Consider the following 131,697-nt stretch of genomic DNA (forward strand, 5'->3'; position numbering starts at 1 on the left):
CCCGGGTGGGAAAGTGCTTGGAGTAGCCGAGAGCTGAGCCGTTCTTGAGAATTCCAAGCGTTGTGTCCTTACACTCCTTAATACAGCGTTTAAATAATTGATCCTGAATGGAGCCAGTATCAGAGGGATTTGTTAGAGGGGCAGGGATGTTTTTTCACGTGGCAGTGTGTCGGGATAGTCAAGACTCCTTATGTCAGAATTAATTGGTCTTCCTTCTTTTCCCTTTTGTTCTTTCTAGCTTGTGGTTGAGTGGGGAGAATATTTGGGATAAAGAAACGAAATGCCCGAGGGAAGCTTCGTGTTCCCGTGGGGATGCTTTAGGCACGTGCAGCTTCTGAGCTGCACCGAAAGTTGAGGCTCCCCCGGAAGCCTTCCGAAGCTGGAAGGGCCGGGGAAGAGAATTCCAGGAGAGGTGTGGGAAGCGCTTTCTGCCAGGTCTGGACAGCACCGAGGTGGGAATGACTTCAAAGCATTCCTTGTCCCTGTCCTGTTCCCAGCCCAGGACAAAGTTGGTGTTCCCTGAGCGGCTGCGGTTCCCTGGATGTGGCAGGAGGAGGTCTCTGCCGGGGAGTGGGAGAAGTGTCCCTGCCCGGTGCCGTGTCCTTGGCGGGCAGAGAGCGCCGATCGTGGCAAGGGGGGTTTGTGAGTATGGAATCAATCCTGGCTCCTTTTTAAGGGGGTGTTTTAATGAGTCATCAGCAGGGACCACTTTTAGCCAGCTTTAGTTAAGTTCCTTTTGCACAGGTTTCATGTGGCTTTGATGGTGAAATCAGCAAACCCTGAAGTTTGCCAAATTACCCCTGAAAAGCTTTAATGAACCAATCCTGAGGGAACTGGGGATTGGATATCTGGGATCTTATGGCCCTTTGAGGCCATGTTGGGTTTAGCCCCTGATTTTGGTGCCGAGGGAAACTCCAAGTTAAGAATAATCCAAATATGAAGCACTTCTCACAAAACTCAGCTTTGCAAAGCTTTATTTGGGCTAAAAAAGAAAAGATGGGAATGCCCTTGGCAGAAAAGCAGCTGTGAGGCACAGCAGGCTTCAAATGCCTGTCAGCAGGCGCTCCAGGAGAAACGGCTGCTGGCTCCGGGCATCCTGGGCTTTCCAGGCAGGTTTTGTACTGGATTGCAAGGCAGTTCTCCTGCCTCTGGGGGGTGGCACCTGCATCCCACTGGAAAGGGAAAATGTGGAGAGAGCGGCAAGCGGGAAGACGGTTGCTGATGTGTGTCCTTGGATTGCAGTTCCTCCCGGTGGGTCTGTGCTGCTGGAAGTTTGAAGGAGATCAGCCTTGGAGTACGTGTGGGTTCACCGGTGGGGCTTGGGAGAGACGCTGGACATGAAATTCCAGGGATGTTCCCCTTGCTGGAGTGAGAAGCAGTGGAAGCACTTTGCTGTGTGCTTCTTCATCGCCTTCCCCTCGGTCCCCTGGGGCTCCAGGTAATCCCCTCTCACCTTTGCTTTTCCAGGGGTCTCTAAATGAGGGCTTGAGCTTTGGTGCAGCTCCCTTTACAGGGAAGATCTGTTCCAGGAAAGGTCTCCTGGTCTGGACCGATGGCGTTGCAGGAAGAGCAGGAAACCCCACAGTTCCTGTGGCTCCCTCATCTGATTTGCCTGCAGGCAGCAAGGATCATTCCCAAGTGTCATCCCCTGGCTCCGTGACTCGGGGAGGTTGTGTTCCCCCAAAGGCCAGGGGCCGCTTTGTGTTGCAGCTCACGGAAGTCCAGCTCGGTGGTGCTGGGTTTGGTTTTTGCGTGCAATGAAGGCACTAAAAAATTCCCCTCCTTCACTGGCACAGCCCTGGAGTGGGAGCAGATTCCCCTTATCCCGGAGTTATCCCGCTCCTGCCCTGGATCCCTGCGGTGCCGTGGCAGGTGAGGAGACTGAAAGCTTTCATTAGGAATTGGGCATTATGAGCACTGACATTTACTGTGCTAGAAAGTCCAAGGGACAAATTTGTGCCAAATAATGTCACGCCTTTAACTACGAGGATCAATTCGTGTTATGCTTGTACCAGAGTCTGGTGACAGAGGAGGTTTCCAAAGGAGGTCTTGGTCCATGGAGGCCTGTGCCCAAAGAAAATGCAAAGAGAACTGAGGTATGAAAAACAAAGGTCCTTTATTTATATAAGAGCAGCAACAAAAACGAGCTACAGAACATATTTACATTGTAAGAACCTTTGTAACAACAACGATCTATAGAACGTATTTACAAGAACATATCTATCAATACTATATTAAACGTATTTACAGAAGACAAAAAGAAACACTAAAACGTATATACAGAAGGGTGCCATCTCTGCCCTGGATCTCCATCAGTCCTGGAAGAAAAGCAAGTGACACAGTCATTGCAGTCAGGCACAGAGGGCTGTTCCATGTGCCCCAGCCTGGGACACACTGGCAGAGCGGGACTCTGCTGCCAGCGCTGAGCCTGGCTGGGGCTGGGGGTCAGGCCCCAGGCACTGGCACGGGGCTTGTGTGAGCCAAAGCAAGTGCAGGACAGGCTGGGGATGGTGCTTGTGCTGCCAGAATCCAGCCCACGGGGCACCGTGTCCCTCAGCGGGGCACCCAGCCCAGCCCCAGCCTGGCAGCAGGGCACCCACTCTGCTTGTGGGGAGCACATACCTGTCCTACCGCTGGAGTCCCTCTTCATCCCAGGACCATGTCCTCCTCCTCATCTTTTCCATCCACATCCATGTCCTCACTGTACACTTCCATTTCCACCTCCATCTCTTCCTCCATCTCTTCCTTCGCATCCACCTCCATCTCTTCCTCCATCTCTTCCTTCGCATCCACCTCCATCTCTTCCTCCATCTCCTCCTTCACATCCACCTCCATCTCTTCCTCTCCAGTCTCTCCTCCATCCACTTCCATCTCCTCCTCTGTATCAGTCTTTATATCCACCTGCATCTCTTTCTCTTCGTCTCTGGAAACCTGCAGATGTAGCAAAACCTCGGAGTGGGATCCCTGTCCCACAGCATCCCCACAGAGGCACTTAGGTGGTGTCCATTTCCATGGAATGGCACCTTACCTTCCTCGGGACGAATGTGAGCATCTGGCAGGGATGAACGGCAAAATCCAGGCACAAGAGACCTTTGGGAACTCTTGGGAGTATCGGAGCAGGGGCCAAGCAGGGTGACGGGTGTGTAGGCACAAGGGCGAATGGTTGTGTTGTCCTCTTTGCTGGGTGCTGGGAGCTCCGGTGTGAATGCAGACCGTGACATCACAATTCACAGGAGTCCAGGGTCACCGTGGAGTGGACAACGGGGATCATAGAATGATGGAATCCCTGAGTGGTCTGGCTTGGAAAGGACGCTAAAGATCATCTTGTTCCAACTTGAGCAATCTTCTACCAGAGCACGTTGCTCAGAGTCCTGTTCCCACCTGGCCTTGGGTGTTGGCAGGGATGGGGCATCCACATCCTCTGTGCACAGCCTGGGCCAGTGCCTCAGCACTCTCAGTGTGAAAAAGCAGCTTCCTTAGAGCCAACCTAAATCAACCTCCTGCAGTTAAAAGCCATCCCCGCTTCTCCTCTTGCCACTGGCCCTATTGAACACTGTCCCCATCTTTCCTATGGCACCCTTCGAGTCCTGCATGGCCACAGCAAAGCCTCTCCAGGGCCTTCTGTTCTCCAGGCTGAACATTCTCAAGCCCACATGGACAGCAGTGACTTAGATCAGCAGAAATCAAAGCTGCAAGGTAGCAAATAGCACCAGGAACTGAGAGAGGGAAGCTTTAGACCCAGGCTTGTCTCGAAATAGACAAAATTAGTAAGAGTGCAGGGGCAGATGGTGGGACACTGGCTCTGTTCTAACTGATGAATATTTTCTTTTTTTCTTCTTCTTTTCTGTCATGCTGACCCAGGTTTGGCTGTTTGAAAGGAAGCTTGGCACAGCATCCATTGTCTTCTGCATTTGTGAAACACCGAGCAGAATCTGAGCAGGCTGATGGCGCAGAGCAAAACCTGCAAATACCTTGATAATCCTGAGCCTGGGGGATGCAGCTAAACCCAGTCCAAAGTAATTTCTGGAAAGTCGAACCTGGTTTACATTTTCTTGAGTTTGGCTGTGCCAGCTTCACCAGACATTTATAAAAAAGCAAACAAAAAACTCCAACCAAAAAAGACAAAAACCCAAACAAACAAACCCACACAAACCAATCAAACAAACAGATAAAAAGCCCCAAATCAAACCAAAAGGAATGAGGAGTTCATAGTAGTTGTGAGGATATCACAGCAGGTGAACGGCTGCTTCCCACAGGATCACCATAAAAAGCCACATGGAACAGCTGCTCCAAAAGATCCACACCAGGGGCAATAGAAAAAGGGATACATGGCGGCTTTGGGGGTAGCTCCACATGAAGGTGAAGGATGAGCACTCCGTGGTACAGATCCAGCATTCCCCACACTCCAGGCCGCTCTTTGCTCCTGATGAAAGACCCTTGCAGGACCGTGGCCCTTCTCAATGCAATGTAAATCATCGCCACAGCTCTCAGCTGAGCCACTGGCATTTCCAGAGCGAGATTCAGGCACAATCCTAGTGCCTCGGAGCATCTATGGAAGATCCTGAACTTCTTCACCCCCAGAAACACAAAGCAGCTCAGGCTTTCCCTGAATTGGGTCTTCAGAGGAGGTTTCCAGTATCTCTGAGATTTGTTCACCCCTCAGCACGTGTGACTTTATGTACAGTGATGCATTTGGGTTCCTTCCTCACCCCTGTGTGCCAGAGAGAAACCACCCACGTGGATGAAGGATAATGTGTACAGGGAAATTTATTCCTGGATTGTCATTTTGCTTCACTGTCACTTAGTTTAACATGGTCCTTATCTAAGAAGGACTTAGAAGAAATGTGTAGGAATTTTGGCTCTGAGAGGAGCAGAAAGCACATTTTCTAAAGCAAATTCCCAGCTGATGCAGCTTCCCTGGCAAAAGAGCGATTCCCATTCATCTTCCTGGGAAGAATGTGAAGACCCATTCAGAGATCACAGGTTCAGCTGGCCTTTGGCTTTGTGTACCTCATTTCACAGGTCCAGTTTCATTAAAGGAGGCTCAAGTTTGCCTTGCAACACAGAAGTGCTGTAGCTGTTCCCAGGAGAAAACCAAGAAATGACTGTCCCACGGTGTGGTCACTAGGTTGGTACCCGGGGTAGAAATCCCACCACAGCTGTGGCTCTGTGAGCAAAGAGAGCCAGTGCTTTTTGGGGCTGTAACAGCTGAGAGTGTGGCAGAGCAGTTTTTATATTATTTTTAGAGTCCTGAAAACATTGTTCCCAAAACAATCTTTCTCTCCCATCTTGTGTCATAAATTGTGGAACAGAGAAAATGGAAAGGAGCAGAGGTTTGTTTAAATTGGCTTTTTTGTTGTTGTTTTTTAGTCTTAAAATAGCATCAGCGTGATGCATGATACTTTAGAAATTGGATTAGTGACACCTATTTTGTCCCACCAGAGAGGTGGGATTTAAGACTTCCAACAATAGAAACACCAGATATGCAAGAGCTCAGTTTTCCACCCCTCACAGCCCGGTATCTTGCTGTGCTATTTTAAGCAGCCTCAGCCAGGTATATTAAAATACTGCTCCAAACAACAACAGAATGAAAATGTTCCACCAAATGGGGAAAAATAAGAAAAGTGGGCGGCAGCTGATGTTCATTTTGCAAAGTCAGATGCAAACAATGTTTGCTGGATTCCTTTCCTAGAAAAATGTAGACATTTAATAGAAATCTACCTCTGAGGCTGGTAAGTTTGGTATGATTTTAGATCTGGGAGGAGCAAAACAGGTTCTAGAGAAGCTGTGATTGTCGCAGCCTTGGCAGTGTTCAAGGCCAGGTTGGATGGGGCTTGGAGCAAAGTGGTCTAGTGGAATATGTCCTGAGTGTGGTGAGAGTTGGAACAAGATGAGCTTTAAGGTCCCTTCCAACCCAACACATCCTGTGAGTCCATGAAAAGAAACTTTTGGTTTTCCTGAGGTGTTGCCTTGGCAAGGGGAGGTCACAAATACCTCAGGTAGTTTGAAATGCCCTGAGCAGAACCCAGCTGTGCTTTATCACAGGTGCTGAGGGCTTTTCACTTGTATTTTATGGGGGATTTTCACAGGGCAGTGCAAGAGCAGCTGAATGTGTTTGACAGGCAAAGAGGGCCAGTGTGGCAGCAGCTTCATTCAACAGAGCTTTTCCTTCTGTGATCCTGTATAACCTGAGGCACTCTGGGGCTCTTGAACCCGGCAGCTGGGCAAGTTAATCATGATAATAAGTGATAAATTAACCTGCTCCACTCTCCTTAGCATGGGGGGTGATGAGCATTAGGTACTTTGGGGAGCATTGCCAAGATGGGAGCTTGTTTTTTGCCAAGGAGAAGGGAGAAAATATTGCTTAGAGTAAATAAAGCAGCTCTGCTTCCCCAGCAGGAGGAAAAGAAGCGATTAAAGATGTGAGTGCTGCGTGGAATCATTTGCATGAGGATACATCTTGTCTGCTATGCAGGATAGTTCCCAATAAACCATGCTTCTCCTGACCTTTATTTTTGGATTTCTACCACATAGTACAAGAGACAAGATTAAAAATCCCAAAGTGCTTTGTGGGCAGGGAATGAAAAGTGGGGAGGCACTTTTTTGTTTTCTTCAGCCTGCCTCTTTCTTTTGTTCCCTTCAGGGATCTCACTTCATTTCTGCTGGTTTTTGGAGCACATGTGCTTAGCTCTTCCCAGATCCCCTGGGCTTGTTTTAGCTCTGGGTGTCATGGACACTCTAAATTGTGAGGTTTTTTTCCCTCCATCTACCTCTGCTTCTTCAAGTGGTTTACCTTCCTTTACCTGTTGGAGTGATGGATTTTTCTCACCTTTTATTACTTAGTGCTTTTTCTGTATTTCCTTCATTCTCTAAAACCAACTTTTCACTTGCCCTGTGGCTGTTAGATGCCAGTTATGGGAGCATTAATTCTTTCTCTACTGCTTGTCTGAGCTTTCACAAGGAGCTGAGAGCTCTCTCGGGTTAAACTTGACTCGCTTCATCACCTTCCTTGCTGCTGCCTATGTCCTTGGACACTTAAGGGAATAAAGTCTCAGTGTGGAGGTGTGGAGATTGTAGTTGTGAAATTGTGGGTCTTTTTGAGAGACAAGAATGCTATTCTCAGTCTTTTCAAGGATAAACTGACCACCTTGTTTTGGGGCCAAGCGGGCTCAGATCAGCACAGAGGTGCCTGTTGCAGGTACTGAGCTTTGGAGGGCTGGCAGCAGCTTCTTGGGCTGTGTTTGTGTGGTGCTGTAAGGTTTGTGTTGGGTCCCTGGAGCAGTGGGAACAGAGCCCCTGTGAGATGCACATCAGGAAATGCGGGTACAAAGGGCCTGAAATGTGACCAGCTCTGGCATAGTTTCCATAGGACAAAATATTTTTACTGGGATTTTGGACAATTTGAGGCTCTTCCTCTTATCCTTTGCCTGGTGAACATTCCCCCTTTGCAAGAGTGGGGAATCCTGAGCTCACACCATGGAAGTGCCTGATAAATATTTTTTTCTATTTTTCAATGTTTTCATCCCAGCAGGAGTCAGAGAGTATGTGATTTTTCCCTCAATTTAAACCCTCAGAAAGGAGGGCCAATAGGGCTTTACCCTTCCTTTAAACCTTAGGATGATGAAAATGGGGGAGTTCTGCTCAATTCGAACCCATAACATAGCATTGTCAAAGTTATCTGCTTCCATTTAAACTAGAAAATAATGGAAACTAGGGATTCCCTGTCAAGCAATACCCCTAAGAGCATGGAAAAGGCAGGGTTTTCTTCAATTAGTACCCTTAAAATTGCAGAGGAAGGGGATTCCCCCTCAATTTAAACACAGTAATGAAGAAGGACGATTGTCCTTTTGTTTAAAGCCCTGTTCTCCTGGTAAACCTCCTTTTTTCTGGGGGCACTGGGTTAGGACTGACGAGGTGAAAGGGGAAAGTTGAACGTTTCCCCCTGAGAGCCCATGTGCTGCCCTGCCTCCTTAGGTGCTGCCCCTAAGGAGAAAATACCCATTTTGGTAGCACAGATCCCATGGTGACAGTATTGTATCTCTGCCCACATAAGACGTCTGAAAACTGGGATTTTGCAATTTGGTATTCTGAAACGGGGCTGTTTTGATTTTTTTGCAACTTGATTTTCTAGTATTTTGAAACTGAATTTTTTTGGTATTTTGGAACTTGGTCCTCTGGTACTTTGAAACTAGATACTCTGGTATTGTAAAACTGGATTGCTGTTGTATTTTGTAACTTGGTATTCCAGTATTAGATGTAATTTCCTCAGGAAAAACACTCGGATCACTGCATCACTTTCCTGTTTTAGGCTCACCAGTCACCCGGGCTATCCAAGTCCATCCTCCCCAGCGGGGAGAGCGGGAGCACGTCCGGCCATGGAGAATTTCTGGGAGAGCCCGGGAGAAGAAAGAAAGCTCCAGCTTCACAGATCTGTGTCATAACCCATCCTGTCGGCCGCTCCTGTTTGATCCCGGTGCATTTGTCCTCTTGGATTCAGCCTGAGCAGCGCTAATTGCTGGCAATGAAGCAGCCTTTGGTACTTCTTTTCCACAAAACCTCTCCATCCTGCCCTTCAATCCTGTTGCAAACACGGGGAAAACCCAAAACTCCGTTTTTTCCCCTCTCCCCTTCACTTTGCCTCCTCTTTTCTTGCAGGCTTTGGGCTATCCAGGCTTGCATGTGGATTAGGCAGAGCAGCCTGTAAGCTCAGCTCCAGGTGGGATTGCAGCGGTGTTGGAAGCACCAGGGATTCTCCCAAGGTTTGGTGTGAGGAGCTGCATCTTGGGAGGGGCTGGGATTTTGTGCACTTCTGGGGGTTTTTTTTCCTGTTTGCCTTTTGGGCTGCCTCAGAGAAAAGGCTGAAAACCGAAGAAGCTGAGGGGGGGGTCCCAAATTCCTTTCCAGCCCTTCAGAGGAGGCACAAAGCCACGTGCAGCTGAGGAGAGGGATGTGAGGAGAACGGCAATAATGGAGCCTTGGGACTCTGCACTTCATTCTTTTCACGTGTTTGGAGGTGCAGGAAATGCCAAACCCCACAGGAATTCTGCGTCTGTAACATCGGGTGCAACCTCTTGAAAGCCAAGTGCTCAGAGTGGGGTTTTCCCAAGGGTAAATCCCGATGTGACATGGCAAGGCTTCAGTGAGGATTTCCAGGCTTGACTGCACAGCTTTTGGGAAAGCTCAGTAGCCAAACAAGATCAGATTTCTGTCGGATTTGGATCAAACGTGGCGTTTAAATCTGGGACAGCTCAGCTCCCTGGGTGGGAAAGTGCTTGGAGTAGCCGAGAGCTGAGCCGTTCTTGAGAATTCCAAGCGTTGTGTCCTTACGCTCCTTAATACAGCGTTTAAATAATTGATCCTGAATGGAGCCAGTATCAGAGGGATTTGTTAGAGGGGCAGGGATGTTTTTTCACGTGGCAGTGTGTCGGGATAGTCAAGACTCCTTACGTCAGAATTAATTGGTCTTCCTTCTTTTCCCTTTTGTTCTTTCTAGATTGTGGCTGAGTGGGGAGAATATTTGGGATAAAGAAACGAAATGCCCGAGGGAAGCTTCGTGTTCCCGTGGGGATGCTTTAGGCACGTGCAGCTTCTGAGCTGCACCGAAAGTTGAGGCTCCCCCAGAAGCCTTCCGAAGCTGGAAGGGCCGGGGAAGAGAATTCCAGGAGAGGTGTGGGAAGCGCTTTCTGCCGGGTCTGGACAGCACCGAGGTGGGAATGACTTCAAAGTGTTCCTTGTCCCTGTCCTGTTCCCAGCCCAGGACAAAGTTGGTGTTCCCTGAGCGGCTGTGGTTCCCTGGATGTGGCAGGAGGAGGTCTCTGCCGGGGAGTGGGAGAAACGTCCCTGCCCGGTGCCGTATCCTTGGCGGGCAGAGAGCGCCGATCGTGGCAAGGGGGGTTTGTGAGTGTGGAATCAATCCTAGCTCCTTTTTAAGGGGGTGTTTTAATGAGTCATCAGCAGGGACCACTTTTAGCCAGCTTTAGTTAAGTTCCTTTTGCACAGGTTTCATGTGGCTTTGATGGTGAAATCAGCAAACCCTGAAGTTTGCCAAATTACCCCTGAAAAGCTTTAATGAACCAATCCTGAGGGAACTGGGGATTGGATATCTGGGATCTTATGGCCCTTTGAGGCCATGTTGGGTTTAGCCCCTGATTTTGGTGCCGAGGGAAACTCCAAGTTAAGAATAATCCAAATATGAAGCACTTCTCACAAAACTCAGCTTTGCAAAGCTTTATTTGGGCTAAAAAAGAAAAGATGGGAATGCCCTTGGCAGAAAAGCAGCTGTGAGGCACAGCAGGCTTCAAATGCCTGTCAGCAGGCGCTCCAGGAGAAACGGCTGCTGGCTCCGGGCATCCTGGGCTTTCCAGGCAGGTTTTGTAGCGGATTGCAAGGCAGTTCTCCTGCCTCTGGGGGGTGGCACCTGCATCCCACTGGAAAGGGAAAATGTGGAGAGAGCGGCAGGCGGGAAGACGGTTGCTGATGTGTGTCCTTGGATTGCAGTTCCTCCCGGTGGGTCTGTGCTGCTGGAAGTTTGAAGGAGATCAGTCCTGGAGTACGTGTGGGTTCACCGGTGGGGCTTGGGAGCGACGCTGGACATGAAATTCCAGGGATGTTCCCCTTGCTGGAGTGAGAAGCAGTGGAAGCACTTTGCTGTGTGCTTCTTCATCGCCCTCACCTCGGTCCCCTGGGGCTCCAGGTAATCCCCTCTCACCTTTGCTTTTCCAGGGGTCTCTAAATGAGGGCTTGAGCTTTGGTGCAGCTCCCTTTACAGGGAAGATCTGTTCCAGGAAAGGTCTCCTGGTCTGGACCGATGGTGTTGCAGGAAGAGCAGGAAACCCCAGAGCTCCTGTGGCTCCCTCATCTGATTTGCCTGCAGGCAGCAAGGATCATTCCCAAGTGTCATCCCCTGGCTCCGTGACTCGGGGAGGTTGTGTTCCCCCAAAGGCCAGGGGCCGCTTTGTGTTGCAGCTCACGGAAGTCCAGCTCGGTGGTGCTGGGTTTGGTTTTTGCGTGCAATGAAGGCACTAAAAAATTCCCCTCCTTCACTGGCACAGCCCTGGAGTGGGAGCAGATTCCCCTTATCCCGGAGTTATCCCGCTCCTGCCCTGGATCCCTGCGGTGCCGTGTGTTCTCCAAGCTCACAGCACTGCTGGCTCTAAACAAGAAAAACAATCCCTGTTCCTTCTCTTCTCCGTCCTTGATGTTCCCAGGCCCTGCATCTCCCTGGCTATTCCCTGTGTGAGTCTTCATCTCCATCCCACCTTATCCCGATCAAGTAAGGGTCTGAGACGTGTTTAGCAGCAAATGCATTCTTGTGAAGAAAGCCAAGAGCAAAGAGCGTCCAGATGCAGAGAAGTCTTTACAAAAGCACTCCGGACGTGCAAATGAGGGATGTGTCTTCCTGCATCTCCTGTTGTTTTTCTCTGTCAGGTTTTGGAAGGGTTTTCTCTCAGTGATTTCCTGCAGTCCAGGTGCGTCCCTTCTTTTGTCCAAATCCAGTGCCAGAGGATCGAACAACTGACGAGTGGGGTCTGGGATGAAAACGGTTCTCCTAAAATGAGGGAAACAATGCTAGAAGAGAAATGAGCATCCTTTTAATGCCTGGAATAAAAATGCTGGAAAAGGGCACTTTTTATTTGATATGGTGTCATTCTCCTTTTTTTTCCCATGGCTAAAACTGCACGGTGAGCAATCAGAGCAGAAATATGAAATGCAGGAGTCTTGGATTCCACAGTGGGATTAACTTCCCTTTTCTGCTCTCTTTCAGGACAGGAAAAACCACTGAACTCGCCCCATCTTCGGGACCAAGAGCTTTGGTGTTGGAGTAGGCAAAGCCAGCTAGGGCCCCCCTTGTCCTGCCCATGGTGTGGGTCAGGGACAGGCTCCTCTTCTCCTCTGGGCTGGGATGAACTGCCTAGGGAATGCTCTTTCTGACAGGCCGGTCCTAGCCCCGGCTACTGGAAATGGGCAGAGGTGAAGAGGCAAGTGCCAGAGTTCCTTGGGGATGATGGAATTGTGGTGTTTGGCTGTGCCCAGAGGGGCAGGTTGGGCATTTCTGCGTGTGTGAGGACCGGTTTGGGTGCTGGGGAGCCCGGGGAGCCGAGCTCTCAGTGCATTCCCAGCTCTCCTGGGGGTGGGAGCTGGTGCAGGGCTGGGTGACAGCCTCTGGTCGGGCTCGGGGCAGGCCCTGGCCCCGGCACAGACACGCTGGGGTGGTTTGGGGCCGCCTGGGGAGCCGTGGGAGGCAAATGAGGGATGGTGCTGGGCGGAGCGATCGGCCTGCGCTCGTGTCAGCGCAGCCGTGCAGGGCACTGGGATCTGGGTAAAACACCGGCTCTCCTGGTGTTCAGGGAGGCAAGGTCTGTGTTTATCCATACATATTTATCCCTATATTTATCCATATGTTTATCCGTGGATTATCCATCTATGTTTATCCATATACATTTATCCATATATTTATCCACGTATTTCCCCCTGTATTTATCCCTATATTTCCCCATGTATTTTATGAACACTCAAGTGCCATATCCATGTATTTTATGAGCACTTCCAGGGTTGGTGACTCCACCACTGCCCTGGGCAGCTGTTCCAGCACTGGACAACCCTTCCCATGCTGGGCCAGGAGATGGATTCTGGAAATCCAGACTCCGAGGAGCAGGGGATTAAGGCAGCATTGGATTCCTTTATTCTCCCAGAAGGATAAAGGAGATTTATCCCCAGACGAACCAGAGGTGATCACCCTGAGGTCATCAGTGGGATTTCTTCCTTACTCCCACAAATACCCACTGGGGTGACAGAGTTCCCTACAAGGGCGGTGTTGGAAGGAGCTGCTGGAATGTTTTGCTGTTCATTGGGATCCACAGGATGTTTGGTGTCTCTCAGAGCTGTTCCAGGCTCTCCACAGACCCAAACACACTTCTCCTCAGAGTAGAGAGGTTTCCCAGAGTGCTGGTTTTTAATTTCAGATGCTGGGATAACGACACGGCTTCAGGAGGCAGGAGACTCGTTGTGCTGTGCCTCAGTCCAGGCAGGGACAACCCCCAGCTAATAAAAACCTCTTTAAAGCACAAAAAGTCCCATTAAACTGATATTATAAAGGCTGCAAATTGAAGCAGGCCTCAATCAGAAAGCAACAGAATTTAATTCCCCCCCCTTGCCCATGTGCATGATGATCTCCTTCCTAATTGCCCATCCACGCTTTTCCCACAGAAGGGCTGTCCCGAGGTTGGAGATGGTTCCAGCTTTATGGAGCTTTGATCTTGATCTGGTTTTACTTTTTACAGAGCACAGAACCCGAGAGTGGCAACTGCTTTCCTCTTGTTCCTCCTGTGGCAGTGAACTGCTCTTCCCAAGGACGGCTGCAGGAATTCTCAGGCAGCAGAACGTATGGAATGCCAGGCACGCTACAGAATTCCAGTGGGAGCAGCAGGAACTTCTGTTCTTTACTGGCAGGGCTGTGCCATGAAGGGGAGCTCAGAGATATTGGTCAGCTCAGGGAATGAGCCTGGCTCATGGTAAGGAAATTCGCTGTGCAGTTACTTTGGGCCCTTTCTCCTCCTTCTCCTTCTCCTCCTTCTCCTTCTCCTTCTCCTTCTCCCTCTCTTCCCAACACCAGTTCCAGACCTCAGTATAATCCATGTTCCCACAGCCTGACCTTGCAGTTTTCCCAGCTTAGCAGCCCCAGCAACACTTGCAGCCTCTCTGTCTGGACTTTGTCTTGCTGAAATCTCCCTTTGTTGATCCTTTGCTGCCTCACCTTTTATCCAGCAATAACGTGCAGTGGGTGGAAGCTTCTCAGAATTCCCTCGCTGTTCCACTGGAAACATTCCCGAGTGGAAGCAGCTGCACTGCCCATCAGCACTTCCCTGCTTTTAGGGGTGGTTGAGGCATGAAGGATGCAACAAATGGAGTTGGCTCCAAGGGGATGAAATGCTCCCCATGAGGCTGCTCAGAGAGCTGGAGCTGAGGAATCCGGGTGGGAATCACTGCAGGAAAAAGGAAGGAAAAGAGAGCAGAGGAACAGGGATGCAATTCCAACCTCTCCAAGGACTGGCATGGGCACATTCACCATCACCATTTAATCTAGACACGATTTCTTCTTTGCCTCTGGCTGCCAGGAGCAGGATGAGCAGTTTAATGAGTTTAAATAGTGAATAGTTTAATTAGCTGGAAAAGACTGGATCAATAGCTGCTTAAACAAACAACTGGCTCCCTGTTTCCAAGCTTGGATGTAGTTTTGGAAGGTTCCTGGCAATTTGGCAGGGATTAGTGATGCTGAGAATGTGCTTTTTTGTGGGTTTGGGGCTTTTACTCCTGTTCACGTGGCTGCTTTTTCTTGTTGCGTGGAAAACAGGAGGGAAAGAGCAACCACGGGAGGAATTCCACTCTTGCTGCTTCAAGGGATGGATCAGGAAGGGAACAGGCTGCAGGGAATTTGGAGTGCAAACTGAGATCTCTCTGATATTTTCGGCTCAGTCAGTCCATCGGTGCTTGGTGGCTGTTTAGGCCACGTGCAAGGTGAAGGATGGTGCACATCGCAGAGCTGCTGGTGGCTCCTTCCCCTGCCCGGCTGTCAGTCACCCTGCAGGGTGCTGGAGCAGCGTGCCAGAGGCCACGGATCCTATGGATGCCATGGATCCCAGGGGCGTGATCAGGAGCCTGAGCCTGCTGGCCACTCCTTGCTCTCTCTTATCCTGACTTTTCAGCTCTGCAGCGAATCCAGCTCGAGCTTTTCAACCCTTAGAAACCCAGGGAACTTTCATGTCTGCTCTCAGATCTGGGATTTAAATCCAGCCCTTATCAAAGCACCCCGTGACCAGGCAGGCCCTGAATCCCAGCAGGGATCTGATAAAGAGGGACCTGACATCCTAAAGAAACCCTTTGAAATCCTGCTGGGATTGATTTGTATCCATAATGGAGCCCAGAGCTCTCTGCCAGGGAGAGATGAAGCTGCTCCTTTGCTTTATCATCCTCAGGCCCTTCCCAGCTTCGAGGGAAATTCACTCCCTCTTCAAGCCCCAAAATCATGGAAAAGTTCCTTTGTATCCTTCTCTCCACAGCCCCTACATGGATTAATCAACTTTTTATTTGATATGGTGTCATTCTCCTTTTTTTTCCCATGGCTAAAACTGCACGGTGAGCAATCAGAGCAGAAATATGAAATGCAGGAGTCTTGGATTCCACAGTGGGATTAACTTCCCTTTTCTGCTCTTTTTCAGGACAGGAAAAACCACTGAACTCGCCCCATCTTCGGGACCAAGAGCTTTGGTGTTGGAGTAGGCAAAGCCAGCTAGGGCCCCCCTTGTCCTGCCCATGGTGTGGGTCAGGGACAGGCTCCTCTTCTCCTCTGTGCTGGGATGAACTGGCTAGGGAATGCTCTTTCTGACAGGCCGGTCCTAGCCCCGGCTACTGGAAATGGGCAGAGGTGAAGAGGCAAGTGCCAGAGTTCCTTGGGGATGATGGAATTGTGGTGTTTGGCTGTGCCCAGAGGGGCAGGTTGGGCATTTCTGTGTGTGTGAGGACCGGTTTGGGTGCTGGGGAGCCCGGGGAGCCGAGCTCTCAGTGCATTCCCAGCTCTCCTGGGGGTGGGAGCTGGTGCAGGGCTGGGTGACAGCCTCTGGTCGGGCTCGGGGCAGGCCCTGGCCCCGGCACAGACACGCTGGGGCGGTTTGGGGCCGCTTGGGGAGCCGTGGGAGGCAAATGAGGGATGGTGCTGGGCGGAGCGATCGGCCTGCGCTCGTGTCAGCGCAGCCGTGCAGGGCACTGGGATCTGGGTAAAACACCGGCTCTCCTGGTGTTCAGGGAGGCAAGGTCTGAGGGACTGGATTTACTTGGGACTTTCCAGGACAGCAGGAAGAAGAGGAAATGTGGTGCCAGAGGTGCGTCCCATCCGGTTGCATTTCCCTCTTTCCCGTTTCCATTTCCTCCTCAGTGCAGGCGTCCCCTGCAGCCCATGAGCACGGGGCCGGTGACAACTCCCTGTCTGTAGAGGGATTCCTTATGGAACAAGGGCAGATGACACTTGTGTGAGGCTTACGACTGTTAGAATTAGACCAGGATGGGTTAAGAAAAAGAAAACTAGAATGGTGTGTTAATCTTACTGGTCAATTAACAAATAGAATCCACACTTCTGTAAGAAAAAATACAGTGTATGGAGCATATAGAAGAAGCTGGTTTTGCCTGCTGCTGCTGCTTGGCTTTATCATGTGACCCCATTCGAACTCTGCCTTCAAGACAGCTGTGAGACCGTGAAATAAAGAACTCAGCAGAGCAGCAGCCTCCTCTGCTCTTTCACCCTGGTCTGAGAAGGAAGGGTACCCTGTCAAAGGCTCAACACTTGCCTTTCTGAGTTTGTTTCTAAATTTCTACCTTTCTAATTTTGTTTGTTTCTAATTTTTTTTTTGTTTCTAACTTGGTTTGTTTTTAACTTTCTACCTTTAGAAATTTGTTTGTTTCTTGTATTTTACCTCTTTGTTTGTTTCTAAATTTCTGCTGTTGTAACTTTGTTTCTAACTTTCTACTTTTTAAGTTTCATTTGTTTTTAACTTTTTCCATTCCTCCCAGCGAGGCATGTGTGCAGAATACTAAAACCTGTTAAGTTCTTCATTTTTACATCTCTAGGCAAATGCTACTGATTTAGATGTAAATTGATTTTGAAATGCGCCAGCCCTCTCTCTCTACTCTGTCGCATACAGGAATATAAGAAGCTGGGAATAGAGATCAGCAAGTTTTGCGAATAACGAGCCGGCGTTTTTCTGTAGGAAGGAAAGAAGCAAGTGCCTGGCCCCAGGAGCCGAGACGCTCGGGCTGCAGGAGCTGCAGAGCGCCCAGAGGCGGCTTTTCCCTCTGCTCTGTCCCTGCCCCCGGGCTGAGCTGGGCGGCGCTGCTGCCGCCTGGTGGCGAGAGCGCGGCACTGCCGCCCCCGACACGGCGCCCCGGCGCTGCTGCCGCCCGGTGCCGGCTGAGCCGAGAGGGCGGCGGCCTCGGTGGCTGCCGAGCGTGGCAAGGGCAAGGAGCGGGAGCGAGCGGGGCTGGGTCTGTCAGCGGAGGGGAGGGGCGAAGGGCGGCTCGGAGCGCCGAGGGACACGGCCGTGCGTGAGCGGGGCCACAGCTATGGAGAGGAGTGGGCGCCGTGCGGGGCGGCGACCGCGAGGAATGACAGCGCGGGGGGCGGGGCCGGTTTTGCCGGGCAGCAGAGGCGCGGTCGCAGCGCGACCCGGGCGGGGGGCACCGGGCGGGCACGGTCGGAATCGAGCCGCCCGCGTGTCGCTCTCAAGGAGGCGGCTCGGAAAGGAAGGCGCAGTTGGGCGCTCTCGGGACGGCGTTAAGTGACGTTTTTATTAGAACCTGCCAGGACCTTGCAGAGGGTGGTTTACACTTCCGCCACACTCAAGATGGCGGATGCACTAGGCCCCTTTGAGAGGTGTCCCTGCCGATGCCTGCCGCCGGTCGCGGAGCAGTCGCCCGCCTCCGGCGCCGCTGACCCCACCAGCCGTGTCCTCGCGCCGGGAAGCACCGCGGAAAATCGCGCAGAAAGCGCGGGGCCGGCGTCGGAGTCCGGGCCGGATTCAGGCAGCCGAATAGACGCCCCTGTAAGGGGCGGGGGGGCCCCTTAAGGGTACCACACTAAAGATGGCGGCTCGACCGGAAGTGGCTTCTGCCAGCACCAAAGATGGCGGCGAAGGGCGGAAGTTTCGTCACCGCCACACTAAAGATGGCGGCCGTGTACGCTGTTTTCTGACCTTCTCAATATGGCGGCAGGGAAGGCCCCCCCCCCTTCCCCCCCCCCAAGGTGCGTCTATTCGGCTGCCTGAACGCGACGCCGACGCCGACGCCAGCCCAGCGCTTGCACGCAGATTTCTGAGGCGTTTCCCGCTATGCGGACACCGACTGTGGGGTCAGCGGCGCCTGCGGCAGGCGGGAGCATTCAGGCAGTCGAATAGACGGAGCGGGGTCCTTCCGGCCGCCATCTTGAGAAGGTCGAATAGCCACATTGGTGCGGTCCCGGTGACTTCCGCCCTTCTTCGCCGGGAGCGGCAATGGCGGGGAGCCCGGGGAGCAGCGCTGCCGGGCCGGGGGCACCGGGGCGGGTGCTCTGGGCTCGGAGGTGAGCGGGGAACGGGGACAGCCCCGAGCGGACGGTGGGGGCCGCGGGGGATCGGTATTCCGGCCCAGGGATGGCTGCCCCGGCCCAGGGATGGCTGCCCCGGCCCAGGGATGGGTTCCTGGACTATCTAATAATATTATATAACGATCGTACAAGGAGATCTATATAAAAAAATCCTCCATGGTCATCCTTCTCCCAGCCCCTCTGTGTTTTCAGGATCTTGGGGGAAGAGTTTGGGTCTGGACAAGGCTCTCGGGCACAGGGTGGGATTCTTGGGGTGCAGGGCCAGGATTTGGACTCGATGCTCCCTGCGGGTCCCTTGCAGCCCAGGAAATGCTGCGATCCTGTGCCTCTGAGGGTGAAATAAAGGGCACCGGTGGGGTTTGTGCCCGCTGTGTTCACGGCCCCGCCGGCTCAGGGCGGGTTCAAGGCGCAGCTGCCCCGAGCCAGCGGGACCGGCCGGGGCTGCTCGCTCCCGGTGCTGCCGCCTTGTGGGGAGAGCCCGGCACTGCAGCCCGCACAGGCGCTGGACCACGGGATCGGCGTGGAACAGCAGCGCAGGGAGTGCTGAGGCAGCGCAGGGAATGCTGCGGTCCCAGGGAATGCTGCGGTCCCAGGGAAGGCTGAGGCGTCCCCTGCCCGGGGCACTCGGCAGCAAATCCCTGATGTTGAGCAGAAAAAGGAAAGTTCTGGGTTAATGGGAGGAGGTTTCTGGAGTGGAGCTGGGACAGGTGCTGATCCACGCATGGAATCACGGGGTGGTTTGGCTTGGAAGGGACCACCAAGATCATTTCCACTCTGTTTGTTGTCTGGTTCCACAGCAAAGACCATCCAGAACTGCCACCTCACCCTCACGGACAGCAGGAATGTCTTCCACAGCTCTTGTTTTGGAATGGGAATGGCTGTTGGGAGCTCTGGCAGGACCAGGTAAGAAGAGAAATGGGATCATTCTGGCTGCTGCTGGAGGTGGTTTTCTGCTTTCAGGCTGTTCTTCTCATTGATCCTTTCACAGCAGTGTTCCTGGGCACATTTGAGGGTAATTCTAGGAATTTCAAAACAGTTGAAAACTGGTGGGGAAAAAATGTGAACCTGATCCATTTCTAGTAATTCCAAGCTTCTCCCACAGCACTGTTCCAGGGGAAAGCTGATGAAAGGATAAAGATGCAGAGGAACAAGTGCTGTAAACCCCCCAGGCTCTCTGACAGAGCAAACCTTCCAGTAATGCCAGTACATTGCTCTGAGAGACTCTGGGATCACAAGGTTTTCCAGGAAAGCAAAACAAAGACAGAGATGAGGGAATAAGCATCCAGTTAAGAATGGTTTGGTGGGTGTAGGAATGATTCTTATATGTTTGATGCTTCCCTTTTTATTCCTGAATAATTTTAAAATGATTCCTTGAATAAATCATCTAAATTTGGGAATTTAAATTTGAGAGGGAACAGTGCAACATTAATACAGGCAGAGATCATGGAATGGTGGAATGGTTTGTGTTGAAAGCCCCATCTCTGAGCCTGTTCTGGGCAGGCTCCTGCCCATCGGCCACTCCTTGCAGGTGGACATGGAAGTGATGGAGGCGTTCAGGGAACGCTGATTGTTTTTCCCTGCCTCTGGCAGTCAGGTCATTACAAAGATTAATTGACCTCTTCCAGTGGGGAGACATTTAAACAAGAGGTGCCAAAAGAATTGGAGCTTCTGCACGATGAAATCTGCATGTATCCAACTTAAGATCCCCCCTGGATCGTCACCGGTCCGACTCCCACGGACTGGTCACCTTGGCCAGGAGTGTCCAATCCTGCTGTCAATGCATTGGGCCGGGGTCTCATTTTCATTTCATGGAAAGACCCTCTGGGTGCCCCCCAGTCACTGGAAAGACCGGACTGGGCTCCCAGGACAGTAATTCCAGGTGTTCTCTTCATGGGAATAGCACAGGAGCCTTCCCCTTGGCCAGAGGAGCGGCCAGTGCCTCCCTCAGTCCACAAATCCCCAGGACAGAACACAGAGAAAGCAACAGGAATATGGAAATCCCCCACAGTGGGAGATTCTGGTGCTCTGGATTAGATTTTGGATTTATAACGTTAAAGGGAGGGGTTTCAAAGACTGAAATACTATGTTTTATGACTTAAACATTTTCTTAAAAGACTTTTGAAACTGTACTACAAAAGCTGCAGAAGACTCCCACACCCTGAATGGGGCCCTGAGGCCTGACACTGCTCGCTGATGAAGATAAGATAAAGTAACAACTCAGGGCTGGGGATATTCATGGAGCTCAGGCTTAACACCTCCAAGATGAGGAGCACGGCCCCAGGGCTATCAGCTGCCCGGGCTCGCACCAAGGGGTGGAGGGAGGAGAGGCTTTGGGTACCTTGGAAAAGCCGGTGGTCACAGACGCAGTGACCGCCCATCCTCCACTGTGCAGAGCCCAGCTGCGGGGTCCTCACCGGGGGGAGGAAGCTCATCCACAGCAGAAGGGGTGACATGGCCCAGCACAGGGGCCCCCAGACCCTGCAGCAGAGCACCAGAGATGATGCAACAGACCCTCAGTGTTGCAAGGGACAGTGTCAAGCCGGCCCCTGCAAGAGAGGCACGTGGGCGTTCCCGCCTGGCCCAAAGTGTGCATTAACCCACGGAATTCTGCACCCTTCGGCTGTGGCAGCATGTGGTGGCGTGGCCACAGCGCCCACGGGGGACCCTCACCACCGGCAGACCGGATGGAGGGGAGCAACGAGACGTCGTTGGCACCCTCAGATGGGTGATGGGCTTCCATCCAACCCCTCTCCCTGTTCCCCCACGCACCCTTCTGTTTTCTATTTCTTTCTTCCCCTCTCTTTGCCTCTCTACTATTAAATAAAATACATCCATTTTTTTGGCAACAACATCTAGCCTCGTTTGGTTTTAATCTCGTTTCTGGGGATATTTTGAACCTTCTAAGTTCTTTCTGGTTTATGCACAGAGACTTAGCTTGCTTTGCTTTTCTGGGTTTAAACCGGATCGTAACAGGGCGGGTGTGGAGGAGTTTTTCTCCCTCTCCTGTTCATTAGTGTTACCTACCACTGCTCTTGTTGCTCTCACTATGTGTTGTCATTAATCTCAAATGATTGTATTTGGTTTCCATTCTTAAACTGTTCTGAGCTGGAATTTTGTCTCTGGTCTCTTCCCCATCCCACGGGGGGTGAGGGAGCGGCTGCTGGTGCCCAGCTGGGGTCCAGCCATGGCCCCGGGCACTTCTGGGGGCTCCGAACCCGAGGGACAGGAGCGGTTTTGGGCTCACAAAAAGAGACCCAGTGCTGCGTTTCGGGGGCTCAAAAGCAGGTGCAGAGCTTAAAAGCAGAGACTGAATCCTGCATTGTGGAGTCCTATTACCGCAGGCCGAGGCCCTAGGGTATATCACTGTGTCCCGCAGCCGTAGGGAGGAGGAGGAGGAGGAGAGAAGATCCAGCAGGCAGGAATTGTGCAGCAAGATTGATTAATTATTTTACAAACTCTTTTATAGACTTCTTTCTTCACAGTCTAATTGGACAAAGGATCAGCCTCCCCTTGGGGGTGATTGGCTAAAATCCTAAAACATCCATTGTCAAAATATTTTTCTACTGTACCATAAAGAAGACTTTTCAAGGTTGCAGGTGGCTTGGTTGTTTACATAATTCTGCTACCTCTTCTGTGAGAGAGAAAAGTCTCAGAAAATAGCAAGAAAATCCTTGCTAGCAGCATTTCTCTATCTACAGAGTCCTGAGCGCAGGCTCCTATGGCCAGAGTTGGGACTCAGAAACAGTGACTAAATCCTGTTTTCAGGGCTTGAGAAAGAGAGCGAGTCCTGTGTGTTTGGGCTCACAAAGAGAAACGGAAGTGCTGCGTTTTGCTGGCCCTGAATTAAAGCCCAAGTGCCGTGTTTTGATGCTCAAAGCGGGCTCTTGGGGCCAGGGCGAGTCTGTGTCTCTGGGCTCCGAGTCCTGCCTCAGGCACAGCCCGAAGCCGGGCTCGCCGGCCCCACGCAGCGCTCGGGAGCAGCGACTCAGCGCCGCGTCCGGGGCTGGCGGCAGAGCCCGGGGCCGCGTCGTGGGGCCCAAGGCGGGCTCCGGGAGGGGCTCAGGGCTGGGAGCGGAGCCCGGCCCGGCGCGTCGGGCCCGGCTCGGGATCCCGGGGCTGCCCGGGCGCCGGCACAGCCCCGGCTCCCCGCGGAGAGCCGGCCGGAGCAGGAGCGGCAGCGCCGGGCTCGGCCCCAGCGCCCGTCCCGGAGCGGCTCCTCCCGGTGCCGATCCCAGCCCCGATCCCGCCGGGGGAGAGGCGGCACCGCCCGGGACCCGCAGCGGCCGCCGGCAGGACCGGGACCCGCGGCGGCCCCGGTGCGGCCCCGGTGCGTGCGCGGGGCGGGTCCGGCCCGGGAGAGAGGGGCGGGTCCGGCCCGGGAGAGAGGGGCGGGGCCCCGAGCGATGGAGCCGCCCCCGTGCCGGGCAGGGCGGGCCCCGGGGCCGGGCGGGGCCGGGGCTCTGGGGCGGTCCCGGGCGGGGCCGAGCGGGGCCGAGGGCGCGGCTTCAGGGGCGGCCCCGGGCCCGGCTCAGGTGCGCGGGGCGGGGTCCGCACAGGTGCGCGGGGTCCCAGGGCGGCTGCGCAGGGCGGGGCCGAGGTGATTTAAGCCCCCGAAATCGCCCCCGCCGCCATTTGCTCCCTCAGAGCTCGGGGAGGCTGCGGCCGGGTCGGGCTCCCCCGGCGTGGCCCGGGAGAGGCCCCCGCTCCCCCTCTTTCTTCCCCCTCTTTCTTCCCCCTGTTTCTCCTGCCCTTATCCTCCTCCTTCTTCCCCCGCTTATCACCTCTTTCCTACCCCCCCAGTTTCTTTCTCTCTCCCCCACACCCTCCCTGTCTCTCCCAGCCCCCCGCCTGCCCTCTCCCCAGCGCCACCCACCCTCTCTCCCTGCTCCCCTGTGCATCCCCGACCCCCCCACGCCTCCTTTCTCCCCTTTCCGTACCCCGCTCCCCAACCCGACTCCCCTCTCTTCCCCCTCCTCTATCATCCCTCCCCCTCACCCGGCCTTTCCCTTCCCCCCTCGTTCTCCCCAAGCCACCCCGACTCCTCTCCCTACCCCATCTCATCCCTCTTTCCCCCGTAGCCGCGGGGCTCGGGGCGCCGGAGAATAAAGCCCAGAGGGCCGGAGCCCGGCGCCCCTGCCCTCGCTGGAGCCTCGCACGGGGGACCCGCTCGGCGGGTCCCCCGTGCAGTACAAAAACAGCGCCGGGGCTCCGGCTTTCCACACATCACACTGGGGATCCCCTCCTCAGGAGGGGTTCCCGAGGGGGGTGGTGGGTTTCGGGGAGGGGGGTGTGTTGGGGTAGGGTGGGCCCCCTCCTCAGGAGGGGGTCCCGGGGGGAGTGGGTGGGGTGGGTTTCGGGGAGGGTGGTGGGTTGGGGCGGGCCCCCTCCTGAGGAGGGGGTCCCAGGGGGGTGGGGTGGGGTGGGGTGGGCCCCCTCCGGAGGAGGGGGTCCCGGGAGGGGGTCAGGGTGGGCCCCCTCCGGAGGAGGGGGTCCGGGGGAGGGGGTGGGGCGGAGGGGGGACTTTCCCCCCCTCCAGTCCCCGCCCCCTCTCCCGGACCCCCTCCTCCGGAGGGGGGTCGCCCCGGCCCCCTCCCCGGGACCCCCTCCTCCGGACCGGGGCCCCGGGGGGAGGGAGGGGGGGGCGGGTGGGGTGGGGGGGGAAGCAGAGTGGGTCACGTCACTCTGCAGCATGAACAGACATAGAGACCACAGGCCAAACCAACAGCCCCCCCCCGCCAGGCCCCCCCCCACCCCACCCCCCCTCCCCCCGGGGCCCCGGTCCGGAGGAGCGGGTCCCGGGGAGGGGGCCGGGGGGAGCCCCGTCCGGAGGAGGGGGTCCGGGAGAGGGGGCGGGGACTGGAGGGGGGGAAAGTCCCCCCTCCGCCCCACCCCCTCCCCCGGACCCCCTCCTCCGGAGGGGGCCCACCCTGACCCCCTCCCGGGACCCCCTCCTCCGGAGGGGGCCCACCCCACCCCACCCCCCCGGGACCCCCTCCTCCGGAGGGGGCCCGCCCCAACCCACCACCCTCCCCGAAACCCACCCCACCCACTCCCCCCGGGACCCCCTCCTGAGGAGGGGGCCCACCCTACCCCAACACACCCCCCTCCCCGAAACCCACCCACCCCCCTCGGGAACCCCTCCTGAGGAGGGGATCCCCAGTGTGATGTGTGGAAAGCCGGAGCCCCGGCGCTGTTTTTGTACTGCACGGGGGACCCGCCGAGAGGGCCCGGCCCGTGTGGGGCTCCAGCGAGGGCAGGGGCGCCGGGCTCCGGCCCTCTGGGCTTTATTCTCCGGCGCCCCGAGCCCCGCGGCTGCGGGGGAAAGACGGGACAGAGGACGGGAATAAGGGAGCAGAGGGGGTCAAAGAAGGAGCGCAGGTGGGGGGTTCCGGGTGTGCAGGGAGAGGTGGGGTGGGGGGACAGGAAAGGAGGCGGGGGGAGGACGAGGATGGAGCACAGGTGGGGGGGGGTCGAGATGCAGAGGGGGAAAGAGGGAAGAGGAACAGGGGGAGGTGGAGGGGCGAGGAAAGGTGGGAGACCGAGGGGGAGGATTGAGGGCAGGTGGGGGGAATTGGGAGGGGAAGGGGAGCAGGGTGAGGGGGCAGGGGGGACCCGGGATGGGGGGGGGAAGGAACGGTGGAGAAGGGGAGAGAGGGTGGAGGGGTAGGGCAGGGTTGGGGTGTGTAGGGGGACAGGGAGGGGGGATGGGGGGAACCGGGCTGGGGGGGAGGGAGGGGAGGGCTAGGGGGGAGAGGGAGGGGGGGGGTAGGGGGGGGGAGGGTGTAGGGGGTGGGGGAGGGGAGGCAGAGGGGGGAGAACGGAGAGGGTTAGAAGAAGAGAAACAAACACAAATATAAAGGAAAAGAAATACAGAGACATAGAGATATGGAAATATAGAAATACAGAGCTCGGTCCGGCCACAACCGCTCCCACCGAGCGCCGAGGGAGCAAATGGCGGCGGGGCCGATTCCCGAGGCTTAAATCCCCTCGGCCCCGCCCCGCGCAGCCGCACTGGGGCCCCGCGCACCTGTGCGGACCCCGCCCTTCACACCTGTGCCGGCCCCGCCCCGCTCCGCCCGCGCCCGTAAATGCCGGCGGATCCGCGCCCGCTCCGCTTTGTGCGGTGAACGCTCATCCTGCTCATCCCGGGCTGCGGCGGGACCGTCGTTCGGGGCGCTGTGCGGAGCCCGGCACCGGGGGCTGCTCCCGGCGCTGCGCCGAGCCCGAGGCGCTGAGGTGGGAACGGAACCCGGGCCCGGGGATTCGGGGCTGGGTCCTGTCGGTGTCTGCTGGGGGTCCCGGGCCGAGCCGCTTGTCTCTCGACGGGCGGGGTGCGGCTGCCGGGGTCGAAGAACTGAGGTGGGACGGGGGATGGCATTAGCGATCGGGATCGCCGCGGCTGGCAAGAGCCGCTCCGGGATTGGCGCTGGGGCCGAGCCCGGCGCTGCCGCTCCGGCTGCGGCCAGCGCGGGGCTGGGCTCCCGCCGGAGCTCCGGCTACGCTCCCGCTGCGGCCGCGGGGAGCCGGGGCCGTGCCGGTGCCGGGCCCGCCGGGAGGGCGGCGCTTCCCCGCAGCAGGCGCTGGATCGCGCCTGGAAGCGGGCGGGCCGCGGGGACCGCCCGTGCTGCCCCCCGGCACCCCCCGAGGCCGCCGCTCCCTCAGCGCCTCCCGCCCTGTGGGGCGCCCCCTGGCGCAACCGGAGCGCCGGCGCTCCCGGCCCGGCCCCGCCCGCAGCCCCCGCGGGGACGCGGAGCTCCCCCAGCCCCGGCACTGCCGGGGCCGCCGCACCCCCTGCGCACAGCAGCGCCCGCCTCCCCCTGCCCCGGGGCCGCTCCCCCGGGGACCTCCCGCCCGCCGCGGCCCCGCCCAACGAGCGCGGCTGCAGCGGGACGAGCCGCTCCGGGCCGGGCGCTGGCGCCGAGGCCGCTGCTGCCGCTCCTGCTCTCACTGTGCCCGCTGCGGGACCGGGGCCTCGCCGGGGCTCGCTGCTGCTTGAGCCGCTCATCCCGCAACTGCCGCGTGAGACCTGATGCTCTCCTTCCTTCCCCCCCCCCCCCCCCCCCGCTGCTTTCTCTGGGGCTGGTATGCTCCAATGCAAAAACTGGCTTTAAAAGTCCAGTGAAAAATGTTTCTTCTTTATTTCCAGAGCACAGGACATCCTGAGTGGGAATGGATACACAAAGACCACCAAGTCGCACCCTTATGTGAATGGCTCCTCTGGCGATTGAACCCACACCTGGGCACTCTCAGCACCCTGCTCCAGCCAAGCCAATCTCAGCTCCTGGCAATATCCTGCCTGGGATAGGAATGCCAAGTGCCAGCAAGGTCATTCCTATGCAAATACAGCTCCTTCTTTTATGCTAATGCTGCTTTCCACACCAGCCCCTGCAATGGCCCCAGGGCAGAGCTCCATGGCCAGCATCTGATCATGCAACAACACAGGTGAGCAGTTGTGTGACAGCACTGAACTCTTCCCATAACCTGATTTCCTGCCCTTTCCAGGATTTACCCAATAGCTGTAAAGGTGCTCGTTCCATGGCCCTTTCCAGGGAGAAATGAGCAAGGCAAGTCCTGAGGGTTTACTTGGTCCACAGCCAAAGCTCTTCTGGAGAGGGTCAGGGCTGCTCCTGCCTGCAGAGGGGCCTTTCCCACAGGTGAGTGTTCACAGCCCAAAATCCCAGGGGCTGCTGAGGCCGGGCCAGCTTTTCCAGCCCAGAGCTGCACAGAGCTCTCAGCGACTCCTGCTCACTGCCAGGAGTGTTCCTTGGTGCTCCTTCTGTGTGTCCCAGCTGGCAGGGAACAGGGGGAAGGAGAAGGCTGGGAGGCCCAGGAAGGGAAGCAGCAGCTCTTGTGCTTTGGATTTACAGAGAGGAGCTGTGCCTGCAGTGTCCTGCCTGTGGCACACAGCGTGCCAAACACACATGCCGGGAACGGGCACTGGGCTGCCCGGGCAGTGCTGGGATGGACATGGATAAAGGGCTGCCCGCGGCCCCTCGGCCAGGGGCTGCTCTGAACAGGCACCCGCAGATGCTTCAGCCCCGACAGACCTCACTGACACCCCAAAAATACCCCAAGGAACAGCTGGCACTGGGGAATGTCAGCACGGGCTGTTTGCAGAGGGGCTCAGACAGCAATTCCTGGTGCTGACCTCCCACACTCCTGCCAGGTATGTCCCAGCCACCCAAAATGCCTTCCCTTCCAGCCTGAGGCCATCATCCCTCAGCAGCATTAAAGCCAAGGCAAGCTTCCCCCACAGCAATGAAATGCCAAGCAATGCCCTCAGAGATGCCTTCAAATGAAAGGCCAGAGTCAGAGAAATCTGTTTGGATTGAGTTGGGAGTTTTTGGGGAGCCAGCTGGAACTGCACAACTGATGGAAAGCTTTCCCAGGTGGCTCCCACTGCTGGTGCCCTGAAGGCGGGGATGTGCATCCCTTTCCTGAGGGAAAAGAACTTGCAGAGGCCACTCCTGAGGCTCTGGAATGAAATCAGCTCCTGCAGGGAGACAAGTCCTCCCGTGGGCACAGGGGCTGCCTCAGCAGGGGCTGGGAGCGCGTCCGGCCAGCGCCTTCTCCTGCTTTAAAATATCACCTGGAGCCCGGGCTCGGGGGGGTGCAGGCAGCTGAATTCCAGGGAACTCTGTCAGGTGCCCCCAGGGACATTGGGGGGGGGCTGGGGGATGAGGGTTACAAACAGCAAATTCTATGGAACATGAAGCTGTCCTTGTCCTGACCCTGCTGAGCTTCCCTGGAAGCTCTGCTGGTTCCTGACACACCTGGTGTTAAATAGGCAGCTCTGCATGGGAATATCCATGCTCCAGGAGGCGCTGGCAGGCTATTCCAGTGGCAATGCAGCAGGGAATTCAGGGCTTGGGGTAGAATTCATCTGCGCACCACCCAGGGAACAATCTTTGTGCTGCCCTGGCAGCCAAAGCCCCTGGGCTGGGCAATGTCAGCAGGCAAACGGATGGAATGATCTAAATGCCAGCATCCCCCAAAGGGACAATGCAATCACCTCCCTTTGCTCCCAAAGTGTCCACTGTGTTCCCCACAGGTGCCCTGGGGATGCCAGGGAGGTGCCTTTGCCCACAGTGCCTTTCTCCTGCCCCTCTCCAGCCCGAGGCCTCTTCTCCCTTCCCTGCCAGCTGCTGCCAAAGAAGGAGGACACAGTGAGTGCTGAGTTGACCTCCAAATAGTCCTTCCCTCACCTTGAGATGACCTGAGATTTTACCCCCAAAATGTCCCCATCTGTCTCCTTCTGAGTTCCTCATTTTTTACAAGGAAGCATTCTTTCTCTGCTCTGGAGACTACCACAACATTTGCCCCCAAAACTTTCCCCACCTGTCCACTACCTCTTTCCTCATTTCCACCTCAATCTTTTCATTCTTTGCCCTACAGATGCTTTCAATTTTTACCCCTCCGAACTTCCCTACCTGTCCATAAGTGATTACCTCAGTTTACCCCATCAAGTGCATTCTCTCTGCTACAGATCACCTCAGATTTTACCCCCAAAATTTTCCGTACGTCTCCACCACTGAGTACTTTATTTTTACCTCCAAATACTCATTTTCTACCATGGAGATTCCCTCAAGTTTTACCCGTCAGATTTACCCACCTGTCCACAGCAATTCCTTCAGTTTACCTCAGGATGCTCCTCTCTCTCCTAGAGATGACCTCACATTTTACCCCCTCAGTTTTCCCTACCTGCCCAGTTCTGATCACCTCCTTTTTACCTCAAAACATGAGTTCTTTCTTCTACAGATGAACTCGGATTTTATTGCCAAAATGTCTATTTTGTCCCCTGTACACTGACAAGATTTTAAAACCAAAACCAGGCAGGTTATGTCTGTCTTACCCCCAAAATGTTCATTCTGTCCCCTACAAATTAGCTCAGATTTTTTCTCAAAACCACTTATGGTTCCTACATAATTACCTCAGGGTTTGCCCCCCACATTCTACCTCATCTTGACTACTGATCACCTCATTGCTTCCTCAGTATGTTCATTCTTTGCCCTACAGATCTTCCCAAGTTTTACACCCCAAATTTCCTTGTCTAGCCCCAGTGATTGCCTCAGTTTATGTCAGTGGTCACACTCTCCCTAGAGATTACCTCAAGTTTAACCCCCAAAATTTTCCTTAACTGTCCCCAATTTATTACCTCATTTTTACCAAAAAAGATTCATTCTCAACCTTTAGATTATTTCAAGTTTGACCCCCCAAAATTCCCCTACCTGTCCACTACTGATTCCCTCATTCTTCCTTCAATATTTATTTCCTTTCTACCATGTAGCTTCTATCAAGATTTACCCCCAAAGTTTTCCATCTGTCTACTACTGCTTACCTCATTTTTACCTCAAAATGTTCTTTCTACAGCTTATTTAATATTATTTTTACACAAGTTTCCCTATCTGCCCACAACTGATTCCCTCATATTACCTCAGTGTGTTCATGCTCTCCCCTAGAGATTAGTTCAGATTTAGCCCCCAAATTTTCCCCACATGCTCAGTACTCATCACCTCATTTTTCCCTCCAAGTGTTCATTCTCTGCTCTTGAGACTTTGTCAAGTTTGGCCTCCCAAACTTTTCCTTCTTTGTCTACTACTGAGTACCTCATTTTTACTCCAAAATATTCATTCTGTCCCCTACAGATTACATCAAGTTTTACCCCCCAGTTTTTCCTTCCTGTACAATATTAACTCTTTTCTGCCCCAAAAATGTGCATTCTCTCCCCTAAACATCACCTCAGCTTTTCCCTCAAAAATGCCACCTTGCTCCGCTCGACATCCCCTCCCATTTTCCTACACAAACAATTCTTGTGTCCCCTCTCAGTCACCCCAGGTTTTCAGCTAAAAATGTCTCCTCTGTCCCCTTGAAGTTATCCCAGGTTTTCCCAGTGAGGAGCTGCAAGGAATTCAGGCAGGGCCAATGACACCAGGGAACAGCTGTAAATTCAGAGGCAGAGAGAGAAGATCTACCAGGAAAGGGGAAAGGTTCAGAAAACATTACTGCAATCAATTAATTAATTAATTATTATCTCCAGTTCCCCACTGAGAAGAACACAACCTCACAGCTGTTAAGGCCTGACAGTTCCCTGCAGGGAGAGCTCAGCACATGTGCCCAGAGGCAATCCCAGCACCTGAAAGAAAGAAAGAAGCAGCAAAAGGTGATTGCTTCTCTTTCAAAGTTATTTCAAGTGCTCACACCCAAACCCACCTTTGCTCTTGATTCTGGCCGGGTGCATGGTGAGCAGTAGGCACAGGTCATGTCATCCATGCTGGTGTGAGTGATGCTTTCTGGGGGAAAGCAGCTGATCTCCAAAGTTCCCTTCCTGCCCTGTGCCTGATCTGCACAGGAGAAAACCTCTTCCAGGAAGGGATTGTGCTCCCTCTAATCCCATTTGCCCAGTCTGTGCCATGGGGATATTGCCAGCCTGGGGCAGCAGAGGCACACGCAGCTCTCAGCACTCTCTGCTCCAAGCACAGCTCTGGGCTCCTTTGCAGACTGCCTCTGCTGTGGGGTTTTCTCCAGGAGAAGCCAAGGAATTGCTCATGGAAGGGTGGAGATTAAGTTATCCCAAAGGGAAGCAAAGAGTTAAGTACTCCAGGAAGAGCCCTTGGCATCTGCTGGGCTGAGGTGGGAAGGGGACATTCATTCCCTGCAGAGCCAATACACAACAACCTCCAACCCAAAGCACAGACTGGCAGGTGGGGTCTGACAGCACCACTCTGACAAACCTCCTTGTCATTCTTCCCTGCAGTGACTTTTGCAAGCAAACTCTGAAGCTGACAAGCCCAGAAGCTCCATCCATCCACTCTGGAAGGAAAGGATACTCCCAGGGATGAGGCACATTCCCAGCAAACTCTCCCAACCCAGCCTGGAGGCAGCGCTGGAGCTCGGCTGTGGGGCTGGGAAGGGCTGCCAGGAGCACGCAGCCCCCAGGTGGGGTGGCAGCGGCAGCAGCAAATTCCCACAGGCTGATGGCACAACAGAGAGACAAAGGCCAGCAGTGCCCATGGGAGGTGCAGGGTTAATTCTGCTCCCTGCCCTGCCCCATCCCCGCAGGAAATCTCCAAGGGGGAGAGAAACTCTCAGGGTGCCCAAAATGCAGCATCTGTCACCCTGATCCCGCTTCAACTCAGCGTGGGGGGCCAAACTCCCCCCACAGGTAAACACTGAGCTGACCTGGTCAGTCTCAAACACAGCCCCAGTTCTCACCTCCAGCCTGCTCCTGGGGCTGCTGCCACATTCCTGACAAGGAGCCCCTGTGGACAGGGCTCTCTCTGTGTCTCAGGTGCTGGGCACTGCAGGGACCAGGGCAGCCCCCTCTGGGGACAATTGGGGATTCATCCCACACCACAGGCAGGACCAGGGGCCCTCCAGTACAGGCTGGTGGGGCCAGAGCCCATTGGGTTTGGCTGCTCAAATACCAAAGCTTTTGGCAAAGATGGGACAAGTTAAGTGGGTTTTCCTGTCCTGAGAGAGAGAAGAAATTGTTGAAATTAAGCATGGAAATTAAGTCCACTGTGGAAGTCAAAGGCTCCTGGCTTTCCCACTCCTGTTCTGATTGCTCACTAGAGGGTTTTATCCATAAAAAAATAAGAGGTGGCACCAAATAAAAGAGCTCTTTTTCAACATTTCTCCCCTACTTACTTTCATACCTAAAAAGGATGTCCATTTTTTCTTAGTGCATTCTTTGCCTAATTTTAACAGAACCGTTTTTCCTTCCAGGCCCCACTTGTGGGTTATTTGCTCCTTTGCCATTGGACTTTGGACAAAGGAAGAAAAGGATCTGCTCCACATGGGTGTCATCCTATGGGGAACACCCCCTGTACCAGCCCCAGCCTGGGCCAAGCACGCTGCCTCACTTTCCCCATTCTGGATGCTGGCTCCAATCCAGTCTGAGTTTTCTCCTGGTTTCCATGTCTAAGGACAGGAACTTGTCCTGGTCAGGATGTAAGGCCTTAAACTGCACCTTGATCTGGGGGGCTGTGACTGGGATTCCAGCAGGGAATTCATTGTTTTACAAATAAAAATTATTCCAGGGAGCTGCTGCTTCACCACACAGTGTCAGCAAAAGAGAGAAAACACCAAAAGTGTATCCAAAAACAAGGATGAAATAATTCCTCCTGCTTTGAGTGGGATCAGGGCTTATGCTGCCCTGGAATGACAAAGAACTTCTCCCTCAGCCCCCCAGAGAGCCCTTGAAAAGCCAAAGTGCAGCAGGGAAGGAAGGAAAGGCACCTGCTGGGGACAGCACAGGTCCAGCTGCTCATGGGGACTGGGAATGAACCCGGAGCCAAAAGCCCCTTCCCAGGCTGGAGGGGCTTTCCTAAAGCACCACCTCTGGGAAGCAAAGGGCTATGGAAGAAATGGAGTGGCAATTTACAATAATAATCATAATGGATCGGGAAAGAGCAACAACAGAAGCAACAATCATTCCAAGGGAGCAGGAGGCATGCTGAGCTTTAAACAAGGTTTGAGTGAGGCAGCAGCTCCTGGGAGTTCTAACCCACGGCTCCAGGTCTGCGCTTCCAGGAGCACTGCAAGCTCCTACTGCCCAGTCCCTGGCTTTGCCTCCTGCCAGTACTCGGCACCTCGGGCACGGTTGGGTGCGAGTGCTCCAGTGCTGCTGCCCAAGGGAGCAGGAAAATGGCCACTAAACCCCTTCCCACTGGGCTGGCTCCGAGCTCTGGCTGGGGAAAACATTTGGCACCCCTGGCCTTTCAGTGAAATCAATTTCCATCACTTTGAAGATGCACTGAATAAACCCAGGGCACATAAGTAAACCTCTCCCCATAAGGACAGCCCCAGGGAATACACAATTATTCCTATGCCTGGCCAAACAAACCAGCAGCCAGGTTTTGGGGAGAGACTCCAGACTCTTATCTCCTTCCCTGGCTGTGAAACCCTTGCAGAGGCTTTGGAGTTCATACAAGCTTGTCAGGATTTGGCTACTTCATTTAAATTCCATTCAGATACTGGAATGGAAGTGTCCTAAAGGCACCTCCACTCAGACTTTAATTTTAAGCCCTCTACCACCAAAGAATTCGGATGTTCTTTTCTTAGGAACACCCCACCTCTGCTTCTTTAGGTGTCTCCATGTGGGGCATAAATTAAATGTGGACAAATTTTAGAATGCAGCTTCCAAGTCAAGTTACCTGCTAGGAAATTACTCCAGCTCTCTGGTACCTTGGGCTGTTTTAAACACAGCCTGGCCCTTCATGGCTGAGGCTCTGAGCTACACAACTTGTGAGCTGGCAAGTAACAGCAGCTGAGGTCTCATCCCAGCTGTACACAAAAACAGGGAGTGGGGGCTGCACTTGGATACATGCAGGCAGGGTTGGGCCCCTTCTGAAAGCTTCAATCCCTGTTTTTCAGAGACTCAATCAGGGATAATGACATTTTCGCAAAGCTCTCTTAAGGCACGTGAAAATCTGAGCAAGAAAATGGAATCAAACCCTTTGTTCCACTGGCCTCACGCCCCAAATTCCAACGGGACAGACAAGTCCCTCTCCTCGCAAGGCAACGTCTCCTACCTGGATCTGTGCCTTCCCCAGCCTTTGGTGGCCGCTGTCTCCATCCTCACACACTTCCTCATCTTCCTCCTCAGCAGGCCTGGCTTCCTCATCCTGCAGAGCAAGCACAGGGACAGTCACCAGCCTGCTCATCCCAAACCTGGGCAGCAGGGATGGACTGCTGGGACCCCCTGGACAGTCACCCCTCTGCTGGGCACCATCCCTGCTCTGCAGTCCATTCCCGTTCCTGGCCTGGCATCTCCTTTGAATGGGATGTTAAACCACAACCACTTGCTCTGCTGGGTTTTGGGACATCAGAGACTCCCCCAAGGCAGTGGACAAAGCTCCTGTTCCCACAGCCTCTGCCTCCCAAAGCCCTGCTAGGGCCAGGCAGAGCAAGGGAAACCCCTCAGTTCCTGCTGGAAATTCCCTCTTGTGCCCGTAAACCCAGGGAAATCGTGGCTGCCCCATCCCTGGAAGTGTTCAAGGCCAGGCTGGCCGCAGCTTGGAGCACCCTGTGGATGGAATGAGGTGATCCTTAAGATCCCTTCCCACCCAAACTATTCTGCCATTCCAGGATGATTCTGTGATCTCTCCCTGCATTTATTTTGCATCGTTTCCTCTCTAATCTGAATTCCCAAATTGAAATGATTTTTTAAAGAAATCATTTAAAATTATCCCAGGAATAAAAAGGGGTGCATCAAACATAGAAGAATCATTCCTACCTCCATCAAATCATTGTTAATTGGAAGCCTCTTTCCTCATCTCTGTCCTTAGTTTTCCTTTCCTAGGAAACCTTATGATCCCACAGCTTCTCCAAGAGATTTACTGGGATTGCAGAAAGGTTTGCTTTGTCAGGGAGGCAGGGGGGTTTACAACACTTGTTCCTCTGCATCTTTATCCTTTCACCAGCTTTCCCCTGGAACGGTGCTGCAAGAGAAGTTCAGAATTACTAGGAATGGATCAGGTTCACCTTTTTTCCTCATTCTTTTCCAACGACTTCCAAATTCTTGGAATTATCCTCAAATGAGGCCTAGCAAGCTACTGTGAAAACATCAATCAGAGGAACATCTTGAAAAGAGAAAGCCACATCCAGCAGCAGCCAAAACAATGCCATTGCTATTCTTACCTGGTCTCCAGGTGCTCCTGCCAGAGCTCCCAACACCCACTGCCATTCCATGAGAGTGAGGAGGCAGTTTTGGATGTGTTCTTTGCCACGGGATGGGATAACAGAGCCCAGAGGGTCTTTGTGTCCCTTCCAAGCCACCCCATGATTCCATGATACCATCAGCACCTATACCAATTCCATTCTGGAAAGCCCAATTCCATTCCTCCCATCAACTCAGAATTTCTCCCTTCCTCTCTCTGCTCCACATCAGGCATGTGTTGCCACGTGCCACAGCCATGGGATGCCTCAGCATTGCCTGGGAATGCCACTCAAGGCTGCCCTGGTGGCCTCAGCGCTCCAAAATGCCCAGCTGGCTCCCGTTCCAGTCGGGAATGTCCCAAACAGCAGCGTCGGGTGTGCCCTCTGCCATCCCACCACTGGGGCAGCTCCCATAGAATGTGACCGACTTACTGGGTTTGGAATTCCTGGCTTAAAAGTCACGTGGTGAAATATCCTCTCCTGGGAATATCCAGAAGACCAGAAGGCTCCCTGGAAGCCACAGGTCAGGGACAGAGTCAGATGACCGATCCTGAACTGGTTTTCAGGGGATGCATCCCCAGCCTGTGGCTGCAAAAACTCCAGAGCTGTTCCTTCCCCTTGGGACAGCCAGGGAAAACATCCCCAGCATGGATTTCTGACAGGAAAAACCTCACTGCTCCAGGCTACTTGGCTCCTCCCAAATCCAGGCCAGCACTCCAACAGGCTCTAAGGACAAAACAACAGCAAAGACCATCTCAGGGCACACGCCACGAGCTGGGCGTCACATTCCTCACTGGAACTGGGCTGTTCCCACATCCCTGGGACAGTCGGGAGCATCCCCCGTTCCTCGCTCTTCCATTCAGGAGAAAGAGACAACAGAGCTGTCAAACAGCCAGTGTGTAACCCCAACAATCCAGGGAAAACCACCTTGCTCTGGGGAGAAACATCATGCCCAGTTATGGAAAAAGCCAAAGAGCAGTACTGGAAACACTCCCAGGCATGGAGGCTCCCAGCTCCGGAAATGCAGCTCACAGGCTTCTTCCCATGGGAACCCCAATCTTGCCCGGGACTGGGCTCAGGGAGTAAGTCCTGCCCGTTCCACCACTCTGGCACAGACACCCCAGGAAGGTGTCCCTGACCATGGCAAGGGGCTGAACAGGATGGTCTGTAAGGTTCTTGCCAGCACAGACCATTCCAGGAGTTTAAGGTGGATTTGAGCAGCTCCTGGGGACATGAACACCCCCCACACCTCCCACCTGGCTCAGCCCAGAGTCCATCCAGCACTCACAGAGAGCTGCTGGGAGCTGAAATTCTCCCTGCTCCCCCTGCCTGGGAAACCCTGCCTCCAGCTCCTGGGAAAGAGGAGCTGCATCCTGCTGGGTGCCCCTGGCTCTGGGCAGCTGCCGCCTTCAGGCGGGGGGATGGCTCGGGCAGCTCCGGTGACTGTTCCACCTCGATGATTTTGTGTTTTCCTGCATTTCCCTGGGCTGGAGGGGAGCAGGGGTTGCGGTGGGAGTGCGGGAAGGCAGCGGCGGGGAGGGCAAGGAGTGCGGCCGGGCACCGCACGGCGCAGGGGGGCTTCTGCTGGCAGTGGAGGGGCGCGACCCGTACGGAGGCGTCCCCGCCGCTGCCGGCCACTGCCCACGGGGCTCCTGCCCGCCCCCGGCGCCACTGACCCCACACCCCGTGTCCCCACACTGGGAACCACCGTGGAAAATCATGCTGGAACCTCTAATCCTGAGCCCGAGCCTTGACCTTTTACTCCCTGACCTTTAACCCCTTGACCCATTCCTTGACAACCCGACCTTTGATCCCTTACCTTTGACCATCCAGCAAGTGGCCAAGATGCCCGCAGGCGGCTACGCCAGCGAGTAGGTAAAATGGAGACCGTGGCGATCGTGCCAGATCTGAAGGCGAGCTCCTCGGGCAAAAAGATCCACGATGATGTCGAGACTCAAAGGCCGATGACAGAGATGGGTGGGAACTGCCCTGCCCAGCAAAGGCTCAGGTGATGCTGAGGAGAAACCCTCTCCCTTTACTTCCAAGGGACCCTCCCACAACAGCCCTCTCCTCTAAGCTAACTTCCAATTGCCTCCTGGAACTCCAAAGGCCTTTCCCTTCTCCCAACCACTGCTCCCAACACTTAGCTTTCTGAAGACAAATGGACAAAATCCATCCTTGACAGAAAAAATGCATCAGCACCTCAGATGTCAACACGTTCCCCACGGTCCGCTTTGGCAGCTGCGAAAGATGGAGAACAACGAGAAAATTCAGCCTCTGACAACACACGCCAAAAGAGACCCCTTCCGCAAGGCCCCCTCCCTCGAAACTGCCGAGGCTCATCGCTTACCTGCTCTCTCCAAGCTTCAGCTCCACACCTGCTCACGGTACCTAAGACAACAAAACAGAAAACGTCACTGTTGCCCTCAAGAAGAGCATCCCCGGGCTACTCCACACCACTGCCCCGGCTCACCTCAAATCTTGATCTGACTCTGGAGGTGGCCAGGACAAACCTGCACAATGAAAAGGGACACGCTCAGCACGCTGCCATAGACCGCTGGCCTATCAGCCACCCCACCTAAATGCCAACTCACCTGCTCGCCTCTGTCCCTTGGCACGCCCAGGGCGGCAGCAGCACCTGCAGAGAAGCAAAGCAAAACCACACGAAACATGCTGAGAGACCGTGAAACCACAGCCTCCCTGCTCCGACTGAAGTACACCACACCTATACCTTAGGCTTGCACCCTCCAGCATCCAGGGCCAGGACATCCTGCAAGTGGACCACCTAAAACACACAAACAACAACGGATGCTTAGAGCTGCACCAAAAATTGAGACCGAGGCCGTAACAACTCATTCTGTCCACCGGTCACAGCTCACCTCGCTCCATCGCCCTTGACTGCCAATATCCGACATTACTTCCTTAAAAACAAACAAAAAAAAAGACATGGAACAATGCTGTAACACAGTAGCATGACATAGCCCAGCAGGACTGCAGAGAGGGGCAGAGAAGGAAAGCTGGCCAGGATCTCGTTCCCAGCCCTAAGCAGGGGCTTTACCGGCCTGACTGTCCTGTACTACCGAGCTCTGGGGACAATGAACCAGGCTCAGTCCCTGCCTCACCACTGCCACCGTGAAATTCTGGCACTGCAAGAGTCAGGGGAGATTTCAGCAGTGATTTCAGCAAGGTCAGAGCTGCTCCCAGCAAAAGCTGTTCTTAGACTACTCCTGGCAGAAGAACCCAGAGTACCTGCCACTGCAGGATGCTTGTGACTTCCAGGTGCAGGAGAAGGGTGGAAACAATCCAAGATGAAGACAGAATGATGAACACAGCAAAGAGGATTTCTGTATGCTCTGCACTGTTTTTTCACGTTCAGCCCTTCCTGGGCTGTTCTCTGCTGGTTGTTCTCAAGATCAACATCTCCAACTAAGGGGGGGGGGGGTGATGTGAATTCCAAGGAAGTACAATTCAATTCTCCCCTAGATCTTTCCCTAAAGTACAAGATACTGATTCACCTCCCTTCCCACCAGAGTCAATCAAAGACTATCCAAAAACGTAAATTATGATAATGCGGAATCTGGTCTCCATTAGAAAAATTAATGTAGTATTTTTTATCAGAGCTTTGGTTAAATGTAACAACGCAGGAAGTGCCTGTGCTCAGGTTATTGGAGAGTGCGAGGTTTTCTCACCGCATCAGCCCTGTCAGCTGACAAATGTGGGTGTGCACTAAGGCACAAAGCACCGACGTTTGCACACTACAGCTGGAATCTGCTATCTCCATGTGCAGACACAACCACTGCTCATTACAGATAAACCCACAAGGGCTGCTCCAGCACTGACTTACCTGGGGAAAAACCAGCACTAAGAGGAGGAAAATAAAAAGCATGGGAGTAGTAGTTTCACCCTGAGCAGCTCCATGAGATGGGCAGGAATCAGAGGATCCCCTGAATAACTCTGAACTTGCTTTTCCTGATCACCTTTCACAGAATCCATAGCAGCAACCCATGGACATCCCGTGTGTAGGTTTATTCCAAAACCCACTCCCAGAAACATCAGGATATTGCACCTAAAGCTGCCTCTGCCAGAGGGAAGCAAGAGCTGGGGCTGGGAGAGGAAACAGGCAGGAACTTGCTCTCAGGAGAGGCAGCACTTGGGCTGCTGGCACTGCCAGCAGAAGGACGCAGGTGGGAGCAGGTAAAATTCCAATACAAAATGCAACTGGGGAACGTGACGGTGCAGAGGCTGTAGGTTGGCAGTCTAAGACTTTGGGGTTTATCACAGCTCTGTGAAAGCACCGAATTTCGTCAGCAGGTACCATTCATCCTCCTCAGGACAAGCTTCCAAGAGTTCATCTCTCAATCTGTGCCCCAGTGTGGGCCAAGTGCTGGTGGAGCCTGGGCTGGCACCCCGAGCTCTCACCCCCAGCTGGCACCCCCAGGGCTTTCCAACGTGCCACTGCCACCCAAGCCACAATGGTGGGGCCTGAGGAAAGGAAGGAATGAGCAGGGACTTAGGACACAATCCTGCCCTTCAGACAGGCAGATTTACCTGTGCTCCAGTCTCAAGGGGGCTCTCAGTGGATAACTCAAGCATCCCGCGTGGGACACTGGGGCCAAGGAGCAGCTGGAAGCAGCTCTGTCACCTGGGCTACCTGTGTGTAGCCATATTTAGCAATAACTGAATTGATTGAAATAAAGGGTAAAAGCTTGACTCAGCCTGTAACTTTCACTTTTCTTTCAAGTGCAAAAAGAAGCAGAAAAATCCATTCATATTGATGCTTTCCAGCTATGTGTCTTTCAGATTCCCAGGTGTTCATCCCCTCACAGAGTTTTAGTGCTGACACAGAAGAAAGTTCTTTGTGTGCTGCCAGAAAAACGAGATTTCTCCCATTTTTTATTTTCACACCTAAAGTATGAAAACATTATCATCACACAGAAGAGTTCTGCACACTCTCCTGTGGGCAAGGGGAAGATCCCCTGATAGGCAGATTCCAACCCCTCCTGTCCATATTTACATCCCTAAGGCCTCAGACCCTCTATAGGTAACCACGGGGTTCCCAGGTGAGAGGAGTCACTGTGAGAACAGAATTAAACCCCAAAGCACCTCTGAGGAGACAGCGCCTGACTCTGGGAGTGCCTCCCTCTCACGTGGAAGGTGTGGGTTACTCAGGAGTTACTCCAGGAGTTCCTACTCTGCCCAGGCCAGGCCTGCTCCGGACACTCCCCGTGCCCTCAGAGCCACAAACCCAGCTCAGGGCTGGGCTCCGAGCTCCAACACCACCAGCAATGAGCACTCCCTGAGCCCCCTGCCCTCCCAGCCCTGCTCTAGGCTGGGCAGGCACTGAGGGGCTCACTGACACCTCCAGTGTGGCTCTTTAAAGGTGGTGGCACAGGTGCTCCGCAGCAGACCTGTGCGAGACCCAACTTCTCCACGGGCAAGGAAGAACCTCCCAAAGCAGGTGACACAAAAAGCTCTGGTGTGGCCCAGGGACTGCTCAAGGTCACAACCAAAATTAGTTCTGAGCTCAGGGTGGTGTCACTTCAGTTCCCTGCCACTGCTGCCACTTCCTGCCACCTTCAGCTTTTGTTCCAGGCACCAAAATATTAATTTTTCAAGGCCAGACCATCTAAACTATCTGAAATTGCAGCCTGGCTGATCTCGGGAGCTCCCAGACTCACTCATGAGGATGAAGTGACAGACCAGCAGTGAGCACTTCTCCCTCTTCCAGCTAAGCTGTGAATTGCTCCTCCCTCAGCTTCAGCAACCACTTTTCGTGCCAGTTCCTGAAGAGAATCTTGTGCTGAACATCCATCACTTTTTCAATGCAGAGCATTTGGCTTCATCCTCAAGCCCTAGAAATACTCAGCTAAACCAGCACTAAAACCTGATTAAACTCGCATCCTGCACAGCACAATGAACTTGGACTTGGGCAGGAATCAGAATAGCTGGGAATGAAGAGAACCCAAGAGCTCGGAGAGGTTTGCTTCGCCTTTGTCCTGCCTTGGGCTCCTGGCTCTGCCCCAGCAGTTACAATAAGCAGAGCAGTGACCTCCCCTCCCCTCCTCATCAACACAAACCCCCAAAAGCAGAGTTTGTCTCTCTCAGACCCACCTGGAGCTGTGTCCGCAGGAACAACGAGGCTGTTGAAAGCAGCAACCCCACAGCTCGGTGTCTGCAGGGCTGCACCCTCTCCATCCTACAGCCTCTCCATCTCCCCACAGCTTGGAGTGATCTGTTCTCCCAGTTTAGAGAAGGTGACACCAACCTCACTTTGGTTTTGGTACAAACTCTGAGGCAGACACTGAAGGCAAAGGAAGACGAGGCCTTGGTGGGAAGGGACCTTAAAGCCCATCCAGTGCCACCCCTGCCAAGGGCAGGGACACCTTCCACTGTTCCAGGCTGCTCCAAGCCCCAGTGTCCAGCCTGGCCTTGGGCACTGCCAGGGATCCAGGGGCAGCCACAGCTGCTCTGGGCACCCTGTGCCAGGGCCTGCCCACCCTCACAGGGAAGGATTTCTTCCGTGTATCTACTCTGAACTGAAGTTTAAGTATCTAAGCTCAAGTTTAGTTATTGCTGAGCCTCTGCTGAAGATAACTGAGACACCATAGCAGGAGAGAAAGGAAACAGGCCTGTAAAACAAACCACAGGAGAGTAACAAACCAAAATGATGTGGCCAAGAACAATTATTGCCACAGAAAAGAAACCTCAGTCACCAAAACCTCCAGTCTATTCCTACATCCTCACCCAGGGGGACTCCAAACACGACACTGCAACTCATGCTCCCCCCAGCTCCACACACACATTGCTGGGACCTCTTGCAAGCAGCTCGAGCTCTCTCCACGTGCCAAATTTGCCCATGGCAGAGGTGCTGCTTTCCTGGCTCAGCTCCCAAGACTCAACTCTCAGTATTTCCACCCTCAACAGTGTAAATTTCTGGTGATCTGGAGCAAAGATTTCTGGCTTGCTGTGTGGCTTCTCACACAGAACCTGAGCCCAGGGGCTCAGTCTCACTCTCTCCGTGTTTGACACAAGTCATAAAGCAAGAACTGCAAAGACATTTCGAGGCACTATCAGGGGCCTGAGACAGCTTTTGGATCAAAGTTGAAATCCACTGTTTTCTTTCATTGCTGTTAAACTGTACTGGAGTCCTGGGGGCACTTTTGGGCGCCACAATATACAAAAGATACAAAGCTGACAGCATCCAAAGAAGGGACACGGGGATGGGGAAGGGTGTGGAAGGACCATGAAAGAGCTGCTGAGGGCACTGGGTTTGTTCTGGTAGAGAAGTGTGAGGTCAGAACACATCGGGGCCTCCAGCTCTGATCTCCGCTCCCTGGGACACGGACAGGACCCAGGGAGCAGCTGGAGCTGGGCCAGGGCAGGCTCAGGCTGAGATCAGGGAAAGGCTCTTCCCCCAGAGGCTGCTGGGCACTGCCCAGGCTCCCCAGGGAATGGGCACGGCCCCGAGGCTGCCAGAGCTCCAGGAGCGTTTGGACAGCGCTGCCAGGGGTGCCCAGGCTGGGGTTGTTGGGGGGTCTGGGCAGGGACGGCGGTGGGACTGGGTGATCCCTGTGGGTCCCTTCCAGCTCAGGATATTCCAGGATTGTCTCACTCCCCAACAGGGGAGAGTCTGCTCTCACACAGAGCTGCAAACACACTGTGCAGGAGGCAGCAAATGACAAAAATTGACATTGATACATTAATAAAGCCAAGATATTAAGCAAGCCAAAAGATAAATTTTCCCTTTTGTTCCTGACCAACAAGACCTGTCCCAGTCCCAGTCCAGCCACTAAACAACTCCAGTGTGATACCGAGACTGTCTCACACCTCGAGGCCGACACACAACAGCAGCACAGCACCGGGAGTTTAATCACGTTTCCCTCATTAGAGGGGACAATTCAATGACCGCTCAGGTGCACAAGCACTCCTGCAGAGCGCTTCACTAGACCCCGTTTTGCAAGAACTCCCCCAGGCTGCAAAGCCCCATTTGCCAGGGACCTGAGAGAAGAATTCGGTAGTTTTAAAGGAATGTCAGGAACTAGGAATACACCTGAGTGTAGGAGCCGAGAGTGCCGAGAATATTTCTCGGTCTCCATCTCGCCCGATCCATCTGTTACGGCGCAAGGCAGAGGCAGGTCCCTACCTCCCGAGCCTGGGGTCCTCCCATCAGATGAGCCATGCGCGCGGCCAGGGGCGGTCCCGGAGCTTCCATCTGGCCCTCCCGCTATCCCCATGCGGCCCGGATTCGCGGCCGCTTCCGCGTTTGAACGGCGGCGCCTGCTGCTGACGTCATCACTCCCGCCGCTTCCATCCCGGCCTTACTTCCGCGTTCGGGAGCCCTCGCTTCCACGCCTGCGCGGCGCGGCATCGGCCACCCCTCCTCAGACCCCGCGGTTACCCCGGCAACGCCGCTCGCGGCTCGAGCCGCTCCTGGCCCGGCCCCGGCCCTGCCCCGGACGTCAGCCCCACCCCCGCTGCCAGCCCAGCCCCGGCCCCGCTTCCAGCCCAGCCCCGCCCCCGCTTCCAGCCCAGCCCCGGCCCCGCTTCCAGCCCAGCCCCGCCCCCGCTTCCAGCCCAGCCCCGGCCCCGCTGCCCGGCACCAGCGCTTCCCAGGCCAGCCCGGTCCCGCCCACGGTCCCGGCCGCCCGCCCGGCACCTCCAGCCACACACGGATGCTTCAGCTGCCACGCCGATACGACCGATAAGCACAGCACCTCCAGCCAGCAGTGCAATTCTTTCGGCTACTGCAGCTCCATCGTACGAGCTTTCGGCAGCTACACCTCCTACCAGCTCTGTGTCCACACAGCCCCCGTCTGCACCGCAGCCACAGCCGTGGACACACAGCAGGGACATTTCAACAGGTACCGTGTCACGACGGCATGCACCCCCTATCAATCACTCTGATAACACCACTCAGAGGATTATCACAACAATCACACGATGCTGAACCATGTTTCCCGTGCCATTTCAGCGAAACAAATACGATTTCATCTCCAGAACAGAAAGAGGACTTTCTCAACTATATGTGGACACCTCTCTCGCTCCCTTTTCCCGCTCTCCCCTCTGCTCCCAGCGCTTCTCCTGCAAAGGGCACAGCTTTTCCTGGGCTCTTTTCCTGCCGGGCTGCAGCGAGCGCTCCCCTCAAGGAGCAGGGGCAGCTTTGCTCGCGGCAGCAGCGATTAAACAGAGCAGGCCCGGAACGATTCCTGCTTAGCTGGGCTTTGAGCACATTCCTGAGCCAGCACGGCAGCAGCGAGTGAGGCAGCGGCACATGAAGGAGGCTGCAGCTCCGGCCAGGCTGGGGAGGGGTTCCTCTGTAAAATAAGAATATGGAGAGACAAACCAGAAAGGGCAGGAAAAAAAGAAAAAGCCAAGACAAACTAAACTTTTTTTTAAAAATAATCCGGATCCAGAGGGACTTCTGGCTGGAGAACTTCCTGGGGAGCAATCCTGCCCCTCTGGGAGGCAATGCCAGGGCAACTCCAGCTGAAACCTGCACACAAACACCACAAAGATTTCAGATATTTGCAGGAAGCATCCACTTAGCAACTGCTGCTTAATAATTTATTCACTTTCCCATTAAATGGTACATTCAGTCCACAAGACTTCAACACCTTTCTGGTAGTTTTATTTACAGTCTGCAGTGTGTTCTGTAAAACACAGGAGTGCTCACAGACACACACACACAAACATTTAAATAAGTACAGTTTATTCCAAAGGAAGTCTACGCACTACTTTTCCCATAAAAATTATAAAAAATACTTTAGTTACTGTATTTTACCTAAACCAAGATACTTGAGAATTCTTCCACAAGTGATGCCCCCTGCCCACAAAGGGCACTCCGACAAGAAGAAATTCAGGAGACTGCATCACCAAATAAAATCCTAATGGCAACTGCTTCAATGCACCAGAAGAACAAAGAACTCCCACTCTGCATCCAGCAATCCCTGCTCTGCAGCCTGTCTGCATCTGCTTTTGTAGGGCTTGTGGGGCTTTTGCACTCACTTCCTTCTCCAGGGCAGTTCCCACAAACAATGATGACTGAATTTCTGCGGACTGTCACTCGGCAATCCTGCATTTCACACATCCAAAGGGAAACACTTTCCTTTGAGCCCTTTATTTCAAGGAGTCTCTTTTTTACTGAGCATCCAGTGAGAACAGTGCCCAGTTGTGGCTGTTATTATTTCTCTGCTTTTGCTGCGTGGCAATATTGTGCTGGAGCTCTGCAGAACACGCACTGCAGCCCTTGTCTCACTGGGGCACACCGAATTGACAAAAAAAAGGCACAAAGATGAAACTCCTAAAGCAGCAGCAGCCCCAAGTCACTGAGCTGCTGCTTCCCACCACCAACACTCTGTGTCTCAGCAAACACTTCCAACACATGAGCCAAGGCCACAGGGGAGTGAAAAGCCCAGAGCCTGCGGGCAGGACAAGCACTCCATTGATCAGTAACAAACCAACACAGCTCAGCTGGATGGTGCACTTAAGACTGGACCTGGAAGCATCAGGAAAAGCCATTGGAACACAAGCTCAGCAGCACAGAATCCATTTGTCACCAGCTGATGAGATGGGAGGCTCTGTGTGGGACACGTTGTGCATTCAGCTTCAACAATGCCACAGCTCCACAGCAGCGCTGAAGAACTTCTGCTTTTAACTGTTGGAGAGGATTTTCTCAATAGAAGTGAAGCTGTCATTAACAGAGGAACAGCACATGATGCACAGCATAACCTGCAATAAAAAGCTTTTGCTTTCCGGCATGTAAACATCCAGGTTACTGGACTTTAGCTCATATCAACGAATCTGATGATAGATTTTTAAAAAATTTTTCTTGGAACTAAAAAAGTAAAATCTTTCATAAAAGGATAAAGCACAAAAATACTCTCTCAGTAAGTCTCAGGAAGCCATTTAATACCTTCCATGTCCTAGGAACAACTAGGCAAAACACTTGGAAAGTGTGAGCAGTAGAAATGTTGACCATTGAATGTTTGGCAGCCGTGTGCTCCAGCCCCTGGGAGGGGCTTGTCCCCCACTCCACACCAGTCCTGCAGCTCCCCAGCTATTTCTTCTTCTTCTTTGGGGGCTCATCCTTCCTCAGAGCTGCTGCTGCTGCTGCTGGAGGAGCTCGGATCCGAGTCGAAGTCGGAGGAGGAGGAAGAGCTGCTGGAGGAGGGGGAGGGGGAGGAGGAGGAGGAGGAGGAGGAGGAGGAGGAGGAGGAGGAGGAGGAGCTGTCCTCACTGTCACTGTCCTCAGAGGAGGTAGAGGAGTCCTGGCTGTCAGAGGAGGAGTCGCTGGCTGAGCTGTCACTGCTGCTGCTGCTGCTGGAAGTGGTCACACTTTTGGACCTGGGAGAGAACAAAGAGCTGAGCACAGCCCTGCCAGAGCCCACGGCACCGTGTTCTCTGCTCTGCTGGAATTATCCAAAGATCAATTCGTTGCCTTGAAAATTTCCAGGCCTCACCACCTAAGATGAATTCCTGTGCCCTCCCTCCCTTTCCCACTCCTGGATGAGTGGATTTTGGCCATTTGAGCAACGGCAGAGTGGCCCCAGGGCATGACATAGCCCAGCAGGACTGCAGAGAGGGGCAGAGAGGGAAAGCTGGCCAGGATCTCGTTCCCAGCCCTGAGCAGGGGCTTTACTGGCCTGACTGTCCTGTACTACCCGAGCTCTGGGGACAATGAACCAGGCTGAGTCCCTGCCTCACCACTGCAGCAGGAATTCTGTCAGTTGTGACCAAACTTGTCCAGCGAACACATCCTACAAGCTCCTTCCTGGGCAGTTATTAATAAGGAAAACCAAGAGACTGTAAACAACCTTAAAGCAGGATACCAAGCTCCAGCCTTTTCTTTGAGAAGCAAATATGGCTAATTTGTGCCTGCTCAGGATCAGAGGGAGCAGCTGATCTCCTGGCAAGAGCCCAGGGTGGAGCACGGAGCAGAGCTGGGACACTGTGCTGGGGTCCCGCCACGTTCCTCACCATGGGGCTGCCGAGTCCCTGGGAAGTGCCCGTTCATTGGGTCACCCTGCTGCCAGCAGTTGGCTCCCACTTCCCACTCCACATTAATGTTTCATCTCCGGCATTTCAAATGCTTTGCATTTCGGTAGGAGCAGGGAGCCTGTCTCCCATGGCAACAGTGCCAGGAGTCCAGGACAGGAGAAGGAGCTGAATGGGAGCACAAACTGGAGAGGTTTCTCACCACAGCTCAGCTGATTGCTGTTACTGAAACCCAGTTCTTGCAGTAAATTAATCCCAAGTGTTTGCTCCTCCATTCTGCCACAGCTCACCTCAAATACCACTGGATTTGGAGCCTTTCAGTGGCCAGGGCAGCTCCGGGTGCCACAGGCAAGACCTTGGTGGAGACTTTCCCTTGTCAGCAGTTTGCCAGGGGACCCTCAAAACACCTATCCTGTTGTTTTCATCCATGGAACTAGTGGGATTCTCAACCCTGCAAGAGGCAGAAGCACCAATAATCCTGGCCCTTCCTCACTAGGACTTTCAAACTAAGCCAAGGTCGTCTGTGTCTGTTCAAATTAGCTTTAAAGTCACTGATTTAACAGAGAGGGTATTCCCCCCCTCCTGAAATTCATTGGGAAATAGAAATGGACACAAAATAAAAATGAATGATTCCTACTCCTCCATCCCTTACTCTTCTCATCAGTCCACAACACTCGCCCCATGTGACAGAAAAGAGAAGGCACACTCAGGTTAGGGTTAAACTGTGTTTACGTTCTCTTTTCAGGCCAAACTAAGGAAGCACATCCAAAACCCCCGTGCTTCGGAGTTGGTGCATTTCCTCTTCGGGCCGCTGGAACTGGTAAATCTTATTCCCAGGTCTCACTGGGAACTCCTTTTATTTCTAGTTCACACTTACAAGTAGATAGATTGTGAAACAGGGTTGGAAAACTGCTCACACCTGGCCACAGCTTTCTCAGGAACTTCCAGAAGCGATGCCGGTTGTTCCTGGCCTCTGATCCAGTTTGAAGCTTGAAGTAAATACAGGAACCCCAGCAAATATGAATCCTTCCACCGGGTCAATAAGGCATTACTGTGAACAAAAGGGGCAGCCAGCTGGAGTCCCCACTGGGAATCTGTCTGGTCTCACCTTCAGGCAAATACGGCTCAGTATTTGCACTGAAAATGCTTGGAAGCAGAAATCCCAACTTGGAAAAGGAGCCACAAAGGAATAGCAAGATACTTTCCATTTTCTGAAGTGTCAGCTTCTGACACTTCACTTGTCTGTAACAACAGCTCATTTGTAGATCAGCTCTTCCTTTGACTCCAATCCAAAAAAATCTCATGTTCCCTTGAACTGTCCAGTCTCCTTCAAAGACTTAGGTTGATGTTTCTTGCAGTGACTGAGCTGATCCAAGGATCAGCTTTGTCTTCTATTCCTGCTCGTCTGTGTGTCCCTGGTTGGACATTTTGACCGTTTCCTGCAAGTTCTCTCCTCTTTGTGTGGTTTGTGTGTGACCCAGATCATCAACAGCTGCGGTGGCCCCGAGCTGGCCCAGTCTGTCCTCAGCCCGCTGCTTTCTAAAGACGCCACCGATTTCCTGAGAGGACACCTGACACCCAAAGAGATAAACCTCTGGGATTCCCTGGGGGAGACATGGACCAGATCCAGGTAAGGACAGAGCTGCCATCTCCCCAGGCTCCCCACGCAGACGGGATGCTTGGATTCCCTGATGCTCCTGCTTCTTCTTTCAGGGGATGCCCTGAAAGACACATTCTTCGTGAATGTCACCTCATATTCCCACTTTCTGTCCTAGAGCCGAGTGGCCCCGAGACACGAACATCCCCACCTACATCCCCAAATTCCACAACGGCTGGGAAACGCCCATAGAAATCTTCTGTGGAGCTCCCTGGGAAATAGACATTGGACACTTGCAAGAGGAGGTTAGTCCTGTGTCCCTGTCTCTTCACTCTCCCTCCCCCTTTTCCGGAGAAATGGAGCTGCAGGGGTAGTGGTGGCGTGCAACAAGTAGTTGGCTCAAAACTCAGTTGGATCTGGTTGCCCCAGTTAAATACAGAAAGCAAATGAGGCTGGAAAAGGGCAGCAATAATGAGCCTCTCCCAATCCAAGGCAACAGCACCCTACAGCGTAACTGAGCTCCAGGGACACAGGCTTCCCTGGAGAACACCTTGACCAAAATCTGCCAGACCATGACTCATCTACCACTATCCCTCTCCTTTTCTCCGACCAGCTTTCCCCTTTCCTGGTAACACTGACTCCATGTCTGCCTTTCCAGCTCTCCTCACTCAAGCGTGGCCAGACGGCTGAGCAGACACAGGTCGGGGATGCCTTCAAACAGAACATCACTCCACATGGAAATAGGTAATGGATCCGCACGCCCGGAGCTTTGGCTCCCACCTCGGAACCTCATGAACGCACACGGACACGTACAGTGACACTGGGACGTTTGGGCATCCTGGAGACAACTCCCTGCCACTGTAAATAACCACCAAGGGAAGACAAAGATCAGCTGAGGGGTTATTCCCATAAGCACTGTCTGCTGTTTAACCCCCAGCAGCTCTGCAAGGAAAGGAATCGCAGGTGTTTTCCACCGCAGGAGGCAAAAATATTGACTGACTTCATCAGTCCATCCATAGGTCTGGTTTCCCAACATCAGCCCAGCAAAGTGACCTTAAGGATCAGGTGCCAAAGATGCTGCACTGCGCTTTGGCTCTCCATATGTGTAGAGACGCTGGAATCATGGAATCACAAAAGGGATTGAGTGGGAAGGGACCTTAAAGGTTATCCCGTTCCAACCCCCTGCCATGGCCAGAGACACCTTTCACTATCCCAGGTTGCTTCAAGCTCTGTCCAGCCTGGCCTTGGACACTGCCAGGGATCCAGGGGCAGCCACAGCTGCTCTGGGCACCCTGTGCCAGGGCCTCAGCACCTTCACAGGGAAGGATTTCTTCCCAATATCCCATCTAAACCTACCCTCTGGCAGCGGGAAGCCATTCCTCCTTGTCCTTTCACTCCAGGCTCTTCAAGTCCCTCTCCAGCTCTCTTGGGGCACCTTTAGGCACTGGAAAGGGCTCTAAGGGCTCTCCAGAGCCTTCTCTTCTCCAGGCTGAACATTCCCAGCCCTCCCAGCCCGTCTGTGTAATGCTCTAGCTCTTGGAGCACTTCCTGGCCCTTCCTGGCCTCCTCTGGACTCCCTTGAGGATCTCTCCATCCATCCCAAAGTCACCCCAGCTTGCACAGACAGAAGCTGCCTACAGGAGGAATCTGCCCTAAGGGAAGGGCACACACAAACCTCACCTGTTGGAAACACAGGGCCAGGGAAGAGCAGCCCGACCTCCCAGCGCTGCTGGAAAACATTTTAGCTGAGGAAGGAGCTTTGTTTCACTGGAGAGAGCAGCTCCCCCTTGGCTTTAAACAAAACCAAAGGCAAACCCACTGATTAGGGGCTGAATAGAACAGTGTATTTCAGTCCTGCCCACCTCTCCCCCAGGGAACCGACAGGGCGCTGGGTTCAGACAACTCTTCTTAATGAGACAGAATTCTAGAAAATGGGGGAAAACCCGTCCCCTTTCTTCAGAAGTCTTGGGAAGGTCACTTCCAAAGCCAGAACAAACAAGGCCACCCCTTTGCCTTCGGTTTTCCCCAAGGGAAAGATGGCTCTTCCACCTTCTAACAGCCCTGACACTCATTTCCCATCACCGGTTACTCCGCGGTACAAAACCTTCACCAAAGTACTTTTAGTTCAGAGTTTAGAAGCCCCATCTGCTTCCTTGTTTACATGAGCTCACACCTTGGAAACTGTCACATCTCGGAGCGCAACCAAACTCTTCCCAAACTCCACGCGAATCCTCTGCCGTGATTTGACACATCACTTTACAGGGATTTGACTCAAAGTTTTCAGCTGACCATCCACTTTGCTGATGCCAGTTCGAGTCTGGGAAAAAACCCTCAAGCCAGACTGGTTTTCCATGGTTTTCTGTTCTAATCTAAAGGATTTATAAGCTTTACTACAAGAGTTCAAATCCACAGGAAAGTACCTTAAATCAAATTATATCAGCAAAATAACTTTTTCTCATTCACCCCATCACTGATTCTGGTAGGAACATCAGGTGGTAGAGATGCAATGTGGAGCAGGGAAAGAATTAGGATCATTTCTCTTCTCCAATTCTGATTTTCTTGGCCTTGTTGTTGGATGGGCCTCCACTAAAACTCCAGTTTTTCTCTTCTGCAGGAATTTCGAGGCCCAGGGGGTGGCTGTGCCCAAGAGATTTGCCAAGATCCGCTACGATTTCACCGCGCGAAACGCCAATGAGCTCTCGGTGCTGAAGGATGAAATCCTGGAGGTACGTGACCGCTCCTGGAAAAGGTGTGTCCCCCAGGGGCAGGAGAGAGCTCGGGATAGCAACAAGCACCAACTCCATTTTCCCTGGTGGTATCTCAGCAGTGACACAAAGCTTTGCTCAAATCCAAAGCTGGAGCAGGCTGCCTGTGCTGTGTTGTGTCATTTCCTCAGCTCAAACACATCGGTCCCATTTTAACCACAGTGAGGAGGGAGGACAACAACTCGCTCTAGAGCCCTGCTCATCCCCCGCTGGGTCGGCTCCTTATTACCCCTTCCTCCTCCACGAGGATTTGTTTTCTCTGAAAAGCACCTTTCTCATAACCTTTCTCTTACTGCAGCACTGTTGGCAGCTGGACAAGGTGGGACGTGACTTGGGCTGACACTGATCTGTGACCTGAGGAAAAGGTTTCTCTGCAAAATGTAGCTTTTTATTTATTTAATTATTTATTTTAATGCAAAGAGACATCAGAAACTCAGTCATTGGGAAAAAAAGGTCTGGAGAAACAGGGACATTATGTAGGAACTATGAGCTCTTCAGCACGCAGAGGTGCTCTCCTGTTCATCCTTACGATAAATTCTGATGCTTTCCAGGAAAAGTTTCAGTCCTGGATTGCATCTGAGAGCAACAGATCTAATTAGAGCTCCTGGCCTCAGTGATTTCCTTCCAGTAACTTCACCTTTTGGATGGTCCAACCCTGCTATATCCTGGTTATTTATGCCTGAAATCCCATTTTCCCACTAGCAGATTTATTTTTGTCCCTCTCTCAGGTGTTGGAAGATAATAAGCAGTGGTGGAAGTTGCTCAACCGGAGTGGGCAGGCCGGTTATGTTCTGTACAATATCCTGGATGTGGTGAAACTGGAAGAGCTCGAACAGGTCTGTCGTCAGGTAATACCTGACTGGTATCAGCTGCAGGGCACAATCTGCCTCTGGGAATAATGCTGTCATTAGACCTCCCTGGATTTCTTAGGATACTATGCACAAATCAGGACAGACCCTCAGAAGTAGACAAAGCCAGGAGATTCCTGAGTCTCCTATGATAAAATTCACATTTTGCCACGATCGTCTTCCCAAATAAGGCCTATCCTTCCTATTTGTGCACCAGCCTCCTGCTTTCCATATTTTTCCACGTCAAGATTTTTCTTGGGGGTTAAATTAAAGATGGACACTTCCCTCAGCCAGTTCAGTTCAGCACCAGGAACATGTTACTGGAGTGGAGGCAGATGGAAACACCATCTAAGTGAGAATTAACTGAATACTGCAACTTGCACTGCAGAAATGTGGAGCTGGAGTGTTCTAAACACCCAAGGGAAGCATGGAATTGCTTCCCCATTTTGGTATTGCAGCGTTTGGGCAAAGCCTAAGGGGGCCCAGCAGGCTTCTGGATAAATCCCTGCTAGTTTAATCAAAACGTCAAAAAACTTTCCAGTCTGCTCCAGGCCCTTGGCAGTGGTCCCGCTTCACATCCCAGCTACGGAGCAGTGAGGCTCTGCCTTCCAGTGAGATCGAACATGTTTGGCACATCTAGGAATTCCCTTGCGCAAACTTCAGACTTTGCTTTGGGTTCTTCATTCCCAGAAATTAACTTCTTCCATGCAGCTCCACCTGAGGTCTCCCCAGCCCCACATCAGCACAAGGAGAACACGGCAGTTTGTCCCTCCGTGGGTGTGAGGCCGAAAGCTTAAGAAAATTAAAAACTACCAAAAAAAAGTCTTACTTTTTTTTTTCCCTTTCTAACCAGAGGTACAAAGGAGACCTGAGCCCCAGGGGCTATGGCCCATCCAGCCCAACCCACAAGCTGCCTGCCAGCTACGCCGGGGATAAGCGGGGCAGTGAGATGTTGTCGCACTACTCCGCACAGGACGCCAAAGAACGTACGTGTGTGTCCCACTCTGGGCTCCCCTGGGTTTGGGCGCTCGGGGGACCAGACCTGCCCAAGGGGCTCCCCTGCACCTTTTACTGATCACAGCAATGGAGCAGCACTGTGTCTGGAGGCCATTCCAGGCAGGACAAGAGCCAAGAGAGCAGCCCTGGGGCTTGTGACACCTCCGGGGCTCTCGAGCGGGCTGGGCCGAGCAGGGCAATAAGTGATCACCCCATGCCTCCTTCCTCCAGTTCTAACTTCCTCCTCCTCCTCCCAAGGAGAGAGTTTCCTTTCTCTTCCAAAATGTTTAAGTGTGTCTAAGGAACAGCTCAGGTCAATCCCTTTCTCTCACTTCCTTTTGCTCATCTCCCGGCACACACACAGTGCCCGCCTGGCCGCTTCCTTCATGTGATTCCACAGAATTCCCGGCCAAACAGGAGATCCGCATCACTCCCTCACCCTGCACACGCTGTGGGGCTCACAGAGCAGGAGAGAGATCAGGGGCCCTGCTCACCTCACCCCTTATCCCACCCTGTCCACTCCTGGAAGCAGGAGCCCTTCTGGGACGACAGGAAGCCCCACAATACAAGGACACAAATCTGTTCATATCACTGAGTTATTCCCCACAGTCTTCAGGAGTTTCATGGGGAAAGCGATACTGGATGAAGAGTCACTGGAGTTTGCACAGAATCACAGGATGCCCTGGGCTGGAAGGGACCTTCAAGCTCATCCCATCATGAGTGTGTTGCTCATTCCCAGTTTGTGCTTCCTGCCGCTTCCGTTCTGTTGCGGAGCAAAACCTGGAGCTCTGCGATCAGCAAATTAGTGACTAGAAGTAGCAGAGAGGACTGAAAAGGTCTCAATTCCAAACCGCCAATTGTAGATTCTCACAGAACTGTGCTTCCACATCAGGCAACAGCCAAGGGGTGATGGGAGCAAAATAAATGGCAACACAGGGGCACAGGAAAATGGGAATCACTTTTCTGGGCTGAATTTCAATAAGAATGTTGAGCCACATCCCCATTTGCCTTACAGTTTCCCCACAAACATTTAATGGCATTTTTGACTGAAGACTTGATTTCATTCCCTACTTGTTTCTACAGAACTTATTCACCAAATGGATGAGCTGAACGACGAGCTGCTAGAGAAGATCACAAACAATAAAATCAGCCTCCCCACAGGAATTTCAAAGTGGAAAAGCCTCAGCAAGTTTTTGTGCCCCTCACCTTTGAATCCAGCACTGAAGAAGTCAAAGCCTGGCTGGAGGCCAAGTCATTCAGCAAAGAGTAAGATTTGCCCTATTGCCACGTGCAATGCTCGTCCTTCCCTGGAGAAGGAGCGGGGGAGGCCACCGGCACCATCTCACCTGGGACAAGCCACTTGGATTTACTTACAGAGCCTGTGTTGCAAATTAGATTTCAACCCTGTTCAATCCAGGCTCTATAACCAGAATGTTCAGAGCCCAAAGTCACTCCCTTTCTCTGGTATAAATAGTTTCTTGAGGATAAATAGTTAACTAACTACATCCACGGCCTGAAATGCTACTGGAATTGCAGCTGCCACCTTGGAACAGCCCCAGGGCCCCGTGATATGGTCCCACTGCAGCTCCTGGCCTCCCATCTCCAACTCCTCACCTCTGGCACGAGGCCACGTGCAGCACAATCGTCATCTCCCTACTCTGTGTCTCCCCAGGACCGTGGAACACCTGGACATCCTCACCGGAGCTCAGCTCTTCTCCCTCAACAGAGAGGAGCTGAAGAAGGTGTGCGGTGATGAGGGAAACAGAGTCTACAGCAAGATCATAGTGGAGAAAAAACAGCTGGAGGTAAGCATTTTTCTGGATAATTCCTGCTGGAATGGGGGCTGTACCAGCAGCGTCAGAGAGCTCATTAAACAGGCATTTTAAAAAATACAATTGTGGGGAAAAAAAATGCAACCAAACCTACACCAGCAATAAAACACACGTAAAAATTCCAAAGTGTCTTTTGAGCAAATCTGTAAGATACCCCTGTTTCCACTAATTAATCTGCTTTTTACTGATATCACTTATCTCTTTGAAACTAGCTCTACTTCTACAGCATTAATTAAATACTGTCACTTAACTGCAGCTTGAAGTTCAAATCCAAACTGCCTGTTTTGTTTCCATTCCAGAAAAGCAGAAGGCAGTCGGAGCTCCAAGAAATCATGAAGCGCCGCCAGGAAAGGATTGATTCTGCAAATTAAAGTCTCTCTGCTTTATTTCAGCTCTTAGCCCTAAGTAGTGCAGAAAAAAAGGGAATGAAAGCAATGATTCCTGGCCCAGGCCGGATGCAGCAGAGCTCCCCTTGGGGTCCAGCTGCCATCAGAGTGACAATTCCTTGAACACTGTTGGGAAGGGTTGACAATAAGACCATGTCCCACGGGGAAAGGTGTTTTAATTTTGCATGAAGTATTTTTTTTATAACTATATATTTTATACTGAAATTTTCCGTGCATGCGATCAGAGCAGGATTCACACGGGGCTGGATGTACAAGGGCTGGCTTCAAGCAAAAAAAGACCCCCAAAGCTTTTCTCCGAGGGCTGTCCCCCGCTCCCCACTCTCCCCTGGCAGAGCAGGCGTGGCACACAGCACAAGAGAGGCCAGCCTCAAGGCTTGGAGCTTGGACCAGAGGAATAAGGCTTTAGAAGGTTTTAGAAGGTTTGGGTTTAAGGAAAGGACATTAAAGCTCATCCCATTCCACCCCCCTGCCATGGGCAGGAATGCCTGTCACAAGCCCAAGTTGTTCCAAATCCTGTCCAACCTGGCCTTGGACACTTCCAGGGATGGCGAGTCATGACCTCTCTGGGCAACCTAACCCTTTCTATTTCCATTCCCATTTCCTCCTCAGCGCAGGTGTCCCCTGCAGCCCACGAGCACAGGGCCGGTGACAACTGCCTGTCCTTGTCCTGTCCCCCTGTGCCCCCTCGTTGGACAAGGCTAGAATGGCAACACACATTCCCGAGGTCTGGCTGCTTCCTTAAATCCATGGACCAGCTAGTGCTATCTCTGAACAGCTGAAATGAGCTTTCAGTGCCTAGAAATGAGCAGGAGTGACAAACAAAGGGATTTGAATCTGGAAATAGGTGAGTTCCACCCGCCCACTGCTGCTGATGCAGAGGCTGGGGCTCGGGGCAGATGGGCAGCCCTTCCCTGGGGCACAGATCCTGCACTGGAATGTTGTGGTGGTGTTGCCAAACCGGGCCTCAAACCAGGAGAAGATAAGCCCTGACCATTTGCTCCCAACCCAGGCACACCCACAGCCCTTCCCAGGGTGTTGGTCACTTGTCCCCATCTTCACGTTTTCACTGCAAAAAGTCAGCTGAAATGATTCCCAAACAGCTGAAACCCCAAAGCACACTGGGAAAGGCAGGTTTAACACACATTAAATGGCCACAAGAAAAAAACCCCTCTAATTTAGCACAGGGTGTTGCTCTTTACTTCCCGTTTTCCTTCAAAAAGTTATGTGCATTGTATATAACAATCTGTAAATAGGGGTGAGGAAAATCCCTCTCCCTAGAAGCAGAATTAAGTGATTATGCTTCCAAAATTTACTCACCATTTCAAAACTCAAGCAAGCAGCGTAGTTCCTGTCCACAGCAAGTTTGGCACACTGCATTTCTAGCTCTGTTTGACTGACAGACCAATCTGATTGCAAAGCAGTGAAGCACACAGAGCTCCAGAGCTGCCCACAGCCCAGGGACAGCTGGGTTTTCTCTCTCAGCACATGCTGAGTCTTTGTCCAAATTTGTGCCTGTCATTGCACATTTAATGGAAAAAGCTTTAAAACAGCATCTGGGGAACTCATGTCTAAAACTGAGAACACCAGTGCACCTTAGTTTTGCCTTCATTCTTAAGTGTCTCCAATGGATAATCTGTTTTCTTCGTTTGAAACGGGACACTGCTCTCACCAGCAGAATTAGGGTGCAGGCAGGGGAGGATCCTGGGTTTAGTCACAGCCCTGCTAGGATCTGAGAAGGGCACTCACCTTGTCAGGGAGGGATGAAGAGGACAATCCTCCTGAGAAGCCCTGGCTCCGGATTAGGGTGGAGATGGGAGGCAGGATGGCAAGCACGGGAGGTGAAAAAGTTTCTAAAATGAAAATAAAAACGAATGTTGAGCTAGGAAACACGCCATCTTCTAATCCTGGGGTGTAGAGGAAAGCAAATCACAGGGAATTACAGTTATCTGGGATTTTAACAGGAGTGTACATGACAGGTCTGTAAAGCTGGGAGCCACAGGAGCACTTCCTAAAACAAGTATCTCAGTAGACCTTATTGCAGAGATCACTTTTACAAATTTCCATGCGACTGAGCTGTGCTCTGTTTGTACTGCCTGCAGACAGTACATTGATGTAACTGAGCGAAGGAGACAATGATATAACCGTGCACTGTACAAGATTTATTAAAATAGTTAAGTTATACTTATAACTCCATCTCCGACTCTTTCACTGGGTTTTCATAACGGTTTGTCACTGAGAGTCTCAGAAACTCAGCAGAATGTCTGAAACCACACATTTCCTTTTGGTTTTGGGGACTGACATTCAACAGGAAGGATGTTACGGCCTGGATAGCTGTGTCTTAAGAATAGGGGCAAAGCACGAGAAGGCTGTACAAAAGCACATTCTTGCCTCTCTGGAAGGGGAACGACTGTGGCAGCTGTCCCAAGTGGAACCATACAGAAAGAGGGAACAGCATAACCCCATGACTAGGAGCCTGTTACACGGATTCTCCAACATTTCCAGCCAAGAGCCATCCTGTTCCCAGAAGCAAAAGTTTGTCTTCTCTTTTCCTTAATAATTAAATTACTCACCTGAAATAACTGGTAATTCCTTCTGTAGATGTTTTGGGGAGTTCAATTTCCAAGTGGGCCCACACTAACAAGATCACCTCTTTTACAGCCTAAATAAAGTTCAGGTGAACCACGAGCCCAAAACACCTGCCTTACTGGGCCGGGGGCTCTCTCAGCGCCTGGAGCTGCACCCGATAAACCATTTCGAACCTTGCCACAACGGCGGGGAAGGGAACACAGAGCGCTCAGCTCCTGCAGCGGGGCACCACCGACGCAGCTCCGAGCCTCCCCTCACGGCCGCCTCCCTCATGGGCTGCCCGCCGCCACCTTGCGGCACCGGCCGCGCCCGGGCCCCGCGCGGCCATGAGGGACGGGCGGCTCAGGGGCGGGTCGGGCGCCGTACCGGCCGCGGGGAAGACTGCCGGGGGTTCTGGCGACACGGAGACTCCGGGGACAGGAGGTTCCGGGCCCGAGAGATTTCGGGGCCAGGAGACCCCCCCCGATACGCTCCGCTGGGGACGATGGCGGCGGCGCGGTCGCCAAGGCGAACCCCCGCCCGGCCCTCACGAACCAGCCAATCAGAATCGCTCTTCCTCCCGCTGCCCCGCCTCGGCTCCTCCCGGCCTCGTCCGTCTCCTGTCCGCGCTCCTGATTGGCCGCTGCCGCCCAGCCAGGCTGGGATTGGCGGCGGGCGGCGGGAGCGCGCGGGCCGGTGCCCTTCGGGCACGTACCGTCCCTCGTGGGCGCGCGAGTCCCCCGGAGCCGCGGACGTGTCGGTGTCCCCCGTGGAGCGGCAGAAGATGGAGTCGGCGCTGGAGCAGCTCAAGCACCACACCACGGTGCTGGCCGACACCGGGGACTTCAACGGTGAGAAGCGGCATGAGGGGATCCTGTCTCCGCAGCTTCTGCTTAGCCCCCTCTCCCGCCCCTCTTCACGGAGAGTGGGCGAGCCCGGCCGAAGGGGCGCGCGCTGCGGGGACCGACCCACCCTGGGGCCGGAGGGGGGGCGAGCGGGACGGCGCTCGGTGGCGGCGCTGGGTCTCCATCCCAGGGCAGATCCCGCCCCGCCAGGACATTGTCCAGACCCCCCCGTGATTTCTCCCAGTTTGCCCTCGAGTGTGCCCTGACCACTCCGTTCAGCTCTGCGTGCTGTCAAGAGGAAGTGCCAGACTAAAGCCAGGCTCTGCTGTTCTAATTAATTTTGGGTTTTCTTCCAGTGGGCTGTCTAGATCTGGGACTTGTTTGGGGTTTTTCAGACTCACGCTTGGACGGGGCTTGGAGCAGCCTGGTCCAGTGGAAGCGAGTGGAACTGGATGAGCTTCAGGACTCCTTCCAACCCAAACCATTCCAGGATTCCATGATATGCTTAAAAACTGATTTGGGGTTGGAGAGAAAGAAGGGAAATGATGCTTTTTATTTGTTTCAGTTGAGCTGCACATTGATCTTTTCCCTTTTTGCATTTCCAGGATGCAGAAAGTGAGAAGGAACTTGAGGAGATGTGCTCGGTCCCAGAGAAATAATTTTGAAAAAACTCATCTCACTGGATACTGCAGCAACAGTAAAATCCCAAATGGATTTCATGATCCTGACAATTCTGAGTGCACTTCAGGGATAAGGCACAAGATCTTACAGAAAAACAGATGCAGCAGTACACATCCAGGAAAACATCTTGGAATTAATGGCATAAAATCATGGTTTATTTTCCTGCATATGTTTGATTTTAGGATCCCTAAAATGTTACATCCCTAGCATCAGGCGTCAGGGGGTAAATTATAGGAGGTTTGTGATAAAAAATATTTTTGGTTATATATAGGGCAGATATTTATGCCTTACATAACTCATGAATATAAATATGTATTATATATTAGGGCATATAGCTATCTATTTATATATAACATATTTTTTATGTGTGCACAGATATAGTTTATGTCAGACACTGTGCCTGTCTGATGGCCTTGCTGCTGAGCTCCCAACTCCTTCCTGAGGAAAACATCAGGCAAAAGTTGTTTGGTTTAAATGGTCCCTCTTTTCCTTAATAATTATTTTACTCAGTTGGAATAACTGATAACAGCTGTTAGAGATGTGCAGTTCCCAGTGGGACCAAGGCGCTTGTCTGCACAATGCAGAGTGGCTTTTAAGACATTCAGTAGTCAGAGAAGTGAGGATTAGGATTTCAAATGCTCTTGGGCAATGAGGCTGGCCAGAGATCCCTCCTAACTCACTGTGGGACAGCAAAAACCCCACAGCCAAGGGTAACCAGGGATTGTGGGGATGGAGAATTTAATGGCAGCAGGGGGCAGCTGTGCCAGTTCAACTGATAAAAAAAGTAAATCCAAGACTCCTCTAGAGAAGTATTGTTCCTGGATGTGTGTAAATACAGGGACACCTCTTTACTCTCAAGTGAGGGAGGGTTGTGGTTGTGCTGCCAGTTTACCCTTGAGAGTTCCAGGCTCTAGTTTAGCTCCTCTGGCCGGGCCTGATGTGCAGCAGCGGCACAAGGGCCGGAGCCATCGGCTAGCTCTGGGTGGGCTGATGCCATCACGGCCCAGTGGGGGTGGGAGCTTAGGCTGTGGTGGCAGCCTAGGAAAGGGATCAGGTGTCTCCTGGAACTGCCCAGAGTGCAGGAAGGGAGGGGGAACTGAACTGCTCCCACAGAACCCTGCTGGGCTATGGTTCTGGGCCAGGCCCATCAGAAAAGTGGCATCATCAGTGGCACCTCAGTGGTTATTGTCCTTGGCGCTCTCAGGATCAGGATGAAATCATGTTCATGCACTACTGGGAAAGCAGGGAGCAGGATCAGTGCTGTAACTCTCTACACTCTCTCCAGGAGGGCCTTGGGTCATGGCAATTTCATGTGTGGAATAGTTTCCTGTGCCTGCCTGGGCAGCTGCAGTTATTGCACAGGCATTCAGGGCTGACAGTTCCCTGCAGGGAGAGCTCAGCACATGTGCCCAGAGGCAATCCCAGCATCTGAAAGAAAGAAAGAAGCAGCAAAAGGTGATTGCTTCTCTTTCAAAGTTATTTCAAGTGCTCACACCCAAACCAACCTTTGCTCTTGATTTTGGCCTGGTGCATCATGAGCAGTAGGCACAGGTCATGTCATCAATGCTGATATGAGAGATGCCTTCTGGGGGAATTCAGCTGATTTCCAAAGTTCCCTTCCTGCCCTGTGCCTGATCTGCACAGCAGAAAACCTCTTCCAGGAAGGGATTGTGCTCCCTCTAATCCCATTTGCCCAGTCTGTTCCATGGGGATATTGCCAGCCTGGGGCAGCAGAGGCACACGCAGCACCCAGCACTCTCTGCTCCAAGCACAGCTCTGGGCTCCTTTGCAGACTGCCTCTGCCGCGGGGTTTTCTCCAGGAGAAGCCAAGGAATTGCTCATGGAAGGGTACAGATTAAGTTATCCCAAAGGGAAGTAAAGAATAAATATCTCATTTTTCCATCAAAATGCTTATGCTCTTTCCTACAGATTATTTCAAGTTTTTCCCACAAGCTTTGCCCTACCCATCATCCCATTTTTACCCCAAAAAGTAATTTTCTCTATCCTCAAGAATGTCTCAGTGTCTATCCCCAAAATTTTCACTGTGTCTCTGCCAGTGACTACCTCAGTTTACCTCATGCTGTTCATTCTCTTCCCTGGGGGTTGCTTCAGATTTTCCCTCCAAGCTGTCCCTGTCTGTGCACTTCTGATTTCTTCTTTTTTACAAGAAAGTGTTCATTCACTACTCTGGAGATTAGCTCCAGTTTTACCCCCCAAAATTGCCCTAACATTCACTATTCATTGCCTGATTTTTACCTCAGTATGTTCATTCTCTGCCCTAGAGATAACCTCAGGTTTTACCCCCAGTATTTTCCCTACCTGCCCACTAATTATTTACTCTTTTTGACCTATAAATATTCTCTTTCTACCCTGGAGATTTCATCAAGTTTTACCCTGAAATATTTCACTATCTTTCCAGTACCGTCTCACATTACCTCCTGATGTACGCTCTCCCTGCCACACATCACCCCAGATTTCACCTCCAAAATTATTGCTACTTGTCTACTACTTATTACCTGATTTTCACCTCAGTATGTCCATTCTCTGCCCAACAGGTCATTTTAATTTCTACCCCCAAAACTTTGCCAACCTGTCACCTAGTGATTGCCTCAGTTTACCTCAAAAATGTTGTCTCCCCTAGAGATTACCTCAGACTTAAGCCCCAAATTTTTTCCCTGTCTGCAAGTGACTACCTCTGTTTAACTTCAGTATGTTCATTCTCTGCACTACAGACTCAAGTTTACTCTCAAAATCTCCCTGCCTCTCCAACACTGATTACTTCCTTTTTACCTCAAAAGATTGATTTCTTTTCTACCATGGAGGTTACATCAAGTTTCACCCCCAGAATTTACTAATACGTCCACGACTGATGCACTCAGTTTACCTCAAAAAGTGTTCATTCCCTCACCTAGAGATGCCCTTGTATTTTACCCCCAAAGGTTTCCCTACCTGTGCACAACTGATTGCTAATGTTTACTTCAAAATCTTCATGCTCTCCACTACAGGTCACCTCAAGTTTACTTCAAAAGTTTTCCCTACCTGTCCATTAGGGATTATCTCAATTTTTACCTCCAATAAGTCATTCTCTACCTACAGACACTGGATAGTAAATCATACAAAGATCTAAAAGTCTGCACAAGAAACAGCAGAAGGTTTTCCATGAATAACACAAGTTCCATTTTTCCCTCCTCTGCCTAGGACTGCTACCAGGAGACAGGAGAGCTGTTATCAACACTCAAACCTCCCAAGCGTTGTTATTTCTCTAAGATCAGGGCCGGCACTGAGCTACTCCCATGCGCTTGCAGGGCTCTGGGGAGGGGCAAGATGACATCCCACTCCTGCCTGGAGAAATTTCAACGCCCTAAAAAGTCATTTCCCTTCTCTCTGAGCCACGGCCAAAGCAGCTGTGTAGAACAACATGGACTATTCATGGAAGGGATGATTCAGTTGTGGGAAAAACGCTAAAGAAAGACTATCACCCCAAATTTCAGGGTGAAAACACACTGCTTGTTAACAGGAGCACACAAACTCATTTAAACCAGAGAGGAAACTGCACACCAGGAAAAGAGCTGAAAGATATGCTCTGCCTTGATTGATAATTCCAAAGGAAATTCCCCACGGATCATAGGCAATTACCTATAATTTTACCTCCATAATCACTGGATTTCTGACTTGGGTTGCTGTGGAAGCGTTTCACAGATGCCTTGAGGGGTCAGGGGCTTGGTTGGATTCTTTGTGGTTAGTCCTGACAGGCCCAGGCCAAACCCACCCACCCGCATCGCTGCTCCACCCCAAAGTTGCGTGAAATACTGAGAACAGTTTATAAATACTCCCCCCTTCCCTGTCCTTCCTTACACATCCATGGAGCAAATGTACTCTATCCATTGTTCCCAAGAGCACCTCTCCAGCCCACATCCCAGTTTTCACCAACACAAACCAAACAGACCTAAGACAACTATTCCATCAGTGCCTGCAATTCTCAGCTCCCTGTTCCCTGCCACTCACACAGCAATCTCACCTCAGCCCAGAGACTCCCCATCCCCAAAGGGAAACAGAATCTGACAGGGCACAGCTCTGGCACCACATTTCTCCTTGTTCCTGGAAAGTCCTAGGTAAATCCAGTCCCTCAGACCTTGCATCCCTGAACGCCAGGAGAGCCGGTGTTTTACCCAGATCCCAGTGCCCTGCACGGCTGCGCTGACACGAGCGCAGGCCGATCGCTCCGCCCAGCACCATCCCTCATTTGCCTCCCACGGCTCCCCAAGCGGCCCCAAACCACCCCAGCGTGTCTGTGCCGGGGCCAGGGCCTGCCCCAAGGCCAACCAGAGGCTGTCACCCAGCCCTGCACCAGCTGCCACCCCTGGGAGAGCTGGGAATGCACTGAGAGCTCAGCTCCCCAGTCCTCAGACACACAAATAATGCCCAACCTGCCCCTCTGGGCACAGCCAAACACCACAACTCCATCATCCCCAAGGAACTCTGGCAGTCGCCTCTTCACCTCTGCCCTTTTCCAAAAGACACAGGTAGGACTGGGCTGTCAAAAATGGTATTCCCTAGGCAGTTCATCCCAGCAGAGAGGAGAAGAGGAACCCTGTGTCCCTCTGACTGACCCCACAGCATGGGCAGGACCAGCTGGGTTTTTCGTATTCTAAATTTTAAAATGAACTGAAGAACCTGAAAGGCAAAAAACACCACACACATAAGGTTAGAGCCAGTCAACACCCACAGACAGACACACTCTCAGACACCCCTTCTGCAGCTTACATGCTGACTGCAGCCCTTACTAGAAGCACTCCCCCCTAAAGAAGATGCTTTAACATCTTCTTCCATCTGCTGCTCCTTGATGTGGAACAGTAGATCCTGGGAAAATTGGTAGCATCAGTGACCATAGGGATCAAAATCTGCCTCAGGGACCTGCAAGACAGCATGAGGCGGTCTGCAAGTAGCTGACAGCAAGGAGTTATCCCCACACCAGGCCCATAAACTTTCTACCCAAAAGCCCATAGACAAGAGAGGAGAGTTTTGAAACTGTTCAAACTAGCCATGACTGAATGTGCCAGGGCAGGGCAGCTCCAAGCATAAGTGACACATGGATACCCAGTGCATCAAATATAAGCAGAGATGACACGAAGACTTGAGAGAACGCTTCAGAAGATAAATTCATGAGACCAGGATGCTTTGAGGCGACAGAAGCTACGAAACTACTGCAGTGAGGAGGCTCTAGTACACTTCATATAGAAGTCCAAGGGAATGGCACATGAAAAAAAGATACTACCAAAACTGAGAAGGAAGATGGATAGGAACACCTTGTGTACTTCTTCTGGTCTCAAAAAGCAAAACCATAAAGATGCCAGAATAAGCCCGATCCAGGAAAGTATGTAAGCGCTCCTGCTGCCAATATGGCCCATAACAATGCCTGTAAAGCATTGAGACATCACAAAGCCCTATGGCACTGAAGACAACGGACACAGACCACATAACATAGACACAAACTGAAACTGCCCAGCAGTTTTACCTGATGGACCCAAGATTCCTAGTGCAAGATGAGCCAGAGGCCGATGATGCCAAAGGAAAGAAGGCTCTATGGCAGTAGTACGTGACAGTGAAAGGTAAACTCCTTATGAGAAGTTAGTGCCAAAGCTAGTAAGAGGATGCTCAAGAAGTGCAGTAGGCCTAGAGAAGGAGGCAACGACTGCCAGCTGATACAAAGGGATCCCTAGAGAATGATTCTGCCGCCAAAGGCTGAAATGACATCACAAAACATGACCGACCGACAAATGGCCAAGATGCAAGAGGCCCGTGTGCTACGCTCAAAAGTGCTCAAAAGCGTGGCTACACTGAAGAGTAGGCAAAATTTAGACCGTGGCAATCATGCCAGACCCAAAGGCAGGCTCCTCGGGTGAAAAGATGGACAATGACATCGAGACTCAACATCCAATGATGCGAAGCGCACGAGAACATGGAGATGGGTTGGAACTGCCCGGCCCGGCAAAGGCTCGAGTGATGCTGAAGAGAAACCCTCTCTCCCTTAACCTCCAAGGGGCCCAGCCCACTACAGCCCTCTCCTCTAAGCTAACTTCAAATTGCCTCCTGTGATTCCAAAGGTTTTTGCCTTCTCCCAACCAACAGTCCCCACACTTAGCTCTCTGAAGACCAGCAGACAAAATCCGTCCTCGACAGAAAAGAATGCTTCAGCACCGTGGATGTCAATACATGGCCCACAGCCCACTTGGGCAGCTGCAAAAGACGGAAAATAATGACAAAATTCAGACTGTGATTACACATCCCAGAAGTGACCCCTTGCACAATGCCCCTCTCCCTCATAACTGCTGAGGCACATCACTCACCGGCCGTTTCCAAACTTAGGCTCTGCACCTACTTGTGGTACCTAAGACAACAAAACAGAAACTGCGACTATTGCCCTCCAGAAGAATAATGCAGGGGCTCCCTCTGCACCACTGGCCCAGGCTCACCTCAAATCTCCATCCGACTCTGGAGGTGGCCTGGACGATACCTGCAAAGCGAAAAGGGACACGCTTCGCATGCTGCCACGTACCTCTCACCTATCAGTCGCCCCACCTAAATGCCAGCTCACCTGCTCGCCTCTGTCCCTTGGCATGCCCAGGGCAGCAGCAGCACCTGCAGAGAAGCAAAGCAAAAAAACATGCTGAGAGACTGAAACCACAGCCTCCCCACTCCAACTCAAGTACACCACACCTACAGCTTAAGCTTGCACCCACCTGGCCTCCAGCATCCCAGGGCCGGGACACCTTCCCAGTGGACCACCTAAAATGCACAAACAAAAACGGATGCTTAGAGCTGCACCAGAAACTGATACCCAAGCAGTAACAACTCATTCTGTCCACCAGTCACCGCTCACCTCGCTCCATCGACCTTGACCACTGATATTCAGCATTACTTCCTACCAATAAAGATGATGAAGAACAAAGCTGTAACACAGTCACCATTTACACTTGCCCTGCAAAGACAAATAGTGACTGACCTTCCTGTGGGAACCACCTCACCTGGTATGGGGCGCTCTGCCACAGATTCAATCCATCTGCATCTGAAAGAAGGTGATGACAAAAGTCAAAGTACCGCATGAGAACTTGCCACCTCCAGACATCTTGTGCCAATCTAGAAATACCATCTTGAGTCCAACTAATCCCTACATTACAAATGTCAAGTCCCTAGGACTTATCCTATTACACCTACACCCAGGCTATGTAGCAGGGCAAAGCAGCCCCAGGCCAAACACACAGACACCTGTGACACAGGAGATGACAAACCAGGGGATGCAACAAGGAGAGGAAACTCTCAGCAAGAAGAATTACCAATGAGATGACCTAGATGAGGCCGATGAGGCTCAAAGAACTCTGGCAGAAAAAGACCCTAACAGAAGGACTTATGCCAAGAACCACAAAGATGGACGCCCGAGAATCGTACGGTTGGAATCCTCTACCTATCCTCGCATTCTCCCAAGTCCTAATCTGTTATAAGGGATCATTGCGGTGCACAGCTGTCAATACAGCTCAGAACAAGACTGTAAAAGGTGTCTGACTCAAGAGTGCTAAAGAGAGATGCGATTCCGATGCATGTCTGAGCTTGCAAGTCAAAGGTTCAAGGGTACCAGTGTCGGGCCAAGGAACACAAAGGAGATGCTAAGGATGATGCCCAGCATTTCTGATAAGCCCCTCAAAGGGGTAAGGCAAAAGACATGTGACACAAGATGCCCAAGAGACACAGAACACACAATAGACAAGTGACACAACACGCACAGGGACTGCTCTGCCCTGCACACCTCAGCATTGTGATCAAAAGCGAGACTTGGCCTTTACGTGGCCTAAGGGGCCCTCTCGTGGACATCCCCATCTCCAAAGCTAATTCAAAAATCCCTCCCACCAAGTCCTGACCCAGCACCCCACTCTCGTCCCCCTCCCTGAGGTGTAGCCCTCGACTTAGCTCTCGGATATCCAGGGATGCAAATCCTCATCAGGTGCAAAAGAAAGCCGCCTCATCATCTGGGAAGCTCCTGCCCTCAGAGGGCTGTTCTCTCAGTCTACTGCAATAAAGAAAACCAAACATCAGTGCCTGAACTCAGCAGCACATCAGCCAAAACCCAACAATTCCACTACTCACCGGCTCCCGAGAACGCCCCGGTCCTCGGCTCACACGCTGTGGCCGCACTCCGAGGCCGCCGTCACAGGGTATCCCTGGGTTAAGGGGAGACAAGGCGATGTGGCATTGCTGAAACTCGAGTGGACCCTCGCTCCTCCCTCCCTCCCCAACTCGCCACAACTCCTCAGCCATTGCCAAAGCCTGCCCAGATGGCACCTTCAAACAGAAAAGGTACAGGCTTCATCACAGAGCCCTGTAATACTTCTGGAAGGCGCACAGGGGCAGCTCAAGGGTGATAAACTGGCTCCATCAGCTGGTCCATGAGGGGGTTCAGCCCCTGCAGGCATAATACAAGTGGGCCACCTAAAACACACAAATGGATGCTCAGACAATGCATGCTTTGAGCTGCCCCAGAATTTGGCACCCGAGCAATAACTGGTTGTGTCCACTGGTCACTGCTTACCTCACTCACTCAACCTTGACTGCTGATATCCAGGTTTACTTCCTAAAAATAAAGACAAAGAACAGCCCTGCAACATAACCAAAATAAAACACCACCCCTGAAAAGCTGAATGATGACCAACCTTCCCAGGGGAGAAGAGGAAAAACAAAATGGAAAGGCACATGCCGATGTAGTGTCCAAAAGTGTTGCATTGCCGAGGTAGGTTCCACCTGAAACTGCTCAACTGTGACCTCTTTCTGCAAGGGTGTCTGTCATGTTGGAGTAGCAATTTCAATGCTGCAGACCACCTGTAAAACACAAAAAAAAAAAAAAAAAAAAAAAAATCAAAGGCTACTTATAGTTTCATCACTAATACAACAACTCCAGTAGCATCCAGTTCTGTGCTGGAATCAATACTCATGCAGCTCATGGTCCCCCCCGGTGCCAATACCCTGCTGTGCCAAGTGCCTCACATCTTCAAAATGAAAATCCCAACAGTGAGGTAAACGTAGAGCCCAAAGTCAGGCCATAGCTTGGACTTCAGGCACCGACCCACCTCGCTGCTGTGCTCCTCTGGTCTCCTCCATTCATATCAGGTTTACATGCTCTCCCTCTGCAAAAGAAGTATTTGTCAAAGTTACCCAGACAGACAAGGAAAGCTTAGCCTTTCCCAAGTTCTCATTCCTCAAAGCAAACTGCCTAGGATCCAACAACAGTGGGCCTTAGGACAAACTACTATGAAACTGCAAGACACCACTGCACCACTCCCACATCTCCACTGAACACCACACAGACTGGCCACAGTCACTCCATCCGAGGCGTGGCTCAGGTGGCTGAGCAAAGCAAAAGGCTCCCTGTAAAGTCTCCTTTCTTCTCCACCTACCCCCCCCCCCCCAGGACTACTCTACAGGGCAGAGCAATTCCAGGCTAGACACAAACTCAAACAACACATTATACTACAAGCAGTGTGACATGAAGATGATAAAAAAAGCTCTCGGCAAGAAGAACAATGGCAAGGACAGAGACAACGCCAAAAGAGACAACTGAAGGTATGGCAATGGTGGATGAAAGAGGCTCTAAGGAGCAGAAGAAAAGGCTGGAACAGTGACCTGTTCTAAGAACTGTCACTCACAACGATCAAGATGGCTGTGAGAGACAAGGCCACATTTAGAATGCTCCCATACCCTGACAATCTTACAAGCCCCAGGACATTACAGCTCACAACTGCAAAGGATGGATGGCAGTACAGCCGGGAACAAGGCCTCAAAAGAGATCCGACTCAATGCTTTCAAGATGTGATTCCAAGATGTAGCCAAGCCCACTGGTAAAAGAACAAGTGATATTGGCATCCTAACAAGAAGTACAAAAGTTCAAGAAGCTAGAGATGATGGCCAATGCTTATGATAAGCCCCTTAAGGGTAAAAGGCAGAGAGATCTGATCCAAGGGAAGCCAAAGACACAGAACACACACCTGACAAGACAACACACACTGGAACTGCTCTGCGCTGCACACCCTACAGTTGCAGTCAAAAGTAGGGCTGCTCCCTTTAGCTTACCTAAGAAGTCCCTTGGAGAGCATCCCTTTCCCCTACGCTAGTTTTTAAATCTCTCCCAGGAATTTCCAACCCACTACCTTGCTATCATCCCATCTCCGGGCCCTGGTCCCCAACTTAGCTTTCAGATGACCAGTGATGTGAATCCACACTGGATGCAAAAGGAGTCCACCTCAGCCATCTCCAAAGGCACTGGGATCACCAGGTTGGCCTCTTAGTCAGCTATGACAAAGAAAACCAAAATCAATGTACCAGTGTAGTGCCATACAAGCCAAATCCCAACAAGTCAGCTACTAACTGGGACCCTGCTCCCGCTCCCACTCATACTTACAGTCCTTAACTTACCTATCAGAAGCCTCCATCTCCAATGTCATGTCTGACCCAGGGTAGCTCCCTCTTGCAGCACAATGAAACTGCTGAACAAATGCAAAGTGTCATATTTGACACAATCTGGAATTCCAGCAAGTTGCAATACTTCTAAGAAAAACAAGGGGGGAAAAAAAAAATTACAGAAAGCACCAAGCACCTTATCAACCCTGAACACTCAATCCAAAAATCATTAACCATGCACTCAATGCTATCTCCTTCACAGTATCTTCAAAGCCTCTATTGCTTTAGATGCCAAAAGTACCTGCTGAAAGAAAGCTGAAAAAACCTGAACATTCCCCCCCCCCTAGAAATAAGAAGACACCCTTACTCCAACTAACCCCACAGAACGAATGGGCCTCTTTTACCCAGGGCTGGGGTTAATATACCCCTGGCCAGGCCCGCCTCTCCTTCCCACAATGCCCGGGAAAAGGGAGGAGGCAATTTTACCATAAGGGATAAAAGCACTGGGAGGAGCTGCAGCTGTTTGGCTGCTCTGACTTAAATTCCAGGTGGGTAAAGGGCTCTGTAGATGCCTTCTGTTTTACTACAGCTGCATCCACTGAAAGGGTAAAAAAAGCTTCTTGTTTTGGCAGTGTAGATAGATGAGTTGCATGATTCCTTGTTAAGTTCTGTAAGTGGTCATTGGTGACTGTTGAGTCATAGGACTATGGAGGGTGGAGAAGAATAGTAATAATACATGTGGTGTAATTCCTGTTAGGGTCTCTAATTAGGGCTGTATTCATTATAAATAAAACTGAAAAAATAATGGGCTCTCTGGCAGCAGGAGGGTTTTGTGAGTGCTGGGCTCGCTCCCTTGTGAGAGATTGGGTACCAGTACCCAGCTAGAAGTGCCCTGAAGTATAGATTTAAATTCTTAAAATGCTGAAGAAGGGGGAGCTTCCTTCAATTGAACCCCTTAAAATGAGAGACTAGGGAGTGTTTGTCTCTACTTAAATAGATGCCATAGCAATAAATGGGTTCTCTCCTCTGAATCCCCTAAAATAGTGGAAAAAGAGGGGTTTGCCTTACTTCAGGTCTCTCCAGTGATGGAAAAAGGGGGATTTCTCCCTCAATTCAAACCCTTATAAAGGAGGGACAACCGGGTTTTCCCCTCAATTTAAACCTTGGGATGATGAAAATGGGGGAGTTATGCTCAATTCAGACCAATAAAATAGCATTGTCAAGGTTTTCCCCTTCTATTTAAACTGGAGAATAATGGAAAATGGGGATTCCCTGTCAAGTGATACCCCTAAGAGCATGGAAAAGGCAGGGTTTCCTTCAAGTGATACCCTTAAAATTGCAGAGGAAGGGGATTCCCCCTCAATTTAAACACAGACAATTATGGAAAAGGAAGTTTTTTCCCTCTGTTTAAAACCCTTTTCTCCTCATAACCCCCCTTTTTTTCTGGGGGCACTGGGGAAGGGCTGCCAAGATGAAAGGGGAAAGTGGAATGTTTCCCTGGGACCCCACGTGCTGCCCTGCCTGCTCAGGTGCTGCCCCTTGGCACGAGGGGTTTTCCCTGGGCATTTTGTGGGAGCAGTGCTCTGTGCCCAGGTGCCTCCGGCTGCTCCCCAGCTCCTGCCGCGTGCTCCGACCACTGTCCCTGGAGGGACACTCGGGATGCCCCCATTGCCCCTCTGGACCAGCAGCTCCCTGCACAGCTGTGCCCGGGGAACCCTCTGGGAGCGGCCCTTGGCAGGAGCCGCCCCTTCCTCATCCTGGCCGCTCACAGCTGGGGCTGCTGCGCCTTGGAGCGGGGGCTGAGGAGGAGAAAGGTCCTGCTGGTCCTTCCCTGCCCTGCACAGCCCTTTGTGTGCCCCTGAAACACCGGGGTGCCGGGCTTTCCTTGCTGTGGGGGACTGGGCGGTTCTTTGATCCCAGACTCTGCTCTTCCCCGGGCACTGCACATGGACAGGGGGCAGAGATGGGCCCTCAGAGGAGCGGGGGCTGCTCCTCGCTCTCGGGGCGCCGCGGGCGCTGCGCAGCCTTGCCCTCCTACTTCCCAATTCCTCATTTTGTGCCTCCTTTTCCCTTGGGGATGCGCCCGGGCCGCATTCCAGCGGCCGCCACGGCAACAGCACCTGCGGGCGGTGGGGTGGGCGGGGTTTTATCCACTATAAACACACATTGTCATTAAAATCTGTTTCTTATCTAATACACAAAAATCACTTTCCTAGAAGGAGTTTCCATGCATTCACCTCCTCCTGGAAGTCTTTTGATGGTCCTGCAGATTCATTAAGAGGGGTCTCTGCTGGTCATATTCACTGAATGCTTCAGTATGAAAGGGGACCTTGCCTTGAGCTATTTTTCTGGGCGTGCACTGTTGCTTCTTGTGACAGAACTGCCCCGGCTTTTCCCTCTGCTCTGTCCCTGCCCCCGGGCTGAGCTGGGCGGCGCTGCTGCCGCCCGGTGCCGGCTGAGCCGAGAGGGCGGCGGCCTCGGTGGCTGCCGAGCGTGGCAAGGGCAAGGAGCGGGAGCGAGCGGGGCTGGGTCTGTCAGCGGAGGGGAGGGGCGAAGGGCGGTTCGGAGCGCCGAGGGACAGGGCCGTGCGTGAGCGGGGCCACAGCTATGGAAAGGAGTGGGCGCCGTGCGGGGCGGCGACCGTGAGGAATGACAGCGCGGGGGGCGGGGCCGGTTTTGCCGGGCAGCAGAGGCGCGGTCGCAGCGCGACCCGGGCGGGGGGCACCGGGCGGGCACGGTCGGAATGGAGCCGCCCGCGTGCCGCTCTCAAGGGGGCGGCTCGGAAAGGAAGGCGCAGTTCGGCACTCTCGGGACGGCGGTAAGTGAAGCTTTTTTAGCCCGCGCGATTTTCCGCGGCGTTTCCCGGTGTGGGGACGCGGGCTGTGGGGTCAGCGGCGTCGGGGGCGGGCGGGAGGCGCGTGGGCGCCGGCCAGCAGGCATCGGCGGGGACACCTCCGTCCCGCTCGCGCCGCGCCTCTCCCACGAGAGGTCCCCACGCCCCGCGGTGCCGTGCCGGGCTCTCGTTCCCCCCCCGCCGCCGCCGCCGCCGCCCGCTCCCTCCGGCCCGGGGAGCTGCAGGAAAACGCAAAAGCATCGAGGAAGAGCAGGCACCGGAGCTGCCCGAGCCATCGGCCCGCCCGAAGGGCGGCGGCTGCCCGCAGCCGGGAGCAGCCACCAAGGATGGAGCTGCTGTTTGCCGGGGGGTGAGAGCTGGGGGCAGCCGGAGCCGGAGGCAGGCTTTCCCCGGGAGGTGAGAGCTGGGGGCAGCCGGAGCTGGAGGCAGGCTTTCCCCGGGAGGTGAGAGCTGGGGGCAGCCGGAGCTGGAAGCAGGCTTTCCCCGGGAGGTGAGAGCTGGGGGCAGCCGGAGCTGGAGGCAGGCTTTCCCCGGCAGGAGGGGCCGGGAGGATTTCAGCTCGCAGCAGCTCTCGGTGAGCGCTGGATGGAGCCCGGGCTGAGCCAGGTGGCCGGTGCGGGTGCTGTTCCTGTCCCCAGGAGCCGATAAAATGGCAGCTCGGAGCAGCCTCGTGTGTCTGTGTGGAAGCAGCTCCGATGCTGGCAGCCAAATCAAATCAAATTGCTGTCAGATTTGTATTAAATGTGGTGTTTAAATCTGGGACTGCTCAGCTCCCCGGGTGGGAAAGTGCTTGGAGTAGCCAAGCTGAGCGAGCTGTTGTTGAGAATTCCAAGCATTGTGTCTTTACTCTCCTTAATACAGCGTTTAAATAATTGATACTTGATGGAGACAGTATCAGGGGGATTTGTTAGAGGGGCAGGGATGTTTTTTCACGTGGCAGTGTGTTGGGATAGTCAAGACTCCTTATGTCAGAATTAATTGGTCTTCCTTCTTTTCCTTTTTTTTCCTTTCTAGGTTGTGGCTGAGTGGGAAGAATATTTGGGATAAAGAAACGAAGTGCACGAGGGAAGCTTCGTGTTCCCGTGGGGATGCTTTAGGCGCGTGCAGCTTCTGAGCTGCACGGAAACTTGAGGCTCCCCCAGAAGCTTCCTGGTAAGCCTGAGTGGGTTTAGTGCATGGGGGTTCCAGTCACTGCTGGACACACTCTGAAGTCCTGGGAAAACATGGAACAATAGCTCTGAGTGGAAAAAATATATACTCAGCATTCTCTAGGGAAAATTATAGTTGGCCTGTAAGTGTACCCCCACGTCTGCATTGGTTAAAAAGTCAGTCCCACACACTTTCCTGGCTGGTGTGAAGTTGTATAGTTCATCAGATCTGATCCAGTGTGTAAAGAAATGTTTACTGTGGACTTTCAGGAGATTATCAGCAGTCCTGGGAGGCTGCTGAACTTGATCTCCCTGGATTGACAGAATGAATCCACATAGGATGCAGAGCAGGATGTGGTTTCTCAAACAGAATAGTGACATTCTTGAAGGAGGCTACAAGCAAAGGGAATCTTAATTTTAGTTATTGAACACAGAAACATTTCTATCTGCTTCTGCAACTCTTAGAAGGGAAGAAGAACGTGGCCATTCTGTGCAGTCCTTTGTGGAAGTGTACTAGCTCAAATTGTCTTTCAAACAGCCAAGTGGCACCGAGTGTCACCTGGAAAAATTAAGTACTGGGGACACTTTACACTCATAAATGGCCTGACCTTGTGTCCATGGAAATCAAGGGACTTCTGTAATGTTAGAATGGGTCTCAAATGATGGGTTTTTGCAGATTAGCAATCTATCCAATGAATGATATCATAAAATTTTGTCTAGCAAAACCTGCTGCCAACATTTAAAAATATCTACCAAATGCTATTCCCGTTAAAACAGTCTTGTTAAAATTGTCTGTTCCAAACAGAACAAGATTTTACTGTTCTTGGTGATGTCGTTTTCCTCCTCAGATTTCTGTGAAAGCATGTGTTTCACAAGGCATATCAAAGTTGTCTCATGGGCAAAAACATGTAAACATCAAGCGTGTCATTTTCTTGAAATCCCCTGTGAAATGGCTAGCCACGCTGCCTTAACCATTCAGAAGCATAAGAGGAAAAAAGGATTTTTCAGGCACTCCAAGGCTGGGTCTGTGGGAGAGCTGAGATGAGCCTGTGGCTTTGCAGTCACCCATCAAGAAGTCACCCAAATGTGCTTTTTATGTTGCAGTTTCCACATTTGGGAGGCAACTACTGCGTAAAGGATCTGGGTTCTGCTAATGAAAAATATATCACAAGGTCCACGTGTGGCTGGGTTGGTTCCATAGTTCCAGCCATACCTGCTGTTGTGATACATAATCCCAGTTCATACTCCTGGGAAGAGTTTCCTGCAGCAGTGCAGGTGGGAAGTTTCTCTCTTGCACTGGCTCCACGTTGAGCTCTTTCTTCTTAATGCAGCCAGTGCACTGAAGGAGGACAAGCTCGCTTCTTCCTTGCCCGGTTGTTCAGGGTGAATCGTTAACCAAGCACTTGAGTGACAAACCAAAATTGTTTGTTGAGTGCCTTCTGCAGGCTGCACGGACAGTTTGCCTTCTGCAGGAGGTATGGTTTCCTTCTCTCACGGAATGAAAGCACCACAGACCCCCTCTGCTCGCTGCTGTGCTTTAACCAGACCTGAAGTATGTATATAATAATACATAGATCTATATCTATCTACATATATATATGTACTGAAGTATATAATCTATCTATTTATGGAACTTCTTTATATGTATAGAAGTTCTGTGTTGCTCCTGCTTTATGCATGAGGAAAGGGCATACATATAATGAAGAAAGAAGTTAACTTTTCCTTGTACTCTTCCTTTGTAGCCCGTTGAGGCTTTTGGTGAGAGGAATTATAATCTTTTTCCTAGCAGCACTTCATGAACTGAAATCATTCTCTAGGATGATGACGACATGCCAGTTCTCGGTATATGGATATGAGTCCTGAGATCCCACACATGGATACACAGAAGGACTGCATAATGTGCTGAAGATGGGGGAGAAGGTATGCTTGGGTGAAAGGTGGGACTGTTTCTTCTAATGGCTGCTTACATACAACAGCAAATACTGATTTCTCCCTTTTTAATGCAAGAGCATTTATCTGCCAGTGTTCAAACTGCATTTCCATGACATAAGAAGAGTTGTCTGGATAATTAACTAATACAGTTAAAACACATCAGTTTGAGCAGATGTTCTTGTCTGTGCTTTTAACGTGAATGGCCTTGATTTTGCAGCAAAGTCCGTGAGATGGCACCTGAATGCAAGGGTTTGGGTTTGTGAAGCTTTGCAGAATGATGGCCTATATTTATATTTCTTTCAGAAACTCTCCATAAGCTGCACACAAACCTCGTTTAGAGAGTTTTACTGAGACAGCAGATTCAAGCCTTCATTATTAGGGGACGTCTGCGATGCCATTGTCTGCTTGACATTAATTCTTCCAGCTGTGCATCGATGTATTGTAATGGCCCTGGTTTTTTTGGTCACAGTTTGTTTTCCGCAGTGCCCTCGTGCCTGCGCAGCACTCGTGATGCTGACGTTGAACCTGGGCTGTGTGGCAGATGGGGCTGTCCTGTATCCGAAAGTTACGGGAATGTATGTAGACGTCAGATGGAATGCTGGTCTCTCCGCTCACCCTTGGCTCTGTAATTTCGTCATCCAGCCATGGAGGACCTGTGCAGCCATAACTGGCCAAGGCAGTGGGTGAGCACAAGCTGCAGCTCTGCAGGAGATAAGGGACCTCTTGCCCACAGCAGAAACAGCAAGTAACTGCAGTTCTCAGAACTCGTTACTGCGCCCTTAACTGCAAGTATTTCCCTGCTCTGTAATCTGGCCAAAGGTAGGTAGGTTTTGATAGGGATAGACACATTTCTACCACAAAGGTCACCTCTCTGCCAGATTTCAAAATTTCCCTTCCGAAGCTAGAGATCCTCATATAAAAGGTTGCCTGAGTTTAGGTAGCATGTGCCAAGCAGTATATTTTTCCTTTAATAATATTCCTGGAAATAGCGGAACTGTTTTGGCTAAAGCAGATGCTGAACTGTTCAGAATGAAATTCTCCGAGCTAAAATCTGGCGAAGCAGAGTAACGTGCCCTTTTGTTAACACTGGGGAAGGCTGAGCACCGTGGCAGCAGGGAGGGGAGGTGGCACTGCTGGTCGGCAAACCAAGGAAACCAACGAGCGCTGCTTTTAGCAAACTGCCAGCTTGAAGCCAGTGAGGAACATCCTTGGGCTCCTGCACTCTGTGTTTTTATGTTCACCTTAAATAATGAACAGAGAAACCCAGAGGCACCAGTGCTACTTCCAGCTACCTTGAACTGCTTAAATAGGTAGTTTAAATCCCCCAGGCTCCGTTCTCCCCACCTGTATTGCTCCTGGGCTTAAGGCTGGATGTATCTATGGAATCTCTAGTTATGTGTTGGAGTTTGGCCTGAAGTAATTTGTGTTGCCGACTTGGTACTCTTTCCCCAGCCTGGAAGTCTATCTGCAGAACCCCTCTGTGCCAGGCAAGGGAGTCCCCCATAGATGTTTCACTATACAGTTCTATCTTTTGGGTTAAAGCCTTACAGGGCTATCATGTGAATGAGGACAAAGCTCTGTTTTTCTTCTTTGCTCTCTGCCCTGTCTTCTTTCTCTGTATTTTAGGACCCAAGTAACAGGGACATAAAGCTCCTGTTCTGCTTCCTGGTTGTGTCACTGAAACTGCAGGAAAAACAAAAAGCCCTCCAACAACATTTTTAATGTTAGAGAGTCAAGGCACTACTTTCTTCTCTGGCCAGGATGTACCACAGAAATCATCTCATCCGCACATAGCCCGGGTGTGCAGAGAGAATCGTTCCATGACACATGACCTTTACTAGAATTTTCAGATCTTTTTTGCAGTCAAAACTCATAGAAATGAATTGGGTCAGTGTTCATTGGTCTCAAGTTGTGTAGTTCCTAGTATCTGCTCTCCTATTAGATCCGGATTTCTTCCGCTTCTGATGTTAATTAGATCTTCATTGCTTGATTTTCTTATCAGTCTTTGCCGGAGGCAGAGTCTGGGGTAGGTGTTCCTAGATGGCCGCTGACGTGTTCTGTTGATGTTCCATCGATGGCCTTATCTTGTTGGGGCTACTCCCAATCTGTTGAAGTGCTAAGCCCATCAGGCCTCACCTAGAGAAACAATGCCCTGGAAAGAAGCTTCAGTTCCCTTCCCCTGGGGCAAAGATGAGCAAACCTGGCTAAAGTCATAGATAAAAGATTTTTAAACTGGTATGTTTTCCAACAGTTGTATATAATGCTTTATTACATAAACGGGCTGGGAAAAGCTCTGGTACCCCTTACCAAGTTGGCTTTGTCTCAGACAATGCTGTTATTTTGGGGCTAGACATGAAGCTCCTGTCTCTGGAATTGAAAATGAATATAGGAATGACTGAACAAACAAACCTGGTACACTCTTAAAAAAATGTGTGCCCATTGACCAAGCTGGATTACCGTGCTCTTTCCAAATTCTTGCCGTGCAAGTTCTTCCATGCGCTCACTTGCAACTCAAACTTTTTTTTGGTTTGTTTTGTTTTGTTTTAAATGATACTGGTACCAGAGCACGGGCACAGCACTTCTATGAGCTGCAGAGCTATGAATATCTCTTTTTATGGATACAGTGTGTGCATGCTGTGGCTTTGGGCACAGGGTATGTCAGTGCTAGTGCGAGACTAATAATAGCCTCTAAAGATCATTTGAGAAGTTGCTTACCTTTCCCCAGGGAGCAGGACATGTCTTTGTATTTCCACCTTCAGATACACAACCCACTTGTGGGCTTGACTGCATAGCAAATACAGTGTGAGAGTCATCCTTGCTTATGTGGATTTTTTTTTCCCCCCTCTCCTTTATATTTTGCTTTGCCCTCTCGTTTGCTTTCTGCCTGTTTTCTCTGAGGCTAGTGATTTCTTGGCAAGTTATTGTTCATAATCAAAGAAAGGTAGTGGGCAAGCAGCAACTGCTGTCTTAGGTAGCCCAAGCTGACCCTGCCACTGCTTTGGCAGGAGAAAGAAGCTTCTTTGGGAAGAGCACAGCTGTCCTGGGCTTTGTGCACACAAGGGCTGCTCAGAGCAGCCCCTTGACCCCATGCTGGCTCTGTGAGCTCTGCCACTCTGACTGGTAACAGTGATGGCAGTTTGTGTTGAGGCTTTGTTCTCTGCTCCCCAGAGAGAAACATTCAACTGCAGAGTGACTAAGTGGCTTTTCAAAGGCTACATGATGAATCAGTGAATGAACAACAACCCCCAGCAGCTCCAGGCCCCCTTCTCTCTGCAGAACAATGCCTTTCTCCCTGTATGAAGATGTGCACGTAGGATAGGTTGCATACAGAGTTATGTAGTTCAAAAGAAATTTGAATATTAATATTTATGTTGTAGTGATGCCACTGTCCTCTAGGCTCTGTAAATAGCAGCACCACAACAATGTGAATTATTCCTTTGATGCAAAACCCTGGCCAGTGAAATAGCTTGTCAATACAAAATAAAATTGCTGCACAAAAGTTTGACAGCTACCTTCATTATATATGTCAATCAAAGGATCCTAAAAGCTTTATTGTCCCTGTACAGAGTCTGAACAATCTGCTAGCCCAATATGCCTCCAAGCTATTTTCTCTCTACTCCTTTCATTTAAAAAATAGCCACCAATAACTTTTGACAAACAGTCTGAGAAAACTGCATGAGCAGCAAGGAAATCTTAGATTTTCTTGGGGATCTGTGGGCTGGAGCCTTCCACTCACTGGGCTCTGTCACATGTCACAGTAGATGAGATCTGGTCAGAAACACGGAGCCCTAAAATTACTCTACAAAACCCAGGCTGGCTGGGGTCGTGGGGAGGGCATGGGGAATTAGGGAGGAAAACTTATGCTGACTAGGAACTAATTAAATAATTTTTGGTTAAGGCTTTTTGTTGCTTTCCCAGGTACGGGACATTCAAGCTCCTCTGTCCCAGGTCTCCCCCAGGTTAGGCTGGGCCTGTCTTGAGGAGCTCTTGCTCTCATCAGAGCCCACCCTACAGCTTGGGAGTGTGAGGCGTGCGTATTTCGGCTGGATTCCCTTTTTCCATCGCGCTCGGTCCTGCGAAGCCCAGCTGTCACTTAGGGCTCGAGGTGTTGTAAGCGGGGCAGGGGTCGGGCGGGAGCGGGGCTGTGTCCCGGGAGGCGGGTCCGGCGGCCGGTGCTCCCGCACGGGCGGTGGGGCCCAGGCCGGGCCCTGCCGGGAGCGAGGGCCCGGCAGCCGCAGCGCTGCGAGCCCAGCGCGGCCCCGCGGCCGCGAGAGGGAGCGGCCGGCGCGCCCCGCTCCTGCCCGGCCCTCACACAGGCCGCCGGAGCCTCCCCGGGAGGGACGGACCCCGCGCCTTCGCTCGGCCCTGCTGAGGCCACAGCTGGAGTGCTGTGTGCAGTTCTGGGCTCCTCAGGACAGGAGAGACGTGGAGCCTCTGGAGAGGGTCCAGCTTAGAGTGACAAAGATGGTTAAGGAGAATCTCATGTGTGAGGAAAGGCAGAGGGTGCTGGCCCTGGTCAGCCTCGAGAAGAGGCGACAGAGAGGGAACCTCATCAAAGTCTATCAGTATCTGAAGGGAGAGTGCCAAGAGGATGGAGCCAGGCTCTGGTTGGGTTTTGCCCAGCGATAGTACAAAAGGCAGCGGGCAGAAACTGATGTACATGAGCAAGAACTTTACTGTGTGGATGCCCAAGCACTGGAACAGATTGCCTAGAGAAGTTGTGGAGTCTCCCTCTTTGGAGGTATTCAGAAGGTATCTGGACACAATCCTCAATAACCTGCTTTGGGGGACCCTTGCATTTCTGGGAACTCGGTGACCTCCAGTGGTCCCTTTCCAATCTTTAACCATTCTGTGAAAGTGTGACATTGTAATCTTGTGCCGTGACAGACCAGACTAAATCTGATTTATGAGGGTGTCATAACTTCTACGTCTTTGTTCTGGACTGTAACTTAAATTAAGTTGCACAATTCAAAATATCCTGGAGGTTGGTTGTTTCCTCTAAGCCCTCAGCTTGGTTCTTAGCATGTGCTGGTGCGTGGCTTTGCTCTCAGACCTGGTCATGGGCAGTGCAGCAGCAGTACCTCAGGAGGTTACTTCCTGCATGCCTATCTGCCTGTGCCTTTCTGACAGCTGCTTTTGGGATGAGCTGCTGCTCTTGGCCTGTGCTAAAGGGCTGACCTAAAAGTGTAAAGAATAGCCTTGCTCTTGTGTTTGGGAGCGAAGCGTGGGGACGCTCTGTGAGGATGCATGCAGAGGAGATATTGCAACAGGACTGCTGATCATGACAACTAGTGCTGGTGAAGAAACTGGTAAAACGGAAACTTTTAAAGAATTGAGGTGTTAATTCATGTGCTGAGAAAGCTGTGCTGCCCACTTACCATCCCAAAAACTGTGTGACGTTTCCCTGAGGTGCACTGCTTGCTGCTGCATCGTGGCTATGTCTTTGATCATGGGCAAGATTAAGCATGCTTTTGTAATCAGTAGACTCCACAAGTAGTTTCAAGATACATGGGAGTATATGGGAGTAAAAAGACATAGACTGACACTTCTCACAGTGTTGAAGTTTACATGGTGTGGTGTGTTCTCTCCCCATGCAGCATTGCCCTCCTGTACAGAGCCCTTTTATTCTTGTTTAAAGAATTACCACTGTTGTGGCAATGGCATAGAAGTTGTTTTGGTGCAATTTGTGGCGAGCACCAAATATTGTGCAACAGAATGTCTGTTATCTGTGACAACATCTGCCTTTCATAGCTACCTTTGATTTCAGGTTTGCAAGACTGGACTAAGCTGAACGTAGGTGGTGCTGACAGGATGCAAAAGGCTTTCTGTAAGCAGACTGGGCTGTGCTTTTTTCGCTAGTCCACCTCTGGCCAAGGACGTACTTTGTAGTGTGTGGGTGCAATGGTAAAGACACTGCAAACACTTTTGCTCCTGTGGTAGGGCTAGGAGCTTGGTGTTGTAAATGGAAAAAAAGCCTACACAAGTCTGAAGCTTCTGCTGTGAGCATCACTGCTTCATCTTGTTATTCTGGCCCTAAAGGAAACCCTGCTGAAGGAATGCTGTACCCAGCCCCTCTGCTTCTGTGAACAGGAGGTAGCGGTGGCTTCCCAGGGGGAATAAACCAGGCTTTGGTGCTTGCCTGTCTTACTTCTCTGCCTTGTGGGAAAAAAAAAATCCCTCTGTTTGGGTGATTGCTCACGCTTCTGCACCCTCAGACTTCATCTGTAAACTTTTAGCAGAAATTATGCACTGATGCTGGGATGGCTCTTGCCAGCTAGGAACTGTTTTCCAGTGTCACTCACTTGTAGTTGGCATGTGGAACTGCTGTGTCATTTTCTCGATGTTTAATGTGACCTAATTGTGTACTTCCACTGTCTGGGAGGATCAGCTCTCCTGGTGTGACAGTTGCCATAAAATCAGCGGTGCGTCTCTGGCATTTGCAGCTGGGTGCAAGGCACAAGTTCCTTGATTTTGCTGCATCAGCCCAGTGAAACATTGCGGGGCTGTGTGTGCAGCCAACTGCCTTTTGTTACGCCTGGTAACAGCTTGGCAATATTAAAAAAAATGTAACCTCCAGCTGTTTAATTTGCTCTAGGGAAATAAAAAGGCTTCCTAATAATCTTCATATTTACTTGGCACGTTTGGTTTGAAAGCAGATGGGTTGATTTACGAGATAAATGACAAAGCAAGAGAAGAAGAAGTGTGTCAGTGGCTTTACCATTAGAGAGGAAGGCATTTCTGATATGTGGTTAATCACGATTAACCGTTCTAGGTTTTGGGGTTTTTTTACAAGTCAGCTTCTTGGACCTTCTGCCTGCCCGCTTGCTCAGCCAACTAATTCCCTCAGTGCCCATTGTCACCTCTCCCTATGACCTACAGGTAGGGGAAGGTGCAGAGCTGTAATGAAGGAGAGGGGCTGAGGTGGCCATTCCTTCTCAGTTGTGCCTTCTTTGCCCACTCCAAACTTGTGCAGGAGCCTCCCCATTGCAGCACTCACCCCCTCCCTGTGGCCAGACCAGTAAATGCCTATGTCCTTTTGGATGGGCTGGGAAATGGTCCTTCCTGAGGCACTGCTGCTTGAGGCACTGGCACTGAGCAGAGCTAGGTTCTCCAGGCGGGCTGGTGCTGAGGCTGTGCCCTCCCTGCCAGAACCATGCACCCCTCTGCCCTGGCAGGCAGCTGGCAAGTTGTGAAATACGGTTCAGCACTTTTTTTTTTTTTTAATATTACATTGTGCAGCTGTCTTGGAAAGGATTAGAAATCAGTTCTGGAAGAGACTACAGTAGATTTTAGTGAAGAATTCTGCTGTGTCCTTAATTATTTATAAGCATCAGGATGTAAGGACACCCATGTTAACCCTTCAGCAGCGAGGAAGATTACAAATGATCTAATAAATGACATACGCAAATCTTCAGATGGAGTAGGTTTAGTTGCAAGTTCTGAGACTTAGAAGTGAGGAAATATCAGAAACAAGGTTTCTGCTTATTATTTTGTATGTCAGATAGCGTGTTTGGTGAGGCAACTGGATTAGATGAACGCTGTATGTCCCTTTCAACTGAAAGACACCATTCTACATTTCTGGTGGCACAGGCCTCTCCTAAGGGGTCACAGATTTGCTTACCCCCCCTGCCCTGGTTGCTCTCACCACCTTTCACTAGTGGGTTTTGCTCAAGGGATGAATCAGGGGCAGGTTCATGCCCACAAGGCTCCTGCTCTATGGCCCCAGGGCCAGGCAAGGCTGCAGGAGCACTGTGGAGGGGTTACTGGTTTTGGCAGCTGAATGGTGTCAGGAAAAGCAGCTTCCCTCCCTGCCACATGTTTCCAGAGGGCTGCTGAATAAGTCAGGGAAGCCAAAGCAAGGCTCCTTTTTGGGCTCAGAAAGCTCTGTGCTAGAAGAACCCGTCCCTGCCAGCTAGGGCCCCCCTTGTCCTGCCCATGGTGTGGGTAAGTCACAGGCTCCTCTTCTCTGTGCTGGGATGAACTGCCTAGGGAATGCCATTGCCAGCAGCCTGGTGTGCTGGAAAAAGGGAGAAGGGAAGAGGGAAGGTGGTGCCAGAGCTGCGTGCCATCGGGTTGTGCTTCCCTCTGAGGACAGAGAGTGTCTGGGCCGAGGTGAGATTGCTGGGAGTGCTTGGATGAGCTGTGCAGGAGACAGGGAGCTCGGGATTGCAGCTGCTGCTGGAACCATTGCCTTAGGTCTGCTTAGTCAGTGTCTGTGTGAAGTGGGATTTGCGCTGGAGAGGTGCTGTCGGGAACAAAGGACGGAGTAAATCCTCTCCGGGGATGCGCAGGGAGGGACTGAGTTGCAGGGAAGGAGAGTATTTCTAAGCCGTATCAATATTTCCCTGAAACTGGGGCTGGAGCAGTGAGGGGGGTGCTTGGGTTTGGCCTGGGCCTGTCAGGAAGAGCCATAAACGAGCCAGCCGAGGCCCTGAACCCTCCCTGGATGTTTGAAACACTTCCACAAAAAGCCAAGGCAGTCATGATTGCAGAGGACAAATTGTAGGCGACTGCTTACGATCCGTGGGGAATTTCCTTTGGAATTACGAGTCAGAGAGTGCATGCAAGCAGAGCACATCTTTTGGCTTTTTCCGGTCTGTCATCTCCTGTCTGGCTCTAGAGAGTTTTGTGCGCTCCCGTTCAGGAGGCAGCGTGTTTTCAGCTGGAAATTTGGGGTGGTTTTGTTTCCTCAGGGTCTGGGGTCTTTCCTGAGAGAATCAGCCCTCCCATAAATCCCCCGGGTTGTTCTACACAGCTGCTTTGGCCATGGGTCAGAGAGAGAGAAGGGAAATGACTTTTTAGGGTGTTGAAATTTCTCCAGGCAGGAGTGGGACGTCGTCTTGCCCCTCCCCAGAGCCCTGCAGACGCATGGGAGTAGCTCAGTGCCGGCGCAGCTCTCTGAGCAATAACAACGCTTGGGAGGTTTGAGTGTTGATAACAGCTCTCCTGTCTCCTGGGGCCCAAGGTTCGGTCTCACGGTCCCGGACCGGTGAGGGAGAAAAGGAACTTGTGCTATTCCTGGAAAAGCTTCTGTTATTCCTTGTGCAGCCTTTTAATTCTGTGTTCTGATGGACTGTCCGCTGTCTTTCTAACGAGACTTGTCAGAGATTCAGATTTAGGAATTGAATTTGGGTCCGTTCACTTCAGGATCTTGCCAAGCCTGAAGGCCTGGGGCGATGACTGCTCTCAGCGAGGGCTCTTTATGAATCCTCTGTCAGATTTCCCTCAGTGCTGGGCAGGAAAGGCGAGGGTTTGGATCAGGAATTCTGCAAGCGGGCCCTGCGTGACCGTTGGCTTCTTGTGTGTGTGTGCATCAGTGAGCCAAAATCAAGAGCAAAGGCTGGTTTGGTTTTACGAACTTAGAGTAACTTTAAAAAAAAGTAATCAACTTTTTCTTCTTTTTTAATTTAGGTGCTGGAATTGCCTGTCTGGACGTGTGCTGAGCTCTCGCTGCTGTGGACTGTGCAGCCTTAATTGCTGCAGGTTCCTGTTCTTCTCACCAGCTCAAAGTACACGTGGGGTTTTTTCCCCTTCTATATAGAGCTGTTGAGTTTGGTGATTTTCCTGAATTGAGGATACTGAAGGTCGAGAAGGAAGATTTGTCTCTTTTTGTGCTTTTCTGTTGTTATTTTTAGCACCTGCTCACCATCTGGACATGGTTGGAATACTGGAAACATAAAAGTTTTTAGATTCAGTGCTTATTTATGCAAACCCAGTTTTTTTACCTTTTTTTTTTTTTTTTTTTGGAAAGGTCTCCATTTGTCTGGGCACTGTTCCTGGTATTTTGATGTAGAAAAGGTCATGTGAACAGCAGGGAGCAGTGAGCACTTGGAAGGGGGGGTGCAGGTATTTCATCCAGGGTGGGGCAGTGAATGTGGCCTAGGAACAGCTCTGTGGTCAAGTGAGCAGCAGAGGAACTGAAGGGTGCTCTTCCCCAGCAGAGCTGCTGCTTTGTGCTCTGGGGCAGCGCTGCCAGTGCTGGGCTTCCTCGGGGAAAACAGCTCCTTTAGGATGGGCTTTGCTGCAAAGCTTTCCCTGAGCTGGGTGTCTGCAAGAGGCATCGGGATACCAGTGTCAGGAGTTTTCCATGGTTTCCAGGCTGTTGTACACAGCACGTTCCGGGCAATTTGCGAGCGTGAGGCAGAGCAAAATGGGTGCAATTGGACCCTGCAAATGCAGTTCAGGCAGACGTTGATCTTTTAACTTTTCCATGGCAGGTGCGAATTCTGGGGCATTTGTGAGTCTGCCTTGACTTGCAGGGATTGAAGGGTTTAGGTCTGGAATTGTTTGCTCAGCTTGCTCCAAGGCATGGTGTACTTCTGGAAGTGCCACACGCCTCCCAGGACCGAGGAGCTGCTGGCTGGGTGCCTGGGAGCTGGGAGCCACTGGGAGGGCTGGGGGTGACACCTGGAGAGGGGCTGGGGAAGCCTGAACTGGGATATTTTCCCCCCTGACGTTGGGTACCGAGGCACTAGGAAAATCCAGGACTCCAGGATGTTTGAATGTATCTAAAGGTACACCTGGACCTTTGCCCTGTGGCGCTCTTGAGTTTCTGTTGACTTTCCTGAATTGAGGCTGCTGAGGGCGGTGGAAGATCATTTGTCTTGTTTTGTGCTTCTCTGTTGTTTTTAACTCCTGCTTGAATTTGAACATAACCTTTTCCTCTCAAGGTCACCGGCGAGCCTGGGACAAGACCTGAGCCAGAACTTGTTGGGCCCTTGCAGAGAGAGAAGCAGTAAATGGTGTTGGAGAGTTTTTGGGAGTGCTGTCGGTGAGTCTTGTTTGGTGCTGTCCCTTTGTTCCTGGGGGGCACTGGCGGAGCACGCTGGGGCCGCGCCACATCGGTGCCCAGCTGGGCGCAGGCGCTTGCCCCTTGCCAGCCCTGGTGGGTGAGAGCTGCACCTACCCTGCTGCTGGCAGAGGAGGCAGAGCTGGGCCAGGGCAGCTGCTCCGTTGCGTGGGTGCAAAACTCGTGTGTTCCTCTTCCCAGGGAGTTCCAGGCTGCTGCAACTGTTTGGCTCAAGCCCCTGAGAGACGCTGGACTATTGCTGAGTGATGGCTCTGAGAGTTGCCCACTTGTGGAGGGCCAGGGTGCTGGGCCGGGTCCAGGGAAGGTTTTGGGTGTGGAATGGCCCGTGCGCGTGAGACGGGGTGGGGGGGGGTGAACTCTCGCTGCCTGGAGGCTGCAAATGGGGCTTTGAAGGGGGTAAGAGGCAAATGCTGCAAGGAGAGATGGTGCCTCTTCTCCTGCTAATGGCCCTCCCTGACACAACTTGCACAAGTTGTAAAACTTTCTCTTCCTTTCTATGTTTCTTTAAGTGATCATTTCATACTTTGTTGTTGCTGTATTGCGATAGGGACCAAAGGGCTGCATGGCTGCTTTCCGTCGCAGCCCCACGGTTCTGAAATAAACCCTGCGTACGCACGTAGGGGTGCACGTGTTTGCAAACAGGGTTCGTGCAGTCTTTCACTGCAGTCCACCCTGATGGGATCTGGGAAGTGGTCTGGGAAGGTCCCTGGATAACTTGGGCCTTCCTGGGGGTGGAATGCCCACCTGTAAAATAAGGAGCTTCTGCTTCTATTTTCTTGTTCCTCCAGGTCCCCTGGAGTGCATGCTGTGACCCCCCCCCAAGCTTGCAGAGGCTGTTTGGATGAGGGGAGGGGACTTGGAAAATCCAAGTTACGAGGACAGAAGGAGTTTAAATTGAGGGCAGAAGCTCCTCTTCCCTTATTGTCTGTGTTTGAACTGGTTGAGATCCCCCTTCACTTATGATTTTAAGGGTATTGATTGAAGGAAAACCTGCCTTTTCTGCGGTGCTAGGGGTATCAATTGACCGGGAATCCACGTGTTCCATTTGAAATGGAAGGGGAGGGCACGGGTGTTTCCATTTTATGGGTTTGAATTGAGGGTAACACCCCCCCTCCAACCCCCTCCCCCTCCGTTTTCATCGTCCTGAGGTTTACGTTGAGGGGGAAGCTCCGTTGTCCCTGTTTTTTAAGGGTTTTCTTTGAGGTAAAAATCGCCCTTTTCCCATCATTTGAGAGATTTGAGGAAAGCCCCTGTCCTTCTGATATGTCAGAGGATTAAATTGAAGGGGAGAACCCCTTTATTTGCCATTGTATTGGCTTAAATGGAGGTAAACGGCCCCCGTTGCCTCAGTTGCAGGGGTTAAATTGAAGGAAACTCCAGCTTTTCCAGCATTTGAAGGGTTTAGGTGGGGCCGTGCCGCTGCATTTGAGGGCGCTTCTGGCCGTGCCCCGGCACCGAATGTCTTGCGCGGGAGCACTCCCGGCCCCCGGGGAATTTCTGAGGAGGAATGGCAGTTTGGGGGCTGGGCTGCCGACAGGGCCCGACGGAGCCGCGCCGGTCCGAGCCGTGCGGAGCCGAGCCGGCCCCGGCCGTGCCGCCCGCTGCGTGCGCTCCGTGCGCGGGGCTCGGGCGCCGCCGGGTCCCCCTCGGCCCGGTGCCTGGCTTTTGTCCGGTGAGGGTGTGCTTGGGCATTCAAGGTGACTGGAGAAATCACAGCTGTGGAACTTGAGCAACAGCGGGCGCGTTTCCCCCAGAGAGCTGCGGCAGCGGTTCCATCTCTGCCCTCTGGCTGCAGACTCAGCGCTGCGCTCGCTGCTGTCAGGCGGGGGCAGTGGAGGAGCGCTTTGTGAGGCTTCAGTGAGAAATTTGCTTTGTTTCAGTGCAAAGCTGAGCTCGCCCAGAGGCAAGGGTGTCGCTTTGTACAGTTTAGGACAGGGGGGCTGGAAAACCAGTGGCTAAGTCTTGAACTATCAGGATCTGTATCAGCATGCCTGCGTCTCCTGGTAATCACTTGTAACTGGTAGATGGTTCAGAGGTTCAAGACAGCTTATCTGCTGTGCTGACCAGCGTGTTTTGTTATCTTTTGATGTGTAGGATGGTGCTAGGTTTGGATGGCTTGATCTAAGTTTCAGCTGGCACTGGGAGCGCTGTATAGAAGTATTTTACACACCTTTTTGGTCAATGGTTAGTCTTTTCTTTGTGCTGCAAAAATAAGGTTTCTAGTATGGCTTAACTTATAATGCGACCATTTACCAAATTGATGTCAGTGCTGTGGATTACTTTTTATCTTTCTGATTTTTGTCAGCGAATCCATTTTGTTGTTATGATAGGCTTGTAAGGTCTGGGTCAGGTAGAACTGGACTTCTATGGCTCAGAATTGAGACAACCATTGAAGCTTTTTCTTGCTGAAACTTCTCTTTTTCATTCACTTGCCACTCTTAACACTTTCAGCGGTACAATCACCATGTGGCACCAGCCCAGATAACCATACAAAATTAGTCATACAGTGTTTGTCTTTCTTTTTACTACCAGTGCTGTAGCTTGTAATTCTTTGGCTGGTACACGTCCTAGTCTTTTTTTTATCACTTGTGCTCTTGTTTCAACATTTTGAGCTATTGCCCTGTATTTCTAGAAATGCAGGAGTATTCATTAGAACCAATTTTGCTGTAGGGTGCGATATCACCAGGATTGGCTTGGCCTTTGGTATTTAAATCTCGTCTTTGCAAGCAGGCAGAGCTTGGGGGGTTGAGGGACAAAGGGAACTGGTTTAATCTCTCCCTCAGGCAGGAGGAGTTTCTGCGGTCTATCTCTTTCTTTAGCAGTGCTAATGTGTATCTCCTGAAGTGGTTCTCTTGATTGCCACACCCACACACAGAGGTAATTCACATATAGGAACAGAATTTTCTAAAGGGAAGTTAAAGCATCTGAGCGAACTCTGTGGCTATCGCAGAAAAATCCAGGAACATTTCCTTTTGGTGGGGAGTAGATAGAGCATCTGCTTTTGTAATTACAGTTTGATTCACTGGTTATCAGTTTTCAGGAGTCTCACCTTCGAGAGGGAACTTGGTATTTTGCTGAAGGCAGCCACTCCTACAAACTGCCCTTTATTTATGTGTGAATGCATTTGGGACAGTTGTAGGGACAGGGTTTTGTGTTAGGATTCGGTTTTGAGAATCAATTTTTAAACGCTGGCTTCTGCTTGCCTCTGATTAGTCAAGCAGAAGAGTTGTAAGTAGAATGCATTCTAAATATACTGCTTCTTAATGATATCCCAACAGATTTTAGCCGTGTAAGAGATAACACTTTTTATTAGAGTTAGTTTCACCAATTCTAATTTTATTTTTCTAAAACTTGAGTTTAGTTTTTGGCTTTTGTAGGGAGTACAAGGGGCAATCAGAAGCTGTTGAAATGCAGGAATGTGGGGAAGCTGGCTGATGGGTCATCTAGCCCTTAGGATGTGTGGCCTTTGCTTGCTGTAAAGGAGCGTTGTTAGGTTGATGGGTTGGTTGATTTGGTTTTTATTTGTGAGGCGTTTGAATTGCCGCTTTCCCCCCCTGCCACTCGGAAGCAGGTTTTGGCACTTGGAAACTCCAGGCAGTTGTTTCCTGTTTCTCTCCTAAACAATTTCTTAGTACATTTGGAGTTTCTTTCGGCAGCGGTCTTAAACGCCTTAAGATCTGCCTCTGCAGAGGCTGGGATGCTTGCGTCTGCACGGCTGTGTTGTGCTTGCAAGCAGCCGGTTTGTGTAGCAGCAGCAGAGGTATTTTTAGCTGACTGCACAGGGGCAACACGTTCCCCTCTTTTCATAATATTCATTCATAATATTCATTTGACTACTCCAGAATGTAATGAATGGATGATGTGGGTTTAAAGAAGTCCCTGCCTTTAGCCCAGGCCTCTGGTAGCGGGCAGTCACGTTACGGAGGTGGCCAGCACGCCAAGAGCCGCTCTCATTCGTAAGTTCTTTAATGATGGCCGATTTGGTCTATTATAGAATGAATTATTTAGTGAATGGACACAAAACTAACAGACATGAGACTTAAAAGAGACTATTACTACACAGGAGTAAGACAAAAGGGACCACTAGTATTATATGCACAGGGTTAAATGTACCATTAAATTTTCAGCTAGCTAAGAAATAGCAGAACTTAGGATCCAATGTTCCTTACCACCAAATGGTTGAAGGGGCACGCATTGAAATCCTCTCCCTCAATTTCTGGAAAAACGACCACGAAGTTGCGTCCGGGCTTCAGGGAGAAATTGTCTTGCCCGTTCCCAGGGAGCGTGTCAGAGACTTCTGCCTCCTGACAACCTGTACTACTTTTACAGTGTGGAACCAGGCCTTTTGGTCACCTCTGGTTTTTTATCTCTTCCCACAACTCTTAAGCTGGCAGACCTTTTGGTGCCAGGAGATGATACCTGCTGGGCCTTGCCCGCCTGGGTTGTCTCTCCTGTCTGCACCAGCCGCCTGTGGTAGGGAGAGGGGCGATATGCCCTGCCCCTGGGCTAAGTATGGATTTAAACGGGGCTGGGTGTTAGTGTTGGGAAGAGACATTTTTCATTCAGACTGCCAAAATAAACACCTGTAAAATCCTAGCTCTGCATTCTGTGTAACATGTTTCTATTTCATATTTGTGTAATCGCAAAAAGCGAGGAAAGAGTAAATGTGACTGTTTCCCACTATTGCAATGTGAAGGTTTTTGAAAGGCTGGTGTATTTATGTTCTATTTTTCCACTCCAAGCTTGGCTTTTTCCCTCCTTTTTCAGTGTCTGCTGCATTGGGTGTCCCAAGGAAGGCTGGATTCCTCAGCAGGAGTCTTAGGAATTGGTGCTAATTCTGCTTTTTCTGAAGGTGTATCCAAGGATGCTACCAAAATGGCTGTTTTCTCCGCTGAAAAGCTTTCCCTCTATGACATCAATGCATGCATGTGTTTTAATCATGTAGCCAGATGTACTAAGAATTGTACTTTCAATGCAAACACCTGCAGTAGGTCTCTGTTTGGTTTGTGTCTGCGAGAGGTGGGATTTGTGCTGGAGAGGTGCTCTTGAGTACAAAGGACGGAGTAAATCGGCTCCCTGGTTGTGCAGTGAAGGACTGATTTGCAGGGAAGGGAGCATTTATAAACTGCATCAATATTGCCCTGAAATTCTGGGTAGTTGGAGTTGGCTTGGGCCTGTCAGGGTGAGCCATAAGCAACCCGAGCAAGCCCCTGAAGCCTCAATGGATGTTGGAAACACTTCCACAGAAAGCCAAAGCAGTAACGATTCCAGAGGAGAAGTTATAGGTGATTGCTTATGATCGGTGGGGAATTTCCTTGGCAATTATTAACCTTGGACATAGGGCATTTTGGAGGTGGAATTCCAGTTTCAGCCACAGGCACCTGGATGAGAAGGAGAGCTCTTTGCCAGAGGAAGGGAAGTATTCTTTTGCCAGTTAGTGCTGTTAGTGAAGTGATCAGAACAAAAGAGTGACTTCTTTTGGGATAGGCTTATTTATTATATGGATGATAAGCAAGTAAGAGGAATGAACTACATGGATAAGAAGCAGTAACAGCAATCAAGGTCGAAAGGCAATGCATCAAATCATTTTTATGTATTCTAGTAGGGATTAGGAAGGGATACAACAGCAGTTACCCTAAAACGTTACTGTCATCCTGCTCTGTACTTGAGCTGGGGAGTCCCATTGCAGAGAAAGACCAGAGAAACCCTCCTGGTAACCCTTAGGGAATGATCCAGACTTGCTCCAAGTTGGTCTCACTTGGATATTGTTTCTTGTACAAGGGTATGTGATCACGTGTTTTGCTTTTCTTTTTTGTGACCTGGGGCTCTGTCACACCCGTCCACTGGCCAGGAGTCCAGGTATGTTGAGCGCGCAGCTCCTGTTTTCCTAAAATTGCAAATCTGGATTTGAAGAGACATATGTCTTTGGAAGTGAACATGGAGTTCAGCTTGAGTTGATGTAGTGATCGACTTAGGTTCAGCTTAAAAAAGGCCCTACCGACATTTTATTGTATCTAATCCCTGCTTTCCCCTGCGTTTTAGTTCTTGCCTCTCGGCCCACTCTGTTTCACGGGGCTGTACATGGTGAAACACTTCCCTGTGTGCTTTCTGGGTTTGAGCTGCCCTGCTCCGGCACGTAGGGTCACGGTTAAGTAGAAGAGTTATCAAACTTAGTGGTTCACCTCTTTTCTGTGGGTTTTTGGGCAGAAGACTTACGGGCCCGGTGTGGGAATAACTCCCAGCCCTCGGCGTCTCGTTGACCGCCTCCCGTTGTCTCGCAGGTCCCCGAGGCGGCTTCGGATCTCCGCGGTCACCGACGCTGCCGATTTTCCCGGCGCGCGCCGTTCGACGTCGAGGAGCGGCATCCAGAGGCTGTGTCGGAGCATCTTCCTGGCTGGAATGTTTTGAGTAAGGGCTGCAGTCAGGGTGTAAGCTGAAGGGTGTGTGACTGTGTGTGTGTGTGACTGTGTCTGTCTGCCTGCGAGAAGAGTGCGGGTGTGGAATGGTTCGAACCTTGTGTGTGGGAGTTTTGCCTTTCAGCTACTTTTTAAACTTAGAGTAAAAACAACCCAGCTGCGCTGGCTGGGGATTTTTTCCCTCCGGGCTGGGTTTTTTTATCTGGGACCCGGCCGGTCTGTGAGGTGCCGTTCATCGCCAGGGTTTGGGTGCCGACCGTGCCGGGGATTTGTCAGGCGGGATGATTTTGGGGCTCCCGGGAACCGCGTTCCCATGGGGTGCTCTCGAGACGAGAGCGAGGGTGGGTTTGTGTGTCAGCTGAAGGAGGTGTGTGGTGGATGAGTGTTTTCTTCTCCGTGTGCTGCTGTTGTTTTGGGTTTCCTGGAACAATAAAATGTCCTAAATTTTCCAGAAATAGAACAATTGTTACATTGTACTGATAGGGGGTTGGCTTGTGTTGCTCTGTGTTCGTGTTTGCTGCTGCACTTGCACATATTGCTCTGTATGTCAGTTGGACTTTGACCAGTGTGCATATGGATTGTACTTGTGCTTGTGTACATTGTTGTTTCCACTTGCTTTGCTGAAGTGTAAATAAAAAACCCTCGTTCAATCAAGCTGAATAAACCCTAATAAAGATACCCCCCCTCCCCCCTTTTGGTTGCTCTCTTCCTTTGGTGTGGTTTAGTAATTTTTTCACCATATTTCTTGCTTTGCTACTCTGCTTTGCTTTACTTTTCAGTCTATTCTTCACTTGACTTTATCTTTTTCTCACTGTTTAACTGTTTCTGGATGTCTCTGTCACTCTATTTCTCAGTTTCTCTTTTTCTCTTCAACACTAATTCTCTTTTAAACTCGATTTCTTTTTCTCTCAAACCCTATTCTTCTGTTTCTCTATTCCTTTTTTCTCTCTATTTTTTTCTTTGTCTCTCTCTCTGACTTTGACTTTCTCTCTGACTTTGACTTTTGAACTACCTTTCTCACCTTCCCTCCTTTGTTCATTTTTACCTTTCTACCTTAGGTTGTTTCTGTAGCAGCTTGGAAAAAAACAAGAGACCACTCTTTCTTCAGGCACGATCTGCCCCAGGCTTTGTGTTTCTATTTTGGGAAAGTTTTAAGAGAGTTTTGGCAATGGGCACAGGGAAAGACAAAACAGATCCATGCCCACACACTTGTCAGGGCAGACTTTCTGCCCCTTCTAGGCCACTGACTCAGACATGAAACCCCCCAGCTTTCTGGGAGGTGAAGGAAGAACAGTCACACCTGGTGCTTCTACCTGTAGCCATTTGCCTGCTCTGCATCTTTCCCAAGAGAGCAGAAGGCCCTTAGCAAAGTGAAGATCAGTGGAACAAGTTGCTCTTCCACTCAGGGCTCTCGTTAAGGCTGGAATGGCTGCTGCCAGCCTCTGCACTTTCTGCCTCTCCAACTTCCTACCTTTGTTCATTTCTACCTTTTTAACTTTCTACCTTTGTTTGGTTCTGACTCTCTACCTTTCTTGCTTTCTACCTTTGTTGCTTTCTACCTTTCTCAATTTCTAACTTGATACGTTTGTTTGTTTCTACCATTTGAACTTTCTATCTTTCCATCTTTCTTAATTTCTAACTTTCTACGTTTCTACCTTTGTTCATTTCTACCCTTCTGACCTTCTGCCTTTCTACCTTTTTTGTTTCTACTTTTATGACTTTGTACCACCTAAGTTTTCTCTCTTTTTACCTTTGTTCATTTTTACCTTTGTAGTTTCTAACTTTCTACATCTGACTTTTTCTCTTTGTTTGTTTCTAACTTTCTGGATTTGTCCCTTTCTGCCTTTGTTTGGAACTTTGAAACTTTATACCTTTGTTTTTCTCCCCCTTTTTACCTTTCTAACTTTGTTTCTAACACTCTACATTTCTAACTTTGTGCCTTTCTAAATTTGTTTTTTACTTTCTAACTTTTACCTTTCTAACTTTGATTCTAACCTTCATGTTAGAGTGAAGGCTCCTCTGGCCTCAGGCCCAGAGGGAAGCCAAAGCACTAGGTTTGAATTAAAACCTTTGGACAGATTTTTAACTTTTAGTAGAAATAGATGCTAAGTGCCTTAAACATGAAAAAGCTGTAGTAGAGATCTTAAACACAGCTCTTGCTGCAGCAGTGTTACCTTTTCACAGAATTCTTTATTTTAGACAAAATCTAGATCGAATTAGACTGTTCACATGTTTTAGATGGAGTGTTCACATAAACAATAAGAGCTGATCGAAACTGTATGTGCAAATCTGTGTAATAAAGATGTGACACTTGTGTGAGGCTTACAAGTGTTAGAATTAGACCAGGCTGGGTTAAGAAAAAGAAAACTAGAATGGTGTGTTAATCTTACTGGTCAATTAACAAATAGAATCCACACTTCTGTAAGAAAAAATACAGTGTATGGAGCATATAGAAGAAGCTGGTTTTGCCTGCTGCTGCTGCTTGGCTTTATCATGTATCATGGCTTTATCATGGCTTTACCATTCGAACTCTGCCTTCAAGACAGCTGTGAGACCGTGAAATAAAGAACTCAGCAGAGCAGCAGCCTCCTCTGCTCTTTCACCCTGGTCCGAGAAGGAAGGGTGGTACCCTGTCAAAGGCTCAACACTTGCCTTTGTGACTTTGTTTCTAAATTTCTACCTTTCTAATTTTGTTTCTAATTTTTTTTTTGTTTCTAACTTGGTTTGTTTTTAACTTTCGACCTTTGGAAATTTGTTTGTTTCTTGTATTTTACCTCTTTGTTTGTTTCTAAATTTCTGCTGTTGTAACTTTGTTTCTAACTTTCTACTTTTTACATTTCATTTGTTTTTAACTTTTTACCATTCCTCCCAGCGAGGGGTGTGTGCAGAATACTAAAACCTGTTAAGTTCTTCACTTTTACATCTATAGGCAAATGCTACTGATTTAGATGTAAATTCATTTTGAAATGAGCCAGCCCTCTCTCTCTACTCTGTCGCATACAGGAATATAAGAAGCTGGGAATAGAGATCAGCAAGTTTTGAGAATAACGAGCCGGCGTTTTTCTGTAGGAAGGAAAGAAGCAAGTGCCTGGCCCCAGGAGCCGAGACGCTCGGGCTGCAGGAGCTGCAGAGCGCCCAGAGGCGGCTTTTGCCTCTGCTCTGTCCCTGCCCCCGGGCTGAGCTGGGCGGCGCTGCTGCCGCCCGGTGCCGGCTGAGCCGAGAGGGCGGCGGCCTCGGTGGCTGCCGAGCGTGGCAAGGGCAAGGAGCGGGAGCGAGCGGGGCTGGGTCTGTCAGCGGAAGGGAGGGGCGAAGGGCGGTTCGGAGCGCCGAGGGACAGGGCCGTGCGTGAGCGGGGCCACAGCTATGGAGAGGAGTGGGCGCCGTGCGGGGCGGCGACCGCGAGGAATGACAGCGCGGGGGGCGGGGCCGGTTTTGCCGGGCAGCAGAGGCGCGGTCGCAGCGCGACCCGGGCGGGGGGCACCGGGCGGGCACGGTCGGAATGGAGCCGCCCGCGTGTCGCTCTCAAGGAGGCGGCTCGGAAAGGAAGGCGCAGTTCGGCACTCTCGGGACGGCGGTAAGTGAAGCGTTTTTATTAGAACCTGCCAGGACCTTGCAGAGGGTGGTTTACACTTCCGCCACACTCAAGATGGCGGACGCACTAGGCCCCTTTGAGAGGTGTCCCTGCCGATGCCTGCCGCCGGTCGCGGAGCAGTCGCCCGCCTCCGGCGCCGCTGACCCCACCAGCCGTGTCCTCGCGCCGGGAAGCACCGCGGAAAATCGCGCGGAAAGCGCGGGGCCGGCGTCGGAGTCCGGGCCGGATTCAGGCAGCCGAATAGACGCCCCTGTAAGGGGCGGGGGGGCCCCTTAAGGGTACCACACTAAAGATGGCGGCTCGACCGGAAGTGGCTTCTGCCAGCACCAAAGATGGCGGTGAAGGGCGGAAGTTTCGTCACCGCCACACTAAAGATGGCGGCCGTGTACGCTGTTTTCTGACCTTCTCAATATGGCGGCAGGGAAGGCCCCCCAAGGTGCGTCTATTCGGCTGCCTGAACGCGACGCCGACGCCGACGCCAGCCCAGCGCTTGCACGCAGATTTCTGAGGCGTTTCCCGCTATGCGGACACCGACTGTGGGGTCAGCGGCGCCTGGGGCAGGCGGGAGCATTCAGGCAGTCGAATAGACGGAGCGGGGTCCTTCCGGCCGCCATCTTGAGAAGGTCGAATAGCCACATTGGCGCGGTCCCGGTGACTTCCGCCCTTCTTCGCCGGGAGCGGCAATGGCGGGGAGCCCGGGGAGCAGCGCTGCCGGGCCGGGGGCACCGGGCCGGGTGCTCCGGGCTCGGAGGTGAGCGGGGAACGGGGACAGCCCCGAGCGGACGGTGGGGGCCGCGGGGGATCGGTATTCCGGCCCAGGGATGGGTGTCCAGGCACAGGGATGGGTTCCTGGACTATCTAATAATATTATATAACGATCGTACAAGGAGATCTATATAAAAAAATCCTCCATGGTCATCCTTCTCCCAGTCCCTCTGTGTTTTCAGGATCTTGGAGGAAGAGTTTGGGTCTGGACAAGGCTCTCGGGCACAGGGTGGGATTCTTGGGGTGCAGGGCCAGGATTTGGACTCGATGCTCCCTGCGGGTCCCTTCCAGCCCAGGAAATGCTGCGATCCTGTGCCTCTGAGGGTGAAATAAAGGGCACCGGTGGGGTTTGTGCCCGCTGTGTTCACGGCCCCGCCGGCTCAGGGCGGGTTCAAGGCGCAGCTGCCCCGAGCCAGCGGGACCGGCCGGGGCTGCTCGCTCCCGGTGCTGCCGCCTTGTGGGGAGAGCCCGGCACTGCAGCCCGCACAGGCGCTGGACCACGGGATCGGCGTGGAACAGCAGCGCAGGGAGTGCTGAGGCAGCGCAGGGAATGCTGCGGTCCCAGGGAATGCTGCGGTCCCAGGGAAGGCTGCGGTCCCAGGGAATGCTGCGGTCCCAGGGAAGGCTGAGGCGTCCCCTGCCCGGGGCACTCGGCAGCAAATCCCTGATGTTGAGCAGAAAAAGGAAAGTTCTGGGTTAATGGGAGGAGGTTTCTGGAGTGGAGCTGGGACAGGTGCTGATCCACGCATGGAATCACAGGCTGGTTTGGCTTGGAAGGGACCACCAAGATCATTTCCACTCTGTTTGTTGTCTGGTTCCACAGCAAAGAACATCCAGAACTGCCACCTCACCCTCACGGACAGCAGGAATGTCTTCCATAGCTCTTGTTTTGGAATGGGAATGGCTGTTGGGAGCTCTGGCAGGACCAGGTAAGAAGAGAAATGGGATCATTCTGGCTGCTGCTGGAGGTGGTTTTCTGCTTTCAGGCTGTTCTTCTCATTGATCCTTTCACAGCAGTGTTCTAGGGCACATTTGAGGGTAATTCCAGGAATTTCAAACCAGATAAAAACTGGTGGGGCAAAAACGTGAACCTGATCCATTTCTGGTAATTCCAAGCTTCTCCCACAACACCGTTCCAGGGGAAAGCTGATGAAAGGGTAAAGATGCAGAGGAACAAGTGCTGTAAACCCCCCATGCGCTCTTGACAGAGCAAACCTTGCAGTACTCCCAGCAGATCTCTTGGAGAAAGTGTGGGATCGCAAGGTTTTCCGGGAAAGCAAAACAGGGGCGGAGATGAGGGACTAGGCTTCCAGTTCTTCGTTTAGCTGAAAGCCTGGGGGAATTGAGAGGGGCCACAAGAACTGTTTGTGTAGGAAAATGGGAGTTTGGGGGCTGAATCTGAGTTTCCCTCTGGGGCATTTTTGAGGGAAAAGCTGAGGTGCTGTTTAAGGGAGAGAGTGCACATTTTTGGGATGGAAAAGGTTTGATCAATATTGTAGAGGAAGTAAAATGTTGGGGGTAAAAGTGGATGCAATCTGGAGGGGACAGAAGGAATATTTTGGAGGCAAAATGGGGAACTGAGTAGTGGACAGATGGGGAACATTTTGGGGGCAACACTTGACAAACTCCCTGGGGTGGAGAACGAAGACATTGAGGGAAAAATGAGGTGATGAGCAGTGGGCACGTAGGGAAGGTGGTGGGGGTAAATGTTGAGAAAAGCCCCGTGGTATTCAAGAAATCCTTGGAAGCAGGACTGAGGAATTCAGTGGTGGAAAGATAGAGGAATTTTGCAGGGGTAAAACTTCCAAAGATCTAAGAGTTGAGAGTGAGTGTTTTTAGGTAAAAAGGATGTCTTGTTGAAGTTGGGCGTCTGGATTGTGGCATTTGTGGATCACAGGGTGTTTTTGCAGAAAGTAGGAGAAAAAGAAGACTCCCAAAGCCTCGGTAGCTGTGTTAAGAAATCCCTCGCAGGGAAGAAAGGTACCTAAACCTCCTAGAAGTAGGGACTAATTAGCATGGGAAGGGGAAAACCCACCCCCAGTGGGAGAGAGCACGCCGGGTAAGGGAAGAGAAGGATGCCCTTAAGAAGGAGCAGGGAAGGTGAATTTCTCGGTTTGCTGAAATGTATCAAAAAGTTTGGAATCTGGGTCTGTGTGGAGGCCGGGATTTTCTCGGCCATATGCAGAGCCCAGCATTAGGAATAAAGTTTTGATATCCTTCCAGCACCCAAACGCAACAGAGGGAATCCTGGAGGAGGTGGAAAACGCTGTCGCTCCGTCGGTGGAATTCCTGGGAAATGGAAAGCAGCAGAAGCAGCAAGAACAGAGTTGGAAGCAGGCTCCAGCCGGGTAAGGCAGACACCAAATCCTTTGGAATTAGAAGTGGGCAGGGGTGGGAAGAATTAATTCTTACATTCGTAGCCCATGGATTCCTGAGCAGGATCCTGGCAGGGAAGACTGCAGGGATCAGACTGGGGACTGATCCCAGCTGGGGGCAGCGAGCCTTGGAATTGGCTGAAGGGAAGAAAGAGGGATCCTTTGAGCACAAGGATCAGCTGTCAAATGCGGAGATGGCATCAGACAATTCCTGGGGAGGGTTTAGTTCCTGGGCCAAATCGATCTCCTGCCTTGTGAAGGAGCTCAGAGACCTGGGAAGAGCCCAAGCAACGCAGGGAATGCAGTGGCAGATAAAACTGCCGGGGAACGGTGGGGAAAAGCATCGAACAGGGGGCCTCGTTTTGTACAGGAACGGTACAAAAAAATGTCCAAAAGAGCAGGAATCCAATGGGATTTTACATATTCCTCGGAGACCAGAATCCGGTGGGAAGGCTGAGAGAAGGAAACAAAGCCTAGAAAGGCAAATGAGCCAAATCCTGCCCAAAGCCTCCAATGGCCACATTCCCTGGCATTGCTGAGGACTTCAGCCGAGCTCCAGGCAAAAGGTGAGCCCCTATGGAATCCTTTCTGGGAGACCATATCCAGCTGGGACCCTTCCTGGAGAAGGCCATGGGATATGGGTTATCCCAGGTCCAGAGAATATGTCATTTCCTTGGAAAAACACTTGGATCACTGCATCACTTTCTTGTTTCAGGCTCACCAGTCAGCCGGGCTATCCAAGTCCATCCTCCCCAGCGGGGAGAGCGGGAGCACGTCCGGCCACGGAGAATTTCTGGGAGAGCCCGGGAGAAGAAAGAAGGCTCCAGCTTCACAGATCTGTGTCATAACCCATCCTGTCGGCCGCTCCTGTTTGATCCCGGTGCATTTGTCCTCTTGGATTCAACCTGAGCAGCGCTAATTGCTGGCAATGAAGCAGCCTTTGGTACTTCTTTTCCACAAAACCTCTCCATCCTGCCCTTCAATCCTGTTGCAAACACGGGGAAAACCCAAAACTCCGTTTTTTCCCCTCTCCCCTTCACTTTGCCTCCTCTTTTCTTGCAGGCTTTGGGCTATCCAGGCTTGCATGTGGATTAGGCAGAGCACCCTGTAGGCTCAGCTCCAGGTGGGATTGCAGCGGTGTTGGAAGCACCAGGGATTCTCCCAAGGTTTGGTGTGAGGAGCTGCATCTTGGGAGGGGCTGGGATTTTGTGCACTTCTGGGGGTTTTTTTTTCCTGTTTGCCTTTTGGGCTGCCTCAGAGAAAAGGCTGAAAACCGAAGGAGCTGAGGGGGGGTTCCCAAATTCCTTTCCAGCCCTTCAGAGGAGGCACAAAGCCACGTGCAGCTGAGGAGAGGGATGTGAGGAGAACGGCAATAATGGAGCCTTGGGACTCTGCACTTCATTCTTTTCACGTGTTTGGAGGTGCAGGAAATGCCAAACCCCACAGGAATTCTGTGTCTGTAACATCGGGTGCAACCTCTTGAAACCCAAGTGCTCAGAGTGGGGTTTTCCCAAGGGTAAATCCCAATGTGACATGGCAAAGCTTCAGTGAGGATTTCCAGGCTTGACTGCACAGCTTTTGGGAAAGCTCAGTAGCCAAACAAGATCAGATTTCTGTCGGATTTGGATCAAACGTGGCGTTTAAATCTGGGACAGCTCAGCTCCCCGGGTGGGAAAGTGCTTGGAGTAGCCGAGAGCTGAGCCGTTGTTGAGAATTCCAAGCGTTGTGTCCTTACGCTCCTTAATACAGCGTTTAAATAATTGATCCTGAAAGGAGCCAGTATCAGAGGGATTTGTTAGAGGGGCAGGGATGTTTTTTCACGTGGCAGTGTGTCGGGATAGTCAAGACTCCTTACGTCAGAATTAATTGGTCTTCCTTCTTTTCTCTTTTGTTCTTTCTAGGTTGTGGCTGAGTGGGGAGAATATTTGGGATAAAGAAACGAAATGCCCGAGGGAAGCTTCGTGTTCCCGTGGGGATGCTTTAGGCGCGTGCAGCTTCTGAGCTGCACCGAAAGTTGAGGCTCCCCCAGAAGCCTTCCGAAGCTGGAAGGGCCGGGGAAGAGAATTCCAGGAGAGGTGTGGGAAGCGCTTTCTGCCGGGTCTGGACAGCACCGAGGTGGGAATGACTTCAAAGTGTTCCTTGTCCCTGTCCTGTTCCCAGCCCAGGACAAAGTTGGTGTTCCCTGAGCGGCTGCGGTTCCCTGGATGTGGCAGGAGGAGGTCTCTGCCGGGGAGTGGGAGAAACGTCCCTGCCCGGTGCCGTGTCCTTGGCGGGCAGAGAGCGGCGATCGTGGCAAGGGGGGTTTGTGAGTGTGGAATCAATCCTGGCTCCTTTTTAAGGGGGTGTTTTAATGAGTCATCAGCAGGGACCACTTTTAGCCAGCTTTAGTTAAGTTCCTTTTGCACAGGTTTCATGTGGCTTTGACGGTGAAATCACCAAACCCTGAAGTTTGCCAAATTACCCCTGAAAAGCTTTAATGAACCAATCCTGAGGGAACTGGGGATTGCATATCTGGGATCTTATGGCCCTTTGAGGCCATGTTGGGTTTACCCCCTGATTTTGGTGCCGAGGGAAACTCCAAGTTAAGAATAATCCAAATATGAAGCACTTCTCACAAAACTCAGCTTTGCAAAGCTTTATTTGGGCTAAAAAAGAAAAGATGGGAATGCCCTTGGCAGAAAAGCAGCTGTGAGGCACAGCAGGCTTCAAATGCCTGTCAGCAGGCGCTCCAAGAGAAACGGCTGCTGGCTCCGGGCATCCTGGGCTTTCCAGGCAGGTTTTGTAGCGGATTGCAAGGCAGTTCTCCTGCCTCTGGGGGGTGGCACCTGCATCCCACTGGAAAGGGAAAATGTGGAGAGAGCGGCAAGCGGGAAGACGGTTGCTGATGTGTGTCCTTGGATTGCAGTTCCTCCCGGTGGGTCTGTGCTGCTGGAAGTTTGAAGGAGATCAGTCCTGGAGTACGTGTGGGTTCACCGGTGGGGCTTGGGAGAGACGCTGGACATGAAATTCCAGGGATGTTCCCCTTGCTGGAGTGAGAAGCAGTGGAAGCACTTTGCTGTGTGCTTCTTCATCGCCTTCACCTCGGTCCCCTGGGGCTCCAGGTAATCCCCTCTCACCTTTGCTTTTCCAAGGGTCTCTAAATGAGGGCTTGAGCTTTGGTGCAGCTCCCTTTACAGGGAAGATCTGTTCCAGGAAAGGTCTCCTGGTCTGGACCGATGGCGTTGCAGGAAGAGCAGGAAACCCCAGAGCTCCTGTGGCTCCCTCCTCTGATTTGCCTGCAGGCAGCAAGGATCATTCCCAAGTGTCATCCCCTGGCTCCGTGACTCGGGGAGGTTGTGTTCCCCCAAAGGCCAGGGGCCGCTTTGTGTTGCAGCTCACGGAAGTCCAGCTCGGTGGTGCTGGGTTTGGTTTTTGCGTGCAATGAAGGCACTAAAAAATTCCCCTCCTTCACTGGCACAGCCCTGGAGTGGGAGCAGATTCCCCTTATCCCGGAGTTATCCCGCTCCTGCCCTGGATCCCTGCGGTGCCGTGTGTTCTCCAAGCTCACAGCACTGCTGGCTCTAAACAAGAAAAACAATCCCTGTTCCATCTCTTCTCCGTCCTTGATGTTCCCAGGCCCTGCATCTCCCTGGCTATTCCCTGTGTGAGTCTTCATCTCCATCCCACCTTATCCCGATCAAGTAAGGGTCTGAGACGTGTTTAGCAGCAAATGCATTCTTGTGAAGAAAGCCAAGAGCAAAGAGCGTCCAGATGCAGAGAAGTCTTTAGAAAAGCACTCCGGACGTGCAAATGAGGGATGTGTCTTCCTGCATGTCCTGTTGTTTTTCTCTGTCAGGTTTTGGAAGGGTTTTCTCTCAGTGATTTCCTGCGATCCGGGTGCGTCCCTTCCTTTGTCCAAATCCAGTGCCAGAGGATCGAATAACTGACGAGTGGGGTCTGGGATGAAAACGGTTCTCCTAAAATGAGGGAAACAATGCTAGAAGAGAAATGAGCATCCTTTTAATGCCTGGAATAAAAATGCTGGAAAAGGGCACTTTTTATTTGATATGGTGTCATTCTCCTTTTTTTTCCCATGGCTAAAACTGCACGGTGAGCAATCAGAGCAGAAATATGAAATGCAGGAGTCTTGGATTCCACAGTGGGATTAACTTCCCTTTTCTGCTCTCTTTCAGGACAGGAAAAACCACTGACCTCGCCCCATCTTTGGGACCAAGAGCTTTGGTGTTGGAGTAGGCAAAGCCAGCTAGGGCCCCCCTTGTCCTGCCCATGGTGTGGGTCAGGGACAGGCTCCTCTTCTCCTCTGGGCTGGGATGAACTGGCTAGGGAATGCTCTTTCTGACAGGCCGGTCCTAGCCCCGGCTACTGGAAATGGGCAGAGGTGAAGAGGCAAGTGCCAGAGTTCCTTGGGGATGATGGAATTGTGGTGTTTGGCTGTGCCCAGAGGGGCAGGTTGGGCATTTCTGTGTGTGTGAGGAGCGGTTTGGGTGCTGGGGAGCCCGGGGAGCCGAGCTCTCAGTGCATTCCCAGCTCTCCCAGGGGTGGCAGCTGGTGCAGGGCTGGGTGACAGCCTCTGGTCGGGCTCGGGGCAGGCCCTGGCCCCGGCACAGACACGCTGGGGTGGTTTGGGGCCGCTTGGGGAGCCGTGGGAGGCAAATGAGGGATGGTGCTGGGCGGAGCGATCGGCCTGCGCTCGTGTCAGCGCAGCCGTGCAGGGCACTGGGATCTGGGCAAAACACCGGCTCTCCTGGCGTTCAGGGATGCAAGGTCTGAGGGACTGGATTTACTTGGGCCTTTCCAGGACAGCAGGAACAAGAGGAGATGTGGTGCCAGAGGTGCGTCCCATCTGGTTGCATTTCCCTCTTTCCCGTTTCCATTTCCTCCTCAGTGCAGGCGTCCCCTGCAGCCCATGAGCACGGGGCCGGTGACAACTCCCTGTCTGTAGAGGGATTCCTTATGGAACAAGGGCAGATGACACTTGTGTGAGGCTTACGACTGTTAGAATTAGACCAGGATGGGTTAAGAAAAAGAAAACTAGAATGGTGTGTTAATCTTACTGGTCAATTAACAAATAGAATCCACACTTCTGTAAGAAAAAATACAGTGTATGGAGCATATAGAAGAAGCTGGTTTTGCCTGCTGCTGCTGCTTGGCTTTATCATGTGACCCCATTCGAACTCTGCCTTCAAGACAGCTGTGAGACCGTGAAATAAAGAACTTAGCAGAGCAGCAGCCTCCTCTGCTCTTTCACCCTGGTCCGAGAAGGAAGGGTACCCTGTCAAAGGCTCAACACTTGCCTTTCTGAGTTTGTTTCTAAATTTCTACCTTTCTAATTTTGTTTGTTTCTAATTTTTTTTTTTGTTTCTAACTTGGTTTGTTTTTAACTTTCTACCTTTAGAAATTTGTTTGTTTCTTGTATTTTACCTCTTTGTTTGTTTCTAAATTTCTGCTGTTGTAACTTTGTTTCTAACTTTCTACTTTTTAAGTTTCATTTGTTTTTAACTTTTTCCATTCCTCCCAGCGAGGGATGTGTGCAGAATACTAAAACCTGTTAAGTTCTTCATTTTTACATCTCTAGGCAAATGCTACTGATTTAGATGTAAATTCATTTTGAAATGCGCCAGCCCTCTCTCTCTACTCTGTCGCATACAGGAATATAAGAAGCTGGGAATAGAGATCAGCAAGTTTTGCGAATAACGAGCCGGCGTTTTTCTGTAGGAAGGAAAGAAGCAAGTGCCTGGCCCCAGGAGCCGAGACGCTCGGGCTGCAGGAGCTGCAGAGCGCCCAGAGGCGGCTTTTGCCTCTGCTCTGTCCCTGCCCCCGGGCTGAGCTGGGCGGCGCTGCTGCCGCCTGGTGGCGAGAGCGCGGCACTGCCGCCCCCGACACGGCGCCCCGGCGCTGCTGCCGCCCGGTGCCGGCTGAGCCGAGAGGGCGGGCGGCGGCCTCGGTGGCTGCCGAGCGTGGCAAGGGCAAGGAGCGGGAGCGAGCGGGGCTGGGTCTGTCAGCGGAGGGGAGGGGCGAAGGGCGGTTCGGAGCGCCGAGGGACAGGGCCGTGCGTGAGCGGGGCCACAGCTATGGAGAGGAGTGGGCGCCGTGCGGGGCGGCGACCGCGAGGAATGACAGCGCGGGGGGCGGGGCCGGTTTTGCCGGGCAGCAGAGGCGCGGTCGCAGCGCGACCCGGGCGGGGGGCACCGGGCGGGCACGGTCGGAATGGAGCCGCCCGCGTGTCGCTCTCAAGGAGGCGGCTTGGAAAGGAAGGCGCAGTTGGGCGCTCTCGGGACGGCGTTAAGTGACGTTTTTATTAGAACCTGCCAGGACCTTGCAGAGGGTGGTTTACACTTCCGCCACACTCAAGATGGCGGACGCACTAGGCCCCTTTGAGAGGTGTCCCTGCCGATGCCTGCCGCCGGTCGCGGAGCAGTCGCCCGCCTCCGGCGCCGCTGACCCCACCAGCCGTGTCCTCGCACCGGGAAGCACCGCGGAAAATCGCGCGGAAAGCGCGGGGCCGGCGTCGGAGTCCGGGCCGGATTCAGGCAGCCGAATAGACGCCCCTGTAAGGGGCGGGGGGGCCCCTTAAGGGTACCACACTAAAGATGGCGGCTCGACCGGAAGTGGCTTCTGCCAGCACCAAAGATGGCGGTGAAGGGCGGAAGTTTCGTCACCGCCACACTAAAGATGGCGGCCGTGTACGCTGTTTTCTGACCTTCTCAATATGGCGGCAGGGAAGGCCCCCCAAGGTGCGTCTATTCGGCTGCCTGAACGCGACGCCGACGCCGACGCCAGCCCAGCGCTTGCACGCAGATTTCTGAGGCGTTTCCCGCTATGCGGACACCGACTGTGGGGTCAGCGGCGCCTGGGGCAGGCGGGAGCATTCAGGCAGTCGAATAGACGGAGCGGGGTCCTTCCGGCCGCCATCTTGAGAAGGTCGAATAGCCACATTGGCGCGGTCCCGGTGACTTCCGCCCTTCTTCGCCGGGAGCGGCAATGGCGGGGAGCCCGGGGAGCAGCGCTGCCGGGCCGGGGGCACCGGGCCGGGTGCTCCGGGCTCGGAGGTGAGCGGGGAACGGGGACAGCCCCGAGCGGACGGTGGGGGCCGCGGGGGATCGGTATTCCGGCCCAGGGATGGGTGTCCAGGCACAGGGATGGGTTCCTGGACTATCTAATAATATTATATAACGATCGTACAAGGAGATCTATATAAAAAAATCCTCCATGGTCATCCTTCTCCCAGTCCCTCTGTGTTTTCAGGATCTTGGGGGAAGAGTTTGGGTCTGGACAAGGCTCTCGGGCACAGGGTGGGATTCTTGGGGTGCAGGGCCAGGATTTGGACTCGATGCTCCCTGCGGGTCCCTTCCAGCCCAGGAAATGCTGCGATCCTGTGCCTCTGAGGGTGAAATAAAGGGCACCGGTGGGGTTTGTGCCCGCTGTGTTCACGGCCCCGCCGGCTCAGGGCGGGTTCAAGGCGCAGCTGCCCCGAGCCAGCGGGACCGGCCGGGGCTGCTCGCTCCCGGTGCTGCCGCCTTGTGGGGAGAGCCCGGCACTGCAGCCCGCACAGGCGCTGGACCACGGGATGGGCGTGGAACAGCAGCGCAGGGAGTGCTGAGGCAGCGCAGGGAATGCTGCGGTCCCAGGGAATGCTGCGGTCCCAGGGAAGGCTGAGGCGTCCCCTGCCCGAGGCACTCGGCAGCAAATCCCTGATGTTGAGCAGCAAAAGGAAAGTTCTGGGTTAATGGGAGGAGGTTTCTGGAGTGGAGCTGGGACAGGTGCTGATCCACGCATGGAATCACGGGCTGGTTTGGCTTGGAAGGGACCACCAAGATCATTTCCACTCTGTTTGTTGTCTGGTTCCACAGCAAAGACCATCCAGAACTGCCACCTCACCCTCACGGACAGCAGGAATGTCTTCCATAGCTCTTGTTTTGGAATGGGAATGGCTGTTGGGAGCTCTGGCAGGACCAGGTAAGAAGAGAAATGGGATCATTCTGGCTGCTGCTGGAGGTGGTTTTCTGCTTTCAGGCTGTTCTTCTCATTGATCCTTTCACAGCAGTGTTCTAGGGCACATTTGAGGGTAATTCCAGGAATTTCAAACCAGATAAAAACTGGTGGGGCAAAAACGTGAACCTGATCCATTTCTGGTAATTCCAAGCTTCTCCCACAACACCGTTCCAGGGGAAAGCTGATGAAAGGGTAAAGATGCAGAGGAACAAGTGCTGTAAACCCCCCATGCGCTCTTGACAGAGCAAACCTTGCAGTACTCCCAGCAGATCTCTTGGAGAAAGTGTGGGATCGCAAGGTTTTCCGGGAAAGCAAAACAGGGGCGGAGATGAGGGACTAGGCTTCCAGTTCTTCGTTTAGCTGAAAGCCTGGGGGAATTGAGAGGGGCCACAAGAACTGTTTGTGTAGGAAAATGGGAGTTTGGGGGCTGAATCTGAGTTTCCCTCTGGGGCATTTTTGAGGGAAAAGCTGAGGTGCTGTTTAAGGGAGAGAGTGCACATTTTTGGGATGGAAAAGGTTTGATCAATACTGTAGAGGAAGTAAAATGTTGGGGGTAAAAGTGGATGCAATCTGGAGGGGACAGAAGGAATATTTTGGAGGCAAAATGGGGAACTGAGTAGTGGACAGATGGGGAACATTTTGGGGGCAACACTTGACAAACTCCCTGGGGTGGAGAACGAAGACATTGAGGGAAAAATGAGGTGATGAGCAGTGGGCACGTAGGGAAGGTGGTGGGGGTAAATGTTGAGAAAAGCCCCGTGGTATTCAAGAAATCCTTGGAAGCAGGACTGAGGAATTCAGTGGTGGAAAGATAGAGGAATTTTGCAGGGGTAAAACTTCCAAAGATCTAAGAGTTGAGAGTGAGTGTTTTTAGGTAAAAAGGATGTCTTGTTGAAGTTGGGCGTCTGGATTGTGGCATTTGTGGATCACAGGGTGTTTTTGCAGAAAGTAGGAGAAAAAGAAGACTCCCAAAGCCTCGGTAGCTGTGTTAAGAAATCCCTCGCAGGGAAGAAAGGTACCTAAACCTCCTAGAAGTAGGGACTAATTAGCATGGGAAGGGGAAAACCCACCCCCAGTGGGAGAGAGCACGCCGGGTAAGGGAAGAGAAGGATGCCCTTAAGAAGGAGCAGGGAAGGTGAATTTCTCGGTTTGCTGAAATGTATCAAAAAGTTTGGAATCTGGGTCTGTGTGGAGGCCGGGATTTTCTCGGCCATATGCAGAGCCCAGCACTAGGAATAAAGTTTTGATATCCTTCCAGCACCCAAACGCAACAGAGGGAATCCTGGAGGAGGTGGAAAACGCTGTCGCTCCGTCGGTGGAATTCCTGGGAAATGGAAAGCAGCAGAAGCAGCAAGAACAGAGTTGGAAGCAGGCTCCAGCCGGGTAAGGCAGACACCAAATCCTTTGGAATTAGAAGTGGGCAGGGGTGGGAAGAATTAATTCTTACATTCGTAGCCCATGGATTCCTGAGCAGGATCCTGGCAGGGAAGACTGCAGGGATCAGACTGGGGACTGATCCCAGCTGGGGGCATGAGCCTTGGAATTGGCTGGAGGGAAGAAAGAGGGATCCTTTGAGCACAAGGATCAGCTGTCAAATGCGGAGATGGCATCAGACAATTCCTGGGGAGGGTTTAGTTCCTGGGCCAAATCGATCTCCTGCCTTGTGAAGGAGCTCAGAGACCTGGGAAGAGCCCAAGCAACGCAGGGAATGCAGTGGCAGATAAAACTGCCGGGGAACGGTGGGGAAAAGCATCGAAGAGGGGGCCTCGTTTTGTACAGGAACGGTACAAAAAAATGTCCAAAAGAGCAGGAATCCAATGGGATTTTACATATTCCTCGGAGACCAGAATCCAGTGGGAAGGCTGAGAGAAGGAAACAAAGCCTAAAAAGGCAAATGAGCCAAATCCTGCCCAAAGCCTCCAATGGCCACATTCCCTGGCATTGCTGAGGACTTCAGCCGAGCTCCAGGCAAAAGGTGAGCCCCTATGGAATCCTTTCTGGGAGACCATATCCAGCTGGGACCCTTCCTGGAGAAGGCCATGGGATATGGGTTATCCCAGGTCCAGAGAATATGTCATTTCCTTGGAAAAACACTTGGATCACTGCATCACTTTCTTGTTTCAGGCTCACCAGTCAGCCGGGCTATTCAAGTCCATCCTCCCCAGCGGGGAGAGCGGGAGCACGTCCGGCCACGGAGAATTTCTGGGAGAGCCCGGGAGAAGAAAGAAGGCTCCAGCTTCACAGATCTGTGTCATAACCCATCCTGTCGGCCGCTCCTGTTTGATCCCGGTGCATTTGTCCTCTTGGATTCAACCTGAGCAGCGCTAATTGCTGGCAATGAAGCAGCCTTTGGTACTTCTTTGCCACAAAACCTCTCCATCCTGCCCTTCAATCCTTTTGCAAACACGGGGAAAACCCAAAACTCCGTTTTTCCCCTCTCCCCTTCACTTTGCCTCCTCTTTTCTTGCAGGCTTTGGGCTATCCAGGCTTGCATGTGGATTACGCAGAGCACCCTGTAGGCTCAGCTCCAGGTGGGATTGCAGCGGTGTTGGAAGCACCAGGGATTCTCCCAAGGTTTGGTGTGAGGAGCTGCATCTTGGGAGGGGCTGGGATTTTGTGCACTTCTGGGGGTTTTTTTTCCTGTTTGCCTTTTGGGCTGCCTCAGAGAAAAGGCTGAAAACCGAAGGAGCTGAGGGGGGGTTCCCAAATTCCTTTCCAGCCCTTCAGAGGAGGCACAAAGCCACGTGCAGCTGAGGAGAGGGATGTGAGGAGAATGGCAATAATGGAGCCTTGGGACTCTGCACTTCATTCTTTTCACGTGTTTGGAGGTGCAGGAAATGCCAAACCCCACAGGAATTCTGTGTCTGTAACATCGGGTGCAACCTCTTGAAACCCAAGTGCTCGGAGTGGGGTTTTCCCAAGGGTAAATCCCAATGTGACATGGCAAGGCTTCAGTGAGGATTTCCAGGCTTGACTGCACAGCTTTTGGGAAAGCTCAGTAACCAAACAAGGTCAGATTTCTGTCGGATTTGGATCAAACGTAGCGTTTAAATCTGGGACAGCTCAGCTCCCTGGGTGGGAAAGTGCTTGGAGTAGCCGAGAGCTGAGCCGTTGTTGAGAATTCCAAGCGTTGTGTCCTTACGCTCCTTAATACAGCGTTTAAATAATTGATCCTGAAAGGAGCCAGTATCAGAGGGATTTGTTAGAGGGGCAGGGATGTTTTTTCACGTGGCAGTGTGTCGGGATAGTCAAGACTCCTTACGTCAGAATTAATTGGTCTTCCTTCTTTTCCCTTTTGTTCTTTCTAGCTTGTGGCTGAGTGGGGAGAATATTTGGGATAAAGAAACGAAATGCCCGAGGGAAGCTTCGTGTTCCCGTGGGGATGCTTTAGGCACGTGCAGCTTCTGAGCTGCACCGAAAGTTGAGGCTCCCCCAGAAGCCTTCCGAAGCTGGAAGGGCCGGGGAAGAGAATTCCAGGAGAGGTGTGGGAAGCGCTTTCTGCCAGGTCTGGACAGCACCGAGGTGGGAATGACTTCAAAGTGTTCCTTGTCCCTGTCCTGTTCCCAGCCCAGGACAAAGTTGGTGTTCCCTGAGCGGCTGCGGTTCCCTGGATGTGGCAGGAGGAGGTCTCTGCCGGGGAGTGGGAGAAATGTCCCTGCCCGGTGCCGTGTCCTTGGCGGGCAGAGAGCGCCGATCGTGGCAAGGGGGGTGTGGTTCCACATGTGAGTGTGGAATCAATCCTGGCTCCTTTTTAAGGGGGTGTTTTAATGAGTCATCAGCAGGGACCACTTTTAGCCAGCTTTAGTTAAGTTCCTTTTGCACAGGTTTCATGTGGCTTTCACGGTGAAATCACCAAACCCTGAAGTTTGCCAAATTACCCCTGAAAAGCTTTAATGAACCAATCCTGAGGGAACTGGGGATTGCATATCTGGGATCTTATGGCCCTTTGAGGCCATGTTGGGTTTACCCCCTGATTTTGGTGCCGAGGGAAACTCTAAGTTAAGAATAATCCAAATATGAAGCACTTCTCACAAAACTCAGCTTTGCAAAGCTTTATTTGGGCTAAAAAAGAAAAGATGGGAATGCCCTTGGCAGAAAAGCAGCTGTGAGGCACAGCAGGCTTCAAATGCCTGTCAGCAGGCGCTCCAGGAGAAACGGCTGCTGGCTCCGGGCATCCTGGGCTTTCCAGGCAGGTTTTGTAGCGGATTGCAAGGCAGTTCTCCTGCCTCTGGGGGGTGGCACCTGCATCCCACTGGAAAGGGAAAATGTGGAGAGAGCGGCAAGCGGGAAGACGGTTGCTGATGTGTGTCCTTGGATTGCAGTTCCTCCCGGTGGGTCTGTGCTGCTGGAAGTTTGAAGGAGATCAGCCTTGGAGTACGTGTGGGTTCACCTGTGGGGCTTGGGAGAGACGCTGGACATGAAATTCCAGGGATGTTCCCCTTGCTGGAGTGAGAAGCAGTGGAAGCACTTTGCTGTCTGCTTCTTCATCGCCTTCACCTCGGTCCCCTGGGGCTCCAGGTAATCCCCTCTCACCTTTGCTTTTCCAAGGGTCTCTAAATGAGGGCTTGAGCTTTGGTGCAGCTCCCTTTACAGGGAAGATCTGTTCCAGGAAAGGTCTCCTGGTCTGGACCGATGGTGTTGCAGGAAGAGCAGGAAACCCCAGAGCTGCTGTGGCTCCCTCATCTGATTTGCCTGCAGGCAGCAAGGATCATTCCCAAGTGTCATCCCCTGGCTCCGTGACTCGGGGAGGTTGTGTTCCCCCAAAGGCCAGGGGCCGCTTTGTGTTGCAGCTCACGGAAGTCCAGCTCGGTGGTGCTGGGTTTGGTTTTTGCGTGCAATGAAGGCACTAAAAAATTCCCCTCCTTCACTGGCACAGCCCTGGAGTGGGAGCAGATTCCCCTTATCCCGGAGTTATCCCGCTCCTGCCCTGGATCCCTGCGGTGCCGTGTGTTCTCCAAGCTCACAGCACTGCTGGCTCTAAACAAGAAAAACAATCCCTGTTCCATCTCTTCTCCGTCCTTGATGTTCCCAGGCCCTGCATCTCCCTGGCTATTCCCTGTGTGAGTCTTCATCTCCATCCCACCTTATCCCGATCAAGTAAGGGTCTGAGACGTGTTTAGCAGCAAATGCATTCTTGTGAAGAAAGCCAAGAGCAAAGAGCGTCCAGATGCAGAGAAGTCTTTAGAAAAGCACTCCGGACGTGCAAATGAGGGATGTGTCTTCCTGCATGTCCTGTTGTTTTTCTCTGTCAGGTTTTGGAAGGGTTTTCTCTCAGTGATTTCCTGCGATCCGGGTGCGTCCCTTCCTTTGTCCAAATCCAGTGCCAGAGGATCGATTAACTGACGAGTGGGGTCTGGGATGAAAACAGTTCTCCTAAAATGAGGGAAACAATGCTAGAAGAGAAATGAGCATCCTTTTAATGCCTGGAATAAAAATGCTGGAAAAGGGCACTTTTTATTTGATATGGTGTCATTCTCCTTTTTTTTCCCATGGCTAAAACTGCACGGTGAGCAATCAGAGCAGAAATATGAAATGCAGGAGTCTTGGATTCCACAGTGGGATTAACTTCCCTTTTCTGCTCTCTTTCAGGACAGGAAAAACCACTGACCTCGCCCCATCTTTGGGACCAAGAGCTTTGGTGTTGGAGTAGGCAAAGCCAGCTAGGGCCCCCCTTGTCCTGCCCATGGTGTGGGTCAGGGACAGGCTCCTCTTCTCCTCTGGGCTGGGATGAACTGGCTAGGGAATGCTCTTTCTGACAGGCCGGTCCTAGCCCCGGCTACTGGAAATGGGCAGAGGTGAAGAGGCAAGTGCCAGAGTTCCTTGGGGATGATGGAATTGTGGTGTTTGGCTGTGCCCAGAGGGGCAGGTTGGGCATTTCTGTGTGTGTGAGGAGCGGTTTGGGTGCTGGGGAGCCCGGGGAGCCGAGCTCTCAGTGCATTCCCAGCTCTCCCGGGGGTGGCAGCTGGTGCAGGGCTGGGTGACAGCCTCTGGTCGGGCTCGGGGCAGGCCCTGGCCCCGGCACGGACACGCTGGGGTGGTTTGGGGCCGATTGGGGAGCCGTGGGAGGCAAATGAGGGATGGTGCTGGGCGGAGCGATCGGCCTGCGCTCGTGTCAGCGCAGCCGTGCAGGGCACTGGGATCTGGGCAAAACACCGGCTCTCCTGGCGTTCAGGGATGCAAGGTCTGAGGGACTGGATTTACTTGGGCCTTTCCAGGACAGCAGGAACAAGAGGAGGTGTGGTGCCAGAGGTGCGTCCCATCCGGTTGCATTTCCCTCTTTCCCGTTTCCATTTCCTCCTCAGTGCAGGTGTCCCCTGCAGCCCATGAGCACGGGGCCGGTGACAACTCCCTGTCTGTAGAGGGATTCCTTATGGAACAAGGGCAGATGACACTTGTGTGAGGCTTACGACTGTTAGAATTAGACCAGGATGGGTTAAGAAAAAGAAAACTAGAATGGTGTGTTAATCTTACTGGTCAATTAACAAATAGAATCCACACTTCTGTAAGAAAAAATACAGTGTATGGAGCATATAGAAGAAGCTGGTTTTGCCTGCTGCTGCTGCTTGGCTTTATCATGTGACCCCATTCGAACTCTGCCTTCAAGACAGCTGTGAGACCGTGAAATAAAGAACTTAGCAGAGCAGCAGCCTCCTCTGCTCTTTCACCCTGGTCCGAGAAGGAAGGGTACCCTGTCAAAGGCTCAACACTTGCCTTTCTGAGTTTGTTTCTAAATTTCTACCTTTCTAATTTTGTTTGTTTCTAATTTTTTTTTTTTGTTTCTAACTTGGTTTGTTTTTAACTTTCTACCTTTAGAAATTTGTTTGTTTCTTGTATTTTACCTCTTTGTTTGTTTCTAAATTTCTGCTGTTGTAACTTTGTTTCTAACTTTCTACTTTTTAAGTTTCATTTGTTTTTAACTTTTTCCATTCCTCCCAGCGAGGGATGTGTGCAGAATACTAAAACCTGTTAAGTTCTTCATTTTTACATCTCTAGGCAAATGCTACTGATTTAGATGTAAATTGATTTTGAAATGCGCCAGCCCTCTCTCTCTACTCTGTCGCATACAGGAATATAAGAAGCTGGGAATAGAGATCAGCAAGTTTTGCGAATAACGAGCCGGCGTTTTTCTGTAGGAAGGAAAGAAGCAAGTGCCTGGCCCCAGGAGCCGAGACGCTCGGGCTGCAGGAGCTGCAGAGCGCCCAGAGGCGGCTTTTCCCTCTGCTCTGTCCCTGCCCCCGGGCTGAGCTGGGCGGCGCTGCTGCCGCCTGGTGGCGAGAGCGCGGCACTGCCGCCCCCGACACGGCGCCCCGGCGCTGCTGCCGCCCGGTGCCGGCTGAGCCGAGAGGGCGGCGGCCTCGGTGGCTGCCGAGCGTGGCAAGGGCAAGGAGCGGGAGCGAGCGGGGCTGGGTCTGTCAGCGGAGGGGAGGGGCGAAGGGCGGTTCGGAGCGCCGAGGGACAGGGCCGTGCGTGAGCGGGGCCACAGCTATGGAGAGGAGTGGGCGCCGTGCGGGGCGGCGACCGCGAGGAATGACAGGGCGGGGGGCGGGGCCGGTTTTGCCGGGCAGCAGAGGCGCGGTCGCAGCGCGACCCGGGCGGGGGGCACCGGGCGGGCACGGTCGGAATGGAGCCGCCCGCGTGTCGCTCTCAAGGAGGCGGCTCGGAAAGGAAGGCGCAGTTGGGCGCTCTCGGGACGGCGTTAAGTGACGTTTTTATTAGAACCTGCCAGGACCTTGCAGAGGGTGGTTTACACTTCCGCCACACTCAAGATGGCGGACGCACTAGGCCCCGTTGAGAGGTGTCCCTGCCGATGCCTGCCGCCGGTCGCGGAGCAGTCGCCCGTCTCCGGCGCCGCTGACCCCACCAGCCGTGTCCTCGCACCGGGAAGCACCGCGGAAAATCGCGCGGAAAGCGCGGGGCCGGCGTCGGAGTCCGGGCCGGATTCAGGCAGCCGAATAGACGCCCTTGTGAGGGGCGGGGGGGGGGGGGGGGGGGGCCCTTAAGGGTACCACACTAAAGATGGCAGCTCGACCGGAAGTGGCTTCTGCCAGCACCCAAGATGGCGGCGAAGGGCGGAAGTTTCGTCACCGCCACACTAAAGATGGCGGCCGTTTATGTTGTTTTCTGACCTTCTCAATATGGCGGCAGGGAAGGCCCCTCCAAGCTGCGTCGATTCGGCTGCCTGAACGAAACGCCGACGCCGACGCCAGCCCAGCGCTTGCACGCAGATTTCTGAGGCGTTTCCCGCTATGCGGACACCGAATGTGGGGTCAGCGGCGCCTGGGGCAGGCGGGAGCATTCAGGCAGTCGAATAGACGGAGCGGGGGCCTTCCGGCCGCCATCTTGAGAAGGTCGAATAGCCACTGACCCGATCGCCACATTGGTGCGGTCCCGGTGACTTCCGCCCTTCTTCGCCGGGAGCGGCAATGGCGAGGAGCCCGGGGAGCAGCGCGGCCGGGCCGGGGGCACCGGCGCGGGTGCTCCGGGCTCGGAGGTGAGCGGGGAACGGGGACAGCCCCGAGCGGACGGTGGGGGCCGCGGGGGATCGGTATTCCGGCCCAGGGATGGCTGCCCCGGCCCAGGGATGGGTGTCCAGGCACAGAGATGGGTTCCTGGACTATCTAATAATATTATATAACGATCGTACAAGGAGATCTATATAAAAAAATCCTCCGTTGTCATCCTTCTCCCAGCCCCTCTGTGTTTTCAGGGTCTTGGGGGAAGAGTTTGGGTCTGGACAAGGCTCTCGGGCACAGGGTGGGATTCTTGGGGTGCAGGGCCAGGATTTGGACTCGATGCTCCCTGCGGGTCCCTTGCAGCCCAGGAAATGCTGCGATCCTGTGCCTCTGAGGGTGAAATAAAGGGCACCGGTGGGGTTTGTGCCCGCTGTGTTCACGGCCCCGCCGGCTCAGGGCGGGTTCAAGGCGCAGCTGCCCCCCCGAGCCAGCGGGACCGGCCGGGGCTGCTCGCTCCCGGTGCTGCCGCCTTGTGGGGAGAGCCCGGCACTGCAGCCCGCACAGGCGCTGGACCACGGGATGGGCGTGGAACAGCAGCGCAGGGAGTGCTGAGGCAGCGCAGGGAATGCTGCGGTCCCAGGGAAGGCTGAGGCGTCCCCTGCCCGAGGCACTCGGCAGCAAATCCCTGATGTTGAGCAGCAAAAGGAAAGTTCTGGGTTAATGGGAGGAGGTTTCTGGAATGGAGCTGGGACAGGTGCTGATCCACGCATGGAATCACCGGGTGGTTTGGCTTGGAAGGGACCACCAAGATCATTTCCACTCTGTTTGTTGTCTGGTTCCACAGCAAAGAACATCCAGAACTGCCACCCCACCCTCACGGACAGCAGGAATGTCTTCCATAGCTCTTGTTTTGGAATGGGAATGGCTGTTGGGAGCTCTGGCAGGACCAGGTAAGAAGAGAAATGGGATCATTCTGGCTGCTGCTGGAGGTGGTTTTCTGCTTTCAGGCTGTTCTTCTCATTGATCCTTTCACAGCAGTGTTCCTGGGCACATTTGAGGGTAATTCCAGGAATTTCAAACCAGATAAAAACTGGTGGGGCAAAAATGTGAACCTGATCCATTTCTGGTAATTCCAAGCTTCTCCCACAACACCGTTCCAGGGGAAAGCTGATGAAAGGATAAAGATGCAGAGGAACAAGTGCTGTAAACCCCCCTGGCACTCTGAGAGAGCAAACCTTGCAGTACTCCCAGCAGATCTCTTGGAGAAAGTGTGGGATCGCAAGGTTTTGCAGGAAAGCAAAACAGGGGCGGAGATGAGGGACTAGGCTTCCAGTTCTTCCTTTAGCTGAAAGCCTGGGGGAATTGAGAGGGGCCACAAGAACTGTTTGTGTAGGAAAATGGGAGTTTGGGGGCTGAATCTGAGTTTCCCTCTGGGGCGTTTTTGAGGGAAAAGCTGAGGTGCTGTTTAAGGGAGAGAATGCACATTTTTGGGATGGAAAAGGTTTAATCAATATTGTAGAGGAAGTAAAACGTTGGGGGCAAAAGTGGATGCAATCTGGAGGGGACAGAAGGAATATTTTGGAGGCAAAATGGGGAACTGAGTAGTGGACAGATGGGGAACATTTTGGGGGCAACACTTGACAAACTCCCTGGGGTGGAGAACGAAGACATTGAGGGAAAAATGAGGTGATGAGCAGTGGGCACGTAGGGAAGGTGGTGGGGGTAAATGTTGAGAAAAGCCCCGTGGTATTCAAGAAATCCTTGGAAGCAGGACTGAGGAATTCAGTGGTGGAAAGATAGGGGAATTTTGCGGGGGTGAAACTTGAAAAGATCTAAGAGTTGAGAGTGAGTGTTTTTAGGTAAAAAGGATGTCTTGTTGAAGTTGGGCGTCTGGATTGTGGCATTTCTGGATCACAGGGTGTTTTTGCAGAAAGTAGGAGATAAAGGAGACTCCCAAAGCCTCGGTAGCTGTGTTAAGAAATCCCTCGCAGGGAAGAAAGGTACCTAAACCTCCTAGAAGTAGGGACTAATTAGCATGGGAAGGGGAAAACCCACCCCCAGTGGGAGAGAGCCCGCCGGGTAAGGGAAGAGAAGGATGCCCTTAAGAAGGAGCAGGGAAGGTGAATTTCTCGGTTTGCTGAAATGTATCAAAAAGTTTGGAATCTGGGTCTGTGTGGAGGCCGGGATTTTCTCGGCCATATGCAGAGCCCAGCACTAGGAATAAAGTAATTCCCGGCTTTCCAACGCCAAAAATGCAGTACCAGAGAGTTCTGTTATCCCGAGCACTTGGGGGATATTTGGCAAAAATTTCCAGGGGCCCAGGCTGGACCGAGCTTTTAACGCTCCCCGGATTCACGGGATCGGGGATTCCAGCGTGCCCTGCACGGTTTTTTTCAGGGAGGTCCCAAATCCGTGTGAGCACGAAGCAGAATCCCCTGGGAGCTGTGAAGGCAACGGGATATTTCTTGGGAATTTTGAAGGATTGGGTGAGTCCTCAGTGTTAGGTTGGAACGAACGCAAATTGTCCGGGAGTTGCTGGTTTAGGGATGGCTGGGTCTGGGTTTGGATTTGTGGGCACCGAGTGTTCCTTGTGTCAGCTTTAGGTCTGGATTGGTGGGAATTGTCAGAGAAAAGAGAAGGCAATTGAAATGTGGAGCTCCATTCCTGGAGAAATGATCAGGATGGGAGAGGAAAGGCTGTGGAGCTGCTGGGAGCTCCTGTAGAACGAAAGGATCTGAGGTCTGGAGGCAAAAGCTGTGGAACAAAGCCTGAAAAGGGTGCGGGGTGGGGCGGGAGGGGGAGGGGGAGGAGGGCACCGTGGGGGGGTGAAAGAGGGAAAGAATCCCTGCTCCGGGAATCCAGCAGGGACCAGGAGAGGATCGTTTTCCATCCACTGCTCTCAGTGTAATCCTACTGAGGACGGTCAAAGGGAAGTGATTCATTTGTTCTTAGGTTTGGAATGAAAGGTGCTCTTGCAGAGGGGAATATTCACCTGTTAAAATTCTGTTGGATACAGGAAAAGAGGGAGGAAGCAAGCAGCTGGGGAATGAACGGGTGGATTTTTTGGTGGATACAGGGAAAGACACGGGAAGGGGCTCTTAAGTAAAATACACCTCATGGGCAGCACCAGGAGAAGCCTCAACTGCCCTTTTTTTCCAAGCTCTGACATTCCAGAGGAGTAAGCAGTGGTCAGCCCATCACTTTCTGTATTCCTTGGGTGCCCAGTGCTTTGTTGGGAAGAGATAATATTTGGAAATGAACAAATCCGGGGATGTAATTTCCTGATAGTAAAGCCCCAGAGACCCTGGTTTTGATATCCTTCCAGCACCCAAACGCAACAGAGGGAATCCTGGAGGAGGTGGAAAACGCTGTCGCTCCGTCAGTGGAATTCCTGGGAAATGGAAAGCAGCAGAAGCAGCAAGAACAGAGTTGGAAGCAGGCTCCAGCCGGGTAAGGCAGACACCAAATCCTTTGGAATTAGAAGTGGGCAGGGGTGGGAAGAATTAATTCTTACATTCGTAGCCCATGGATTCCTGAGCAGGATCCCGGCAGGGAAGACTGCAGGGATCAGACTGGGGACTGATCCCAGCTGGGGGCATGAGCCTTGGAATTGGCTGGAGGGAAGAAAGAGGGATCCTTTGAGCACAAGGATCAGCTGTCAAATGCGGAGATGGCATCAGACAATTCCTGGGGAGGGTTTAGTTCCTGGGCCAAATCGATCTCCTGCCTTGTGAAGGAGCTCAGAGACCTGGGAAGAGCCCAAGCAACGCAGGGAATGCAGTGGCAGATAAAACTGCCGGGGAACGGTGGGGAAAAGCATCGAACAGGGGGCCTCGTTTTGTACAGGAACGGTACAAAAAAATGTCCAAAAGAGCAGGAATCCAATGGGATTTTACATATTCCTCGGAGACCAGAATCCAGTGGGAAGGCTGAGAGAAGGAAACAAAGCCTAAAAAGGCAGATGAGCCAAATCCTGCCCAAAGCCTCCAATGGCCACATTCCCTGGCATTGCTGAGGACTTCAGCCGAGCTCCAGGCAAAAGGTGAGCCCCTATGGAATCCTTTCTGGGAGACCATATCCAGCTGGGACCCTTCCTGGAGAAGGCCATGGGATATGGGTTATCCCAGGTCCAGAGAATATGTCATTTCCTTGGAAAAACACTTGGATCACTGCATCACTTTCTTGTTTCAGGCTCATCAGTCACCCGGGCTATCCAAGTCCATCCTCCCCAGCGGGGAGAGCGGGAGCACGTCCGGCCATGGAGAATTTCTGGGAGAGCCCGGGAGAAGAAAGAAGGCTCCAGCTTCACAGATCTGTGTCATAACCCATCCTGTCGGCCGCTCCTGTTTGATCCCGGTGCATTTGTCCTCTTGGATTCAACCTGAGCAGCGCTAATTGCTGGGAATGAAGCAGCCTTTGGTACTTCTTTGCCACAAAACCTCTCCATCCTGCCCTTCAATCCTGTTGCAAACACGGGGAAAACCCAAAACTCCGTTTTTTCCCCTCTCCCCTTCACTTTGCCTCCTCTTTTCTTGCAGGCTTTGGGCTATCCAGGCTTGCATGTGGATTAGGCAGAGCAGCCTGTAAGCTCAGCTCCAGGTGGGATTGCAGCGGTGTTGGAAGCACCAGGGATTCTCCCAAGGTTTGGTGTGAGGAGCTGCATCTTGGGAGGGGCTGGGATTTTGTGCACTTCTGGGGGTTTTTTTTCCTGTTTGCCTTTTGGGCTGCCTCAGAGAAAAGGCTGAAAACCGAAGGAGCTGAGGGGGGGTTCCCAAATTCCTTTCCAGCCCTTCAGAGGAGGCACAAAGCCACGTGCAGCTGAGGAGAGGGATGTGAGGAGAACGGCAATAATGGAGCCTTGGGACTCTGCACTTCATTCTTTTCACGTGTTTGGAGGTGCAGGAAATGCCAAACCCCACAGGAATTCTGCGTCTGTAACATCGGGTGCAACCTCTTGAAACCCAAGTGCTCAGAGTGGGGTTTTCCCAAGGGTAAATCCCGATGTGACATGGCAAAGCTTCAGTGAAGATTTCCAGGCTTGACTGCACAGCTTTTGGGAAAGCTCAGTAGCCAAACAAGATCAGATTTCTGTCGGATTTGGATCAAACGTGGCGTTTAAATCTGGGACAGCTCAGCTCCCCGGGTGGGAAAGTGCTTGGAGTAGCCGAGAGCTGAGCCGTTTTTGAGAATTCCAAGTGTTGTGTCCTTACGCTCCTTAATACGGCGTTTAAATAATTGATCCTGAAAGGAGCCAGTATCAGAGGGATTTGTTAGAGGGGCAGGGATGTTTTTTCACGTGGCAGTGTGTCGGGATAGTCAAGACTCCTTATGTCAGAATTAATTGGTCTTCCTTCTTTTCCCTTTTGTTCTTTCTAGCTTGTGGCTGAGTGGGGAGAATATTTGGGATAAAGAAACGAAATGCCCGAGGGAAGCTTCGTGTTCCCGTGGGGATGCTTTAGGCGCGTGCAGCTTCTGAGCTGCACCGAAAGTTGAGGCTCCCCCGGAAGCCTTCCGAAGCTGGAAGGGCCGGGGAAGAGAATTCCAGGAGAGGTGTGGGAAGCTCTTTCTGCCGGGTCTGGACAGCACCGAGGTGGGAATGACTTCAAAGTGTTCCTTGTCCCTGTCCTGTTCCCAGCCCAGGACAAAGTTGGTGTTCCCTGAGCGGCTGTGGTTCCCTGGATGTGGCAGGAGGAGGTCTCTGCCGGGGAGTGGGGGAAGTGTCCCTGCCCGGTGCCGTGTCCTTGGCGGGCAGAGAGCGCCGATCGTGGCAAGGGGGGTTTGTGAGTGTGGAATCAATCCTGGCTCCTTTTTAAGGGGGTGTTTTAATGAGTCATCAGCAGGGACCACTTTTAGCCAGCTTTAGTTAAGTTCCTTTTGCACAGGTTTCATGTGGCTTTGATGGTGAAATCACCAAACCCTGAAGTTTGCCAAATTACCCCTGAAAAGCTTTAATGAACCCATCCTGAGGGAACTGGGGATTGCATATCTGGGATCTTATGGCCCTTTGAGGCCATGTTGGGTTTAGCCCCTGATTTTGGTGCCGAGGGAAACTCCAAGTTAAGAATAATCCAAATATGAAGCACTTCTCACAAAACTCAGCTTTGCAAAGCTTTATTTGGGCTAAAAAAGAAAAGATGGGAATGCCCTTGGCAGAAAAGCAGCTGTGAGGCACAGCAGGCTTCAAATGCCTGTCAGCAGGCGCTCCAGGAGAAATGGCTGCTGGCTCAGGGCATCCTGAGCTTTCCAGGCAGGTTTTGTACTGGATTGCAAGGCAGTTTTCCTGCCTCTGGGGGGTGGCACCTGCATCCCACTGGAAAGGGAAAATGTGGAGAGAGCGGCAAGCGGGAAGACGGTTGCTGATGTGTGTCCTTGGATTGCAGTTCCTCCCGGTGAGTCTGTGCTGCTGGAAGTTTGAAGGAGATCAGCCTTGGAGTACGTGTGGGTTCACCGGTGGGGCTTGGGAGAGACGCTGGACATGAAATTCCAGGGATGTTCCCCTTGCTGGAGTGAGAAGCAGTGGAAGCACTTTGCTGTCTGCTTCTTCATCGCCCTCACCTCGGTCCCCTGGGGCTCCAGGAAATCCCCTCTCACCTTTGCTTTTCCAAGGGTCTCTAAATGAGGGCTTGAGCTTTGGTGCAGCTCCCTTTACAGGGAAGATCTGTTCCAGGAAAGGTCTCCTGGTCTGGACCGATGGCGTTGCAGGAAGAGCAGGAAACCCCAGAGCTCCTGTGGCTCCCTCATCTGATTTGCCTGCAGGCAGCAAGGATCATTCCCAAGTGTCATCCCCTGGCTCCGTGACTCGGGGAGGTTGTGTTCCCCCAAAGGCCAGGGGCCGCTTTGTGTTGCAGCTCACGGAAGTCCAGCTCGGTGGTGCTGGGTTTGGTTTTTGCGTGCAATGAAGGCACTAAAAAATTCCCCTCCTTCACTGGCACAGCCCTGGAGTGGGAGCAGATTCCCCTTATCCCGGAGTTATCCCGCTCCTGCCCTGGATCCCTGCGGTGCCGTGTGTTCTCCAAGCTCACAGCACTGCTGGCTCTAAACAAGAAAAACAATCTCTGTTCCATCTCTTCTCTGTCCTTGATGTTCCCAGGCCCTGCATCTCCCTGGCTATTCCCTGTGTGAGTCTTCATCTCCATCCCACCTTATCCCGATCAAATAAGGGTCTGAGACGTGTTTAGCAGCAAATGCATTCTTGTGAAGAAAGCCAAGAGCAAAGAGCGTCCAGATGCAGAGAAGTCTTTAGAAAAGCATTGCAGACGTGCAAATGAGGGATGTGTCTTCCTGCATGTCCTGTTGTTTTTTCTCTGTCAGGTTTTGGAAGGGTTTTCTCTCAGTGATTTCCTGCAGTCCAGGTGCGTCCCTTCTTTTGTCCAAATCCAGTGCCAGAGGATCGAACTACTGACGAGTGGGGTCTGGGATGAAAACGGTTCTCCTAAAATGAGGGAAACAATGCTAGAAGAGAAATGAGCATCCTTTTAATGCCTGGAATAAAAATGCTGGAAAAGGGCAATTTTATTTGATATGGTGTCTTTCTCTTTTTTTTTTCCATGGCTAAAACTGCACGGTGAGCAATCAGAGCAGAAATAGGAAATGCAGGAGTCTTGGATTCCACAGTGGGATTAACTTCCCTTTTCTGCTCTCTTTCAGGACAGGAAAAAACCACTGAACTCGCCCCGTCTTTGGGACCAAGAGCTTTGGTGTTGGAGTAGGCAAAGCCAGCTAGGGCCCCCCTTGTCCTGCCCATGGTGTGGGTCAGGGACAGGCTCCTCTTCTCCTCTGGGCTGGGATGAACTGCCTAGGGAATGCTCTTTCTGACAGGCCGGTCCTAGCCCCGGCTACTGGAAATGGGCAGAGGTGAAGAGGCAAGTGCCAGAGTTCCTTGGGGATGATGGAATTGTGGTGTTTGGCTGTGCCCAGAGGGGCAGGTTGGGCATTTCTGTGTGTGTGAGGACCGGTTTGGGTGCTGGGGAGCCCGGGGAGCCGAGCTCTCAGGGCATTCCCAGCTCTCCCGGGGGTGGGAGCTGGTGCAGGGCTGGGTGACAGCCTCTGGTCGGGCTCGGGGCAGGCCCTGGCCCCGGCACGGACACGCTGGGGTGGTTTGGGGCCGCTTGGGGAGCCGTGGGAGGCAAATGAGGGATGGTGCTGGGCGGAGCGATCGGCCTGCGCTCGTGTCAGCGCAGCCATGCAGGGCACTGGGATCTGGGTAAAACACCGGCTCTCCTGGCGTTCAGGGATGCAAGGTCTGAGGGACTGGATTTACTTGGGCCTTTCCAGGACAGCAGGAAGAAGAGGAAATGTGGTGCCAGAGGTGCGTCCCATCCGGTTGCATTTCCCTCTTTCCCGTTTCCATTTCCTCCTCAGTGCAGGTGTCCCCTGCAGCCCATGAGCACGGGGCCGGTGACAACTCCCTGTCTGTAGAGGGATTCCTTATGGAACAAGGGCAGATGACACTTGTGTGAGGCTTACGACTGTTAGAATTAGACCAGGATGGGTTAAGAAAAAGAAAACTAGAATGGTGTGTTAATCTTACTGGTCAATTAACAAATAGAATCCACACTTCTGTAAGAAAAAATACAGTGTATGGAGCATATAGAAGAAGCTGGTTTTGCCTGCTGCTGCTGCTTGGCTTTATCATGTAACCCCATTCGAACTCTGCCTTCAAGACAGCTGTGAGACCGTGAAATAAAGAACTCAGCAGAGCAGCAGCCTCCTCTGCTCTTTCACCCTGGTCCGAGAAGGAAGGGGTACCCTGTCAAAGGCTCAACACTTGCCTTTGTGACTTTGTTTCTAAATTTCTACCTTTCTAATTTTGTTTCTAGTTTTTTTTTTTGTTTCTAACTTTGTTTGTTTTTAACTTTCGACCTTTGGAAATTTGTTTGTTTCTTGTATTTTACCTCTTTGTTTGTTTCTAAATTTCTGCTGTTGTAACTTTGTTTCTAAGTTTCTACTTTTTACATTTCATTCGTTTTTAACTTTTTACCATTCCTCCCAGCGAGGGATGTGTGCAGAATACTAAAACCTGTTAAGTTCTTCACTTTTACATCTATAGGCAAGTGCTACTGATTTAGATGTAAATTCATTTTGAAATGAGCCAGCCCTCTCTCTCTACTCTGTCGCATACAGGAATATAAGAAGCTGGGAATAGAGATCAGCAAGTTTTGCGAATAACGAGCCGGCGTTTTTCTGTAGGAAGGAAAGAAGCAAGTGCCTGGCCCCAGGAGCCGAGACGCTCGGGCTGCAGGAGCTGCAGAGCGCCCAGAGGCGGCTTTTCCCTCTGCTCTGTCCCTGCCCCCGGGCTGAGCTGGGCGGCGCTGCTGCCGCCTGGTGGCGAGAGCGCGGCACTGCCGCCCCCGACACGGCGCCCCGGCGCTGCTGCCGCCCGGTGCCGGCTGAGCCGAGAGGGCGGCGGCCTCGGTGGCTGCCGAGCGTGGCAAGGGCAAGGAGCGGGAGCGAGCGGGGCTGGGTCTGTCAGCGGAGGGGAGGGGCGAAGGGCGGCTCGGAGCGCCGAGGGACAGGGCCGTGCGTGAGCGGGGCCACAGCTATGGAAAGGAGTGGGCGCCGTGCGGGGCGGCGACCGCGAGGAATGACAGCGCGGGGGGCGGCCCGGCGGGGCCGGTTTTGCCGGGCAGCAGAGGCGCGGTCGCAGCGCGACCCGGGCGGGGGGCACCGGGCGGGCACGGTCGGAATCGAGCCGCCCGCGTGCCGCTCTCAAGGGGGCGGCTCGGAAAGGAAGGCGCAGTTGGGCGCTCTCGGGACGGCGTTAAGTGACGTTTTTATTAGAACCTGCCAGGACCTTGCAGAGGGTGGTTTACACTTCCGCCACACTCAAGATGGCGGACGCACTAGGCCCCTTTGAGAGGTGTCCCTGCCGATGCCTGCCGCCGGTCGCGGAGCAGTCGCCCGCCTCCGGCGCCGCTGACCCCACCAGCCGTGTCCTCGCACCGGGAAGCACCGCGGAAAATCGCGCGGAAAGCGCGGGGCCGGCGTCGGAGTCCGGGCCGGATTCAGGCAGCCGAATAGACGCCCCTGTAAAGGGCGGGGGGGCCCCCTTAAGGGTACCACACTAAAGATGGCGGCTCGACCGGAAGTGGCTTCTGCCAGCACCCAAGATGGCGGCGAAGGGCGGAAGTTTCGTCACCGCCACACTAAAGATGGCGGCCGTGTACGCTGTTTTCTGACCTTCTCAATATGGCGGCAGGGAAGGCCCCCCCAAGGTGCGTCTATTCGGCTGCCTGAACGCGACGCCGACGCCGACGCCAGCCCAGCGCTTGCACGCAGATTTCTGAGGCGTTTCCCGCTATGCGGACACCGACTGTGGGGTCAGCGGCGCCTGGGGCAGGCGGGAGCATTCAGGCAGTCGAATAGACGGAGCGGGGTCCTTCCGGCCGCCATCTTGAGAAGGTCGAATAGCCACATTGGTGCGGTCCCGGTGACTTCCGCCCTTCTTCGCCGGGAGCGGCAATGGCGGGGAGCCCGGGGAGCAGCGCTGCCGGGCCGGGGGCACCGGCGCGGGTGCTCCGGGCTCGGAGGTGAGCGGGGAACGGGGACAGCCCCGAGCGGACGGTGGGGGCCGCGGGGGATCGGTATTCCGGCCCAGGGATGGCTGCCCCGGCCCAGGGATGGGTGTCCAGGCACAGGGATGGGTTCCTGGACTATCTAATAATATTATATAACGATCGTACAAGGAGATCTATCTAAGAAATCCTCCATGGTCATCCTTCTCCCAGCCCCGCTGTGTTTTCAGGGTCTTGGGGGAAGAGTTTGGGTCTGGACAAGGCTCTCGGGCACAGGGTGGGATTCTTGGGGTGCAGGGCCAGGATTTGGACTCGATGCTCCCTGCGGGTCCCTTGCAGCCCAGGAAATGCTGCGATCCTGTGCCTCTGAGGGTGAAATAAAGGGCACCGGTGGGGTTTGTGCCCGCTGTGTTCACGGCCCCGCCGGCTCAGGGCGGGTTCAAGGCGCAGCTGCCCCCCCGAGCCAGCGGGACCGGCCGGGGCTGCTCGCTCCCGGTGCTGCCGCCTTGTGGGGAGAGCCCGGCACTGCAGCCCGCACAGGCGCTGGACCACGGGATGGGCGTGGAACAGCAGCGCAGGGAGTGCTGAGGCAGCGCAGGGAATGCTGCGGTCCCAGGGAATGCTGCGGTCCCAGGGAAGGCTGAGGCGTCCCCTGCCCGAGGCACTCGGCAGCAAATCCCTGATGTTGAGCAGCAAAAGGAAAGTTCTGGGTTAATGGGAGGAGGTTTCTGGAATGGAGCTGGGACAGGTGCTGATCCACGCATGGAATCACGGGCTGGTTTGGCTTGGAAGGGACCACCAAGATCATTTCCACTCTGTTTGTTGTCTGGTTCCACAGCAAAGAACATCCAGAACTGCCACCTCACCCTCACGGACAGCAGGAATGTCTTCCACAGCTCTTGTTTTGGAATGGGAATGGCTGTTGGGAGCTCTGGCAGGACCAGGTAAGAAGAGAAATGGGATCATTCTGGCTGCTGCTGGAGGTGGTTTTCTGCTTTCAGGCTGTTCTTCTCATTGATCCTTTCACAGCAGTGTTCTAGGGCACATTTGAGGGTAATTCCAGGAATTTCAAACCAGATAAAAACTGGTGGGGCAGAAATGTGCACCTGATCCATTTCTGGTAATTCCAAGCTTCTCCCACAACACCGTTCCAGGGGAAAGCTGATGAAAGGGTAAAGATGCAGAGGAACAAGTGCTGTAAACCCCCCATGCGCTCTTGACAGAGCAAACCTTGCAGTACTCCCAGCAGATCTCTTGGAGAAAGTGTGGGATCGCAAGGTTTTCCGGGAAAGCAAAACAGGGGCGGAGATGAGGGACTAGGCTTCCAGTTCTTCCTTTAGCTGAAAGCCTGGGGGAATTGAGAAGGGCCACAAGAACTGTTTGTGTAGGAAAATGGGAGTTTGGGGGCTGAATCTGAGTTTCCCTCTGGGGCGTTTTTGAGGGAAAAGCTGAGGTGCTGTTTAAGGGAGAGAGTGCACATTTTTGGGGTGGAAAAGGTTTAATCAATATTGTAGAGGAAGTAAAACGTTGGGGGTAAAAGTGGATGCAATCTGGAGGGGACAGAAGGAATATTTTGGAGGCAAAATGGGGAACTGAGTAGTGGACAGATGGGGAACATTTTGGAGGCAACACTTGACAAAGTCTCTGGGGTGGAGAACGAAGACATTGAGGGAAAAATGAGGTGATGAGCAGTGGGCACGTAGGGAAGGTGGTGGGGGTAAATGTTGAGAAAAGCCCCGTGGTATTCAAGAAATCCTTGGAAGCAGGACTGAGGAATTCAGTGGTGGAAAGATAGGGGAATTTTGCGGGGGTAAAACTTTAAAAGACCTAAGAGTTGAGAGTGAGTGTTTTTAGGTAAAAAGGATGTCTTGTTGAAGTTGGGCGTCTGGATTGTGGCATTTATGGATCACAGGGTGTTTTTGCAGAAAGTAGGAGATAAAGAAGACTCCCAAAGCCTCGGTAGCTGTGTTAAGAAATCCCTCGCAGGGAAGAAAGGTGCCAAACAACCTCCTAGAAGTAGGGACTAATTAGCATGGGAAGGGAAAAACCCACCCCCAGTGGGAGAGAGCCCGCCGGGTAAGGGAAGAGAAGGATGCCCTTAAGAAGGAGCAGGGAAGGTGAATTTCTCGGTTTGCTGAAATGTATCAAAAAGTTTGGAATCTGGGTCTGTGTGGAGGCCGGGATTTTCTCGGCCATATGCAGAGCCCAGCACTAGGAATAGAGTAATTCCAGGCTTTCCAACGCCAAAAATGCAGTACCAGAGAGTTCTGTTATCCCGAGGACTTGGGGGATAGTTGGCAAAAATTTCCGGGGGCCCAGGCTGGACCGAGCTTTTAACGCTCCCCGGATTCACGGGATCGGGGATTCCAGCGTGCCCTGCACGGTTTTTTTCAGGGAAGTCCCAAATCCGTGTGAGCACAAAGCAGAATCCCCTGGGAGCTGTGAAGGCAACGGGATATTTCTTGGGAATTTTGAAGGATTGGGTGAGTCCTCAGTGTTAGGTTGGAATGAACGCAAATTGTCCGGGAGTTGCTGGTTTAGGGATGGCCGGGTCTGGGTTTGGATTTGTGGGCACCGAGTGTTCCTTGTGTCAGTTTTAGGTCTGGATTGGTGGGAATTGTCAGAGAAAAGAGAAGGCAATTGAAATGTGGAGCTCCATTCCTGGAGAAATGATCAGGATGGGAGAGGAAAGGCTGTGGAGCTGCTGGGAGCTCCTGTAGAACGAAAGGATCTGAGGTCTGGAGGCAAAAGCTGTGGAACAAAGCCTGAAAAGGGTGCGGGGTGGGGCGGGAGGGGGAGGGGGAGGAGGGCACCGTGGGGGGGTGAAAGAGGGAAAGAATCCCTGCTCCGGGAATCCAGCAGGGACCAGGAGAGGATCATTTTCCATCCACTGCTCTCAGTGTAATCCTACTGAGGACGGTCAAAGGGAAGCGATTCATTTGTTCTTAGGTTTGGAATGAAAGGTGCTCTTGCAGAGGGGAATATTCACCTGTTAAAATTCTGTTGGATACAGGAAAAGAGGGAGGAAGCAAGCAGCTGGGGAATGAACGGGTGGATTTTTTGGTGGATACAGGGAAAGACACGGGAAGGGGCTCTTAAGTAAAATACACCTCACGGGCAGCACCAGGAGAAGCCTCAACTGCCCTTTTTTTCCAAGCTCTGACATTCCAGAGGAGTAAGCAGTGGTCAGCCCATCATTTTCTGTATTCCTTGGATGCCCAGTGCTTTGTTGGGAAGAGATAATATTTGGAAATGAACAAATCCGGGGATGTAATTTCCTGATAGTAAAGCCCCAGAGACCCTGGTTTTGATATCCTTCCAGCACCCAAACGCAACAGAGGGAATCCTGGCGGAGCTGGAAATCGCTGTCGCTCCGTCGGTGGAATTCCTGGGAAATGGAAAGCAGCAGAAGCAGCAAGAACAGAGTTGGAAGCAGGCTCCAGCCGGGTAAGGCAGACACCAAATCCTTTGGAATTAGAAGTGGGCAGGGGTGGGAAGAATTAATTCTTACCTTTGTAGCCCATGGATTCCTGAGCAGGATCCCGGCAGGGAAGACTGCAGGGATCAGACTGGGGACTGATCCCAGCTGGGGGCAGCGAGCCTTGGAATTGGCTGAAGGGAAGAAAGAGGGATCCTTTGAGCACAAGGATCAGCTGTCAAATGCGGAGATGGCATCAGACAATTCCTCGGGAGGGTTTAGTTCCTGGGCCAAATCGATCTCCTGCCTTGTGAAGGAGCTCAGAGACCTGGGAAGAGCCCAAGCAACGCAGGGAATGCAGTGGCAGATAAAACTGCCGGGGAACGGTGGGGAAAAGCATCCGAACAGGGGGCCTCGTTTTGTACAGGAACGGTACAAAAAATTGTCCGAAAGAATAGGAATGGAATGGGATTTTACGTATTCCTCGGAGGCCACAATCCAGTGGGAAGGCTGAGAGAAGGAAGCAAAGCCTAAAAAGGCAAATGAGCCAAATCTGCCCAAAGCCTCCAATGGCCACATTCCCTGGCATTGCTGAGGACTTCAGCCGAGCTCCAGGCAAAAGGTGAGCCCCTATGGAATCCTTTCTGGGAGACCATATCCAGCTGGGACCCTTCCTGGAGAAGGCCATGGGATATGGGTTATGCCAGGTCCAGAGAATATGTCATTTCCTTGGAAAAACACTTGGATCACTGCATCACTTTCTTGTTTTAGGCTCATCAGTCACCCGGGCTATCCAAGTCCATCCTCCCCAGCGGGGAGAGCGGGAGCACGTCCGGCCATGGAGAATTTCTGGGAGAGCCCGGGAGAAGAAAGAAGGCTCCAGCTTCACAGATCTGTGTCATAACCCATCCTGTCGGCCGCTCCTGTTTGATCCCGGTGCATTTGTCCTCTTGGATTCAACCTGAGCAGCGCTAATTGCTGGGAATGAAGCAGCCTTTGGTACTTCTTTGCCACAAAACCTCTCCATCCTGCCCTTCAATCCTGTTGCAAACACGGGGAAAACCCAAAACTCCGTTTTTTCCCCTCTCCCCTTCACTTTGCCTCCTCTTTTCTTGCAGGCTTTGGGCTATCCAGGCTTGCATGTGGATTAGACACCCTGTAGGCTCAGCTCCAGGTGGGATTGCAGCGGTGTTGGAAGCACCAGGGATTCTCCCAAGGTTTGGTGTGAGGAGCTGCATCTTGGGAGGGGCTGGGATTTTGTGCACTTCTGGGGGTTTTTTTTCCTGTTTGCCTTTTGGGCCGCCTCAGAGAAAAGGCTGAAAACCGAAGAAGCTGAGGGGGGGTTCCCAAATTCCTTTCCAGCCCTTCAGAGGAGGCACAAAGCCACGTGCAGCTGAGGAGAGGGATGTGAGGAGAATGGCAATAATGGAGCCTTGGGACTCTGCACTTCATTCTTTTCACGTGTTTGGAGGTACAGGAAATGCCAAACCCCACAGGAATTCTGCGTCTGTAACATCGGGTGCAACCTCTTGAAAGCCAAGTGCTCGGAGTGGGGTTTTCCCAAGGGTAAATCCCGATGTGACATGGCAAAGCTTCAGTGAGGATTTCCAGGCTTGACTGCACAGCTTTTGGGAAAGCTCAGTAACCAAACAAGAGCAGATTTCTGTCG

The 131,697-nt window shown here is 52.4% G+C and overlaps 1 protein-coding gene and 6 long non-coding RNA genes across 25 annotated transcripts; 4 read left to right on the forward strand and 3 right to left on the reverse strand.

Moving 5' to 3' along the window:
* Positions 1-11,528: 11,528 nt before the first annotated feature.
* On the reverse strand, positions 11,529-37,179 carry LOC125325733. Of its 8 annotated transcripts, none has more exons than XR_007203517.1 (6): positions 37,137-37,177; positions 36,606-37,027; positions 35,219-35,512; positions 34,365-34,569; positions 33,661-33,753; positions 11,529-11,568 (listed from the first exon to the last, which is right to left on the reverse strand). It is a non-coding gene; the product is annotated as an uncharacterized LOC125325733 (long non-coding RNA). The 8 variants fall into 8 exon arrangements; XR_007203514.1 differs by lacking the exon at positions 11,529-11,568 and having other exon boundaries at positions 33,187-33,753; positions 36,606-36,770; positions 36,989-37,027; positions 37,137-37,179; XR_007203511.1 differs by lacking the exon at positions 11,529-11,568 and having other exon boundaries at positions 33,187-33,753; positions 36,606-36,775; positions 36,989-37,027; positions 37,137-37,179.
* Positions 18,988-32,169, forward strand: LOC125325734. Of its 3 annotated transcripts, none has more exons than XR_007203520.1 (4): positions 18,988-19,030; positions 26,274-26,781; positions 28,179-28,293; positions 30,165-32,169. It is a non-coding gene; the product is annotated as an uncharacterized LOC125325734 (long non-coding RNA). The 3 variants fall into 3 exon arrangements; XR_007203519.1 differs by lacking the exon at positions 18,988-19,030 and adding an exon at positions 25,180-25,363; XR_007203518.1 differs by lacking the exon at positions 18,988-19,030 and adding an exon at positions 25,991-26,146.
* Positions 37,180-43,018: 5,839 nt separating the features above from the next.
* LOC125326669 (epidermal growth factor receptor kinase substrate 8-like protein 2) lies at positions 43,019-57,893 on the forward strand. The gene is given in 13 exon segments (XM_048305125.1): positions 43,019-43,244; positions 43,493-43,647; positions 47,526-47,600; positions 48,262-48,410; positions 48,556-48,682; positions 49,036-49,121; positions 50,992-51,103; positions 51,871-51,990; positions 52,844-52,976; positions 54,070-54,129; positions 54,132-54,252; positions 54,659-54,791; positions 55,118-57,893. Coding segments are annotated over 13 exon segments (1,569 nt in total). The 3' UTR covers positions 55,190-57,893.
* A 6,647-nt stretch (positions 57,894-64,540) lies between these two features.
* On the reverse strand, positions 64,541-66,102 carry LOC125325736. Its single transcript, XR_007203522.1, has 5 exons — positions 66,057-66,102; positions 65,912-65,955; positions 65,790-65,830; positions 65,664-65,704; positions 64,541-65,553 (listed from the first exon to the last, which is right to left on the reverse strand). It is a non-coding gene; the product is annotated as an uncharacterized LOC125325736 (long non-coding RNA).
* Positions 66,103-67,336: 1,234 nt separating this feature from the next.
* LOC125325735 lies at positions 67,337-72,195 on the reverse strand. The gene is made up of 9 exons (XR_007203521.1): positions 71,997-72,195; positions 69,775-69,906; positions 69,582-69,651; positions 68,433-68,489; positions 68,019-68,184; positions 67,898-67,939; positions 67,712-67,797; positions 67,456-67,529; positions 67,337-67,375 (listed from the first exon to the last, which is right to left on the reverse strand). It is a non-coding gene; the product is annotated as an uncharacterized LOC125325735 (long non-coding RNA).
* Positions 72,196-73,725: 1,530 nt separating this feature from the next.
* LOC125326121 lies at positions 73,726-93,606 on the forward strand. 10 transcript variants are annotated; one of them, XR_007203694.1, is made up of 6 exons: positions 73,736-73,765; positions 75,207-75,313; positions 75,548-75,681; positions 85,105-85,539; positions 86,364-86,464; positions 92,785-93,606. It is a non-coding gene; the product is annotated as an uncharacterized LOC125326121 (long non-coding RNA). The 10 variants fall into 10 exon arrangements; XR_007203693.1 differs by lacking the exon at positions 73,736-73,765 and adding an exon at positions 74,961-75,036; XR_007203697.1 differs by lacking the exon at positions 75,207-75,313 and having other exon boundaries at positions 73,753-73,765; positions 75,551-75,681.
* A 5,983-nt stretch (positions 93,607-99,589) lies between these two features.
* On the forward strand, positions 99,590-100,125 carry LOC125326122. Its single transcript, XR_007203700.1, has 2 exons — positions 99,590-99,624; positions 100,022-100,125. It is a non-coding gene; the product is annotated as an uncharacterized LOC125326122 (long non-coding RNA).
* Positions 100,126-131,697: the final 31,572 nt, after the last annotated feature.

Source organism: Corvus hawaiiensis, chromosome 5 (genome assembly GCF_020740725.1).
Source record: "Corvus hawaiiensis isolate bCorHaw1 chromosome 5, bCorHaw1.pri.cur, whole genome shotgun sequence".
In the NCBI taxonomy this organism is placed as follows: Eukaryota; Metazoa; Chordata; class Aves; order Passeriformes; family Corvidae; genus Corvus; species Corvus hawaiiensis.